Raw genomic sequence first — 144,179 nt, 5'->3', positions numbered from 1 at the left:
ATGCTCTCTACATGACAGATCTCAGATGTAAGTATGGTAGATACATATAATGCTCCCAATAAGAAGTGAACGTGATCATTGCAACGTCGCCTATTGGTTTGTGGAATGTGTTTTTGAAACCTTGCGTTCGGCCCCCGTGAACAGAAGTTATCATATTGTGACATAAAGACTTTGAATATGGTTCTGGTAAATGAAACTACAGATTGAGACCATAAACTCATGTTTGTCATCTTGACTGAGGGAGTAAATCTGTCATTTTCTTATAGACTTCCATACATTCAGATATCTTTTTGCAACCAGAGAAGTCGCTCTCTAACCGTCACTTTGGTTAGACGTTAGCGCTCAGTCCAGTAGGTAAATGTTCGCTATGCGAGAATTTACCTGCAGTGCACCATCAATGGCCATCTGGTCACTGGCAGGAACGCCGTGACCAAAATGATCAACGCCCCCACTTTGTTTAAACTTTAATACAACCTCAACCTCAACCACATATACATATATAATATTTGAAAAGTTGAATATTTGTGTCCAGTCAAAGAATATTACAATAAAAGCCCAAAACGTAACAATCTGCGAACAGAATTTGAAGGACTGTTTTTCTTTCATCATTTAACAGTTGCACATTTAGCAAAAAAAAACAGCACTCTGCTGTGCATGTGATGTGGGCTGAGCTGAATTACTGCCACAATCACTGCTGGTATAAAAATACCAGGTGCAGCAGGGCAGTGCCGTGGCCTAGAGCAGATATCCAGGAACTACTGCCCCCAACACCCAAAACAAGCCCCCCAAGGTTAGCACGCTGCCAGCTGGCCGGCAGCCACGGAGCCTTTCCTTCCCTCTCAGATTCCCAAGCTGGCCTCTCTGTGATTATCAGCAAGTGATGAAAAAACACAAGAGTACTCAAAACTGCTCTGGAGCCTTGACACCCACTGCTCTGACCTCCCTGGATCAGATCGATCCACTGTCGCCTCCTCCAACCTCAAGGTCATCGAATACCCCGGAAAAAAAAGAGACAGATTACCTTTAATGAGGGAAAAGTTATTTTGTTGGCATGTACAATATCCAAATGATATGACTGAAAAACATTCTTTACAGCGACCCCCAATTGACCCTAAGTCGCGCCTCTTTCCCCTCTGTGCTTCCAGGAGAGTTAAACCAGCTTTGGACCCAGCCGACCATCGGTCAACATTCTTATTTCCTGTTATGCTACGTCTGTTCGCAGGTGTAAGTCACATTAGACCGGTGTCATAATCTGCACGTTGCATTGTATATAGTCACGGTTACTACAATAATGTTTTTAGGGGGACCTCTCGTTTTACTGCAGCGGGGTCTGACAGTCGTCCGAAGGAGTTTCTAGTGAACCTGTAGGATTTCGTTTTGATTTTGCTTCACAGCAGCGGTGGTCCCCATCACCAGAATGAGGACAGCAAACGTCAGATGATATTAGTATTAAACTAAATGTAATGAACCGTAACATTTCCTGCAGGGATGCTAAAAACCATGTCTGTTTTTTTTGGGCTGTAATAAAGTTTTTATTTTCTCATCTGCGCCTCCTCTCAGTTGTAAATGGAAAACAAATTTGATGGACTTCATCATTTGTTATACTTTGTGTCCGCATGGGAAGATGTGGAACACAAACCTCTATCCGAGTGAACATTTTCATGTTGGTGTTGAAATCAAAGTCCAGGGTCACTTCCCTTTACTTTGTAAAAGATGATCTGGTTTCTGTTCTACACAAAGACGACAACGAGATGACAAAGCGAGGGCCCCGGTCTCCTTCTCCCGGCATCACGATGGTGACATACATCTGAGAAAAATTACATTCACTTAACAACTCCAATTACACGCACCATTGCTTCAATGATTTTAATGGAGAAAGAAGGATCATTTGGGCAGTATTAGTGGCTTAGCAGAGGACCACTGCTCACTCCGAGTGTGCTTTCACTGTAAGCAGCTGCAGGCATGGGTAATCTAACAGCAGCATTTGTCTGGCTTTATTGCTGGGGGACGGGAAAATCATTTACTAATTAGTAAGTATACCATAGAGCATCTCTTCTATGTCGTGTCATGCCCCTCATCTGTTCACAATGTTCCCTGTATGCATCATTACTGTCAGCTTGTCGATTAAAAAGGGGGGGAAAGTATTAGCATTAATGTAATGCTTACATTATTACAATTAGTGAGATTGTAACCGTGTTTCTCTTTGTATTTCTTTGATTTTCTATGTAAAAAGGAAGTCTATACACATGTGGTAAAATACAGGTCAGTGTTGAGAGTCAGTTTAAACAATGTCAATGTCAATAGGCCAACAGTTTGAATTTACAGAAATACTCAAGATGACAAAAAAACTATTCTAGATTGAAAAAGCACTGATTGTGTCCCTGTAGCTTCACCTGCTGCATACGGACGCTGACATTCCAGTCTTTTCGTAGCTTATCCAGTCCAGTGACAGATGTCTGAGGCCACAGGCATCAGAACACATTACGGCTGAGAGAATAACAGGTAAAAAGTGTCCCTATCAAGATTGTTCCACCATCTGCCACAGATGTGATGTATTCCTATTCAGCACTAGTAGTTTCAGTTCATACTCTGTTTAGTATCCAAAATATTGTATTCATCCAACTGTCATGATTATGACAGATAATAGTGGATCCTTTTGGATCAATCTGGCAAGTAGACATATTGCAAGACAGCAGCAGTTACAAGAGGACGATGCCTTCTCCAGCACATCCCAGAGATTCTCAATGGGGTTAACGTCTGGACTCCATGTGTGAAAATGATGTCTCATGCTCCCTGAACCACTCTTTCACAATTTGAGCCCAATAAATCCTGGCATTGTCATCTTGGAATATGCCCGTGCCATCAGGGAAGAAAAAAATCCATTGATGGAATAACCTGGTCATTGCTGAACCTAAACCTGAGCAACTGCAGCAACCCCAGATCATAGCATTGCCCCCACAGGCTTGTACAGTAGGCAGTAGTAGTTACATCCAGGTGAAGACTTTTTTTTTGGCCAGGCAGTGTACATTTGAATCCGGCCACACTCTGGTCTTGGGTTAGGTGTCCAATAGAGCTGCACAGTATTGGTTGAAACTGCAATGGAAAACTGCGCTATAAAAAAAAAGCAGCAATATCCACCTAACATTTAGTAGTAGACTACGTTTGAATGTAGATTCATCAATCTGGTGCAGCAATTTTGTGCTCGAGTAAACAATTTAATCCTAAACTCATTGGTTGATATGGATGGTGATGACCCAGGCATGGGTCGGGTGGCCGACATTGCACTGAGGACCGTCCATCCCGGTTCACAGTGGCGCCGGAAGCCCCCTATGTCTTATTGAGGGGAGCAGGCCCTTAAAGTAGCTTATAACAGCTCTAAGTGACGGTCCGACGCTGTAGGAATGCCTTGTAGTTGAAATAGCTGAAGGCTTTTGGGGGACGGGAGGGAGGGGGGGCTTCACGGTTGAGGTCTTGGTCCAGTTCCTGCTTATCTGGCGCACGCAGCGGCAGTCCTGTTTACTGAAGCCGGGGGTCAGAGATTCGCGCCACGCGTTTGTCATTAATTGGGAGCAACTGGCTGAAAGGACGATCAAAGGAGCGACAAGTAAACATTGTCCAGGTCTTTGAGGCTGGTGTATGGCACACATAGGACCTTGTATAAAATCAAAGATCTCAGATCTGGATTTTACTCTCGCTAAAACTGACAACTAATGCTGAATCCCATAATCCATTTGTTGTTTTATCTCGAGTGTTCACATTTTTTTGATATTATGATAATTACGCTGAGTGATTATGAAACAACACCACTTGCCATGGGTGTTCATCCTTGACCTTGGACAGAGTAGACAAAAAAAACAGTAGTTTTTCAGTCGCCTCTCACAGAAACGTATATTTCCCCAGACAACCTCTCCCGGTAACAAGTATCACTATTACACAACTTAATCAAGACTAGCTAAAAAAAATGTAGGCTGAAAATCTAAAACTATTGTGTGAGAGTCAACGGAGCAGAACCGAATAGTTCAGTGCTTCCCGATGTCCCGCTATGATTAATCGGTCTGTAGGTCCGAAGAGTTGGTGAAGGGTGAATAAATTAGTAAAATGTAGGCCATGATTTTACTCAAATGCAGAATGAAGTTTAGTGGGTTTGAAGGATGCTTGGCCCGCACAAGATGAGTTTCTCTCGGGGTTAAAAACATTCAGGAACCTGTTGTTTTACAGTTGGATTAAAATGACAATAAACAAGCCTGATTCCTCAAAGAACCAACAAAGTCAGTATAGCTGACAGATTTCCATTTGCTGTAATTAAAAAACAAAAACAAAAACACTGTTGTGAGAAACCACAGGACTGACAGACATGTTGTGGATTTATTTTCGCAGTGTGCTCGGCGGGCGTGCGGCGCACTGGCAGACTAAACATCCACTCTGCGAGACACATGCTGCTTCTGCTGCATCTGTCAGCCAGTGGCATCCCTCTGGCTGCAGCCAGTGCTGAGGCTGCAATCTGCGCAGACAAAAGTATTATCAACGCGCACAAACAACAGTCTGACAGCCCCCCTCTCCCTTTCACCTCGACCCAACAGAACAGACACACACCGCCATTCACTCGCGGCCCGCAGGCCTGCTTTGAGTAAAAATACTTAAAACACGGGGAACGATAAATCAACGTACAGAATGAACGGAGCAGAACTTTCAGATCGTCCTCACTCTCTCCAACTGTAAGGCCTGCTTTAAATCAGCTCTTCCAAAAACCAAAACGCTTCCCCCGACCCCTTTAAACAATTTTCACATTCATGCACTCTGACCCTGCCGTTTGAATGATAACACAGTGAGATTAAAAAAAAAAGGTTGAGGAGGCCGAGCATTGTGGATGAGAATGGAGTAGGCGTTTGGCCGAGGATGGGCTGAAGGAATGCAGCCGTGCCCGCTCGGGGAAGGCGAGGGACTTTTCACCGCACTAATGAGAAACACAACAAACAGTGTTGGAATGCAGGCTGACTATTACTTCCAGGTGACAGTCGCTGGTATACAAGCTCTTACCCACACACATCGACATCCACACACATCCAGAGCACATTTAAGAGGTAACTTTGCGGTAAATGGATGTAGTTTCTCCGATGGGTGTGGTTGCTCCCACTCACAGGAGTTGGCTTGGTGTACACACCTTTGTAGGATGAGTTGAAAGTAAAACTGTGATTTATTACGACTTGGGTTCATAACTATTGCTTAGCAAATGGTAAACTGAACCAAGCGCCGGATACAACAGAGTGCATGTTCCCATGCTGTTACTTACTATCACTGGGAGAGAAGCTCGTTAGCTGTGAACTGGTAGAAGCGAAGTCGAGGTAACAGAGCTAGCAGAGCTAACAGAGATAGCTAAACAAAATATAAATTAAGAAACAGAAGTCAATTTTCAAATCAATCACGTTAATCCTGTATCTTTTAGTGTGATTTTTTTTTTTAAATTGGAGATAATATCTCAACATTTTCATTGTGTTGTATTTTACGTCACTAACAACTTGATTTTGGAACAGTTAAACAATTCCAAAATCAGTTAAAATTGGTTTTGGGTCTGGAGCTCTGCTTAATGAGAACGACAAGCAGGCACTGGATCTGAAGACATCAGATAAAAGTCCCAACACATCAGACACTGACCCAAACTGGCGCAGAGCCAGTCCAACTCGGTCCAATCAGTCTTCACGTCCAGCTCAATTACGTCACCAACAGTCATGTGTGTCCACTGGCCTTTACCAGAGTCTAATTCATTATTTTTTGCTGGTTTAGTTGGTTCTGAATATGAGAAATAATTTGAGCCAACTGACTTTTTAGTGTGTACAGATGTGGTTGGCTTTCACCGCCAAATGTGGTGGGGACAGCTGGCTTGGTTTGTCACAGTGCTCCGAGGCAGCTTGTTGCCTGGTTGTCGGTGAATGAACCGCCGCGCCGAAAGGTAGGAGCCAGAAGTCTAAATCCTCCTGTATCTTAGCAAAACATACTCGTTTTGTTCTTCAAACATGTGGTGTGTATGCAAATGAAAGCCCGCCGTGTAGAGCATGAAGTCACCGCTACAGCATTGGCCCCAGCGTGGTGTTGGACATGCGGGTGCCCGAGCGGCCATCTGCGCGTGGTACAGAGGCACACCCAAAACAGAAGGAGCTATCTCCTGAACGCTTCCAGCCAGGGTGGGGGACCTGAGCCGGGGGAAGAAACAAAGCGACGGGAGCAGGAACCTGGGGCCAGATCCACAGTGGGGAGCAGAGACCTGCAATTATGCGAGCGAGCGGAAGCGCCTACCTCTCCCTCTCGCACAGAACTAGGCTCTTGTGAAATGAAAAAAAGACGATCACGTTTCCGCGGCCTTTTGTGTGGGCCCTGAGTGTTCGGTTCCTATAGCTTTTGTATAGGAAACCCGGAGACAAATCTCCAGTCTTAGCTGCAGGGTTGAGTCGGGCTATTCCCACAGGGCACAATGGGCCCAGCTATTCCAGTAATGGCAGCAGAAAAGCTGTGGACAAACATTTACGGTTGGCCAGATTGAGTTTTAAAGAGCCTCTTCCCCCCTCCACCCACCCCCTGTCCTTGTCCCATTCAAACGGGTCGGTGGGCTCCTCCCTGGTGTTTTGTGCGACGCCATTCACAGCGCTCCGTCACTCATTGCCTCCGACTCTCTTCTCTGTCCTCTGCTCGCTCAGACAACACTGACCCTGAGCAAATGAACTCTGGCATTCCTCGGTGAGGAGAAGGGTTTTGGAGCTTTTTGGGCCAGTAAAAAAATAAAAATAATAATGGACTAAGCATTTTGAGGTAGAATTGGAGAGTTTAACCTAATTTATGTCAACATTGTTTTTACCTCTTCTTCATTATGTTCACGTTCAACTAATTTGCATTGCTATGTTTTGTAGGACACATAATGCGGCCTAGATTATGTCTTAAATCAAAAATAGTCATAGGCCAGAGAATAATTAATAACGTAGTTTTCAACGAGTGCCGAGACCACAAAAAACAACAATGTTCTAGAGCATTTTATGTCGTGGACCGACACAAATTAGTCAACGTTTTCAGAAATGATAAAAAATGAAAATTGACTTGTGCATATCCATCCACCCCCTTCTCTATGAAGCCCTCAAATAAGATCTGATGCTATTAATTACCCTCAAACATCACATAATTAGTTAAATATAGTTAATCTATAATAAATAAAAGTAACTTCTAATTCCAAGTTGTAATTAAATAAAATGGAGGAAAAAAAACAACTGTGGTGAATACTTTTGCACCGGAGATATTCACCAGGATGGATTTGCTTATAGGGAAATAAGTCCTGAAAGAAATGTTTAGGGATTGAGTGCCTGGACTAAAAATATGCAGCTTTTGGAAGTGACAACAAAGAAGAGTGCCCAACCTGAAGATTTACATTTGCTATCTTTACAATCCGCAGTCAGCACCAGTGTCATGTTATGCCATCGAAGCACACAGGAGTTGGGTCACCTCCTACTGCCTTCAGTTTGAGGAGATCAGTTGTATCAGATTTCGCGGGAGAACACACCCTGGGGGCATGTGTCTCATCAAAGAAGCTGAGTCTTGTCAACATGCCATGTGTTAGTTGTTACTTAGTATCTACTCCGAGTTCTGAACACATAGGAATTTTAAAAGGAAGAGTTGTGTCAACAAGAGACGACAATCCCCAACGAAGGCATGTTTATCAGATTGCTTTCAATATTATGATGAACATGGCCATTGAGGTCCTAACTGCAGGGAATGCTGGTACATTAAGGTCCTAATTGTTGGTTTTGCTGGTACATTGAGGTTCGTAGCTGCTGGGAATGCTGGTACATTGAGGTCCTAGCTGCTGGGCATGCTGGTACATTGAGGTCCTAACTGCTGGGCCTGGTGGTACATTGAGGTTCGTAGCTGCTGGGCCTGGTGGTACATTGAGGTTCGTAGCTGCTGGGCATGCTGGTACATTGAGGTTCATAGCTGCTGGGCATGCTGGTACATTGAGGTCCTAGCTGCTGGGCATGCTGGTACATTGAGGTCCTAACTGCTGGGCCTGGTGGTACATTGAGGTTTATAGCTGCTGGGCCTGGTGGTACATTGAGGTTCATAGCTGCTGGGCATGCTGGTACATTGAGGTCCTAGCTGCTGGGCCTGCTGGTACATTGAGGTCCTAGCTGCTGGGCCTGCTGGTACATTGAGGTCCTAGCTGCTGGGCCTGCTGGTACATTGAGGTCCTAGCTGCTGGGCCTGGTGGTACATTGAGGTACTAGCTGCTGGGCATGCTGGTAAAATGAGACAACGGCTCATTAAGAAATGTGTCCCTCTTCCACAATGTATTATTGCCGGTTGCAGAGACTTCTAAAGTCATTGCCACAGTATTGGTGTATAAAAGGGAAGTGCAAATATTCAGAGTCATTTCCCAGTTTTAAGATTTTTTTTCCTGCAGCACTCCAATATATCAAGTCTTCTTTTAGCCAAAGTAATTTGTTTTTGGCTGTCGCCGTTTGTTGTTTTTGCCTCCAGAGGTTAATGTTGTTAATAAAGACTGTCATTATGTTAGTCAAGTTACAATTTTGTAACCAATGTCCACTAAAGTTGGCTTTCTGCCCTCAGGGGTCATTTTTACCAGCTGGAGTTACATCCCCAAACAGAGCATAAATAACCAATAGAGCATCGTGAAGAAGCTAATTAAGTACGGTTTGACATTTTCAATTCAATTCTGTAGTCCGTCTTTGTAAAAGCAACACCCGGCACACAAAACACAATCTGGAATTAAAGTTAATTTTACAAAAATAGATTTAGCATAAAAGAACACAGTAGTAACACAATTATCTTTTAGAATATCTGTAAGGCCATTCGTGGTTTTGTGCTGGCCATCGTAGTTTTTCTGCATGCTATTTTTTGGCTTAATTGTGAAGATTTGCTGTTTTCTGTCTTAAGTGGTGAATAATTGACCATCTTCATGTTTGGCAACAGCAATTTAAAGATGTCCCGTCAAGCTCTGAGAAACTGTTGAACAGATTTTACCGTCTTAAGACATCATATAAACAAAAAAAACATATTAATCAGGAATATAATCAGCAGATTTATTATCATTCACTAGGGACCATCTGGCCAAATCGGACCATGGACAAGGAGAATTGTCAGAAAATAGTGAAAATCACCCTTCATAAATTAACAGAGCTCATAGTGATGGTCATGTTGTTTGTTCTGTCTGACCAACAGTCCAATAGCCAAAGATATTCAGTTAACTCTTTCGAAAGATGAAGCATGAAAGCGGATATGTTGTTTTTTTGGACTTGTTAGTGCCAACATCTCTTTACGCCAAAATAAGACTTAAAATAAGGTTTTTCTTAACTTAATTTCAAAGCATTGAGTAGTATACAGTATATTATTCTTCTACTCGGGACTGCAGCCACAACGTTCAGGAAATGAAAATGAAGCCAAAACATCTCAATCGCCCCCAGGAGGCTTTAGTCCATGTTGCAAATGTTCCCATCGCTACCCATCCCCATGGTTTTCCCTCAACCCCGTAGCTCGCATGCTAGACATCTGGAATGTTTCTTGAGCAGTTTCCGTGCAGTTCTTGATTGGCGAGCGCCGATCCAATGCCGACTTGCGTCTGACCTCGGGCTTTTTGTCGGGGAGCAGGAAAATCAGGGCTAAAATGTAGCGGAGCCTGAACTCGGCATGATAAAAACTAAAACAAATTTGCATCTCGGGTGAATGTGGTGCCCATGGTGTTGTTTTGCATTGCGCCTGATAACATTTAAAAAGCAGCAGCAACTGAAACCAGCCTGCCTAAATTTGTGCTGCAAAGACAGTTGACCCTCCCTGTGCTTGTGTGGTGGATTTGCATTGCAAATGTCACCTGTTTGAGCTCTCGCAACCAACAATCTGTATGCATACGACATCCTCTGTCCTGTAACCCTTACATTAGTGAAGGACCCCCCCCCTCCAACCCCAAGAAAGAAAGAGGCTAGGGAAAGCAACAAAAGTGCAATAGCTGTAATGTGTGGAGCATCACCATCATAGCAGAGTTACAACACATTCATTGCAAATAACGTACATATAATGAGAGTAGAAGGCATGATGAAAAAGTTATGACTCCTACTAATAACAGCAGTAGATGTAGTATCATAATAATGATAGTAAAAGCAGTAATGGTGTTGGCAGTACTAATAGCAATGCATCTATTATAATAGTGACAGCCACAGTGGGTGTCAGGCAGGACCAGGGTCCATAATAAAACCACAATCCATGTAAACCTGTGAGGCAAGAAAGCACAAAAACTCTGGGGAAGAAGTCAAGTTTTAATGTGTGTTGATGGGAATTTAATTCATTCAGAAGTAGAGAGAGAAGAAAAGCGAGGAGCTCAGCGTATCCTAAGATTTCTCCCAGCAGTCACGACCCATAGCAGCATATCTAAAGCCTGAACCAGGGCCTGAGCCAGATCTAACTATAAGCACTATCAAAGAGGAAAGTCTTAAGTCTACTCTGAAATGTGGCGAGTGCATTGGTGCTGCATTCAAAGCACAATAAATATAATTGTACACACAAGTACCGACTAGGAATAGGGATCATTGTGATTTTTCAGCTGCCAAATGACTGCAAAATGATTCAACGTATGGTTAATCAATGATCCCTTGGGGTCCCCTGAGATGAGGACCGGGCAGGATCCCAGTCTTTTGGCTTGGGTCTTAACTTGCCAACAGCCCTGATCATGCGATGCATCCCGATGGGTCCAATCAGGTCAACTGCCTTCCAGATCTGGTCAAATTATCCTCAAGTCTGATCTAACTTCCATGAGGTCACCTTTGTTTCATTATGTTAAGGTTGTGTTGAGATTTTCACAGTCAATTTTCGGAATTGGGTCCAAAAACGTAAGACCTGATCCAAAACTCACCTCTGGTGTACTTTTTACACCACATTTATTAAGTGTTCACATTTTCACAAGGTTTTGTCTGAAAAAATTAAGTTTGCATAAGAAAACAACTAAAAAAGATCAACTATTCCACTTAAAAAGAAATTAGTTGAGGTAAAGTATTTCCATCTCTCAGCCCCTGAATGTGGCGCATATGTTTTATTAAAAACAAAAGCTTTCACGTATTAGCTCCAGAAAACTAGTAGGTGGACCTTGAGTTATCATCGCATAACTTAATAGTGCAAAAACAATGTGAAATAAGAAACTTTGTGAAAAACACACATTTAAAACTTCTATATTGATGGTAGTTTTATGGTTGACTGTTTGCCATTCAAAAGCAAAACAAATGATCACGTGGTTCGGCAAGGGGCCATTTCAGATATAAAAACAATTTACCAATTCGTTTTTGTTTGTTTTTATGAAATGCATTATACCAACGTACCATGAACGCAGCGCTTACAATCTATTGTTCACTCCCTTTCCCCCAAACCCCGCCCACGCTCCACAGCGGCGGCCGTGATTGGCTGAATCCGAGTGCGGTGCCGTCATCGCTCAGAGCGCCCATTCATCTCTTCACTTGGGCGTTGGACTCCGCATCTTAATAGCAACAAGGGAAATTTCTCCATTTTGCAGCCTGTCTGCAGCGACACGGCCACCGAGCTGGGATTTTATTACTTGTCCCCAACCTGTCAGCTTTTTCCTGCTCTTCTGAAAAACCCCTCAGTCACTTCTCAACTGGACTTTGCTTTTGCGTTTCTCTAAGTCAACTTTTTTTTCCTCTTTGTGCAGAGAGAGAGAGAGAGAGGAGACAGCAGCGAAGAGCTTTGCGTTTCAACAAAGAGGCTTGTGGGGTCTTTGTTCGCTTTTTTTGTGTGTGTGTGTGGGGATCGGTTGAGTTTCTTTGTTGGAGCTAAAAGCATGGGAGCGCAATTGTCCAGGACAGCTGGAAAGGCTGAAATCTCGGCTGTAAAGCCCGGAGAGGCTGCTGCTGCTTCACCCACCAAGACCAACGGACAGGTAAATGATATTTTATCGTCCAGCTTCCATCGCATCCACCGGGGCGGTGGGTGGTGGGGGGAGAAAGAGAGAGAGAGAGAGTATCTGGTCGGGCTGCGCTCTCGGGGCGCAAATCCGTGCGTAATCGTGGATATGTTGAATGAAGATCCGCGGCTGGAGTTTAAACTAAATTGAAAAGCTTGTTTAAGAAAAAGAAGACACAAAACCAACAGATGGAGCATTTGATACTTTAATGTTTCATGGGATACGGTGCGTTGGGCCGATATTTGACAAAACATGAGTTTATTTTTAAAGAAGCAGCCAATTTTTTGTTGACTCTTGTTGTTTAATTCGTTGCATCCGAATGGCAGTGTTTGGATGGTTTGTTGGCCAATGTGCTCGAACATAAATTTAAAAAAATGACAAGTCGCCTCTCGGTAACACTTATGAGGAGATACGCGACGGCAACAACAACAAAAAGGGGTTTGTGTGAGCTCCTTTTGTTACAGATGCTCGGCTGGAAAGTGGAGATGGCAGCCTGCTGTCGCGCAGAAAGGGAGACTGGGAGCCAGTGGTGCACACCGGGGTGGGGTGGGGGGAGGGAAGAGAGAGAGAGAGAGAGAGAGAGAGAGAGAGAGAGAGAGAGAGAGAGAGAGAGAGAGAGAGAGAGAGAGAGAGAGAGAGAGAGAGAGAGAGAGAGAGAGAAGCTGCTTTTAGTCCACTTTGTTTTCCTCTTCTTCTTTTTTAAAGGAGTTTGGCAAATACAAAATCCAGAACCTCGTTTACATATTAGACATTTTGTAAGAAATGTACCTGAACTTCACTCTCCCTGATCTGCTGGACTAATGAGCGTCTGCTGTTTTAATGAGCAGCTGCTTTGCTTTGGGTCTGCGCTGTCGGGAACGACCACCGCGACCAGCTCGCTCAGGATGAGGACGAAATCCAGGGCAAACATACAAATAAATAAATAAATAAAGAGGATCTACATTATGTTTGAAGTCTACTCCACGACTGTTTTCCTCAATATTTCAATATAAAGTCTCTTGAAAGTAGAACCCAGGTCCAGGATGCAGTGTGTCTGCTTTTGTCAGTGCCAGTTTGATGGTGTCTGCTGCCCCTGGTGTCCACCAGTGGAACTGCCTGGCTGTAGAAACCCATGCCAGATCTATGCACGCCACTAACAGCCACTGTTTCCTCTCTTTAGGAAAACGGACATGTTAAAGTGAACGGGGACGCCTCTCCGGCGGCAGCCGAGAACGGCAAGGAGGAGGTGCAGGCCAACGGCACCGCCGCCGAGGAGAGCCCCAAGGAGGAGGCCATCAAGGCGGAGGATGCCCCCGCAGAGAAGGAGGCTGCGGATGGGGAGAAGGTAGAGGCGGCGTCCCCCGCTCCCGCCGAGGGAGAGGCGGCAAAGGCGGAGGAGGACGGCGCCGCCGCCGCCCCGTCCGCCAGCAGCGAGACCCCCAAGAAGAAGAAGAAGCGCTTCTCCTTCAAGAAGTCGTTCAAGCTCAGCGGCTTCTCCTTCAAGAAGACCAAAAAGGAGACGGGGGATGGAGCGGAGGGCGAGGAGGCGGCCGCTGCTGATGCATCCACAGAGGAGGCCAAGGCCGAAGGCACGGAGGAGGCGGCGGCGGCGGCGGCTGCCAGCGAGGAGGCCAAACCCGCCGAAGGAGAGGCCGCACCTGCCGCGGAGCCCGCCAAGGAGGAGGTAGAGGCCAAGCCGGCGCCGGCGGCGGAGAAGCCCACCGAGGAGGCCAAGGAGGCCGCACCCGCCGAGGAGCCAAAGGCGGAGGAGCCGAAGAACGAGGAGAAGCCGGCCGAGGAGGCGCCCAAGACAGAGGAGGCCGCGCCGGCCTCGCAGGAGGCGGTGTCAGCCGCGGAGGCCCCGGCCGCAGAGGCCGCCGAATAAGTTTCGCAAGGGGAAAGAGGGGTGAAATTTTAAAGGAAAAAAAGAAAGATAATCAAAGAACATTTCCCTGTTTTGTATGTTGGAGTGACGCCAGGTCCTGGCTTTGAAGAACTTGTCAACAACCAGGGATATTTTAAAGCTTTTCTTTATTTTTGGTTTCCATAACCTCCCCTCCCCCCTTTTACACAAAACCCATCTCTGCCCCTTGTTACTTCCATTCCAACGGGCTGTATGGAGGTGGGTGGCTTCAATACGTACAACAGATTAAATACATCCACATTCTGCCATATATATTTTTTTCATCAGTATTACATTTTCCTTTCTTTTTTAAATTTTTTTTTTTTATACAAAATGTAAACAAAAATGGTATGGACATGCCCATGGTATGAAGGAGAGGAAGGGGGGAGCTGTAAATGAAAGGGAAGGGAAGCCAGTTGGGGGAGGGGGGCTGGCTGTGCTACAGACTATTGAGAAAAGAGTAGTCTATGAAAAAGTAAAACTATGAGACCAACATCGATACACGCCTGTACGATTTTTGCAACACTAAGTCTTTTTTTTTTACGATAATACAAAAAGAAAATCCCAGTTTTTTGTTTTTTTTTAGGAAGTCATATAAACGCATAGGAGCTTTTTCACTTCTCATTAGCTGTACCAGTCAGTGATTCAGTAGAAATACAAGTTGTATAGACTTTATTGTTTACTGTTGGTTTTATGACCTTAATAAAATAAAAAAATGTAAGTATGTATAGGCAGGGTGTTTTTAACTGTGATTATTGTACAAAATGAAGAAAAAAAAATTCTTGATCAAGAAGCACATGAAGTTTGCAGCTCATTTTCCACCCTGCTCATTTTTGTAAGATAACAACACACACACACAAACAATAAGTCATCCCGGGTGACCTTCTTAAGCAATTTTGAAGTCAAAACCAAGCTGTGATAAGTGGAATGGTTAACTGTTTATATACTGTGGTATGTTTTTTTGATTACAGCAGGCGATGCTTTTTCAGTGGTCTTCGACAAAACAATTTAAGGAATCTATCAGATGCAAATGTTTGTGTAGCATCTTGTCTCTCTCTCTCTCTCTCTCTCTCTCTCTCTCTCTCTCTCTCTCTCTCTCTCTCTCTCTCTCTCTCTCTCTCTTTTCCTTGTGTAAATACTGGAGAAGCTTTGACCAGTTTGACTTAGAGATGGAATGTAACTTTGCTTACAAAAAAAAACTACAAAAAAAAAAATTGCTATTAAAACTCATCTGCTTAAGGTGTTCTAATTTTCTGTGAGCACACTAAAAGCGAAAAATAAATGTGAATAAAATTGGAGCTGCATCTGTCGTTATTTGGTGAAATGCAATGTTGTGTTTACACTCAAGGAACGCTGCCGTGGACATTAAGACTTCCTAGAGTACAACCGAGGAGCCCTGATGTATGAGTGTCCACACACTTTTGGCCACAAAGTAAAGAGGAAATGGCTGCCTGGACAGAGACACGGCTGCAGGAATTGCACTAATCTTTCCCATTGACTCCTATTACCAACTGAGTTTTTCTGTTGAGAAGAAAACGCAAAGTTTCACAAATACCAATCACCTCGCTCTGTTTCGCCCACCAAACCTAAGTTATGTATACGTTTATTGACAATGTCACAAAAGTTTATATTTCAAAAGAGGATGCAGTTTGGATGTTTGGAAGTGAGGTCAAATGAATAACTTCTCCAGTCGGTTGGTTACTGTAGATGGAAGTCTGCACAAAATTCTCATTGCCGTTTTACCTTACAATATCAACCTTACAGTATTTCCAACGTGGAACGGAAGCTGCTCGGTCCAGCTCAGTCTGCAGAGCCACCAGAGTAATAATGACTTTTACTAAGCAGAATACTGGACTTGTCTGTCTGCCTTTTTGGGTTCTTTTGTGTGTGTGTTAGTGCGTGACTGGTTCGGTTTCCTCACTGCGAGGTAAAAGGACAACCCCAACTGTCCCTTTTCAGGAATTTGACCCAAGTTGGTTTAGTCAGTCATCTACAATAGCCAGATAAAAAAGGATCCAAGGAACAAATGCTGGTTATGCAAAAAAAACACTGCGAGCAGAGCAGTTGCACGCTCTGAACAGTGTGTGAGTGTTTGTGTGTGTGAGTGATGCTGCACTTTGTAAGACTGGTAGTAATACAGCACTCACAGGTGTAATGACTCTCATAAGTGCAGTCAATCGGCGTCGCCATTGGCCAACCACACACTCGCGCACACTCACCTGTATTTTTCAACCTCGAACTTTCAGAATAGTCAAACACAAACGAGAAGTCAAAGTAGCTGCACAGGGATCAGATTTTAAAGTCTTTTGAATCAAGTACCAACATTAAGTGATAGAATCACTTAATGGAATAGACCCTTGGTTTAATAAGATGGGTGTTCCTGATGTTTCTTCTTTGAAAGGTGTCAATAGGTCTAGATTTTAGACGGAACAAGACAACAATGATGATGAACATGTTTAGGGTTTCTTTTCTCTCTCTCTCTTCTATTTTTAGTTGCAGACTAAAGCCAGACGTTAGGGCTGATGTATCCCAGTCCCCAGAAGTCACCTTGCATACATTTAAGGCAGACAATTTTAATACAGTTACAGAAAAAAACATCCCCATCCTACCTCAGTCATGCCTGTCAGGCTGGTGCAGGGGTGTCAGACATCCACAGGCCGGATAAGGCCCACGAACGGGTTTAATCCGGCACGTAATATAGCATAATAATAAGATGCAATTTTTCAATGAACGAAACTGCTGTTCTAAATGTGACCACTGGATGGCGCAATTGCAATACTGTTAAGCAGGCAAACTTTTTATACCAGGGCTGAGCAAGTAGGCTACAGCTAATCCAGAGTGAGAGACAAGTGGACGCAGAATGCAGACTGTTCCTTGAAAAAGTATCATTGTTCTGCCCCCAGGGGCCTTTTGGTTGTGTTGTTAATGTGCTTTTATTTTGACATGCACTATGAACAGGGACAGGAAGTTAGCAACATGTGATTGTTTTAAGGAGATGGTCTCTGAAAATCATCCACTGCCATCCATCATGTGTTTACGCCTTCGAAAGTATACTCTGTAAGTATTTGTTTAAGCACACACTACAGAATAGTATTTTAGTAACATCTTCTTCTTAAGTATATAAGTAAGATTAATTTGTATCTGTCGCCAGTTGTCGCTATGCTATAAGTTTGACTGCTACAGAAGCGTAAGAGCTACATAAAGTTCAATCTGTAATGTGTAATTCAAATGCATCTTGCTCATTGTGCTATTCTGTTTGTTTTATATGTTTTCATAAGTTTTTAGGGAAACGTAGTATTGCAACGATGGGCCTAGTTCGTAGCAGAATTTCCAAATTTGCTCTCAAACTGCACAAAACAACTACTGGTTTATTTGGAGTGTGTATTGCTTACATAGCACTATAACAGCACATTTTATTAATCACCCAACAATCATATTTTTATGAATCATAATACAAATACAAAACATTATGAAAACTTCAAAAAAATCAGTGTCCATTGTTTACTTGCGATGGTAGGCCCAAAGCAGTTCCTTTCCTGTGAAAAGCAGAGACGGAGATTGCACTTACTGCAGAGCGTATTGGAATATCCTTCCACGCAATGTCTGCAGCGTCCTCTTGTTGTATTCACCGGTAAATGTGCAACCATGTTCCTGCACACACCGGTTGGTGGTCAAGTCTAACTAATTCCAATGCAAATGAATCCTATTCAGGCAATACATTCCACTAATAGCAGACAATACTGTCTGGCTAGCCTAATGTGCTCTCTACCTACATTTACAAAAGAAAAATACAACCCACCCACAACTCTTACATCGCCCCATTGCAGAACATTTACACCTTTCCCTGAACAATGGACCATACATGCAACCCCCATGTTCCAAAACATTTCCACTTGTGTAACTCGGAGATATTTGGGCAAACAAACAAAAGTCCAGATAAAAAAAGTTAGCTATATCTCACTGCGAACATAGAAATAACAGAGTTAAGGTTACCCTAGCCCATTTAGAATGATTCAAATCTGGTCTAAACTTAGAACTACAACAAATAACCCATATGTAAAGTGTGAATCATCAAATACAGTATTTCTCTGAACGTTCGAGAACTGGAACGTCTCCATGTAGTGTGCAAGGTGCACATGCTATTTTAGCTACCATTTTCACCTAACGTTGTAAAATGACAACAGTGACATAACAAGCTGAAAATCTAATGTGATGCATTAATTCCAGAAATACTTAGTATTTACATGAACTACATATTCTAACAATCGCCAACAAAAATATTCATGAAATTAACTTACTTCTATGTTGATATATCCAGTTGAATGAAACAAAGAGATGCGCTTCCAGGAAGGTTTGCAGTTAGAGAGAGTGCATAGCCTTACGGCCAGATCTTTATACACATTTACAATCCAATGGCATTGCAAAGCAAGACAGGAGGACCCATTGACTATGTAAATGTGGTCTTTCCTCAAAAAACGTTTTTGCAAATGTATTTTTTTGGAGAGATATAAGTGACGTAATTAGGGCTGCAACTAACGATTATTTTAATAATCAATTAATCGGTCGATTATTTTTTTAGATTAATCGGATAATTTTTTTTTATTTTAAAGCATAAATTTCCAACCTTTTGCAAATTCAGAGTGCAAAAAAATGTAACAATAAAGAATTCATAAAAAATAAAGAAATACAAAAAACGCAGGATTTTGTATACCTCCTCCTTGTCTCCTTGTGTGTACACACACACACACACACAAGGAGAGCAGTACAATCATCCTCTTATTTATTCACGGCAGTGGATGGGAAAGCAGTGTGTTTGATCACAGCATGTTTCAGTGCTGAAAGAATATCACGTTCGCCACTATGAGACTCTTCATGCCGACAAATACAACAACTTTCAAGGACAACAGAAAAAAGAGAAGGTATATGAATTGTTGAAGAAACAGCAGTTCATTATGGCCATTTAGTGAGGGGGAACTTGTGAAAACATCCATGCTGAAGGCTGTGGAGATTGTGTGCCCTGAAAAGTGCCTCGCTTTTGCAAATATCAGCCTCAAAAGAAACACAGCTGCAGACAGGATTTCTGATCTTTTGGCAGATTTGGACAGCCAATTGAAGCGCAAATAAAGTAATTTATTGCGTTTTCAGTTGCAATTGACGAAAGCGCGGACAATACAAATGTTGCGCAACTGGCCATATTCATACGCGGGTTAATGACACTTTGAACGTCACCGAGAGGAGTTGGTAGAGTTAGTGCCATAGTAAGTTTCAGCAACTGACTATGCTAAGTTGCTGAAACTCACACGTTAAGCTTGAATAGTTGCAATAAGTGATAATGTGCGTGTTTTTTGTGGATGACTTATTGAAATTAGTGGCATTACACCATGAAAAACGTAGGCATGGTATGTAATCACACACCCCTTTTACGTTGAATATAGAATTGTTATGGAGTCACATTTTGCAGCGCGACGCCGTCTACATTCACGGATCAAACATCAAAACTAACCATGGTTAGTTTAGTTGTTTGCTCTGTATTTGTAGACGGAGTCGCGCTGCACACGTCTCTTTTCCGGGGTCCGAAATCCACCTTCGGGAGACAGGCCTCGGGGCTTCTTGATAGCTTGATAGCTACTTACCCCGTCGGTGAAAAAACTTTGGATATCCCTTTTTATTGGGTTGGCATTTTCCGATCCACAAAGCACAAAACAGTCAACAATATCGATGCGGAGACCAAACGAAATAGTAATGTAAGGCTTTATTAATTCTTGCCGTATTTTAGTAGCTTTCCATGTCAAACTACTGCCAGCTCTCATTGTGCAAGTCACGATTCACGTCGTGTTTCTGACTCACTAAGTCAGCCAATTAAATGAAAGCATCTTGTCTCACTGTCTCGAGGGCGCATTGGAAAACGCGAAAATGGATTTTTATCTCTTCTGGGCGCCGAACATAGTATTATAGAAGAGTGACGAATCCATTTCTATACAGATAACAATACAAGGGAGTTTGCAAATATTGTGACGACCCAAGCTGCTGTTGTCCGCAGGTGTGCATGGCAGACAGGGTCGTTAGGAGAGTGGGGACACCTGCGCTCATTAGTGGCTTTGAGGTAAAAGACACTCAGGTTTGTCCTCTCAATCTCTCTGCCCTGAGGCACCTGTTGGGTTGGTGTTGGTGAAAGTTAATGAATCCGCCTTTCTGTTAAACTGCTCATTGTGTACCTTTTTTTGTCATAGTTGTTCGGCCCGGGTAGTGACAGTATATTGTGCAAACTTTGGTGGTGACTATCCCTATACATCATATGCAAACCTACGCCCTTGTATTGCAGAGACGATGTTCGGGCAGTGAAAGTAGAGGCTATATTTATCTATCACCACATGGTAAAAAAAATGTTTTGGGGAAAAAATAAATGTTATGTTAGGTTTTTTCCAATGTATCAAAACAAATTGTTTCAACTTTTTTTCATGAAAATAAGTGAGTTTTACTAATTGAACTATGATCTATGGAGGGGTGAATGACTCCATTCCACTAAAAACTGAGTGAATTCTTAGAAATGGTGTTGATGCTGAGGTACAAACTATATTTATCAGGATTTCTTGGTTTTGGACAACTTTTGAATGATTCAACATGCACCGAGTCACATTGTCCCGCGAACATCATTGCTGTACCTAAGAAACGAACGTAACAGGAGGGTTAATCAATCTCACCTCTATGGCTCACTGATTCAAAAGTTGCTAACAAAGCCATGGTGAGATGAATTAGTGGTGTGTTAGAGTTCAAACTGCTTTGAACCTGCAGCGTTGGATGCCATTGCACCCACTATACCAGGCTGAACTGTCATGTGCCAGTCCTCAGGCTCTACATGAATGGAGAACAAGACAAAAGGATGGACTTTAGCATGTCTAGAGAGACCTTCAATGTCTTCTGACCATTCTGCACTAGGAAAAGGGATCATGGCTGGGGCGTAGAACAGACATGAAAATCCCTCACCTTTTGACAAAATTCACTGAAACCAAAATAGGTGACCTCCGTGAATCGTGTAGATTCGATGAGTTTTTTTTTTTTTGAGGGGGTGAGGATTTATATTTAGTGAACTGTGAACAGATCTGCTTGCCAGAAGGGAGCGCGAGTGCACGGTATACCAAAAACGATACGATTTTGCATATTTTAAGTATTGGTACTTTCTCAAAATTGTGCTTCTTTGCAACTGCTCTGCTCTGCTCTTCTCTTCTCTCTCTCTCTCTTTCTCTCTCTCTCTCTCTCTTTCTCTCTCTCTCTCTCTCTCTCTCATGCTGCATGCAGAGAGTGCATGGAAACAGAGCTCAGAGGGTGCAGGGCTTAAGGCTCCGACTCACACCATGGAGCAGAGCAGCAGCAGAAGCAGCACTTAAGGGCGAATTATGCTCTTACAACTGCGGCTGGCCACGCAGTCAGATTGATGGACTAGTTTTGGTTTATAGTTCCTGTTCGTTTTCCATACGGCGCAACGAACATTCTTTAACGGGATCCATTGTTTGTTTTTCTGCTATGGCTTTTAAAAACAGCTGTCTTATGCTATGAAACCGGAAATGCGAGACTCAGAAAGGATGTGGTTAGCGGACCAATCACAGCCTTGCAGGCTTGCATTGCTTTGACGGATAGTCAGAAATTTGGGGTGACGCACGCAAACACGTAAAATGGCCGATTTGACCACGCAAGGGTGGCCATGCGTGTCTTGCGTCTCTGCGTAAAACCAGAGTATAAATCAGCCTTTACAGCCAGAGACCGGGGGAGACATGGCCGGAGCTCAGGAGCTCCTCTTGTCGAAAAAAAAATTAAAAACGCTTATTACTTCGGAAACAGTGCAGACTGTGAGGAAAGGCCCACTGACACAGATAGACCCGTCTGTAAAACGTGCTTTAAAGCAACACAGACAAAGGGAGGTAACACGTCAAACATGGCCGAGCACCTTTCAAGCAGACAGCCCAAACTTTTTAAAGAGTTTAACGAACAACAGGTAAGCAAATATAATTATAAACATGAAAAACACCAAGCTCACCCATATACAGCCATGAGTAGCATTAGCCGAGTTTGACTACAAGCATTTATGATCATGAGGTCAGAAAGCACACAAGTGTACCAAATGAAACACAATGGATGCAAAATGGTGACATGCTGGTGGAGCCTGAGGGTGGATCTTGAACTAATTAGTTCAAGGTTATAAATAAGTGCATTTTTCAATAAAGGGGAGAAATTACCTTTTAATTATGTGTCAATCTTTAATGTACCCATATGATAGGTTTAAGTTTTTTCCCCTCAAACACACATCTGTAAAATTATTATGATCATTATTAGTAGTATGGAGTATTATCTACAGTTGCTCATACTTATGGAAATAACTATGTCGTCATCCGGACACTAGACCTACAGGGCTGTGTATAATCAATGCTATGATAGCACAATGTAGTTTTCATTAATAACTTGCTGTATGCTAATACTAATATTAATGCCATTTGTCAAGTGTTCAAAAAGCTGGGCAGAAACAAGCTGGTCAAAAAGGGAACCAGTAATAAATAAAACATAGATGTTTTATTTATTACTGTTATAGATAAATATACCAGTATCGTATTTATGGTATCGAATTCTAGTATTGTATCGGTATTATGATATCAATGGCAATTATCGTATTAAAGTCATAATTTTGGGTGCGTTTTCCAAAAAGTACATTTATTCCCCAAAAAAGGCAGAATTCTCAAAACAAACAGGATTCTCCAAAATCACCAGCAGGATTCCGGTGGATTCAGGATTCCTGCAATACAAGTCATGCAAGAAAGGATTTGAAACAAAGGACACACGTGGCTCAAGTTGATCAAAGTCACCAAACCAGTTCTCAAAGTCTTGCACCAGTAGGTTTATGACTTGAGAGCACTTTTCTACAGCTTCGTCTAAAGCCCCAGATGCCGAAGCATTGTCATTCAACACTGACTGTATGGAGGGAAAGTGCAGCACATTTTTTCTCTGTAAATGCACAGAGAAAATGTTCATCAATGTGTTGACAGCACTTATCATGTCGGCGACAGCCTTGCAGCTCACAGTTCAAATGGCTCAGTTTTCCAGTAATGTCCTTGAGCAGCGAGGCGTCTTCCCCTTTGATTGCAGAAACTCTTTGACTTTGCCCAAAAGTGACAAAACAATGCTACAAAATTTGTCCCCTGCTGAGCCATCGAATCACTGTGGAGCAACAGGTCATTCTTAGCCGACAGCTCCTCTAATAGCATCTTGAAGATCCTGTGCTGTTTGGCTTGAGAGCGGATGCCATCTATGAAATTTACGACAGGAGTCATCACACGTCAAAGCCGGTTACTTTTGCACATAACACCTGGTGGTGAATGATGCAGTGGTTATGTAGAGACTTTGGGAAGTCCTTTTACATTGCGCTATGAAGCCTGCATGCCGGCCCGTCATGGCGCGAATCCTGTCTGTTGTGCCCGATACCAGCTTTTCTAACGGTACCTTTTTTATCCACGAAGAACCTCTTCAGCGTGTTGTGGATGTTAATTCCCCTCGTTGTTGTCTTTAGGGACAGAAGTGTGAGGACTTCTTCTTTTCTGGTGAAATCATCAAACATCATCCTGATAAACATCATCAACTAAGATGTACTGCTGCTGTCCAGACTCGTTGCACTGGATGCTAAACCACCTGTACTTAGCCAGATCCCGGTCCAGTTACTCTATCAGGTTTTCGGATATATCTGAAGCTCCACTTGGAAATGGAAACGCCATCACCACAATAGCTTGTCAGATTAATATTTGTCATAGTAAAATACATACCATGAATGCATACATTATAGTGGTACTGTAGTGGCCAATTGTCCCGTAAATAAAAAGAAAAATAAATATGAATAAAAAATAAACCAAAATCAAAAAGCCACTGATGCACCGTAGGTATATGTAAATTACGCAGCTCAAAATAATGCAGGGTCCATGCGGGAGTTCCAGTTTTACTGATGTTTTATTGTAACTTAAACAAACAAACAACAATAACAAAAATAACCTCCCGTGCTGCCTACCCTGTCCTGACCTGTCGTTGTGGCTGCTGACTGGCTGGCTGCTGACTGGCTGGTAAAAAATCATAGGCCTACCCAGGTGCATCACGGCTCTTACACGCTGTTTGCAGTGTTGCACTAATGAAAGAAAGAATTGGGGTTACGTTAAGTAACCCAAAGTTTTGCCCGCTAACGCCCTACATTAAATCCTCTTAACAGCGTAGCTAGCAAACAAAATATAAAGTAATCTCCTGACAATATTTCACTAAACATTGGTATAAATAAAAGGTTTTCCAGCAACTATTTTATTTTCATTAAAAGTTCATTAAAATTAAAGCTTGTCAAATTATTATTTTTCATAGTGAAATCCATACCATGAATGCATAAATTATAGTCATACAAAAAAAATGCTATCCAACTTTGGTCATGCACGTACCAGAGGGTCGTCTCTGGAGGGACCAGCAGCAGGAGGAGCAGCAGAAGCAGGAGGAGGAGGAGAAGAAGGAGGAGGAGGAGGAGGAGGAGGAGAAGGAGGAGCATTACTTTGAGGGTCTTCCTCAAGGTGATCTGGATCATCTTTAAATATTAATATTAAAACAATGTCATAACCCAAAAGTGACACTGTAATTACATAGTACGGTAATTAAAAGTTTAAAGTTACTTATAGTTGAAACTATGATAATATCTTGTCTTTTTACATCCATGTAAAAACTCAAAAGAAACTCTTTAGCAAAACAAAAGTTAGTTTTGTACACTGGCCTCTGGAGGATTAAACTATAATTTAAACACTGGACTAAACATAGCTTTTACAAGCAACATAAAGGTGATCTGAATGGTGTTTACTTTACAAGACATCTCAGATAAACATGAGCAGACACTTTAGTCTAGTGTTACTTCTTCAGACATGTGAATCTTTTCCTTAACCAGACTGTGATGTTGTGTCTTCACTTGTTGACTGACCTGCCCTGTGACATGGCCCTGCTGCTGCTCTGTCTGGTCTTCTATCAGACTCTGCGGTCCTGACTTCCACGGACTCCAGCGGAGTGATAAAGGGGTCGAGGAAAGACAGGACCGCAGAGTACTTCCACTTTTTATTTGTCTGACCTTCACTGACACATTTTTATTCACAATTCTTTTGCGATGTATTCATTTTCTAGGTTAAATCTATTCAATAATATGTCCCTTTGTTATCATGTTATATGTCTAATTCACTCAATTATAACATCTTAGTGTCATATTTTAATTCAAGCCAACAGATCATCATACATAATACTGCAGGAAAACATCTTTTTGTCCAAATTTGTCAGTCTCCTCTCTCTCTGACTGCAGCGCGAGACTGTTAGCCAGCTCACGGCAGGATCTGTTGCTCGCTGAGAACAGTAACTGCAGAACAAAACGTGCTTTCACAGCTTTTTTAGTATCCAAAAGTCGCCAATAACACCAGAAAAAGTCTCCAAGAAGGCTTGAAAGTCACCAGAGTTGGACACACTGGGCTCCACCCGTAGATTGCTTGAGATGCTATATTTTGGGTTAGATCGCCCCCATGTGGCCGCTCAGAGACTGACACTGGTCACCAAAAAAAGAGTAATTTCTATGTACCAAAAACTGTTATGTCGAACGCGGACCATATATTTAACTGCAGACAAGTTTAAATATATATGGTACAATATAAAACATATTTATCTTTCTTCATCATTTTAAGGACCGCCTTTAATCCGTGTCATCTTTGAATATCATATCTGATGATACTATGAGCCTACAGCCTACTGTTTTTTTTTCTTGATTTGTACCTTGTGACCTGATATAAAAGGGTCGCCATTTTGGTTGTAATGTAACCAATCCAAAACATTTTAATGATAATCACGATACTTAGCTAAAAAAATGGTTATTGACCAAGACAAAATATATCAATTTAAACATGAAATCGTTGTAGATCCATCGTCTTGAGGTTAACCCACATTTTCTTGAAAATAAAATTAACCAAGTACATCAAGGTTTCCTTCAGAAGATGATTTTTTTGTTGTACAGAAAACTCCCACTGCAGAGAGCCGCACAGTCACTGGGTTACTTCACAGCATGCGAGAGCACAGCCAGTCGGGTATGAAACTGCACTTGGTGTCTGAGAACTGGACTTAAAGAGGACATGGAAAGAAGTTTTTTTTTTTAGTCCTTTGTTTTCTCCTCCTCTTATCTCCGGGATAAGACCGAGGACAATTTAAATATGTATTAAAAACAACTATAATGACCTCCACTGTGGATGGATTCCATGTTTTTTTCTTCTCCTGTGTACGACATTTTTTTGAAGCCTGTAGTTCATGTTGGTCGTCGCTTTCTTGTTCTTTTCTTTGCAACCAGAAGTGACACGAGAAGGTGGACCTGAGTACAACTGAATGCAAAAAATAAATAAATAAAATATAAGGTGATCTCAGAGCATAATTGACAATAATAACAACAAGTTTATAATGAATAACCATTCCTTCCAATTCTGCAGCTTTGTTAATAAACAGCCCTTAAAGAAAAAAGACCGGCTATGCATGTTGGAGGGACTGACGTCCAAGTTGGGCCTGAAGTTCTCTAAGCAGTCGCTGTATGGCGGTTCTTCAATAAAAACATCAATGAGAAACAGGCACCTGTTAATGTGATTCACTGAGGGCGACGTGACCCCCGCCGACCCCCGCGGAGGTGAGGACGGAGCAGAGCGAGCGGGGGAGTTCCAATAATGTCCTGAAACACCATTAAGGAGATCTGGGCTGCGATTAATCCCGCCTTTCTCTCATGACACACACACACACACACATGCACTCAGTGGAGGAGACAGTCTGCTGAGTCAGCTCCCTGCAAAGGGAAGGCAGCAATCAGGCTGTCCCTTCCACAGAGGTGAAGTCATAAAACATTCACTCACCACTGACCCTCCCGACAGGCGAGGTGCTGCAGACATTTGAACTTTTTAATTTTAAGTTCCAGTGTCTTCCCTTTTGTGAAGGGGGAGCTCATTTCACTCCACATAAGAGTCAATTGTGTTTCCCACCACAACTACAAATGAACGTTCTTCTCTTAATAGGAACTGGGTGATCGAATATGATGACATTATTTTTTCTTTTCAGTGAGTTCAGTCCCGTTTTAAGGACAAAATGAAAGCTTTGTTGTCAGTGACGCTTCGCGCTGGCAGTTCAATATTGCTCGCTCCACACATTTCTGTGGCTGAATTAATCCTTTCAGCACACAGACGGACACAGGATAGCTTCAAGCGTGCTGCGGTTATTTGATACTTAGGCCTTTTATTGTGAAAAGTAAGGGTGGAACAAGTGGATGTCGGATAATAAAGCTGACCTTTTATAGTGAAAAGTAAGGATGGAACAAGTGGATCTCGGGTAATAAAGCTGACCATGTGCTTGCGACAAAAACAGAAGTTCGGAAAAAAATACATCCACTTACGAACGACTTACAAATCCTACACTTACCATAATGCAACATCCTCCCAGGCTAACTCATATTTAGACATGGAATATTTAGACAAGTCAACGACTTTAAATTTTATATTTGCAACCACATAAATGTATATTACAAAACAGCGTTTATTAGGACTTTTTTGTTTTGTAAAAGAGCGCCCCCACCGACACATAAGTAACATTTCAGGCCGAGGTTGGTACTGCAGCATAGGACTTAAAGCCAGAACAAAAACCCACAAAATTATAATAATGAATTCTGAATGAAGTTCTGAAAAAAGTTGATGAGAGAAGAGCAGCTAAAATCAGGAAGACCCCACAGTATCTGAAAAAATATGTTAACAGATCCACCCTTTGGTAGATTTTGTGCTGAATGACAGAAGGCGCTTGAACAGATCCAGAAAAGAGTGAATCTAATTTTAACTGCACATTTGGTCAGTAATTAAAGCAACTTTTTTATTTTCTTAGTTTTTTTTAACTGAGCTCTGCTGATACAGATGCCAGGACAGAGAGGTTCATGAGATGCTTTAATCTTCTTTTCATCTTCAATTGTTGACTTCTGATCAAACCCTGGAACTCAGAATGTATTAAATCATGTATTAAAGTACTAATACAATGTGGTACTGCACTGAATTAGAGTGGCAGAGTATTGCAATACATTTGTATAATCAGTATGTTGTGTACCACTTGTATTAACACTGGAATAATGTTCAATAAACAGTCAAGGTCATTCAGTCATAAAAAGGTTAAATTGAACCTGACTGAATTAGATTTTGTGGATTTTAGAGACTATTCGAACCCTGGATATGAGAACCTGTATTGCAGATGTCTGCCGTGGATATAAAAAGTCTTCACACCCTTTTGTTCCAATACCAGGTTTTTGTGATGTAAAAAAATAAATAATGTCAAGATCTTTACAGAAGTGAAGATCTTCTGCTATAATGTGCTATCAATGACTTTACCCTCAATGACACAGCCATGACTCAGTCTGTGTGGAAGGCCTCCTCCACTCCGTCCCCCTTATGGGTGTGTATGTCGATGTGCAGCACCCTCTGCTGGTACCTGGGAGACATGGACGACCCTCAAAAGCCTCAATATTACTACTGTAGCAAAATGTGGGACGGCAAAATGGACTCTTAATATATATATATATATATATATATATATATATATATATATATATATATATATATATATATTCACATGTGATAAAGAAAAAAGACACATCACCTAACATATCACTGTTGACATTGTATTGCTTTATAGTTTAAAGGCAGACCTAATCACGATGGTTCGAAGCAGAAAAAAGCTGATTTACGGGTTGATAAATAAACACGTTTCTTATCACTCTCTCTTTGATCCTCAAAAAGAGAACATCCCAATGTGTGACTTGGTGGAAATGATGAAAAACAAAGATTTGATGGCAATGGCTGTCAATAAAATCATTATGAATTTCATAGCAGCTGCCTTTAATAGCTATTGCTCTTAAATTATTGCTGTCCCTGATATTAGCATTAATTCTGATGCACTTACTCAATATTACCAAAACTTGTGTACCTGTTTATGCTGAAGTGCCTCAGTTTAATTGAAGAAGGCGACTTCCTATTTTTTCTATTTTAACATGATCTATTTTTTTATACATATTAATTTCATGAACACTCGTACACAGCGACATGTGCACTGACGTATTGTATGCACCATCACGGCAGTTTCTGTTCATGTGCTATTCAGAAATTTTCCTCAATAAGCCGCACATTTTGTGTTTATTTTAATTGGTTTCCCAGTGATTTTCAACACAATATAACAAATGATAGTTTATTCTATTCTAAATCACAAATCCACCAAACACAGACTTGTCATCGGTCTATGGTCACAAATGACAGCTTGCAGAATCTCGGTGTGTATAAACAACTCCATCCAAAAGATTAAAAAATGGCAAGCCAGGTCATTGCGATGGCACAAAGTGACACCTTCTGGCACTGCACCGCCCTGGATGAACGCCAGCTCAGCAGATATACTGTGACTAATTATGTCCCCGTTGACCTGGACTGCTGAGCAAAAGAAAGAAGTGATTCCTCCTGGGAAGGGGGAGGTGTGGGGGCAACATACATTTCGAGGGTCAGGAGGACTCTTTTCCTGTACAGGAGAGCGAGGCGTGAACACCGAGTTCACACTGGGTGTGGAATATTCACGCGTTTTGCTTTGTGGCTTTCAAAAATGGAACTTTGACTCTCCGGGTCTAAAGTAAAGAACAATGTCAATATGCTAATGAGTGTTAGTTCACTTCTTAATAACAACGGCATTAACGTTACTTTATTCTCATCTTACGTTACTTTTTTGCATCCACGCGTGAAGATATTTAACATATTAGCGGATGTATGGGAGTAGCATTTATTTAAATTTTCAATACAAAATATGCCTGCCACGGTTATGTGGAAAGCAATTGTTGATTCCTCCCAAGTGGCTCAGACAGAAGGGAGGTAGGAATCTACTGCACTTTATAATGCTTCTGCTTTACGCAGCACTAGGTGTCAGCAGATGTCCCAGAAACCAACTGGTTTCATCTACTGAAATTCTACTTGTCTCAGGTTTCCTATGTGTCCGGTTATATTTCAGAAGCACAACATCCAGTAATCTAATAAAAGTCTCAAAACTCGATTTTGACAGTATTTCCACTCATCTTGAGGCGTTTTGTTTTTCTGGAAAACATGGGCCTCACACATGCAGGATCCAAAAGGTCCCAAAGGTTCCATTTCACAGTGCAGTGTATTGGTGCAGTTGTGATAAAACATACCTTGACCAAGTTTTCTGAGAAAGGAAACGTCCACAGCATTGTTTGTTAGAGATCCAGGATACATGCAATGTGTTTGTTGTTGACTAAATGTAACTTTTGTTAGTTTACAAGAGAACTCCACAGGGTCCTAACATGCAAACAGTTCAACCTTTTTGAGATACGCACGTTTGCTGTCTTTCTCAGAGTGAGATGTGACGATTGATACTGTGATGCTCATCCTGAGATCCAGCTCTCTCCTGGCTGTCTGCCTCATGCTTATGTTTGATCTGGATCTTCGTTCTGGAAGCTGCCTGAGGTCCTCCTGGATCCATTTTCTTCACATATGTTCTTCAATCTTTTTCTCTCATTGTTTATACTGGACTTTATTATTGTTTGTCTTGTCCGTACACATGGCATGTATGGAGGATGTCATATTCTGTACAGGTTGCAAAAGCCCCTTGAGGCAAATTTATGACTTTACTCACTCTCACGTCTGTGAACTGGAGCCCAGCGCAAGTAGCCTCGTTTAGCATTAAAGGTGATATAGCATGCCAATCTGATCTTGTCAGCTCAGAAACAAATTAGTTTAAAATCTACAGTTTGAGAGCTCCAGATACCTACGTATATATACATAAGCATAATAGTGAACAATAAATCAGCTGACAAATGTTTACACCTTTTAATTTAACCTTTTTTTTAACAACACACTTATGATACAGAATGATTATTTGCACAGAAACAGACAATCTTGCTAATCAGCATAGAATAAACAGTTGGTTTGGCGACGATCATCAGATGACAACCATTTTTTTTTCTCTCACCACAATGGCTTTTATGCCAAGTGTTTTGCAAACCAATAAAAGAGCTCTCAGGGGGAAGAAACAACATACTTAGAAAAACACAAGCTTTTGTCTTAAATGCTTTCCGGGTTCGAGTCGAGCTTGAACTACTAGATCCTATGCTAATGAGCCTGTTCTGATCTCCAGACTGGGTGCTGTGTTGGGACTGAAAAGATGTCACCTTCTGATGGATTCATCACAGAATTAATTAAAAAGAAAACATGGAAGGAACCCAATATGAACAGACAACAGAAGACGACTAAGAGTCTACGATGTTTAAAATGGCATCTTGATTGCACATGCAGATTTGGTCAAATAAACAACATGAGGGGGAAGAAATGAACAATTATGTTATTTAGTCATCTTTTGAGGTGTCCCATTAGGAGAAAAAGCATCACACTTAAAGCTTATCTTAAGAGCGTGGATATCAGCATTTGATAGTCCTTTAAAAGAGCAACAAAAAAAAATCTTTTCACTAATCACACAGTTCAGTACTGTTGTTTTCCCCTTCTGTATAGGGAATAATGCTCGACAGGTGAATTCACTTAATCTTTTAGTCAAACCATCAAACTATTTAGTTTTTTTTCACACATGTACAAACAAACGCACATCAAATCCTTTTATATTTGGTCACACTGTCATTTCTGTATTCAACTCAAAGTGCTATTGATATTTTTTATTTGAGATCTCACAGCTTGGCATTTCAAAAAAAGGAAGAAAAAAAAAGCACCCAAGGAACCTCAGCGGAGGAGTCCAAAGCTCGTCATGGCCAGTTGAATGTCCGACCAGTGATCTGGTAGAACTTCTGATTAAAGGGGTGAAAGAACTTCTGCAGTTTAGTCACCACCGACGTGTCCACCTCTGGATGGATGCGGCCCTTGCTGCCCGCCAGGCACTTGTTGAAGACAATGTTAAATCGCAGGCAGTAAAATCCTCTGGTGGCGTTGAAGTACAGGTTGTACTGGCTGATTCTCGAGGGCAGGTTTAGGAAGCGCTCTACGAGCTGCAGCTCCGGCAGCGGGTCCGTGATGAGGCGGTCCCCATCCACGATGTGGAACTGCTCAACGGGGAAATACTTCAGCCAGCGCTCCAAGTGTTTGGTGTAGATGCTCGTCCGCACCGCTTTGTACTTTGTGTTCACCTCGCAGGTGCCGGAGTCCACGGCCAGCTTCTCGAACTTGTGGTAGGTCTTGTTTTTGCGCTCCTTGCCCTCCAGCACCTGTGTGTAGTCGGACACCGCTCTGGTGGTGGGCTCGCGGACGATGATCAACAGCTTGATGGAGGAGTTCATCTTGAAGATGCGTTCGGGGACTTCCTCCGTGATGAAGTAGGCGGGGCTCTTCTCGATGGTAATCTGGTGGGGGAAGGAGAAGGGCATTTTCTCCCGGTACCAGTCGATGCCCCGGGCGTAGTTTTGGTCATTGTCGAAGAAGTGGATCTCCTGCGAGGCCTTGACCACTGCCGGATGCAGGTTGAGCATCTCCAGCAGGGCGCGGGTGCCCCCCTTGCGCACCCCGATGATGATGGCCCGCGGCAGCTGCTGGACCAGGTTGTGCAGGCGGATTTGCTCTTTGGTGGCATTGCCCTTGCGGAGTTCGTGGAGCAGGCCGCGCTTAAACTGCAGGGTGCGGAGAGGGATTTGCTCTGGCTCAGGAGGGGGCAGTCGGCTCTCAATGGGGCAAATGGGCTGTAGCCTGAGAGAGATCCAAAAAAAGAGAAAAGACATCCTCAGTCTCAACGCCATAGCAGCTTACTCATTACAACGATCATTAACTTCCTTTCAAATGAACTCTTGTGCTGGTTAAACCACATCCCTTTTGCTTAGTCAGTGATGTGGAATATGAGATTCTATAGGCGCTGCTTAGTCGGCTCAGATGCGACTGTCCATGCCAATGAGATATTGCACAAAAATACATGCCATCTGTTTCATCCAATATGCTCTCTGCTAAATATGTCTCCATCTCCTGAGGAAAAAGTTTCTTTATTACTGAAGCTGGAAAGTATTGTATTCTCAAAAGGGAAAAACCAGCTGTGCAAAAAGATTCTTTCAACCAAATTTTTATCTTTACAAATTAGAGAATGATGATACAAGACAGAAGGGAAATTGCTGCTTGAGAGACAAAATGACACTGATCCCAATAAATCCCTCACATGATTGAATATGGTTCGGTACAGGATGTACATCACTTGTTTACATTTTTGTCAGAAGAAAAGACTTTTTAAGTTCAGTCAAATTTCTTTGTCATATCTTGACAGTGGTACACTATCTGAAGGGCTTCAATGCATTTTGGGGCAGATAAGTAGTGTATGTCCAGTAAGCTCATGCCTCATCAGTCTTGCAAATCTAGTAAAAGTCTAGACATTTCCCAAACACACAAAATCCACATAATATATATTGTGAATGCACTAAATACTCACTTTTAATACTCAATGGACGAATTCATGCACTGCCTCAGAGACTCAATTCAGGGCGTTTGCCCTGAACACTTTTTTTGTTCGAAAATGTGTCTTTAGTCATTTTACATGTAACCTTGCCTGTTAGTTGGGAGGTAGCCACGGCCCTAGAGCTTCCCCTGCTTTATGGTCTATTCAACTCTAAATAGGACCATCATTTACTAAATGAACATCATGCTGGATTGAAGAAGAGTGGAAACTAGCAATTGAGACTATAAACAATGTTTGAGAATATCAGTCAAATGAGAATTGGAGTCATTTTCTCAGAGTTCTGTACAATCTAACTTATTTTTGCAATCAGAGGAGACACCCCCTGAATTTAAGGCCCTTCTGCATTGGCTTCACTTTGCCGCCTGGTTTGGACTTAGTAAGCTTCAAATTAATTGCTCTTCAGTGAATCAATGAAGTTGTCGAGATCTGAACTTGTTGTGCGACTGAGCACATTTAAACAACTCAATGAAGTGGAGGATTGCCCGCATTGAATCTCTGATTCACTAAACTCTGTTCTAATAATTGGTGAATTGTGTTGAGACTGAGATGACTTACCTATCCAAGGTCCCAACCCTGGCCACGAGATAGAGGACACTTCCGATAGCAAGGCTGCCCAGAACGAAGAGCTTCTGTCTCAGCAATGCCTGCTGTTTGAATAGCATGGCCCTCCATCAATCTTCAGGACTGCGTCTTCAGCCTGCAGAGAGCAGAGTACATAAACCACTAATCACCAGGGGAAGAGAGACAGCCTAATGTTTATTAACACACACTCAATCAAGTCTTACAAGTGATTAAGCAACACTCACGCTCGCCTGAAAAGTGCTGCAGTGCTATTAGAGGGAAGGCTCATTCACCCACTACTGTTGTTACACTTTAGTTTATCTCTGCATATTCAAGAACGAGATCTGATCTAATGTACAGGTGTGCTGTGAGTGCACGGCGATGTATGAAGGATGGCCACGGGAGAGAAGCAAATGTAAAACCTGCGTTCTTTTTACTGGACAGCAGGGGGCGACTCCTCTGGTTGCAAAAAGAAGTCTGGTTTCATATCACAAATAGTTATTTGACGTATAGTTACTATGGACATATTAGATAGATAGAAAACATTATTAATCCCCTGTGGGGAAACTCATTCATTTGTCACCAAAGACAACAACAGACTCATACCAACAACAACAGACAAGTTTCACAGTACACAACAGACAAAAAACACATACCAGAAAATGGCATATGAAACAAGATTACAAAACACATAACAGACATAGAAAGATGCTGAATTTAAATCTAAAAACCACAACTGAAGGTGTTCATTAAAAATATCGAACTGCTGCCGGGACAAAAAACCTTGGCCGCGTTTCCCAGATTCGTTAAGAAGTTCTTAAGCGCTAAGAGCTTTATAGCTGTGAAAGAAGGACGTGTTTCCCAGAGTCGTTCTTAGCTTAAGAAGATCTTTCACTAAGAAGGAAATGTAAGATCAGTCTGACCCACTCTTAACAGCAGAAGGCAGTTAAGAACGCGTCTGGGAAACACCCCTATCTTAGCGCTCCTTCTTAGCCAAACCCTTCTTAAGAGCCTTCTTAAGTCCTTAAGAACGATCGAATCTGGGAAACGCGCCCCTTCTCAGCAGTCGGTCGAACACTTTGGCATATTGAATCGCTCACTGAATGAACTTCTGAGTCCTTTAAACACAGTGAGCGGATGGCTTTCAGAGGAAACAATCGTTTTTAACTTGGCCCTTGATCTCTTTTCCAGAGTGACCTCGAGTGAGTCGGGTGTAAGGCCAATCACTGAGCCAGCCTTTCTGATCATCTTATTGATCCTGTTTTTTTTTATCAGCCGCAGTAATGCCGTCCCCCAGGAGAGCACAGCACAAAAGAGGACTAGTGATTGACTTGATTAGTGAAGTTTTCATGTTGTGGTATTTGAGAATTGCTAAATGTCGATTCCAAATAAGACAATATCACAATACCTGAGAAATACTGTACATGAGAAAGCTTTTTAAAGGGAAACACCAACTAAGTTAAGAATTCCAATATGTTATTTTAATGGCCTAGAGATGTCCAATCCATATTATTAATACTTACTATCTCAGTATACGTCTTTGTGATGTCATCAAGTATAAAGTGTGGAGCTGCTCCATGGTGAAATAATGAAACTGATTTAGGTTTTTTTAAGTTGTTTTATATTTACATGTACATGTACACATTCCCCAGGCTGTTCTAAACATCTTTCCTAATTGTCAATAAAGCAGCTCCACACTTTATACTTCAAGACAGGACACGTCTGAGCTTTGGCACTGTAGTTTTTGGAATTGGGAGAGAGTTGCTCATGCTAACTGATTTTGATACTCTTAGACCATCAGGAATAACATGTATGATTTGAAAAAAATGGGCGCGGTTCCCCTGTAATGTATGAAAAGGAAGAATTATGGTATCTTAACTCATTTTTTTTTATCCCCTTCTGTTATTTCCTATGGGACCCTATCCTAGACCTGAGAGCAATCTTGTGTTTTCCTTGACACCAATGAAAGAACGAATTTAAAAAAAAACGTTAAACATTGTATATTGATGCTTATGTCCCTTTTGACATTTGGGAAAAAAAGATGAAAGAATTAAATTCTTTATCCAAGAGAGGGCACTACACCCTCTCATGAAGATGCAGCACAGCCATGTTTGCCTCATTGTAATTAAAGAAAAGAGACTTTCAGTTTTTTTCTTTTCGCAGATCGATACCTGAGCCCTTTCCGCATCTGCACACTTATCATGGTGTGACTGGCTAAATCACATTATGGAGTAACGGATCCATACAGAAGTCGTAGCGTTATTACAAAAGGGCTGAGTGCACTCTACTGCCTACCATTACCAAGAGAGTAGATCCTCCGGAGAATCTCATAAACAAGTAGAGCGAGCTTTTGACCCCAGTGTGACTGGAAAACATTTCACTCATATTGCCTCGTGGTGACTTCTGAAGGGGGACCAGCAGAGCAATTGCAATTTCATCTGTTTGACAAAGCGGGAGAATAAAGCCAGTTAGCCAGGGGCCAGCCTCGTGTATGTGGAGTCCCATTTAGAAAAAGAAATGTTTTTCATTACAGCCTGTATCTCTGAATCAAGTGGGAGCTATACATTAAATTGCTTTCAATGGAAATAAAGTCTGTTTGTTTTTTGTTTGTGGCAAGACACACTGATAAAGTAGTGGACTTGCTTAGGGTTTTCAAGAAAACCTTAGAAACAGGATAGCTATTTTAATGTGATTACTGTTTCTGTTTGCTTGATTCATTCGGACACTACTTCACCATAATCCCATAATTAACACTTCACTAATGCTGCAGTCACGTCATGATGTGGTTTGGATGGAAAAGATGTGAACGATAACTCAGTACAGGTGTATGATTGTAGATCGAGATCGACACAACTCTGTTTCAACCAACGAGCTGCACATTCTTCATGACGTGTTCATAAGCAAACAGAAATTAATTGTTTGCCCTCTGAAGGAGCTGTGCCAGGCCGTGAGCACAAGAGGGGGTCCCATACAGAATGATCAATTATGGAGCAGTTCTGTTTATAATCTATGCTTTTTTTTAATGAAGCTAAGAAAACTTGTAGTGGCTTTGGCTTTGTAAATCTAACCACACGATACATTTAAATTTACATACTCAAAAGAATAGTTCCACTTTCTTCATAAATATTGATGTCAATTCTAAAATAGCAGCATCATTCTAATCTAATCTGCTGGTAAAATGTCTCAGAAATGACATCTCTGCTCCTGCCAGATAAGATCAGCCCTGAAAAGAAGGCGTGGGAGTTGTTTATGTTGTCTATATAAAGTAGATTCTCACACAGCGTGACCTAAAAAACACTTTGCTATTTTCTCCTTGTCGGGCTTCAAGACAAGAGCTATGTTATGATCGAACAATCAGAGGCTAGCAGCTGAGGGAGAGAAGACAAAATGGTGAAATGCTCAGTGTGATGCAGTGACATCCTCAGCGAGGGAAGCATCATTTGTCTGGGGTTGCTTTAGATCGAAGTGCGCCGTCAGTAACAATCTGAGGGAGTGTGTGTGTGTGTGTGTGTGGCCAGGGGGGGGGGTTTCATGCAGTTCACAGGCTCAGGGTGTGTGATCAGACAAATCAAATAGCACTTGAAGTCTGTTTTCCTGTTCCAAATACAGAAGGGGCTGGCATGAGGGCGAAGGATTTGCAAGAGAGCTGTTAAAGAACAAAGTGTACAGTTTCACCAAGCTGCACAGTTCATATGCCAAAAAGAAAATGGTAAATGGATTGTACTTGTATCACACTTTTCTAGTCCTCCCACCACTCAAAGCGCTTCAACCCTACATGCCATCATTCACACTCATTCATACATATACTTTGCAGGGGGGTTGAACTAATATCGAGGCAACATTCACACACCGTAGGCACAGCTATGGGAGCAAATTGGCGTCAATTGTTCCACATGGACACATTGACATGGTCTAGTAGAGCCGCGATCGAACTGCCGATCCTCTGATTTAAGGTAAGAAAAACAAAACTATTGCAAAACTTCAGGGGATTTGCTGCCACAGTCTTATTTGGTCTCGTTTGATCTATAATACTGGCTAAAGTTACAGCTGATGTTAGCAAGCTGTATATAGACATTGAACTATAACTGACATTACTGAGCTAGTTTGCGGACTTTCTGACTATTTATTTAAAGAAAAGAAAGAAAGATAATCCTTTATTAATCCCGTTGGGGAAATTCTTCTCTGCATTTGACCCACCCTTGATACACATATGGTATTGTTTGAGCACCAGAGTCCCTTTAAAAAACTTCTAATTTGACTGCAGCAGTGTTCACACCAAACACAACTTGAATTTTTAATGTGACTGGATTACATACCAAGTAAATGCAAAGATGTGAATGATTGACTAAATTCCAATGACCTTAATGAGGCAAATCTTCGGGTCACGGGTATTTTGCATTTACCCGCGTCACTTTAACCTGAGATTGTTTTGACCAACGTAATGACACAAATGGAGAAAATAAATGGACCATGCAATCTTTAAAGATTAAAAGAAGATCTTTTATTTTTCTTTTGAAAAGCGGAAGTGGAAATACTTGGTAAAAAACACAAGGGTTCATCCTCTAGGGAGAGGTTGACTCAAAGCACACATTTATGGAAATTCAATTTTTATTTTTCAGGATACCTTGCCACGGACACAAATTAACGTGATGGTGCCACGGGAAGAAAAAATCAGGGAGATCAACAAAATCAATAGGAGTAATCCTCTGGGGGCCATGACATTTTGGGCAAATCTGGCAAGCAGTTGCCGACACATCTTGCACGTAAGAAGATACAGCAGCACATTTACTTTCTTTGTAGACTCAAGATCTTTTGGAGCCAGATTATTTTTCTCATTCAGTGTCATGCTGTGCTGCAGTATCAGCTGGCTCAGCAGCCCATCTGTGAAACTTACAACTAAAACTATATAATCAAATCCAAATTTGTACGAAGATTACTGGCCCAACTGTGGCACACTCCCTTCAAGCAGCTCCCAAAAAAGAGCATGCTATGAATTACTAACAGTATCCATTCTGACTGCTTGCATGTTTTAAATTTAAAGGGACAATTCCAACTTCTGCCCTCAATTAGGCTATTCAGAGTCTCATAATTTTAGATGAAGAATCTTTTTAAATATTTTTTTAATCAGTCAATCCTGTTACTAAACCAAAAGCAATGTGCCGCTATCTATTGGCATGTATTGCAATACTGTGTACCTCCGAAAGTTGAAATTGAAAAGACAAGGCCACTGCCAATGTTTGCCGTTTTAGACTAAATTGTAATTCGCCCTGACGTCTAAATTTCAGACGTCATAATGAAATTGTCGTCCACGACAGAGAGCACCCTCTTCCGTAGATTTGCTCTTCCTGCTCATTTCAACCCCTTACCTTTTCGCATCTCAGATTACCCAACCACCGTCTTTCTGTCAACAAATAAACAAACACAAAAAACTGGCGCTGAAATGAAAAGCAGGTAATTTGCCTTCCCCCCTACTGCACAGTTTTGACCGACATGTGTCACGAGCGATCAATCACAGGAGAGTTCGCAGCCCGCCGAGCTAATGGGCTGAGAAGGAGTGCAGCAAAAACACTTTGATAAAAAAAAAAGAAAAATAACACGAAGCGATTAGAGGAGTGCTGACGTGCCTTTTTGTGTGTAATTAAAAACACAGAAAAGCGATGCTGTTTACAGCCCTGATAACAACTATAATTAGTTTTCAAATACTGGAACGTGGGGGTATATGAGCTTGAAAAAAAGAGAGAAGTAAAAAAAAGTGGTTATTGCAGTGACACTGCAAAAAAAACTAAAGTTACCAAGATACTCGCTGTGCTGTGCCATTAATCTGCACTGCTCTGTTTTCCTTTTCAGAGGGGTACATGAGGGGCACTGGTAAAAATAGGCAACCGCAGCTGAGCTCTCATTAGAGTCCCTCCTGATCGGTTAGTTCCTTGTGCTACTGAAGACGCTGTTGTTGGAAAAGTCTCAGGTATCACACATACTGTACACATACACTATACTGCTGCCCAAGCCATGAAAGCATTCCCAATATTGACCCATTGTATTATTGTATTCACGTTTACCAGATATAGCTATTGAAGGACATCTCTGGTATTGCTATTCGTGGTGAATTTTGGCAAGTTACCGAATGTAACAAACTACTTATTGTTAAAAAAAAATGGCACATTACATTACCTTTAACAAAAGTAAAGTAGGTACTTTACATTACTTTACTTAAATACTTCTATTTTAACTCAACCAATTACAGTCCAAAGGAAATAGAGTACTTTTAATACCCCATATCATATTTGTCATATTTTCTCAAAATGTTGCTTTATCCAGAAAGTAGTACATGGGACAGGTTTTAGTGAAAAAAAAACAGGCTAATTGTATTGCTCATAATGGCAATTTCACCATGTTGAAAACAGTCAAGCTAAAGAACTATGCTCCGCCCACAGGCACAACTCCCCAGTGTTTAGGCCGCGGCAGCGTGCTCTCCTGACTGCTCAACTATAAATGTCACGTAGCCTTTCCACGTCTTATCCTCTGACACTACTAGTGCACACGGCAAAGGCTGTCTGCGATCGAAGATGAAGTCGTCCGCTCATCAATCACATTTTTAAAAAGCCAAAGTTAAGTATATGTATCTGGCTCTTTGTTAGGGTAGATAAGCTCTCCAAAGTGTGATGGGGACAGAGAGCAGCTGCAGCGTACTGTGGCTCATACATACTGCTGGAGTTGAGTCAGCTGGAGACAGAAGACAGGGAGAGGGTTGATGAATAATTCACCCCTATGTGCTTTATTATTGTTATTGATCTTTGCTTATGCACAAGGGAATTATTCTGCTGCTCCGCTTAGAGCTGTGCCCTCCGCTGACCTCCCCTACACTCCTCTAAACCAGGCGTCCATTTTGTGATATTACACCTCCATTATTTATCATCCGTCGCTGCAGATCACTTTGTCTCCAGTCTGGTCACTGTACTTTACAGGAGCCGTCTCCTGTGGATAGGTACTGTACTGGCCAATATATGCTGTTATATTTACTTTTATTCGAGTTACTTTGTAATATTGCTGTCTTTGTAATATCGCTGTCTGTGCAGGGTAATGCAATACCGACTACTTTTGCATTACTTTCACCAAAACAGCCGCTAAAGTACAGCTAGGGATTGTTAAATGGAGGAGGGTGATGTTGTTTGAAGGTGCAAATCAAAGCACAGACGCCCAAGTGGTTTGAAGTTTATTACAAATCCCATGGAGTTTGATAATGTCAGGGGGCGTGTCTGCTTTTCTGTTAGATAAGCGTTGGTCGGCACTGGGGAGCGCTTCTAAACATAATATCTTACCATATCATTTATAGACTGTACATAAGTAGCAGACATTGTTTTTGTGATGACCCCTTTTGGTTTGCAGACTGCTGTTTCGATGCCTTGAGTTCAGCATTTGTAACCAGCGCTATGTTTGATTTTGTTTCGTCTGAGCATCTCAACTGTGTAACATTTAGTCACACAGCTTCTTAGGTTTACAGTCGTGATCAAATTGGAGGTTGATTACCCACAGCCCCCTTTAACAATAAAAACATAATGTTAGGTGGTTACTTGACATCGTAAATGTTGTAACATATTGTGTCATATTACTAAATATATATGCCCTGTCACTGTAAGGAATACAAACAGGCACATGTATGCATTTGACATGTACAGCTCCTATAAATCTGCCCAAATGCTTCAAATAATATAACTTTGAGAACACACACACACAAAAGTGCTGTGCTGCACTTTTAAGTTGCATCCAACTGACTCTCCATGTCCTCAGTGTGAATCCTAAACCCTCACAGCCCGATGAGGACTGTCACAGCATTCTGAGTCGCCGCCACGCGCTAAACAGCCGCGTATTGCAAATCCCAGACCCGACGAGCTCCGTGGGTTTTCACTGTCGGCTCTGCAGCTGCGAGCGCCGCTGACCTCTCATGTAATCCCACAGCGAGTTAATTGCCGAATCGAACAACGAGCCATTGCCAGAGTGTGACAGCAGGGATGCAACACATGGAGTGAATGTTAAGGCCTCAGGAAGGCGGGATGCGGCTTCACTCGCGGCGGCTGCGGGACCTTCAAACACCGAACGAGACAACAATCAGAAACTTTGAGCTGGGAGACAAACGGGAGGAGAACAAGGTTGTGGTTGTTTTTAATCTCAAAGCTCTGTGTGTTGTGCTCTCACTCCCGTTTTAATGCTCAGAAACACACACACCACACGCGCACACACACACACACACACACACACACACACCTTTGAGAGGTTCAGATGAATAAAGAGAGAGAACATACAGCTGAGCACATATCACTTCAAACATTCTGCAGTCACCGGGATCTTCACTCCTCTTTGCTCTCTGCTCTTGGGCACATGATGCCAAAAGGGAGTACAAACATTCCCTCAATAGGCCCGGTGTTCAAAAGATACATACACACACTTGAAACAGTGTGTGTTGGGATGACACCGAGCAGACCAGACGTCCAGCATTTCCCGATTTCAAGAGGGACACAGCAGTTTTCGCTGTTTTACTGTAAAAATATAGAATGTTATGTTGCATGTTTTTTATATCCACCAAAAATGTATTGTTTTTATAATAAACAACAGTAAATAGAGAACAGTAGTATAAATGTCTGTGAGATGCAGCTCTGAAGAGCCCGTCTGACCTTTGAACGTAACCCATTTACTTTGCGCTTAAGCCGGGTGTCACATTTTATTCTTTCACCAGCTATTTCCAGGAGGCTTGCGACTGTCTATTTTGAGGCTGATGTGATTGTGCTCTTCGTGTCACATCTTTCTCTTCATCGCTGCACACGAAGACAACCCACGAGACTAAGTAAGAAGGCCCGTTTTTAGCTTCTGGAAAAGAAAAAACGGAATTCATTTGCTAAAAGCATGCATTGTGGTGAAAAGGGAGGTGCTGGCGAGGTGTGTGTGATGGGCAAGGGCTGCTTTCTCCACCTCTGGGAGAATCCTGAATCACATCAGGTACAAACACCTGAGGGCGGAGAGGTCTCCGGAGCAGCTGCTTGCATCTAACAGCTGCAGAGCCAACTACTCCCCCACCAGAAGAGACACTGGTGTCCTAACAACCAACCGACTCCATGTTTCCCTCTGTGTCCTGTAGCTCCAGGGGTGGAGCAGGGAGCTGCTTGGTGTCTGGTTCTGGCCCACTGCAGGCAGGCAGACTGACAGACAGGCGGGGTGGCGTTGCCGAGGCCTCCGAGCGCCGCCGCTCGCCCCTACGCTCCATTCCCAGCGCTCCCCGTAGCAGCTTGCCGCCGTAGCTTCAGTTCATCTGATTTTCTTCCACTACCCTGACGTGCTGTTGTTCCCCCATGATGAGCACAGCTGCCTCTCCTCACCGCATACCAGGCAGGGGACGCGACGAGGACGGGCATCCTTCCAAAACACTTGCTTGTCAGCTCGAAAACATCTATTTCCAAATATGCGGAGGAAGCCAGATTGACTCCAATCAGGAGAAGTCAGCACTCTTCTTGAACTTCCACAATGTGGTTTAGACACTGTGTGCCACTTTGATAAGCCCTGTGAAGTAGTGTAAGCACTCTCAACAGGACATGTTGCCACCCACATAGATACATGTTTTGCAGACTACAATGCTTTACTTTTTTTTTTGTAAAAGTGGCTCTTCATTTGAAAGAGGCCCTATTAGAGAAACCCTTGATTTGTCTGTCTCATTTATGTGTATTATTTTGAGTGGTGAAAGGAAAAGAAATATTACATTTTCAAACACTTCTTTTTCCAAAGCAATTTCAGTTTTGAACTGTTTTGAAGAAATGTTTTTTCAACGGTTCTTTGAAAAATTAAGAATTCCATTTAACCAAAAAAAAAAAACATTTTAAAAGAAAGAGCTCAAAGAAGGAAGCATGAGTGTTAAAAAATCCACCTCTTACCCCCCAAAAAACGTGATTGTTCAACAGAATCTTTGGAAAGTGAAAGGGTTCTTATAAAAAAATAAAAAAAATAATTACAGGGTGGGTTCTTGTTAGCACCCTTTGAAAGTGGAAATGTTCTGGCGAGAACCTCCATGTGGGTGGAAACATTACACTATAGAAGGGTTCTCTGTATAGCTTCCAGAGTGTTAGGGGGGAACCTTTGACAGATGGTTCTAAGTATTATCCTTTGTTTTAGGTTCTTGGAGAAAAACAAAAAGAAAGGCGCTAACTCTAACTGCTCTTCTAAGTCAAGAAATCTTCACAGAGCCATGGACTTCACAGAGCCATGGACTGCAGAACTCCTGAACAGCATGCACCTGGGATACACTCAATGATAGGCCCTGTCACAGCCAGGTGGAACAGAGACTCAGATGTAGAGGAACATGAGAAGAGGCACGTTAGGGGAAAAATGAAAAGGGACCTTTACTCGTCATAGGGACCTTTACTCGTCAAAGGATCCTTTACTCGTCAAAGTAAAAACACAAGGGGAACAAAATGTATTCTGGAAACAGATACTACAAAGGCTTTAAGGCGATGCACACATACCGGTATACAAAGACAATCTGGCAGGGGACAAGGGAAGGCAGGGGAGAATATATATGAGAGAGGAAACACAGGTGTAGGGCCTGAACAATCAGGGACAAGGCATACAGGGGGCAGGAAGTGCGAGGACACAGAGGACACAGGAGACACAAACTGCAAAAAAAAAACAGGAAGCCACCCAACACCGTGACAGTCCCAGGTTTGTCATCTTCCATAACCCATCAAAGGGCAGAGTGTTGGACTTGCTTGGTTTTCTACTGATTGATTGGAAGACGTTGATTATTATTGTCAATAGACAGGTGGTACTTATGGCCCAACCGGCATGTGGACAAACCCTGGTACCCGTGACCTGCCACTAAGCATTAGCTTGGGTAGGTGCCAGACTGAGGGAGTAATCTCATTCTGGAGTTACAACCTACACTTGTATCAACACTGTCCTGCCACTGGATCCAGCTGGATCAGAGCACGAGTATGAAACAATACAATTATTACTCTGTATAATCTAACAAACCACGCAAATTACAACCTCAACGACAGCGGCATAACCCGAACCACAAAGCTAAAGTTGTTGCAGTCAGATGGGCCGGACACATGCAATGTATCATCAACATACATTCATCTCTCAAAACAACTTTTCTACAAGCTAGGTACAGAAACAATTCTGTAGCTCCGGAATAATAAAAGGGCTTGAACCTTAAACACTGCTTACGAGAGAACCATGACTGCATAAGCTTTGCTGATTGATTGACTGAGCGAGTTTTCAGTGAGGCTTTACATTCATTCAATAAAATCTCCTTTAACTAGCAGCACAACATTTCCTCCTCCACAGTTTTTGTTTTCGTACCAAATCAGAAAAAGTGAATGAGACGGTGGGATCTGATTGCATGTTCAGTTCATAAGGCGCATGATGAATAATGAAATAATAATAACAATAAATAATAACATAACAATATAATAGATCATAAAATACAGTACAACATTTTGGAAAATAGCCTCTTTTTCTAGATAAACGAAAAACAAGATAGAACAATTTAAGTAAGAACGTTGTTAGCCTAGCCTAGCATAACAACTGGAAGCAACAGCATGTCCAAAATCCAAATCTCACAAATTCCTTAAATAAATAACTTGTTTCATCAGGACAGAGGAATAAATCCAACAATTTGCGGCTTAAGAGGAAGTTAAGTGCTGGAACTATTTCTTAACAAACACCACCTGCACTGTGACTTTGTGTGTTTCTCCTCAGAGTCTCGTTGTCACAAGGAATTTGCTTGTAGCTGTACATCTCTACTAAAACCTGTGTTCACCGACCATATCTGTATTCGGAAACACTGCACAAAATTGCAACTTTCCATAAAACCACCAGCTGCTATTATTACATTTCTCTCAGATAGAAGACAGGTTTGAATAAGTAAACGCTGGAAGTGTTGGTAGGTATATTTTTAAACTCTAGACAGAGACATGCCAGCTGCTGCCAACAGCTTCGAGTCTTCATGCTACACTAAGCTAATCGCGTCCTGACTCCAGCCAAGGAACCTCTAAAATATGTCATTCCCATAGTGTGCTACCGGAGTCCTAAAACTTACTGACATAAAGTGACAAGTACTGGCATAAAGATCCAGATTTCTAGAGGCATATCAAGGCTTATCAAGAGAGCTGGCTTTCAAAGATGCTTTATTCCAATTAAATACATAAAGAACACTACCGACTTGGCACCGTTTTCAAGGTCCAGTGACGTAATGACTATTCTGTCTTTCATCGGCTCCTCAATACACAGATAGATATCGATCCTCCTCTCATCTGACACTTGGAAAGAGAGTGAACAAGCTTATTTCCAAAAGTCTGAGACTCCACCTTTGAAATTGATCTGAAGACACAACTCGCGGCTGAAGTAAAGCTCCCTCTTTAAGAACTCAGACAGCAGATAAGCCAAATCCATCTCTCTCATCTCTAAATATCTGCGCGCAAATCTGTCTCAGTCGGCACACCAACACCTGATCGTCTTGCGGAACAGCAACCGCCTCTTTCCCAAGATCCAACGGGAGATAGACGACCAGGCTGGGTGCTTTTATTTGGCTCCCACTGATAAAAGTAATAAGAAGACCAGGTTTTTTTCTTTCTCTTATCAGCAAATTATGCATATGCATACACACAACAGGGTAAACAACACCATCATCCCTTCAAGGCTGAAGCAGAGACAGCCCGTCCACACAAGGAAAAAAAAACCCATGTCATCTCATTTCACAGCTGGACTAGCAGAGGCCCTGAGGGGGGAGGTGCAGAGGGAGGAAGGTGGCAGGCAGAGGTTAGAGCTGAGTAATGTGCAAGCGATGAGACTCTGAGTCATGAAAACACTGCAGGGTTTGCCAAGACATCTTTCCCCAACTGAACAACGCTTGGTCGTTCACCAGGTTTGACCTTTGATCAGATCCTCTTTGATGCGACAACTTTGGGCCCATCCTTTCCCCCCCGCTCAGTTCCAATCAACGACGCGGCCGTGGATATTTCCCATGCATGTCTTTTGGAAAATAATAACGTATCGAGAGCAGAGGAGAATCCGCACGCTGTGCTCAACTGTAAGTGACACTGACGCGGATAGCGGGGTATTGACAGCCTGTGCGAACGTCCTAGGGATTGGAGAAGATGGATGGGGGAGGGACCTCTAGGTGCACAAGCAGCCCCGTGGTGGGAGTCGCCATATGCGTCGAGCTAATTAGCCACGCAGCGTTTCCAGCCATCAAGCACCTTGTGATTCTCTCTGACAAGCCCCCTGCTTCATTTGCCCATAAAAGGTGTATAAAATTTCACAATTTCTCCATCAGGCTGGTGGCAAGCGGCGCTCTGGGTTTCATTAACCCTTTTTCAGACTGGTGGGGAACAATCCTTTTAGAATCATGTGACATGGGGTAAGATCTGGTCTGTTGACTCTTTCTGCTCCACTGTTCCAATGATGCAGATCGTACTCAACACATCTACCAGGTTCGATGCCATGTTCATATTCCATATCCAGTGTCTGCCTGATGGGAAAGAATACATCCACACCTCAGTTAATCATGTGGATACGGAGATGAACATTGGCCGCATGATTATCCGGACCAGAACTACTCCATCTTCATCACAATCTGTCAAGTCGCATCATTGTCTCATGTCAGTTACAGATTGCCACAGCTGATCAGCGCACCTTTGAATTGCCTTTACAATGCAGCTCACGCTGATCCAGAGAGACGTACAGGGGAAGTAAGCGGGGAGCGGTGCGGCGTCTCGCTTGAGGACCCTGTGGACTGAACACACGGTTGCTGATAGACGTTGCAGCAATCAAATCAGTGACCTCTGTGTTACGGGCCTGTATCCGGGGGAATACTTCCCTGGGGTGTGAATCTGAACCGCTGCGGCTGAGCTCTTAACAAGCGTTGATCACATTCATAGTCTTGTGTACAGATGGTCCTAGAAATAGGAACTCAATGGTGGGAACAATGGAACCTCCAACAAGTGTGTCTGAGAATAGGTGATGGATAGGAGCGTGGCTTTATTACAGGGGAAGGGGCTATTTTAGGGGCTATTGTTCCATATGACACCATCAATACATCATTCCTAAGAACAAAATATTGTTCTTTTGAACACATCTGTTTATTGCCCTAGGTTTTGGTGTTGCCCTTCTTCTAGACTGAAAGGTCTTTGGACATCTGGACATGTCCGTTTATACTTCAGTGGTGCCTGGCTGATGCTTGGGAGGGAAACACAGTGAATTGGACATGTGAAGAGGAAATCGGCCGTGACTGGCAACAGTTGACTGGCTCCCTGAGCGCTGCTGCCACCTCTGCTCTTACAGCACTGAAGTGGGATCCTGTGGAGTCTTTGAATAAAAGTATTTTTTGACTACCTTTACATTGCAGCTCCTACGCAAGCCACTTTTCACCTCATGTCACCTTATCTTTCAGGGACATCTCTGAGAGCTGACAGATGAACTGCCTCCCCCGAGCAACACAATGCTGTTTTGGTCCCCTGTGTGTTTGTGTTGTTCCCCAAACACCCTCGTGTTGTATTCATCCCTTCAAGTGCCACTCCGTGATCAATTTTCTACTTGCTGTCGCAGAGTGGGAACTGGCAGAGTGCACACACATGCACATTCTGACTGTGAGTGGCTTTCCTCTGCTTATTTGAATCCACATCCAGATGTGATCCACCCTGTGTGGGAATCCTTCCCAGAGAATGGAAAGGGACGATCGCAGAGGAAAAAGATGCTGATCCCCAAATTAGCATTGACGTCCCCGCCACATCAAGGCAGAATCTAGTGCATGTCCCTTCTGTTCGATCTATAATAAACTTTATTACAGTGCCGTTTGAAAAGAACGCTTCCATAGTAGGAAGACCAAAATGTGTCAGCAACATCTGGAATACAAATTGTCAAATATAAAAAGAAAGTTGGCATTGAATGGGATATTCTTGCTACTGTTTACTTTTGATGGAAACAGGTCGAAGAAGAAACTCGTCAGAATTGCAGAGAGATGACAAACACATAGATTAACCCCGCACTTCTAAAAAACCCACTGTCAACTTTGTGCCAGTGGTAAGCCGTTTTTCTTTTCTACCTGGGCCTTCTGTGCTGTCTGATGTCTGATGTAAATACGCGCATGACGGGATGCTGCGTCATAAACAGACAATGCACGTAGTCCTCATCAACAACCAGCCACGTTTAGTTATAGCAAAACATGACAAAACAATCCAACAAAACTGCGGCACTAAAACACTGCACACACAAGAGCACAAGCCACGATCAGAAGGAACAATATTAATTCTATAATAAAAACAACAGCGTAGACACCGTGGCGGCGGGGGTTAGGAACAGAACGAGGGTGTGGTTCAGGGAACAGGTGCCGGGATGAGGTGTAAGCAGCCTGAGCTGGGGGGCTTTTGTGTGTGTGTGTGTCTCCCCATTAAAACAGGAGTAGTCTGAGGAACAGGAAAAAACCCTCGACATCAACATCTCATTCCACATGGGAAACGAACCGCGGTCTCCTATTTGTCTCTGCGGTCTCCAATTCATTAACACCTACAAACTACGTAATCCATGCACAGGAAATTAAATAAAAGGCCAAATTCTGTATTCAACAAAAGCCTGTCTACTACAAGCCAGTTTACTATCAACTTCAAATACAGATTCTTTATTAATATCGCATCCAAATATAGATACACCTGTGCTTTGCTTTTTCTTGCAATGCCACTCAAGACAGAATGAAATATTCATTCATCCACACTGTTTGTGTAGCTGCAGAGGGACCCGGAGTTACTCGCTGGCTGCACTGTTTACCTGACCCTGGAGCAGGTCCATGTGTTTTTGAAAATAGTTCTACATCGTCTTAATGAAGAGTATATGAGTGCTGTTCTCTATTCCTCTGGTCAAAACGTTATACTTAAAAAAAAAAAAAGGAGTAAATTAAGGATTATATTTAGGAGACTCATTTTGCAAAAGGGGATTGTAAATCACAGAGTTTGCTGTTTCAGGGGCCTGTGCTCTGATCCCTAGTTAGCCGGGACACGAGGTGTCGGCCCCCTCCTAATTCAAATCTCTCATGAGAAAGCATGGTGGCAATAAGAATCAGTAGGAAAAAAGTCTGTCACAATAGCAGACATTTACTAGACTATGCTAATGTGAGAATACACAATAAACACTTATAGCTATTATTTGACAGGGTTCATCCTGGACAGACAACTATTTATGCTCTCATTCACACCTATGGCTCTAATTTACCTGAGCTGCATGTCGTTGGACTGTGGGAGGAAGCTGGAGAACGCAGAGAGAACACGGCGGGAATCCACGCTGCCACGGGGAGAACATGCAAACTCCACACAGAAGGACCGGGCCCCTCTTGCTGTGAGGTGACAATGCTAGCCACCCCACTATGGCAGCTCTACATGCATAGCGTGTATTTGGCACAGTAATAGATCGTGGATTGGTGTTAAAACAACTGTTTGCTACTTAAAATAAGTTTGCTTGTTACGTAACTGGTCTAAAAACAGTACAGGACAAGAGGTCAATGTTAACATTTAGTTTTCTCCAAAGGACCTGTGTTTGTTTGACCCTTATGTCCAACACTACTGCTACTCTGCTACTTCAGTCTAATACGCGCAGTAAAGGGTGCCTAAGAGCTGGAAATGACAACAGATTGGACAAAGACGATAATGCACATTTTAAAAAAGACACTAAGAGCCGTGGTGGAGGAGAAGCAGCATCCCATTTAAAGACATCAAGCGTTGCACATTTTTTGCTCTGGTTGGAACTACACACACTCCACAAACACAAACAGCCTTTGCGCTCTTAAAAAAAACACTCTTGTTGCCCTTAAATAAACACTTCATCAGACTGTAATGCAGGGGTCGGAGGGGCGTCCATTAAAGCGCTGCAGATCGCACGCGGCCAGACGTCGAAAGTCTCACCGACGGCGAGAGAGGTCTGGAGGAAACAAAAGCTCAGCTCTGTTATTAATGGGCCCCGTCCGTCTCAGACACATTTGCCATTTCTGTAATGTCACAGAGCAGTGAAGGAGGACGCAATAAAACACAGAGCCTGGAAGCTCGCTTATTACAATTAATAATTCATGGTGCTGCATTAACTCTGCGAGATCTACAATTTCACATGGCAGGTATGGAGTGTGAGTGTGTGTGTGTGTGTGTGTGTGTGTGTGTGTGTGTGTGTGAGAGGGGGGGGAACGTTGCCAGAGCTGGGGGGAGATGGACACAAAAAAAGGCCTTCTTATGACCCATGTAAGGAAGACTGCAGGAGCCATGAATAATACGTGAACATGAATGACCACTCAGCGCTCTGAACGTTTTTAAGATACACATTACGGGCTGCTTTTTAATGTCCCAAAAAATAAAATAATTTCATATGGACAGCCCGGAGACAATGACAGATGTCTCGTGCTGCCAAGAGCACAGATCACAGCACATCATCTCTCTCTGAGATGAATGCTGTTTTTTTGTCTTTCCTCTTCCATCGAAGTGACGGAGAGACTATTTGTTCAGACTGTGAGGAACTTCACAGAGCAGACGAAAAGAGTAAAGTGCTGTAGATTTGTTTGTGTAAATTTGATTGATTTCTGGTTTTAAGCAAGTCACTGCTTATACAACTTACTTAGTAAAAAAAAAACTTTCCCTTTCTTATATAAAACCATTTGAATATAGTATTTTTTTTTCAAAAGTTGAATTGCTTGACAGAAGATGTCCTCTTTTACATTATTATGTCATTTAGCTGACGCTTTTATCCAAAGCGACTTGCTACACGGTAGACACAGCAACGGGGAGCAATTAGGGGTTAAGTGTCTTGCTCAAGGACACAACGACAGGAACTAGCGAAGCCGGGGATTGAACCACCGAGCCTCTAATTGAAAGACGGGCATGCTAATCACTGAGCCACAAGATGTCCTCTTTTAAAGTGCACTAAAGGGCTTACAGGTCAAAACAACTCACACTTAAATGTAAATGATGCAAAATTGTGAAGGAACAAGAAGACGAGAAATACTGCCATAAGTTGTACACCTCCCCTAACCGCTCACGTTCCATGTCTGTATATATCATCCCTTTATCATTTTTTTTGTTTTTAATATTTGTGTGAAAATGTAATAATTTAAGTATATTTTCCAAATAGGCCAAAATTGAACAAATTCCCTGCGGATGTTCCTGAGACATCGCATTCACAACAATGGATCTAAACAGACAACTAAAGGGTATCAAGCTACATCAAAGCTATATTCCTCTGCGGGTGCTTTGAGAATTACAGTTTATTTTGGTCTAATTGCAAGGTAAGCGCCGCGACAGCAGCACAATCTTTTTGTGAAGTCGCCTCTACATGTTCACAAGTTTATTTTAGACTTCAGTACAAGGACAGTGTCATGTTTCATATCTCACCGGTCTGCTGCTGAGAGTTTCCCTCACGGACAGAATTACCATTTTAAATGCACTAAACAATTCAGAACACTTCGACTTTGACATTTATTTGTGAGTGCTGTTAAATTACGTCAGTGAAACTTGCAGAAGTTTCCAATCAAAAGAAAACAACACAATCACAAGCACTTCATCAGGGTTTCTGTGATGACATTGTAAAGTATAAAGCTTGCATAGTTTGTATAATGAAACTATCAGGCTTCTGAGATCTTTAAGGATTAGTCCTCCCAGAAACAACGAGTTTGACGACGAAGTCGCGTCTCGCCAACATCTGCCCACATCTGACTTGATGTCGACGTTAAGTGCTGCCAAGTGACATAAAGCACAAATGGAAATGTGATTAAAGCGGCCAGTCAGAGACGCTGCAGCATCTCTAGAAATGTGGGTTTTATCACATTTAAAAAACCAGCTTAAGCAGATAAGCGGATTTGCAAAAAAAAAAAAGAAAAAGAAAGTTCGATGGCAAATCAAGTTTTTTTTTAAGAATGTATCAGGCCGTCTGAAAGCACTTCCACTGGATTGTGTTACTCCTTTCAGAAAAATAACTTTTAAAGATGTAATTACCTCATAGACAAAACATTTGTGCGGTGCATATTTTGTGCAAACACTCGTGCTTCGGGAGTTGTGCTTCCGGAGCAGGATGCCAGTGACATTAGTAGTCCACTATGAAAGATTACAGGGAGGCAGCCCCACGAACCCTGCAGCATGATCCTGGAAATAGACAGTGCCCATGTCACGCGGTGCAAGACGGGCTGTGCAAAGATATTTTCTCCCTGGCTCATGTGTACAAAGTGAGCCTTTTCTAAATTTAAACCATGTCATCATCACCGGGCAGGCTGAAATTAGCGCGGCCAGACAAAAAAAACAACGATGCTGCTAAAAAAATGTGCCCGGCAGGTGTTTTTTTTTTTTCCCCCCCCCAGTAATGCAGCGGTCACCCTTCACGTGGCCTACAAGCGGCTTGGAGGTTGGTGTTATTTCACTTCCTCCTTCCAAGGCATCTTAAAGGGTGACAATGCCGTAACATAAAATCACTGAACCCAAGGGCTCGTGTGAAGGGCAGTGGTTTATGTATCTGTTTTGTTCCCCCGCGGAGGCCGTTTGTCAAGTATACAGGGAAGGTGACTGCAGTGACGCCGGTGTGTCGTTTGGCCGGGATGACCCCCCCCCCACCCCGCCCCGTGCTCCTCTTATGACTTACGCATCGCTCCTGTCTTTTAATATCAACTTCAATTATGGCCCAAAAGCAGCAGCTTGTCCGAGTTGGCCGTCAGCGATATGCGGCAATAAAAAGCCACAAAGCCTCAGGCAACGAGTCTGGATATTGCTTTTGTGGGGCTTTCATCGCCATAATTCTGCCATTTATTTCACAACTTCACAGAAGGTGAGTAATCTCCCCGATAGTATAAATAAACGATTTGAGAGAAAGCAAGAAAAATATCAAATTAGTCTGTATGCCAAACATTAAAATTGTCAGAAATACATGTAGCCTTTTATGTCTTTTTTTTTTTTAGCTATTTCTAATGATGTGTTTTTGGAGAGGAAGGATTTCTGAATGAGTTTTCATTTTGTGTCATTTTGTGGATGGCACATGAAACTGGTAGTGTGTCTTCATTGTTTCGCCGGATGTCGTGGATAATCCTGATCTGAGGACAAGAATAACTACTGTATATAGAAATAGCCAATCTTCTTGCTGTATGGTCTCATTTACTTCTAGAGGTCATATAGCGACAATTGTATTAAACTGAGACTCTTTGTAGTAACTTTAAAATCATTGTTTTGGATCACAGTGCTCTCATTAACTTATTTTCCACATAAGATGAAGTGAAAGCACTTTGAAAGCATTCCCCGTCGCAACAATGGAGAATTTGTTACGTTTGGTACTTACACCATCTTACCAGCCTCTTTTTCCTATAAAACTCAACTATGGCTGACTGCATTCAAAGCCTCTGATTATATCACACGCTGACCGCAAGAAATCACAACTTTGTGGAGAAAAAGAAAAAAAATGAGACTGACAGCTATAACAACAATAATGACCTATCGTATCACGCCATCGAGCAACACTGTGCTGCTCTGTAGAAGAACACCGAGGTAATCGTTGAAGGACATCTTTCAAATGCCAGAATGCAAAAACAAACTCCCACTTTGCACTACTATCACCTGTAGATTGGTGAGCGCCACGTAGGATGTGTCCTACGTGGCCTTGTAGGATGTCCATGTAGAATTTGTCAATGTAAATACAGTTCAAAAACACCAACATTTGCCTTCCATCAAACATTTACATTGGGCCAAAATAGTCAACCCCAGGCCTCTCTATGCATTATAAGTAACAAGGCCAGAAAACATTATTACCCTTCGGACTGAAAGCACCTTGCGGCTGGCAGAAAGTAGGAGGAAGAAAAAAATAATTGAATTCACCGAAATTTGGACAAACTCTGCAAAACCACTCTCCTGCTCTCCAACCTTCAACCAGCCGGCCGTTACGAGTGGCGAAATATGTTTAATTACTGGAGTCCTGTGTTGGGCCGCTCTCATTGCATCGCGCTGGGACTGCTATTGATTTCTGGTCGTCTCCCGCCTCATTAGACCGTGGCGGAGCTCTGCCCCGTGGGCTGAAAGGGAAAAGCGTTGATCCATAAATAAGTCGACTACACAATATCTACTATTGTGTTGGGGGGGGGTGAGACGTCTTGATGCCCAGAGGTGTGGAAAAGCAAGTGCTCGGCGTTCACAACTAACCGAGCCACGACACGCCGGCCATCTTTGATGTGCAACATTTGCATTTAAATTAAAGATGACTGTGTCATTATGGTTATGACAGCGGCCTGTGGCAGAGGCTTGAGTGAGGACGAGCAGGAGTCAAAAGAAGGATCGAAATGGTGATTCCTATGAACATGAACGCTCACCGTTATTGGTCTTTTCTGACTTGTCAAATGTGCGACTATGCGCGCACAATCTTTGATGTGCATGACCGTAAACCTTGATCAAGATGGCGTTCACGAATAAACTCTGCAATAACTTTACTCAAGGTGGGTTGGAAAACGAGGACAAGCTTTTGCACTTTCATGGCTACAGCTTTTACAGTGAAACATTTAGAATCTTTCTACTTGGAAAAAGTTTATGAAAACTGTTGACATGCTGTCAAATTTATTGCCAGCAAATTGAGACGAATATTGGTATAAATCTAAATGGACTAGAAAAGAAACATCTTTATTCTTAAATCTCGAGAGAACATCTTGATTTATTAGGGGAAGATACATTTACCATTCATCTGTAAAATAACAAGAAACTGATACACACTGTAGGTAACACTAGAGTATGTATTGATTTGGCACAATTGCAATATTATGGCCGTCTTAAAGAACCTTTATGTCTCTAGAAATGTACTTTGTCCTTCTCTGCTCGGCTTCGGTCGCTGTGCAGAGCTGAAGACTGAACTCAATCCCTGCGATCGTAATATGAAATGAGGGAAACTGACGGCTTTAGGCCTCCATTGCCAGCACTTTATGATGGATGACAGGGGAGTGAGGGGGCTGAAAATCGTGAATTCCAGCCCCGTCAGAGGAAGCATTTGTGATGTCGGGCATATTTCTATGGTGTTTGTTTTGACTTGTGTTCTTATTTGGTTTTAGGTTCACGGAAAATAATGAATCCCTTCAATGCTAACAGCTTCCCGTAGAGCTAGGCAGCGCGGGGACTGGTGCTGTGAGTCCATATCTGTGATTTGAGCTCTGCTAACGTTACTCTGTGCATTAGTCACATTCTGTTGTGATTCCAATTACTGAGTGCTGGAGGTGCAGGGCTGTGAAGTGGATCAATGAAAGACAGACAATTAACGTGAGCGAGATCAGTCGTGTTTCCAGGATTTGAGGACATCCAGGGCTTAGCCTAGACCTTTGTTGCAGGATTTATTTTTTGAGTATTTTTTCTTTTCTTTTTTGTTGTGTGCACTCTAGCACCTTATTCATAATTCAAAATACCTGTCTTTATTGTTGAACATTTCTCAAGAAAATGTTTGCTTTCCAGATTAACCCACGAGTGAAAAGTTGAAAAGTTGAAAAGTTTCAGCGTCGGATAACTTCCCACTTCTTCCTTCTCTTTTGGAAGATTCAAAGAAGATCGGGGTCAGCCCAATGACTGCCTTACAGTTTGTCTTTCCTGACACAGAAAATGAAAGAAAATGTAATTTCAGTTCCACTTCAAGCAGGTAAAACATTAAAGTGTACCCATAAAAACTATTTTGAACGATGTAATTTATCTTAACTGCACTTTCCATTTATATATCAGCTGCATAGGCGTTTATTCGCCCGCACAGAAATGCAATTGTATCAGCGAAATGGGGCCTGTTTAAATCCACCATTTCCCAAATGTTTATTTGTGACCTACACTACAATAAATCCATGTGTGATTTATGAATAACATTTTTTCCAGAACTAATGCCCACAACATCACAAATATCATCAATAATGAGTAGTCGGGCTGAGAGAGGACTAATGTAGAATCAGCAACAACAAAAAAAAGGCTCGACCACTCGAAACAACCTCCCTATATTACAGGGTCAACAAAGTTTTAATAGGAGAGTTAGGCATCGCTCTCCATTGGATTTATGCTTTTTGGTGTGTATTTGTGTTGTTTACACATGCCAGCGGTGTTAATTTGGTGATATTTCAGAGCGGAATTGTCACTTCATTTCAGAATAAGCCTATAAAGCAGCGAAGGTGCTGACACGTGGGAAGAGATATGAGAGGTAGGATTAATCATGTGCCACAGGACGTGTATAAGGAGGGACGCAGCTAAGCTGGAGGGAAGGAAGGGGGTGGCCCATTGATGGATGTGCACAATGTGGATTTACTGCTCTGCCTAACTATGCTCCATTCCACCTGCACCCAGCTGAGGCTGGTACTAAACTAACAGCACGTGCAGGCGAGACAGCAGCAGGTCTCATCATCAGCCGTGTAAGCAGGGCGGATGAACGGGGCAAAGTCAGAAACCAAGGTCGGGTAGAGATGTGTCCGTCATCCACTGTGATCCAGCCGGAGCTACTGTTTACATATGTCGTGATACCACAGTACTTGCTCTAAAATAGTAAACACAAGGGGAAACTGAATTGCGTGGGTCTATTGTTTGACGATGTCAACTCAATTAGTGAGAAACGTTTCTATCAGGAAAGTTTGCGGTAGCACAAAGAAAATTGAAGAAAAAAAAACACTGTGATCTAATTACGTGTATATGTCAACATGTTCAAATAAAAAAATAACCTTCTAGAGGGATGAAGGTTTCCAATCAATAATAACAATGTGGGCTTGCTCACAAATTTAATAGCTGAAATGTGGGAATACTGCAAAATTGCTTCAACGTCTGTCCAAAATGTCCTTGCTTTATCATTATATCCTATTCTAATGAGTTTCTCCTGGAGTCTTTGTGGACGTTTGGGCCAAATTTGAGGAAATTCCCTCAAAGTGTTCGTGAGATGGCATTCATGAGAATGGGTTATGGCTACTAGAGGGGCATAAATGATATGTTTATTACCAAGATTTCAAGGGTGTTAACTTTCAGTTTGACCTCTAAATAAAGTTCTGTGGATAATCTGACGATTATATTTATTGCCCCTGTTATCTGACAGTTCCCAGACTTCAACACTTACTTTGCGAACCATATTCTTATCATATCATGTAGATATTATGAGTAAACTTTTGAAAATTATATTTTGTATAAAAAAAAAAAAAGTTGTTTTGACAAAGTGCGAGTCATTGCAATCCCGAAACATTATTAAGCAACAGGCCACCCAAAAATATGATGCAGTTTGCTACAGCAGAATGCGAGATTAGCCGTGGACAGACACGGAGATGCACACTAACACGTGCAGACATGCAACTGTGACGGCCCTCTAGGTTAGGCAGGGCCTTGGGTGTGTTGGTGTGTCTATGTGTGCGGTAGTGTGTAGGTGTGTGCGCATGCCCTGCCATGTTACCTAGATAAAGAGTATTTTTACCTCGACTACAATCGCGTGGCTCCCGTCTGCGTCGCGACCCATGAGCCGGGCCGTAACACAACCGATAGCATAATCCTCCAAGTAGAGATAATAAACAGGAATTATTCTTTTTGACCAGATTATGACAGTAATGGATAGAGTTCAAAGGGCCGAGGGGACAGACAGGATATCACCAAATGCATATAGTTGTTAGGGTCACGCCACAAAACACCACAGCCACCCTGCAGTCATTCGGTCAACCTGCTGTGCAACTGCAAAAACAGCTTTAAGAATTCAGGCAGACTGCAGAGTGCTTAAGATGAAGAGAAAGAGAAAACATTTGAAGCTATACTGTCTTTGCTTACTTGGATCAGTCGCACAAATCCTGCACTAAAATAGGAGCGTGTATTTATATCCTGTCAGAATAATCTTTTCCCGTATTCATCAGGCACTCCACCAATTTTACACAGGAAGTTGATTTTACTCATCATTAAGAGTGCTACTCAGTCTGTATACACTTGTATAATGTGGTATGTTGTACCACAAATGTAATACAAGTTGTGAAACATACAACCCAAATATATTCAGGTCATAAAAATATATTGAGCTTAAACAGCACTTTAATCTGAAAGGCTGAGGTGTTTGAATTCATCGTGACTCATGTTGAGCTCAATGTAAATGAGTTAACGTGCCCATTAAAAATGTGTTAACGCAGCAATCTTTTAACGGCAACAATTATTTGACCATGTGCTAACTGCATTACATTTTTTTTTTTGCACATCTATCACTGCCGCACACAGGTGCTGCACAGGTGCAGCGTAGTTCAGCCCTGGGCATCTTACGGCCCGTGGGCTCTCCCGCTTCCGCAGCCTCACCGACCGGCAGTGTTGCCAACAGACTGACGTGAAAGTGAGTATTGTTCTGTAGTTTCTGTGCTTAGCGAGCAGCGGGTGCTGCCGCGAGCTGCTCCGCCGTCCAAAGCGTTCACAGGCGGTCAGTGTCACAGGACCCTCGCGCTGCAGTCTCCGCGTCCTGATTGAAAATAAATCGCGCATGCGCAAAGCCGCTGCCGATCCTGATGTTAGTTATAAATCCAGAGGAGATTCTCTCTCACGGTTATCCTTCACATCTCCACATCATTCAACCAGACTTCAGTGCACTTCATTCAAGCCAACACAGACTGGACTTTTCTCACTGAGTAAGAAACACTGAACTGGAAAACATGAAAAGCACGTATTGCTTTTGTATAAAGTTAATCAATTGCTGGTCTTTAACATACATCTTTAAGGTAAGAAACAGACTGAACATGGACCAAAGAAGGAGTGGTTTGTCCCTAACAGGGACCCTTGCTACTGAACACACTGTTTATGTTGTTCCCTGTTAAAAGACAAGTGTATTATTTTCATACACCCCGACTGTCACGAAACTTATTGTCTAATCGATGGTTCAGTACATTGTTCAGATTATGCCGACTTCCAGTGGTCTTTACTTTTCAGGGTATTGTTTACCTCTCTGCATTGCACCTCTCATGTCAGTGAAAGGAGAGTTTGTGTAGCTGCTCAGCCGAAGTGAGGGATGCGGCATGTTGTGAATAAGAGTCGATACATACCCTCTGTTCCTCATGACTGCCAGAGGTGATGATTTGCACCTGGATACTTCTTCAGGCACGCATGCAGATCCAATGTCTGAAACACAGAGAGGGATATTCAGACTAAACCAATTAAAAAACAACAACGTTGGTGAAGAGTCGCAGAAACCTCAATGAGAGATGTTCTGACTCCACCCATTTGGATTTACTAGCGGTCACTCTGTGGAAATGTCGGAACAAACCATCAAACTGATTTTCAGCTCCCGGCCTGGTATTCTGGTGACGAATGGGATGCAGCGCCTGGCATCCAGTTTGGGAGACCATTAAAATATACCCAAAGATGAGAATAAAACACAACTCATCAGTGTTAAGTTGTTCCCCTCCCCAGTTAATTTAAAACCAAAACCAGCCCATTGAGTGTGTTGAGAGAGAAAGACCTGAATGAGTCAAAATTGCGCAATGCGCTACCACTGCAAAGGTTGGGAGGTGAGCTCCCACTGGGGTCCATTATGCCAAAAATGGGCTCTCTAATGGTAGAAAACTGCAAACACTGTGCCCTTTGGAGGCCGAACTAGCTAGGCACCAGTGTTGGCAAATATCAGCGTTTGTGTCCAGGGCTTTTAAAAGGACACTGTAAAACTCATGTTTAATTCATGTTACGTCAAAAAGACACCTAATTAAGAAACCCTTACATTTGTGCCCTTTTTAACTGGCAAAACTACAGTGAATGAATCTGCAGGCCACTTCTTTTTGACTTTTTGATGTTCTGTTTCAAATCCCGCTGAAAATTATCCCATGCAGGGTAATATACGGCCAGAAATACCCAATTATTAGAATGGAGCACATAGCAATCGATAAGGACTGTGCTTCAGTTTGTTTCCTCTCACCTCAAAAGGGGCCCAGGAGTCATTTTTGGAGGAGGCACTTGCCTTGCGACTGCGACTGCAGGAGGTCAGGGGCCGCGGGGTCAAATCCCACCGGCCGAGGTGCCCGGGAGCATTTTAATCACGTAAAAGGAGAGACTGCGTTGGGAGGGGAATTCAGTTAATCACACCCGATAGGCCGGGACACGAGGCCGTGAACCCGCGCGCCGTATCACAGCCGCGGTGTGGAGATTACCGCTCCTGTAGGACAACAGACTCCGCCAATCACACCACGTTTACACGCTGCGGTGGCGGGGAACGGGTTTGCCAAGCCTTGCAGAACAAATATTAATTTGCTTTATGCAAATACGCACAAGAGTAAATTAATTTTAATTATTTAAATGAGACAGCTCCGTGCGCAACAGATTGTTCTGCTGGTGAATTGGAGGCGTCTTACACCTCTCTAATTATTAACAGCAACTTTTGTGCTTGCAGTTGATGAAACAGAGCAGGAGTGAGGAGGAAGATCCCTGTGGCTGGCACAGGATACCAGTCAAATAAAGATAACGCTTTTTTGTTTGTTTGTTTGTTTCTTTCTTTCTCCTCTCTATCTCTCACCATCTTAAACTCTGCTTGGTGCACAGGCAAGGTTCTAGTTTCGGCCATCTTTCTGTTGGTCATGTCTTTGCAGAGATCTGAAAACTCAGTTTTGAGGATAAAAAGGATGTTAACTGTATAACATTTATGGGATGAGCAAAGAAAATGTGCTTTTTAAACTGGTTGTCCTATATCATTTAATAATCTTAAAATCTTACATTTTCACATTCAAATGTGTGTTTTCCTTTAATGTCCTCGAGCCAAACAAACTGTGATATTTTGTTCCCTTAGTTGGTGTAATTGCAATAATCAGCGAATAGGATATTCGTTTTTGAATTCAGCACATTTTGTATAAGAAATTAAAACTAAAAACTAAAAAAACATCTTTATAGGGTTTCCTATAAAGATGATGACAATGAATAAAAACGGTTACTAGTTCTACGAGAGGAATCTCAGAACTCTCACACCTCTGGTCAAAATATTTGCGAAGAAAAAAAATAACTGTCAGGGCGGCATATGCTAATGCTAAATATGCTAAAACATGGGCGACAATGATAAATAGCGTAGTTTGTTTTTTTTAGGTTGGATGAGTAATTACTTGGTCAGTACATTGTTATAAGACACAAATAAGGCCCAAGTTGTATTAAAGTGAAAGCGTCCTCTGCATGCTGCACGTCAATGTCTGCACTTTTATTCTGAGTGGCCAGTCGTGTTCCTGTGGCTCTTTCTCTCATGGCTGAACTTGGTGTCACTGACACTAAAGCCACATGGATGAAAGAAAGAGTTGGCGGGAGGGAGAGAATAGCGTTATCACTGCATTATGGAAGAAGCAGAGAGGCGACTCTTCCTTTTCCCCAAGATGCTTGTAAAACAACATGCCTGCTTTTATAATATAATGCAATTTGACTATGAGTAGCATTAGCAAGAGTAATTGAACAAACATGTTTTCCAGCCGCCCAAGGGCATTACATTTAGAGGAGTTTTTTAATAGAAGCTATTGTTTGATGTGTTTATAAAGGGGAAAAAATGCTCCCCCTAGGAATAATATAAAACATTTATTATGTGTAATAGGACAAACTATCCTGAGAATGCAGTGTCCACAACTACAGATTGCTTCACATTAAATAAGTGGAACCTTCTAGATTAATGATCATTCTCTGAAGTTTCAGCTGGTTAAATAGAACATGTGTGTCAAACCTTTCACAAAGAAGTCTTTGCCTACTTTGAGCTCTCTGCCCTCTTCCCCTCTTGTATGTTTTATTGTTTTTACCATCAGTTTGTAAATCTGGAACCAATGCACATCCTGTACTGATTATTGGCTCATGGTACATGCGACTTCATGGCATCAGGATACCATATTGACGCTGTCAATGTGCAAACGAAAGTGCAATTTAGTTTGTTTACGAGATGAATTTACAGGTTTCTGAAACCATAAATCCAAGCATGGATCTCCTAAATATTTTTAAATGAATTTAAATGCTCTTATCTTTATACATGTTGGGGCAATCTCAACAGAGTAGTTTGTCTGAAGCACACAAACCCATTTACCAGACCAAAACCACTCACGTGGAAGAGGTCACTCGTCAGTGAAGAGAACTTCAGAAAGACATTCACATCCGATACCGAAGGTGTGATTTCTTCATACTGTGTTAAGGATTGCATGATTTTAATGCTAACAGACATCTCTAAGAGAGAGAAAATAATATATATAATAGAGGCAGACCAAGATGTACTGTATATTTAATTACATAACACAACTTATCTGTGTACTCCAAGTGAAATTAATTGCTGCCGAGATGAAAATAACAGGATTATAAGTAGGCAAAATCTGTTCCCAAAGTACTTGAAAGTTTTCTTCATAAAGTCATTCACTTCTGGAGTCAAACTCTCAAGAACTCCCTAAACAATCCTGTGTGTTAATGCGTCCACCGTGTCCCCTGCTGCTCTCCTAGTTGTGTTTGTTAATTAGTTTGGATGTCTTTTGTGGGGCTGGAGCAGTCAAATAATTAACAATGATGAATAGCTTTCGTGTCCACTAGCGCTTATCCCACCTCCACAGCTGTGGAGATCTCGCTCCTCCGCAACCTGTTTTTATCAGGCCACGGGAGCCAAAGCAAAACTGCTAATGCATTAATTTATAACATGACCTGGCATCGGGCCGAGACATCCGCTTGGAGAGAGGAAAAGGGGGCAGGGGGCGGTCAGTCGCGTGAAAAAACTGCAATGTCACCACAAGTCCACTTTTAGCCCTCTTGCATCGGGTTACTGTGTAAACGCTGATACAGCTCCAGGAAACAGATGTCCTTGTATGCCTGATTGTAATTATTAATGGGTGAGACGTTGCTGGTTTCATCAAAGCCACGAGTTGTGCGGCGCCACACACAGGCTTCATCTCTCGGTGCCGGTCAGAATCATCGATCGAAACTTATTCAGCATGGTTGGTCTTAATGTGAGAGCGGGACAGGAAAAGATGGAAAGGAAAGAAGAGATGGATGGATGACATGATGATGAAGGTCATGTTTGAACCAAACGTGTCAGTAGAACTGAAACATCAGAGTCTACAAATAAAAGCTGGACAATAATGTGAATCGCTTCAATTCCTGACTCTTACTGATCTAAATTTGCTTTCATTGCAGGAAAAGGTCAGGATTTTATGAACTTAAACTCTAAAGGTTACTAAAGTACACTTAGAATCAACATCAAATCCAGCAACCTTGCTCAGACATTACCCACCTTGGAACTCTGCCTTCAAGTTTTGTCACGCCAAATAGCGCCAGGGGCCTATCTTCAAACTCAACCTTCATTTTGATCTCAACTACACACTTGTCAAACTTTGTGAATGCATCTCACATGGGTGCGATGCTATCCGGGTCACAAAATCTGTCCACAGACCGACAGACATATAAATACCTGGTAAAGTACTAAAAACCACCATTAAACACATCAGGAGTGAGTTACCATGAAAAATGACACTGATTCACTGGAAAACTGTTTTCATTGCAGAGGTAAATTCATTGTATTTTATAATGAATAAAGATCATATCATGAACCCAATACTGAAGGAGCATCTTATAATTCATTGCAAAAACATACTTAGTGAAATGTAATTAACATTTAGGGCCCTTTGAGATGTATGCTATTTGCTGTTGGCCGGCCTGCATTTACCTTCACTGAGACTACCAGTAGGGAAGTTATAGGCACAACAACAACGATGGAAAACAGCAAGAAATCTCAGAAAGCTTAATCTGAAGCAGACAAACCATCAGGGATCTTAAAGTACATTTCTCAGAAACCAGCTGTGGGATCTTTGCAGATTCCTTTACACTCCGCCTCAGGCTCGATGCCCTTTTTACGGTAGACAGCTCATCAAGTTGAACGTCAAGTGTCAAAAAGGTAACTTGACAAAGTAGAAAAGCTGCATCCTGTATCTTGAAAGGGAAAGATAAGCACCTCAAACTCCTCCAAAAATTACTGAAACATATGCACATTTTTTAGTTCAGCTCAAACACAGAAACAGCCTCAATGTAACTTGGATCATTTCATATCTGAGCTACAGGACCACAGGTGAGTTCTACATATAAAGTTAAACATATTTGAATATCCATTGTCTTTAAAACAGTGTTAAAACAAAATCTCATTACAACTTGACTGCTTCCTTTGTTCCATTGTTAGAAATCTAACACTGAGACCAAAAACGATTGAGGACGTTTTTGCAGATGCGAGCTGAAAAGAGTTCAAAAGCAGTTAAACTTTTGAACTGCCACATGGTGGACACAATGTCTTTTCCACCCTTTCATGTCACTTCCAACTCCAACCAAAGCAAGATGGCGACAGCGCAAAAACCAAGATGGCGATTGCCAAATGCCGAACTTGAGGATTCAAACCTTAGTCTGCAAATCAATAATTGAAGTCACGGCGACTACGTCCACTTCTTATTTACAGTCTATGGACAATACGACACAAGCTGGAGAATGATTTGAATATTCTGTAACTATTTCATCAATGAACTGCCGTCCTGGCGTCCACACACAAAGTAATGATGCATCCGGTCAGTCAGTCTTCATGTGCCTGTGAAACATGTATACATAAATTGCACTAACTGTTAAAAAAACTAGCAGCTTTCTAAAGTATTAATTCCCTCTTCACATAATTGGATAGGACACCAAGGTGGCTGGTAATATTTTTTTATGGGACTACCCTGTCAGGAGTGCAGATTGTCTTTTGAGGCGGAGTGATGGTTGAGTGCAGTGAATCTTGGAAATGGGAGTCCTTAGAACATTATTTGCTATAAATTACAGTGAGGATCTCTGCTCAAGGTCAGCTGTAAAAGTGACAGCCTTCAAGCGAAGCGAAGTCCGGTCCAGCTCAACGTTCAGCTGAGGCTTCATCGAGAAAGAACCCTCCAACTTTATCAGTCCCGTTGGCCAGTCTGAAATGAGTCTTCCCATGTGAAGGCCTTTTAAATATGGTTATTCTCCATGCAGACTCATGACCGAGGACAGCCAATCACTTGGCAGCTCCCGTAAAGAGTTAAAAGGTTGAACTGTGAGATTGATTTGCGATGGTGAAAGGTTTCACTACGTTTACGGATCCCCCGTGAGCTCAACGTCCATCTATCTAGTTAAGACTATCTACTACTAGTATTTCAATTTGGATGTTGATTGGCAAATATTTTTGAGGAACATTTGCAGACACTGGTGGAATGAGGAAAAATATCAGCAGCCGCTGCATCGACAAAGACGAACCGTCAACATTATTCTAATTAAGTAGATACAATCAAAATGCCGTTGGTAAAAAAGCTGCAAGTTCAATCAGCAAGTGGTTTCACAAATGCCCCGTAACCGAGGCGAACGGTTACAATCTTTTTTTACGAGCTATTACTATCGGGTATATGTGCCAACTCGAATCATCCAATCTAATTTATAGAGCAGAAATTATGAGCAGTTGTTAAGCACAAAGCTGATGTTGCTCTTGCACGACTTTCATGTGCTGCTGAATAACGCCGGCGCTGTATCATATGATAGTGCAGCATCTTATTTATGTATTCAGACAACATTCACATCAAAGAGCATTATGGTTGATCGTTCAGCATGTGTTATGCTGCTTTACTGAGCCCAGTCAATGACACACACAAATGTTAAATCATACTACTTCATCAAGGTTAACGGAGATGTTGCACAACCAACGTGCAAGGACGAATGACAAGTCTGGCATCACATAACAACAGTGTTTGTATTTGGTCCAGAGATCTCCCTTAAAAGTGCTCAGTAAAAAAAGAAAAGAGCCTACTGTAAAAAAAAAAACTAAGTGGCTCAAAAACTAGCAAAACACGCCTCAATTGCAAGTTAGGTTGCAATAGGGACCCCAGATCTGTTTTGGCCGAATGCTCCAAAATACAGTTTATTGAAGACAATAATCAAACAGTGGTAGCCTGTGGGCCAAAATATCTGGTCCTCTGACAAAAGTATTCAAATCACAGGGTATTCAGGGTATTCAAGTCAGTTTTTTTCGTCTCTTCTTTCATCTGTGCAAACATACAGAAGACTTGAAATTGTGTTTCTCTTCTGTCTGACATAAAGTGAAAAGAAATGTGATAAAGTAATAAAGTGCAAAAAAAACTGTTAAAGTAAAAATAGAACAACATATAAACAATATAAATTAAACATAAAGTAAACATACATTTTCTAAAATTAGGAAACTATAAGTGTCTTATCTATAAGTATGTGTGTTATTGCTTGAGTATTGGATTAGAGTTAAAGTTGGCATTACAACTTTAACATGACCGTTTATTTAAATGTTTAGACCTCACAATCACAAAGAGGGGGAAGTCAAACACATCCATTAATGCATATCTCCAGTCCCATAATGCAACGTGGGCAGTCGTTTTCTGCTGTTAGGCTTCATGACGCTCATATATATATTCATAAAATTAACCGTTTGTACCTCAATGCCACTGCGCTCGGAATAACTAGCAACGTTAAAATCCAGCTGTACGCAAACTGAATTCAGTAAAAGTGAAATAGTCTTTTAAACAGCAGTGAGTGAGCAATCTGCTCATTGAAAGAACAGTTGACCATCGTGTTTGGTGTGCAGCCGGCGGTGTAAAAGCGAGCGTGCCGTGTGTGTAGTTTTACTGACATCACATCGCAGAGTGTGACCTCTTGATGTGCAGGAGCTTGCCAACATTACCGACTGCCTCGCGCAGCTTTAATGAAAAATGTAATCCCTCGCTATCTCAGGCGGGCACCGCCACATTTGCCCAGACAGTTCGTCAGACTTGGGTGACATGCGTATTCCTCCGCGCGGCGGAGGCGGTGACATGTGATAGTGACAGGCTTTATTCTGCTTTGCCCCTCCCTCCCCCCCAAGTGATAATTTTCACAGGCCGGTGCAGTCGATCACACCGCGCCGACCTGTCACCAGCCGTCGGGCTGCTCCGCCTTTGTGGAGAATAAACGCCATCCACGCGCTCCTGTTCTGACTGGCAACAGCTCGTCTCGTGACAGTGCGGCGTGCGTGTGTGCCAGAGATAGGGCCGCTCTGAGATGCCACATAATCATCCACCGCACCCTTCCATATTGCTGTGTCAGGCTCCCACACTGATTCATGCTAATGATCCACAGCTGATGCAATTTGTAAGGCGCATGGATGCGACCAGTCGAAACCGGGTTATGCAAATGTGTTTTTCTCTTCTCTCTTTGTTTGCGGAGTGTCTGTTCTCAAGTGTCTTGTATGCTGATAGGGTTTGAAGCTTGCAAGGGGAAGGAAGCATTGTTCGCGAGAGCGTGTGCGACGATAAGCTTAATCAGGATGTGGTGGATGAACAAATGAACGCGGACGTGGGTTGTTAGAAATCAATAGCTCATCCAGCATGCACCAGATAAGACCGTCAGCCTGATTATACTGAGGATGTGTGTTAATTACAGGCTTGTTCTTTTAGAAGGGTCCGTTCACCCAAATTAAAAGAGAACATCTTTTCTTGCTTATCGTGGGAGAAGTACTGGATTGGGTATCGGCGAGTACCTCGAGAGTTTGCACCGCTCCAATATCACGTTATCGTATCATTCATCAGCTCCTTTTCGCCGACACAAGAACAGAACAGGCCTGATCCATACTGCACGTATTCAACTGAGACAGAAGTGAGATGGCTCACTCGAAAAAACGATCCCTGCGTCCAAAATCAATGATGGTAGTCGCTAACGAGTGAGCCATCTCGCTTCTTTCTCATCTCTGTAAGAGTTTCACATGTGCAATCTGGCCACACTGGAAAATCTGTTTTTAACGTGCTGGTATCAAATCGGTACTGGGATCGGTATTTGGATCAAACTCGGTACTCACGTTACGGTATCGAAATCGGCATCGGGTTCGAAAAAATTACATTGGAATATATCTGATTTTAAAGCTGCAGTAATACATATTTTATGAAGAACAATGGATACAGTTGCTATGTGTGATTCTTATAGTGATAAACTCTTTAGCACTCGTCTTTGCAGTCCCCTTCATCATCTACAGAGGCTTTTAGCATCTTTAAGCTCATTGTTTAGGTTCAACGCCTCCTCGCTCTCATCCACCTGATTTCCAGATGTTGTTTTCAGAGCTCTCATAAAGCCTACATGAAGATAACTTCTCAGCACCAATCAGATGACAGACAGACTCCGAGTGGAAAATTTAGCTGGTGGAGTGACCAATAGTTTTCTCATGAGTTGGTGGAGACCAAAACGTTGTTTTGTGGGGCGAAACCAGCTCCAAAGTCATGCTGATGCTCTGTGTCTGATGATGTGATTGTGTTGACAGCTTGTTGCAATAAAGTCAAGGTTTGTGTTCGCAAATATGCTCAACAGGTGTAAAAAAAGATATAGTTTTATCTTTGACACTGGTTGATCTAACAGTAGTGATGCTGACGTTGCAAGAGTTGGGCTGCAAAAGGGCAACTTTGAACAATTTAGGATTATTCGGCTCAAATCCCAAAATTTAGAGAACAGCTCGGCAACCAAACTTTTGTTTTTACACAATGTAGTCCTCTCCACAGTAACAATCAACTCTTTGCCCACATTCTCTAAAAGAGACACAAATTGCTGAGGCACTTCAGAGGAGACTGCATGATGGTGTGAGATGACTAGCATCCCCGACTCCCCTACCCTTCCTGCTAGGACAGATGTGAAAGCTTTCAAAGCAACTGCAAGTGTTCATTAGAGATAAGGGAGTTTGTCTGCCTACGTAATTGCCCGGCTCCTGTGGCAGACTGCATGTGTCAGTCAACTCTTACTAGCAAGACAGCGGCCTGCCAGGCTTCAGCAGCCGCTCTTGTTCCCTGACATTTAGACCCATTTAAGCTCATTAGAACTAAGAAGCCAGCAGGGCCTTTTGTGTTTGCCTGTTTTGCTCACAGAGGAGACAAATGAGTGTTTCTTTTAGCTCGTGTTTCTATTAGCTTGTGTTTTTAACCGTGGTTCATAAAGTGGCAGCTGACAGTGAGAGCTAACGGAAAAAATGTGAGCGGTAACCAGAAATTCTTCAGCCCATCAGCGTCGCCTGGTTCACACTGGACGCGGGAGGCTGCAAAAGTTCCTTCAGCACCTATGTACACCATGGATAGATAGATAGATAGATAGATAGATAGCTTTATTGTCCCCCGGTGGGGAAACTCATTTGTCACCATAGACAACAACAGACTCATACAGACAACAACAGACAAGGTTCACAGCGCACAACAGACAAAAAAACAAACACATTCCCAGAACAAACAGCAGAACATGCCATATGAAACAAGACAACAAGACACATAACCAACATACAAATATGCTAAATTTAAATCTAAAAACCACAACTAAAATCAAACTGCTGCCTGGACGAATTGTTTTGAGTCCCAACCAACACTGACTCACGACATCCAAACACTTGGAAACACACTTGTAATATGCAAAATTTGAGTTTTCGTTTGATACTGTAGTTCAGCGCTAACCTCTGGGTCTGAAAAGGGAACTGTGGAAACTTGCACTCCTTCTAATGGCCATCAGGGGGCGACTCCTCTGGTTGCTAAAATAAGTCATATTGTATAGAGGTCTGAGTAAAGTAGACGATAAAGCAGGGTATGCTTTAGGGCGTGGCTACCTTGTGGCAGTACACTAGCACAGCGATTGTATAGAAGTCTATGAGAAAATGACTTGACCCTTGATTTATTCCCTCAGTGAACATTGTAAAAATGAGTTTATGGTGTCAATCTCTAGTTTCAATGTTCATTTAGTAAATTGTGGTCTATTTAGAGTAAAGCAGACGATAAAGCAGAGTGTGCTTTAGGGTGTAGAGTGCATCTCTACGTCACTCCCCAGTATTCCAAATATGGCAACTTCCGTTCATTGGTTGCAAAAATGCCTCAAGGCTTAAAAAGATTTCTTTAGCTCCGTGATTGATAATATTTTATGTTTAGAATCACTAGTAATAACGACTGCAACCAAAATTAAATATACTGTAAAATAGTTTACTAAAATTCTGCTCAACTAATATATATATATATATATATATATATATATATATATATATATATATATATATATATATATATGTTTCAGTTAAAAGTAATAAGTTCATAATTAATCAGCAATGAAATCATCCACTGAACCAATTGTCCTGCCAGAGAGCTGGCACACAACACGGCCAAATGGGCTGGAATGGAGACAGGAAGCGCGTTGAGGAAGAATACTGATGGTGTAAAACCTGAAAAGTTGGAAGGAACAAAACACCCCACTGACTCAAAACTGGAAGAAGAAGTGTTGGAGGTTTTGTGAATTAACACCAGATCGCAGTCTGATAATAGAACATTTATTATCTGCTATGGCAGGGAGCCTCAGCACAGCTGCTGCCGTCTTTGTTTCTAGCAAAGCAAAGATGAAGAGTGAGGTAGTCTACGAAGAGTTGGAGGGAGCGATGGGACAACCAAACACAGAACTTCTACTCGGAGGGGGCTTCATTAGGTCACAATTTCTAATTTTATGCTTGAATTACTAAATTAATTTAGATTTAGACAAAATACACAGCAAACCTGGAGCCGTGTAATATTCCAGCATGTAGGTGCTCTAAATGGACGGCATAGTGCTTCAACATTGTTTTTTGGTTGATTTAAGGAAACCATTTTTTAATGATTTTGGTTTTATTCTTGAGAAAAAACAAAAATGTAAAACGGAATATCTTCCCGACAAACAAATAACTGAATATTTGAACCTTGTATAATTGTATAATCACGTAAAAACTAAGAAGCACATGAGGTAACCGCGGTTTTGCAGTGTTGGTAAAAAGGGAAGAGTGATTCAGTTGGCTCATGACACAAAGCTCCATGAAAACAAACCCTACACTCTGTCTCCTCTACAGTGGGCCCAACAGCTGCTTTTTGGGAGCAGTATAGCAGGATAACCTCGCTTGTGCATGGCCAGGTTTCCAGGTCAGAATGTAAAAAATGTCGAGACAGTAAAATGCCTGGAATGAACCGAAACAGTAGTTTGGAAACTAGTCAGCAGTACTGTAATGGTCCACTTTAGATTCAGCAGTTCCTGTGAGCTGATGAGTATCCATACCAAAGTTTTATCTGGGCACACGGGAAGAATCTATGGGAGGCGAGACATTATTCTCGTTCGCGGCCAACAAGACAGCTGTGTTCTTATGTACAGAAATCTTGCTGAGTGCAACTTTATTCCTGTTAGGCTAGCATTTTTATTTATTTTTTGCCAGTTTAGTGAAAACTTAAGAGGGAGTTCAGAGAGTATTTTAGAATCTTCTGTCTGGTTTCATTTTTAAATTGCCTGTTTAAATGACATACTGTACGCCGTTGCAAAGTTTCGCAGCGCATAATTTCAAAGAGAATATTTCTGCTGTTTTGAGACGGGCTGGATCCATCCTCCAGCTCGGCGTCTCCAGGGAGAGCCAATTAGCTCGCTTCTCTGGTCTTTGATCATCCGAGCTGAGATGGTGCAACGTCATGCCACACTCAGGTGCTGATGAGATTATCTCCTTTGTCGGCGGGTAAAAGCACACATTGAGAACAGATTCATCTGTCGTCTTACGGCCAGGAGGAATCCAGCAGCACCAAACAACAAACGCGTGCTTTTGAGCTTTGAAGTGGGTTAAAGGTCGTGCATACAGTTGTTATTACAATGTGACTTTTGTCATCCCATCAGGGATGCATTAACTGTCAAGTCTGTACGCTCTGATATCAAATGTTGCTCGCGTTTGGAGAGCAAAAGGAAAAATCAAGGCGAGTTTCTGCTGATGAAAACACAAGTTTTCCTGATTCTGTAGTTTCAAAATTTATAGGAACTTTTTGGGAAGAAGTTACAGGAAATAAAAATGTGCTGATCAAATTACCAGAGTTTTGTCAGCGGCTATTCTTCAATCAAACAAGTCCACTAACACTGCAGAGAGGAAGAATAAGCAGCAAAAAATAATGGGGGACTTTTATTGTGAAGAACTTAACTACATCAAAACCAACCTATTTTTAGGCTTCTGCTCGAAGAATGACAAACCCAAACTAAAAATAGTGTATCACTGCAACTACTACGAATAATTTAATATAATACATATATTATACATGTGATATTTTGTTCAGATGTGTAAATACCAGTCTATATGTTACTGGTTTAGAGTAAATGCAAAAATGAAAAGGTTTCAGGTCCGCCGAGAAGAAAAGCACTTTCAGGATGATTATTTCTTTGGAATGATGCAGCAGTGTAAGGTCTACACTTCTCCCAAATCATAGCACAATATGTGAAGCTTCTCTCTGCAAAGGTTGACTTTGATGAAGTGAAGCAGAACAAAGTTAGAGAGGGTTTCATTTCAGAAGATTCAGGTGAGGTCTCACTGGGGCCCATTTGGGCTATTTGAATGCTATTTGAATTTTCTCAACTATCAAACCATATATTTCACGTTTATACTACTTAAACTGTTCAATACATCCAAATACAGCAGTTTTGAACTTTTATTTTTTTTTTTTAATCATAAAACAACCCATGAATTACAGTTTTATCTATCAATAGTTTAGTTTCCCCCTAAGGGTTGAATGCTTTTTAAAAGGTTTTAAGGAATTTAAAGGAAATGAAACGTGTTCATCCACCGTTTTACAGCCACTCTTTTTACCACGCAAAATCGGATTACTGTCCCGTCAGGCAGGTCGCATTGAAGAGTCAAGTATGTGCACACATGCTCACAAAAGTCACATTGAAAAAGACAAGTCCAACAGCAGAGAGGTGAGAAAAGTCGAGAAAAGACGGAGCGACTTTGCTGAGCTGCCGTAAAACAACAACGTTGTTTCAGATGATTTGGCCCTGGCACCGTGCCCCCCCCCTCCCTTCCAGAGGACTTGGAGGCCAAGGCGAGCGCGGCTGTGTCCTCCCCGCACAAGCCACATCCATAAAGATGACAGCAGCCCTGCAGGAGACGGGACGCAGGAGTAGAGACATTGCCCCAGAATAACCAAGCTGTTCGGGGTTTGACGGCAGCGCCGGCTGATAAGAAGCGGCAGGGGAATCTGCAGCCCTGTTTGGCAGGCACCCCGGCACCGTTTGGCATAACTGCACTCGCTGGTGAGGCGGCGATAACTTTAGATTGCTGAAGTCACGCGGCATGAAGCTCTGTAAAAGGACATCAACGAGAAACGATGAATAGTGATGAGTGAGCGGGCCAAAGCCGATGCCCCGGCCTGCCCCTGACGGATGCTAACAAACCTCTGAAGTCTTCTCTAAGATGCACACATTGGGCAGCAGCTCCACTCTTTAAAAGTCCGATCCGCCTTCCCGCCGGCCCCGTACGCGGCGTGTCACATCCTGTGAGCAAAATGGAGTAAATACAAGAACGTAAACCACGTAGGGTTTCGGCTTAAAAGAGTTTTTTTTTTACCGGCGGGAGATGAAGAGGAGGACGAATAACCCCCCCCTCTCCTCTTCCACGGTCCCCGATGAGGTGTTATGACAGCAGGTTTAATAAAGCATGAAGAAGTCGTTAATAAGTAATGCCGCGCCGTGTTGACAAATAATGCGGAGGAGAGCGCCAGAAGAGTAAATCACGTCGACGTGAGGCAGCCAAAACATCAAGCCCACTGAACGTCGAACCGGGGTGTTATTCCAGTGAGGGAAGCTCAGCTCTGGGTGCTACAGTCATGCATCACTAGCAGAGGGAGGAAAACTCACAGGGGGGGGGACAGAGAGAGAGAGAGACAGATCTACTGGGAAAACTATGATTATGAAAGTATACAACACTCTGATGCCATATTAAACGTCTTTTTTATTAAGGAATAGTACCACATTCGACATGTGAACATGTGTTCACTTCCTTTGTTTTTTGGGATGATTAATACCGATTCGTCCGTGTGTAAAATACAGCGCTTGAATCAGCCCAGTTTTGCAGAGTTTAGTTTATTGTAAGCTGGCGCCCACCACCAGGAAAGTCTTTAAAGAAGTTTTTTTTTTTTTACTTAAATGTGTCCTACAACAGGAATTGATATTTTAGCCAAAATCTGAGGTCCAGTCAATGTAATTTTGTCTGGTATTCTTGCTAAAACACATGACTGGTATCAAGCCGTGGATCTTCACTAGTCCTTCTATTTGATGAAGACGTTTTTACAATTTTCTTCTCTAACCTTCAATGACATTTTTTATATTTTACCCGCCACAGTTTGTTGCAAGCGACACATGCGGGTGCACTGCTCAAAATGATAAAAGAGACATCCGTTACGGTCCGTAGTACTGACAGAAAAGAAGCAAAAAACCTCGAGATGAAAAGAAGAAAAAGGCCGACAGCTGCCAGCGGACGGCAGCACATCGCCGTACACGCCGTGATCTATGGTTTGTTATTGCACAGGACTGTGCTGCACCCACTTTAATGGGACCCCGCCGCGCACCCCAACACCCCAATGCCAAGCTACAGACCATGAAAATAATGACTCATGTTGGCTTCATAACACATGGCCACTTTTGTGAAAGAATGAAAAAGAAAAAAGTTTTTTTCCGATTTCACAGGAGCTCATCTGCCCGCGGCCACGCCCGCCACCGCTTTATTTACAGCCGGGTATAAAAATGCATTCCAGTGATAACAGAGCTCATAGAAACTCGGCCTCATAACCCACACCTTGATCGTCGTCCATTTGCTTTGTGCCACACACGCGACGCCATTGAAGCGGCGCGCTTCACGTGCGACCCAAGTCCCACGTTAACAGATTTATTCATAACGCCCTCCTGCTTCAAGCCAAAAGATGCAACATACAGTAGAGAACAGAAGAGCTGTGGCTTGTCCGGCGTCCCGGCTTCCCATGTTTTTGACAGTAAATGCATCACTGACAATGACAGTTAATTACTACCTAACTTTAAACAAATAAAAGCTGCATTTTCAGCGCCGTAGCAGCTATTAGCTCAGACGGCCAGCTGTGGTAATGGGCTGCAGTGTTTGGATGGACAATATTTTTTTTCCCCTTCAATGTACAAATACCTTTCTGTCAAGGAAGATAAGCGAAGAATCATGACATTAATTTCCTTAAACGGTAAAACCCATTATTGTGACAAAAAGCCGATGAGCAGGCTGCCCTCAGCTCTTCTCCTCTCATTGTGTGTCAGTGTGCAGTGTAATCCAGGGAAAGAGGCTGATTCAGCACCACGGACAGCGGCTATGGCCTCGCATGATTCTTCATCCTCTACTTCGACATGAGCCATTATCCTTGGCAGCCGGCGTGAGCTGCAGCCACTTCCAGACCTGTTTAGTAAGTTCAGATTGTGTGAACTATTCGAACATTTTAACTTGAGCAATGAGTGGATTCACAATTTCTCTGACTTTAGGAATAATGAAGAAACTTTAACACGTTTTTAGGAGGGAGGTTTTAGAGAAATACATTGTAGACACATACAGAAATGGATTTTTATGTTCATTACAACGTCACATTGTGCTTAAAGTCATTGCTGATATCTGGGACATGTTGACTTGAAAACAAACTGCCGAGCCAACGAATAAATAATCAAATGGTGAAACTTTCAGGTCCAGCCCCGGAAAACAGGTGAAATGTTTTAACTGTTTGTTTATGTAATAATTATTCCGACCACAAGAGGCTGACACGCACAACTCCACCATGTTCTAAAAGCATTCATGCTTTTCCTTTACGACAGAATAGCTCCGATTAAAACACATTTCTTGGCAAAAGAAAGACGTGACAATAACTGGAGTTCAGCTGGATTAAAAAGACAAATACCTTTCGTCTCGTTTAGAAGATTAGGGTTGTGATGCCTGTCAGCCACAACAAACACTTCAAATCTCATTTGCTGCCAAATCTAAACCGAAAAACCTTGTTTTATTCTCACTTGCCTCTTAAAGCTTCTGTCGAAAAGAGTTCAGCAGAAAATCTATTATTCATCAGAGATAGCTCGGGACACAGATATAGTGAAAGAAAGTCAGACCGAAACAGTCATGGAGGTCACCCTCAGGATTTACCCTCAGGATGGTAAACACCTCTCTCTTCTAATGGTGTAAATGCAGCAAAGTACAAGTGACATCCCACAATGCAGGAAAGTGCAATCAGCGTCGATGATGCAACGCTGCGGCGCATATTCCCCACCTTCATGTTAAAGACTGAGGCCGCATAAGTTAACGAAGTCACAGGTGGGTTCATTATGTGGAGCATGAAGGTGTCAGCCTCATTAAACAGAAGTCAGATCGGTGGCGTGGAAAATGATCGTACCGCTGGGACTGTGGGCGTTCACTGTGCTGCAGATTCATCTTACTGCCAAGAAAAAGAGAGACGCTGCTCAGCTTAAGAGACAAGTACCAAATATGTGCAAATGTATGGAAGCTTGAAATATAGACAAGAAGTTAATGTATAATTTAGAAAGAGTAGTGCACCTAACTTCCTCAGCGTCAGACTGAAGTACAAGGTTTCGATTTAAATCCACCATCTTTCCCCTTTTCCAGTCAACCTCTGGCTGCACTGGCATGCAGGCAGAAAGACAGAAAAATAATCATATAATAATATAATTTTGCTCAATGCTTACATTAGCAATGCTGTTGATGCTGTGCCGCTATATTGTTCACCGTCTTTGGTTATTGCGTTAGCATGCTAACTATGGCTAATTAGCACCAAAGATGCTCGATATAAAAGATGACTCCTTATGCCCTGCAAGCTCCGCAAAAGTGGTATACACTTCCTGTCTCCTAAAGGGGCGTGGTCATGGTGTGTTCGGCCCACCATTCCCCCACCTCATTTTAAATTGTTACTATGTATTGATGAAAGCAGATAAGGTTAAATGTAGTCATATTTTGCCAAGATTAGATTTTTACACAGCCATTATGAAAATGAGTTAGCGACGGCGCTTTGTCAAGGTTAGCTGCCAGTAATCGTGAGAGTCTGTTGCTAAGAAAGAGAAAGTTCTTGAACAAAGTTCCTTTTAAAAAATGGCCTTTTTGAGCCAGGATATTTTAGAGGATATTTATCTAGTAAAAAACAACTAAAAAATGGATCCAATATTCACTTTGGTGACTGAGAATTCTGTCTACACTGGAGGATTCTGGCTGCAATGGGGAAAAAAAACTAAATAGAGGACCTGGTAAGAACAGCGAGCCGAGCTCTGCGGGGAATTGAGACCTTAGATCAGACGGATGATGCGGTACCATCGCAACCAGAACCATTCACTTGTCAGGAAGCGGCGCAGCTTGACTGATTGTTGTCAAGGCTGCCATCCTTTGAAGAGGACAATCTCAAAATTCCCCCTCAACCAAATACTTGGTGCACGACAAGGTGTATTGAAACCCCACGTCCAGATTCCCATGAAGTATTTAGTATCGTGTCCTACATCGAGAGTCTGCTAATGTACAAAGGAACTACCATGCCGTTATTTTTAGCGTTTTCACTACAGTGAAAATCTCATTAATATCTCAACTTCACTCTCCAAAGTTAAAGCTAGTGAAACCACCCACTCATTTCTGTTCCAGTCTGCCATTTTTTGTCGGTGGAAAAGTTTTCTAGTGACTGATAACATCCGAAACCACAATTTAATTTGGGCAAATCAGGGCAAGTGTAGAGATCAATTCTGTTGGAAGGAATGAGACATTCGTCTCTAACGCCGTCCTACTTTAGGGTTAAGCTTTGTGAATTTGGTCTATCCTGTCATAAAAATCTCGCCAAGTGCAGAATCTTTGTCAAAAAGAGCGATGCGCGGGTCAGTGGGCTCCACCGAAGATAACCACTGAAGGTCGAAACATTCACACACGCATTAGATGTACTGATCCAGGCAGTCGCTGCCTCCTTTCAGAATGGATGGCCCTGCTGCTGCTGTGCTCATCTCCCATGCAATCCGTGAACGCCACTCTCCTCCCCCCATCTCCCTTCCTCCCACCTTCTCTCTCATCTCCATTGTGCTGGTGAGGCAGAAGCAGCACGTAATCATGGAAAATGTCGGCGTGCGCTCAGCCCGATGGCGGGAGATTGGAGATGGACACTCGTGACCTGTGAATGCATTTGTTGACCCTGAGGTCAGTTGATCCAAATCAACTGTGATTCTAAAGAGCTGGGCCCTTGTAGTGGCTCCACTGGAGCATTTATGATTTAGTGTTTGTGTAGGGGTTTAGCATCCACAAGGTTTTTATGGAGCGCTGAGCAACAATCACAATTTCTTTACGGAGGTAATTTACATCACCATTTCCTAGGAGCATAGCTGAGCTGGATGCATACATAACTACGGATGCACCAATACTGTAATAACACCCTCAAAATGAACATTATTCGTCTTATTTAGCATAATTCCACTTGTGTTCTTGAGAAAACCGTTTCTTTGTCTCGCATTCCTTTCTCATGCGCTGTTTTAATCCTTTCATCGATCCAGTCATATGCGCATTACTTCCCTAAACACTCGCATCTTCATTAAAATCTTTATTATTTGAAACACCAGTTCTGAAAAGTCAAGTGCCTTAATCATGCATTGTTTGTAAAGGGTGATTTATACTCGGTTTTACGCAGAGACGCAAGCACGCAAGACATGCAAGGACCGCCTTGCGTCGTCCCATCAGCCATCTTGCGTGCGTCGCCCACAATTTCGGACTATCCGACAAAGCTACGCGAGCCGTTCGCAGCCGCCAAGGCTGTGATTGGTCTGCTAACCACGTCCTTTCTCAGTCTCACATTTCCGGTTTCATAGCGTAATACCGCTGTTTTTAAAAGCCACAGCAGAAACACGAACAACGGATCCCGTTGAAGAAAGTTTGGCTGAAGAGGTCTGCAAATATGAGCATTCATATAACCCGTCTGACGGAGTATTAGGACACGCAGATGGTGATAAATTCCTGGAGGGAGATATCGGTGAACGTCGGTGTGCAGGTCGACTGCAGATTGGATAATGTATGAAAGTCTTTAAGAAAATGACCCGATGTTTTTCACGTCATTCATACTCAGTGAATATTGTGAACATGAGTTTATGTCTTTGTCTCCAGTTTTAAGTCTTTTTCATACTCTGCTTCACTATGAAGCTTCAGGGGGCGTGGCTACTTCATAATTGACAGGTTGTTACCCCGGCGCTATCCGGACACGGAGTTGTTTGCGTTTTCGTCGCACAACTTTAACCCTTTTACAATGTGTTTTCAATTGGATTCAATTTGATTGGGAAAAAAATGCAACAAATGAATTTTGGTTCCAAAAATGTAAGATGGCGACTTTCAAAACCCTTGATGGGAATGGCCGGAAATGCAGAATTGGGGACTTTACAACCACAGACCATACACCAGTAGGTGACATAGTGGTGACGTCCCCATCTTAAATAACAGCAACAGTTCTAGTGAAGATGCGTTTGGGAAGGAGTGAGCACACGGCTGGATGAATGAGACGTGGATTAAACCGCAAAGGTTGTGTCGCAGCAGCAATTTGACGAGTCATGATCAACTTTGATATATACCGCTTTATGTGTGCATTCACACCTCAGATGCATTCGCCAGTGACTTAACACGAGGTGATGAACTGTGACGCGTGTGCTGATGAAGCAAAACCAGAGTGGAAGGCTCACCGCTGCACTTTATGCAGGTGAGGGGGAAACGGAAAGAGGAGACTCAGCAGAACGGCAGTGACGAATGAGAACTCTGTGTTTCCTCCAGCACGTATCATTTCAGCCTCAGAGATCCAGAGCACATCCACAGCTTCCCCAGAAGGGTGCATTTCGTCCACACAGACATACACACACACACATATATATATATATATATTTATTTTTTTTCCATCTTTCTCTGTCCCCCCTCCCCCAAGGTTAGCAGAGCAACGGTATTGAGTGAGTGATATGGCAGCAACGGCAGCGGATCTGTGCAGATAAAACATCTAGGTTACGTCCCAGCGGAGGCTCTGTACCCTGACTTGAAACACATTCTCACCTCATTCTATCCTGTGACAACAAAAGAAAACCTCCTGATGTATGATGAGGAGGAAGTTGTCCTGAAGGGGACATGGAAACATTTCCAACCGGATCAACTGTTTGGAATCTAACAGGTCACATAATGTAGATTTTCTTTTTTCAACCACTTAAGTTTTTTTCATGGTGGAAACTGACAACTGAAGACATACGTTTTGGGGATTACGGGCTTTTTTCCAAATTTGGAAAACTGGATTGCAGCTAGAGTTGGCTGTATTTTTGAAAAGAGGATTATTTCGATGTTTCTGACTTGTTTACGAAGAGCACCCATTTGGAAAATGTTCTGTGAATTTAGCTTAAGACCTTCTGGAAACTCAAATTAGGAGTAAAAATCTAAATATGAGAGCTCTTGATATGAGAAATCAATGTGTTCAGAGACGAGCAGCCAATTAGAGATGCGTCTGTCACATTTTTCAACCTTTTTAAATGAACTGAACTCAACAATAAAAAGCCGACTTTTTACTTAAATAATTTTTTTTTCACGTTCAAATGAAAGTTCATAAGAAAGATTAAAAAAAATAGCTCTATTTCAAATCATGTTTTTTGTTTTGTTTATTTAAAACAGAATTAATTGTATAATATATCTTAAAACTATATGTTTATATTCAAGAAATGCATATGTAAAAAGGTTGTTTCTGATCATCTCTACTTTTTAAATTCACTTCAGTTGATCCACTCAGCTGTTGCTGAGCGCTGGATTATATATCTCATGATTACAGATGACACAGCTAATTGACAAAGAAAGGGGAAAAAAACCGTCCTCAGCCCAGCTCTGTCACAGTGGAACATATTAAATATTAATAGGATTTTCCTATTTTGACTGCAGAGTGCTTCCAGTTTTTCCAGCCTTCATGGCCTTTGACACGTTCTTTATTAAATCCCTTTGAGCATTTAAAACGCTGACCTGAATGTGGATCTGGAGGACCGATCTGAGACTGCAAATAAACCCCTGCGAGTACTGCTGCCTTTTGGAGGGGGAGGAGGGAGAGAGACGACGACAAGTGCAAGTTATGAAATATTTATTGTTTGCACAAACTGTGCATCGTCACTGGGTCTAATCCGTGTAACGGCTTTGACGGAAAAGTTAGCAGATCTGGCGAGCAACCGGGACCAGACCACCTGGCGCCACCTTTGTGCTGGAGTAGAGAGTTGTTACAGCTGACCGCTAGCTTATCCCGGGGCGTTGCCGCAACCTCAACTCCCGGCAATGGAGTCTCCTGGACCCAAGGAGAACTAATGAAACCTACAGGGACGTATCGCCCCGTGGTTAGAGGTACAGGTGGCGGCCATATACCCCAAAGCCACAGGAAGTGGAGACATAAAGCCAGATCTTGTTGTAATATGTGTCTGCGTATTGTTATTTTATTGATTAACATATTGTCGGAGGGTTTTGAATCCAGATCGACACCATGAAACTGGGACCCAAACTATGCCATGTCTCATCTCTCTTCCTCATCTTTTTTGTTCCCACTGTTACACTACGAGAAAAGAGAAGCCACAATAAAGTAATCCTCAAAACACACGATCAACTGTTCACATGAAAGAAGAACACAAGCTGATAAGTGCCAGACATCTCTAATTGTGGCGACGGTGTTTCATTCGCTCCTACCGGGCATAATTATTCAGCTTGGCGGTAAGTGAAAGTCTCTCGGGCTGCGTCTGAGACGACCCGCACCGGAGACGGCTCCATCCGGTGCTTTTTATTGTCCCCCGTGGCAATTCATCTAGAGACATCCACTGACCTATTGACATCAAGCTGCTGAAAATCGAAAAAGATCACTTATCTGCTCTGTCGCGTTCCTACTTCCTTTTCCCCCGAACAGACAGCTAAACCTTGCCTTTCCATTACGCAACGCTTTGACATCCCTCGTTGCCACGCAACTTATTAATGAGGGTTTAAAACCTCTCGGTCCCACACGAGCCTCATGCCTTACATCTTTCACAAACTCCAGAAAAAAAATCCCACTGGCCAGGAAAAAAAAACAGGCCGGAGTTGGCTGTTAATTTCGAAAAATGATTATCCTGCCATTTGTGGAGCAGTATTTCATCTCAGCCTCAGTTTTAACGAAAAACATCCATCTCTTCAGGCGACAGAATTGAATAAATCTTAACAACTTTTAAACTCTACACTTCTTCTTCGGTGGTATACTTGCTGGGGCTATTTTTTCTTTATTGAGTTTTGGCTCCACCACATCAGCTTGAACCTTAATTAAAGAGGAGGAGGAGGGGGGGGGGGGGGGGGGGGTATGCAAAGACAGCACAGTAATAGAATGCGGGCCACAGGTCATCGCGTTTAATAGCATGACTCATCATTAACACGAGGCAACAACAATCAATCGGGCGTAAGTGAAAGGAATACTTGACAACAAGGCTGGGCTGGGGAGTAAGTGCTCCATCAGATAAAAGAGAGCCATAACTCACAGCTGGGATGGAGGGAGGCTGCTGGGGTTTTTCTCACTTTAAGAGGGTTCTGATTACTGCTCATCAGCGTCTCTCCAGACTTTGACCAGCCTTTGTCTGCCGATCCAGATATCTGCAGCTGACGCAAAAGCTGTAGGCAATGTAAGACGCGCTGCAGCTTGAAGTCTGAATAGTATTAACAAATCATATTCGGGCGGGCTTTGGTTGGCGTGGAGAGCAAAACAAATGCATTGGCCGAAAAAACAATCTCAGAACCCATCGGGTATCGTTTTTAATAGCTTTTCTGTTAATTTATCTGTATTCACATGCAGATATCAGTTTATGGCAATTAACCATTCCACTCCAACTCCATACTCGCATCCCAAGTTGCAACATGTAGCTCATATGTAGCTTTTGGCTACATTGGAAATCCAGAAATATTAGCTTCTGTCCCCGGAGGCTATATCGTGGTCAGATCACTCACTGATGAGTTCTGAGATTGGCAAAAAATTGTATTTAATACAATTTAATTGGCCTAATAATCTCACGTGTATTATTCTGTACACAGTTACTCCTCTTAGAACATCGTCATAGTAATCATATTTTAAAAAATATATTACATTTCTGCCAGATCATCGTTTGATGAAAGCTTGTCTGCCAAGTTTCTTGCCTGAACAGCCAATGACCTGGCCCTCACACAATCGGATGAATATCGAAAATGTTAGAAATGTGGGTCGGCTGTCCAATATGGCTGAAAACTCTGTTATAAGCTGTCTTCAGACAGACTTCTGAAGACTTCAGAGCTTGTTTAAAAAGGGGGGCATACTGCATCATGTCCAGGTCTTCAGCTGCAGTCAGCCTCTCGCAGCTAAACATTATTATTTTCCTTAGATTCTGCTAATTGTAGAATGTAGAAAATGTAAAGCTGTATTTCTCTCTCTTATCGTAAAATACTGTGAGGAAAGCAGTCGTATTTTTTGGAATAATCTTTGTTGGAATTGTCGAGCAGCAAAAGTGACCGTTGGGGGGTTCATGGTTCATGTTTAGGTTCAGCATGAGCTCCCGGTCGCGTTTCGCTCAATCGATCCGTACAGCGTGAGATTAAACCCTAAAAGGTTAAAATATGTAGTGTGAGTTATAACGTTGTACAAGATCAATAAGAAAACACATTTGCCAGCATGTCTAGTCTAGTGTGAGCAATTCTACCACCTTGATGATAAGCTCAAAAGCTAACCTGCACTCTGGTGTTTGAGTGACAGTCGATCCTCTGGGTATTTGACTCAAACAAACACCCAACCTCCTCCCTCCTTTTTTTATATAGTCACTTGATACTAATACATTTTAATTTCACAAACAAGTATAAGAGTACGAACTATCTTGAATTTGAGCTGAAACAATATGGAATCACAGCTGAACCATGGACCATATGAAGTATCTTCCGTTCACACAGTACGTTTAGTCTGAGAGGAGTTACACTCATTTCGTCAAGATGACTTTCCATCTTGACTTGTCCCTGCGCTTCTGGCAGGGAGAAGTTGGCGTAAAGGTAGTAAAACTCAAATATAGAGTCAAAAGACACAGGAGCCGCCCTGTGAAATACCCAGTATGTATAACATTTTATTGTAGAACACAAGCTCCCTCTGAACCTGTAAATTCTGAGGTCAAAAGCAGAGAACAGGACCTCCTCTGACTCGGATCCCTGAGACTATTTAACGCTTGTGTAAAACTCACCACTAAACCCAAGTATTTTTAAGAACTCGGGGCACGACTGGTCATAAAGCGTGTTGTAGAAAAACGGCAAGTTGTTAACCCGGACATTTTCATTTGACGGAATCCTAAAGCGGCTTGTAAAAGTGGGCGAGCAGGTAATTCTTAAGTATATGCTGTATAACTCTGGGATTGCTTCCAGTAAATTATTATCTCTCTGCCCGCGAGACACTTTTGCAACTTCCCTTAAAAGAAAAAAGCGTCAAGGCGATCAGCTAACGGTGGAAGTCGCCTCGGTGGACCCGGGGGAAGCCATGAAGCTGAGCAGAGACAGCATCCACACACTGTGTATTCCATGCTTTTTGTTTCCGTCTGTCTGTCCCCAGCCCGGGGTGCTGAAGACTTTTAAATCTTTAAAAATGCACTGCGCAGTAACACTCGTAAGCGCTCCATCCAGCAGCCCTGCAGGGGATGCAACGCACTGCCAAAGACGCCGGTTGCCAGGGTAACTCTTGACAGCGCCGTCCCTGTAAAAGCTCTAATTGATGGCGGCAGATAGCTGCAGAGAATTAAGCGTCACGCCCCGGATCACTGGCGCTGCTACGTGCAGACAAAAGGCACCGGCAGCCAGACAAAAAACTAATAAAAAACAGGGTGCAAAGCCTCAACCCTGGCCTTCAGATGTAAGGGTGCTCTGCTGGGACAATTCTGCCCCCAAAATCCTGAGATTTGAGGTAATGTGGACTTCTTGAGAAAACATATTTGAAATGAAAATTGCTTCTTTTTTTTTTTTCGTTCAATTTGTATGATGCATCCATGCTTAGAAACCTAACTTATATAGCTTGCATTTTTCGAAAGAGAAAAAGACCTTTTTATTTAGTGCTGAAATGAAGACCCTTTTTCCCTTACTGTTTTTTTTTTTTACCGCTAAAGCACTCTCCGCAAAATTGGACGAACCTGCCTCTCATTTAGGGAGAGATGCCATTACTCTGCCGAAAAGATTCCGAGTAAATCAGCTCGCCGCTAGAAATATAATTATGAATGAGTTTTTTATTTTTTGCTTAGAATGGCAGCTTTAAGTCCAAGCGTGTCAATAAAGCTTGAGTGCTAAAGTCTATTTAATGGCTGTGTTTCGGCAGCAGCTCTAATGCAGAGAGAGAGAACGTATCGAGCCACGGCTCCACAGAAACTGAATTTGGGAGAGAAAGAAATGAACTAGCGGTGCCTCTCTGCGCGCCTGTGTGTGCGTGTGTGTGTGTGTGTGTGTGGGTGTGTGTGTGTGTGTGTGTGTGTGTGTGTCTCAGACTCCAACAGCTTCTTTTTTTTCTTCTTTGTCAACACAGTGAGCTGGATGAAAAAAGAAACTCACACAGACAGAAGACAGCAGGGTTTGTGTTGCTGGTTTTCAAATAACATATTTATACAGATATAGATGTACTGGCAGACATTTTCGCAGAGTGAGTCAGACCTCTAATATAAAATTCTACAGATTAAATTATAATATTTTCTGCCGATTTACATACATAACTACAGTGATTTTAGTGCGTGATACCGATACATGTATTGAGGGAAATATTGTCTGGATCCGATTTTACATTATCATGTAATTTATGCTACACGGATACAACAACAACACGTGTCACTCGCTACCTAAAACTATTCTTCCCGCCCCATCAGGAGCGGTGCACCCGAGCTAGCAAAACGTTAGCAATTTGGCAAACCTGGAAACCCCAAAAATACAACCAGTTAAAAAAAGTGTGGTGGCCGATCAACGTGTCGGCCACTCTGCTGGGTGCGGGATGAGATCCTGTTTTTCACGCGCTGCTTCGGTTATAAAAGGAGTCCAGCCGTTGTTATATCTTGGTATTATTGCACATTTATTATGACTGACGGCAGTTACATGTTGTTATTTAACTTCCTGAGCTGTTTTGCGATATACTTGGTTGAGCGGTAAAAACCGTTTGATCTCCCCGTCACCCATGCGTCATCAATCACCCTTGCTCGTACCGGTGCCCCGTATTTAAACTATCACAATAAGGCACACATTACCACAATAAAATACACACCCGTGACTAATGGCTCCTACAAAAAGTATGTCAAGTATCTAAGGCTTTAGCTTCGAGGGTTAGGGTGCGTCTTTACGGCGTTACCAGTATACAGTCCTCAGATTTTGGTTTTAGGTTGTGCAATTTAAATAATAAAATTGCGCCACTCAGGTAGTTGGCAGGTGTTGACATTATTTTTGCTGTGAGCCATAGAAGAAGCAAACTCCATCCAAATGTTTCATCAAATCTGATGGGATCTTTTTTTTTTATGTAATGTGTTAAAAACTACAGCTATATTGCTCTTAAAACCTCAGGCTCTGTTACTGACTATCCTTCATTCCGATATCAGAACGCAAACTGAGCACAAGCACCTTCTGATACCCTGAGTGCTTACATTATGAACATGAGTGCCATGGAGGGGCCCACGGGAATTAAACCCTTCGCCCTGTCTGCGTCGGCACTATCTTCAATCCACTGAACAACACGGGCCCATAAACAATCTTCACGGCTGGATGGGAGATCATGTTTTATTTCCAGACACCTCGTCCACCTGGACCACCGCTTTGTTTGCTTTATGTTTCAGACGTATTGCTCTTTGCGAGGCTGCTGTGATGGGAGGTATAGAGTGAGACGGAGATGATGAGATCCAGTCCTTATTTATGTGTTCAGAAGTCAATTACACAGCAAACAGAGCAGTGGTAGTAAATATGGATCCACGCAAAAAAAGAAAAAGCACAACTTTAATCAAAGGTTTTGAAATGCAAGAGCTGCAGAAGAGCTTTTTGCATTTTATCGTTTTGCATTTTATCGCTTCGCACAGAAAAAAAAAGCGATGCATAAAAAACTAAACTGTGGATCCAGGTGTTGTAACTTTAAAATGACTCAACAGGTGAGCACGGCAAATATGAACCATTTTAATCCATATTTATGTTCATATATTTATTTATGCTGCTTTTGAAAGGCTTTTAAAACTGACTTACTCAATAATTTCTCATCCTGTAACTATCAATAACATAAGGTAACACATTATTGGTAAAGATCAGCAAACAACTAAATTACCCTTGCAACTAAATTCAAAGTATCCCCTGTGAAATCTTCGGTTGGTATTTTTATACATATACACTGATGCTATCTTCAAATTTATGAAGATGGTTTGTTTGCTGTATATTTTACACAAAAAAATGTATATCTGAAAAAAGCTTCCTCAACGATTGCCGCAAGGATTTACTCTTGGCCCCTTGCTTTTTTTCTATTAAACTGATATGAACATATAATGGAGCCTTCAGCATATCGGCTGTTGCTCTTGCGTTTATTTGTAAGCAAACGAAAACAGATCCAAAAGTTACATTCGCCAATGTTATGGTGAAGCTTTTAATCTGGCAAAAATCTAAATTATTTCCCGCCGCACAGTAATGTAAATGATTCTCAGTTGCAACATTTATTCTCACGACTGGAAACCAGCCTTTTTTGAGAAAGGTGCAGAAACCTTTAATTAAATGAATTCTTGTGTGAGTGTGTTTGTGTGTGTATGCCGTGTAGGTGTGTGTGTATGTGTGTGTGTGTGTGTGTGTGTGTGTGTGTGTGTGTGTGTGTGTGTGTGTGTGTGTGGAGGGGGACGATTGCATGAAGCAGATCTGGGAAATGGAACCCATATGGCTAATGGACGTGGGTTATGATATTGTTTTGGAAGGCTCCGCAGCGCGACGTCCTTCAAACGCGACGTGCCACAAACCTCCACAAATCATTGCTGCGGGATAACAGAACACACTTGATCAGACCCAGAGAGGAAGGCATGCCAAGGGAGAGGAAGAAGAAGAACAACAAGAACAACAACAACAAGATGAAGAAAAGGACCGCTTTCTGAGTGATGATCACGGTCACCTTCGTCATATATCACCGTCCTCTGAGAGAAGATGACTTGGATAAGGGGTGTCAGCATGGAGGCCTGACAGATTTCTGCACCATCCTCAGATTGCGGAGCTACCCTTCTCCTCTCCTCCGTGCCCGCCCCCCCTTTGTCCTCCTTGATCACTTGCTAAACCAGAAAAATTAATCCTCGCTGTTCGCTTCCCAAACACGTGTTAGTAAATTGGAAGCCACAGGTTGACCGCCGTGACGACACGGCAGGCTCGGAAAGGGTGGGTGGGGGGGGAGAGACCCGCTCGCTCGCTCGCTAAAGGAACCGGTAACCAAGGTCATGTTGGCACGGTGGGTAGGCCTCTCTCCTGAATATTGGATGCATTCAATTAGTGCTTCTGCAAAACGGCGAACGTGAGTGAAATGTAATAACTGGCTCGGGGCGTGAGGGAGCGGGCAGATTGAAGGCTGCTGTGAAAGATCTGACTGATGGACCAACGCTTTTCTTTTCACAGTTTTACTGGAGTTGGCAGCCTCCCTCGCAGGACTCGCTCGTTTCATCCGCGCTCTATTTGTTAGTCACAGAAGGTCACCGGAGGAGCCTTTTCAGGCCCTTCCTCAATGTCCGCCCGCAGCCCCGCCCACAGGGGCCATTAAGATGAATTGGACAATATGCTGTCCTGGCTGCCGCTAACCGACCTCTGAGAGCTCGAAATAGACCTTCAGGAACACATCTCCTGTTATCCCCCGGTGATGAGATCCACGCTCAGGGCTGCGATGCGTGGAGGTGCCACGGCGAGGTGAGAAGGAAGATGCCTTTAGGATGAGAGGAAAGACTGCTGAGGGGATTAACTGTGACAACTTGGTCAATCGCTTTCATTTATCTTTTGCATTTTGCAGTATTTATTGTTGAAATGGATTTCCACCCACACCATTGAGAGATACACATATGTTTTAAAGTTGGGGTTCAAATATTATATTAATCTCTTAAAATACATGAAAGCTAAGTAATTAGTTTGACGAAAGGAAGGAGGAAACAGAGTAAGTGAGGAAGAGGAATTTGAAGGGTAATTTTAAGAGGACACATCACTGTCATTTTAAGGGTCATAGTCGTGTATTGGTTTTCAACTAGAACATGCTAACATGCTTAAACACTTTAAAAAATACCGTATTTGTTCTTATGCTGTCTGTATAGACCTGTGTTCACCCTCTGTCTCAAAAGCTTTGTTTTAGCGCCTGTCTCTTTAAGATCCACCCCCCCCAAAAAAAGCTCCGACTGCTCTGATTGGCTTGCGAGACAAATCCGGGGCCCCAATGGGAGTTATTGAGCCTGTGTCTCGAGCCTGACTTCTTGTTAAATCACATCTTATTTTGATCTAGGCAGCCAGCAGAAAACTGTCTGGCTTGCCTTGTTTCACAGTTTGTGGGTTTGTAGGAGCTCCATGAGATGTATCATTTTTTTAATGATACGTTCCATTTCAAAATGTACGCAAAAAGAGTATAAATAGCAGCAAGAAACTATTTGATGTAGAAAATAAAGCAGAATAGACAACTTCTAACACCTTCCCGTACATACCAATTACAGATTTTTTCATAAAGAGACCCAGATGCAGAGGCTTTCATCCCTCATCTAAACATTGCATAATTACTGCTTTAATCCATTTACTATCTTATGATACATGCAATCAAGATTATTTAAACCTGCATATAGTAAGGCTCAGCAGCAGAGTATAAGTTCTGCCTCTGTGCTCAAATACAGTAAGTACACGGTTACTGTGTTAACTGCACACCATATTCCAAAAGGAATTATGTGGGGTTTGGGACTATTTAAAAGTGTATTAATATGATATTCTTTATTTTTACTTTTCGTTGGCCAATGTTTTTTTAATCCTGTTGAGCGGCTCCAACTTCTCGCTGACTAGCAAAGGAGATTCAAGGGAGAAACTTATGTTTTGTGATTAAATTATCCATTTTACGCCATTCACCGCAGCAACTGTGAACCCAAGCATAAAATGTAAAAAACTATTTTATCAAAACAATAAATAAAAAAAAGTTTAAAAGCTAAAATGTTACCTTTATTGCCACCTGATCTGGCAAACTTGTATTTCCATGAGCACCCTTAAGGCCATGATTTCCTGATTCAAATGTTTATTCCTTTGTTCCTTGAAGAAGAAAAAACACGTACAAATAAACAGTAACCTTTGTATTTCGAGATTTTTGGCAGCAACCCCGGACAACAACGAGATTAATGGCTACCTCCGTGGATAAAGGTTTGATTAGATTCAGGAAACTATTTGATTAAGGCTGTGCAAAGATCATGGTCATTCAAAGGAAACGTCGGGCTACAACAGTGTTGCATTACCTCAGCGGTTGCTTCCCAGACACATGCGTCTTCATCCACCTGACCACAAGAGGTCACTGGTCTGGACACGTAAATCTTTTAACAAGGTTTGTCCAAACATTTGAGGCTGTCCTTTTTCTTCAGAGGGAAGAATAGTCTCGGAATTAAAAAGTGATTGTATAGGTGCAAGTAAACAGAAACTGCTGCCACTTCTTGAAGCCTTCATCCCCCTTGATCCTCTTCATTCAGAGCACACGCAGAGCTGTCGACGAGCGAGCGATGCCTGCTGAGGCCTGAAATATGGCAGACGGATCCATTGCAGAGCTGAGACAGCCGAGTATCTGGTGGGGCTTACGTAAGCGGCCGCCTCACTCTGCAGTTATTAAACCAATCCGACACGGCAAACATCGCTCTGCACTTTTGCCCCTCTTGTCTCTTTGTTTGTCATTCTCACGTGCGGGCTGCCACGGAGCTTCAGGCGCTTCTAACCAAAAACACAAGCCCCATTAGAGAGCTAATGCAGAGCAATGATGACAAGCAGCAGCACTGGGAAAAGGCACCTGTCGCCCAAGACAGTAACAGAGGAGACTGATCTGCACGGACAACAACACAAAGGGGGAGGGGTAGGGGGGGGATGTGGAAGTTGCTGAATGTGTTTACTGGACAGCTGGCTTTGAACTCATCCTCTCCAATCTGAAACACCAACAGTCGGGATGAAGCCTGGGAGTAACTGCCAGTGAAAAGTGTTACAAATAGAAAATAAACTGGAAGGGACGGGAGGTTCATGACAGGGAAATATATTCTTGATGCATCCACGCACAGACATTCACATTTTAAAATCAGTTTTTTTCCCAGTCTTTGTAAAATGCATTGGTGTTTGATGATCACAGAGAAGTCCTCCAGGGCACTTAAGTTCCACTAGCTGCTAACAGATCATTGGAGTGAAAGAAGAAGAATGTAAAAGACTTTGACATTCTGTCAAGACGAGGAAACTACAGGAACAGAAGCAGCGGCACCTCTCCAGTCTCTCTGCAGAGATGTTACACTGACTGCAGTCAAACACGTGCATTAAGGTCCCTATGAAGTCTGTGTGGACACAGCCGGGGCGCTAAGAGGATATCAAAAGAACCTTTTTTTTTCCTCCTGTGACTTCAGCTTGCAGAGGCGTTTTTTGTCTCCTTTTTTTTGTGCAAATACTTGGACCAAACAAACACAAACTAGAAAAAGAAGACTCCGTTTACCTGTTCGGCATCCTCCTCGGGACGCGGCGGCTACACTTCCAACCGGACGCTCGGGAGGACCAGCCGGGATGCAGCGGAGGTCAGAAAGCCGCTCCGCATGTCCCGTGCCACGGAGGCGCGTTGGCTTCAGGTTAAACGGGACCAAGTGGAGGCAGGTGTGTGCGTGTGTGTGCGTGTGTGTGTGTGTGTGTGTGTGTGTGTGTGTGTGTGTGTGTGCGTGTGTGTGTGTGCGTGTGTGTGGAAGTGAAGGGGTCGCTCCAAAATCGGATGTTCCGCTCTGTGAGCGCGCTCGGACAGCCAGGTGCGCCAAGAGCACGCGCGGGAAGAAAAATACGCGTCCTTGGTCGCGACGTTTTCCTTCTTCCTCTCGTTTGACCGCGACGTTAAGGTAACCAGGGCAGCCCTTCAGGAGTCCACTTACGCCATGAGCGCCCTCCTCCAGCACCCCCGTGGATCAGTGTGGCGGTGGAGACGCGCAGGACCTCGCTGTGATACTGCTGGAGCGCTGCTGCTGGAGGAGAAGGAAGAAGAGGAGGAAGAGGAGGAGGCTGCACGGGGAGAGCTGGGCGTTTTCCTGAAGGAGGTGGCGGAGGAAGGAGGGAGGGCAGATGCGCAAAGAGGATCAGCTCAGTGTGAGCACGTTCAAAAGTTCCTAAAAGTACATCAGGGGGAACCCTCTTCATGTATATTTCCTACCAAGTACGAGGCGGGGTGCAAACAATACATTCAACATCATGCAGACAGATTATTTGTATTCTTGATGTGAGCCGATGGAAACAATCTTCAAATGATTTCCAAACGGTGTCTTAGTTAAAAGCCTGGTGGCTGAATACCAGAAAAACAGCGAGAAATGAAAGAATGCTAGTCTTCCTCAGTGTCCTGGAATAACACCACACCGAAGAAACAAGACCAATTAAAAGTTGTTTGCAGAATATATTGGACTATAGCTCTACAGAAGAGCTTTGAAACAGGCGCCTCTCCGCCCAACCTTTTGGGATTTCGAGCCTGCATATTGAATTACTGCCTACTTCCATTTATTAAAAGATTTATTTCCGTTTTTTTAATAGTTTTTCGAGACCCCGAAGAGCTAATAATGACCCAGTACTTCACAGGGAAATGAAAAAGCAAAGATGGAAGGAAAGCCAGAAATAAAAAAAAAAGTGTTGTGCTGCTTGCCTGAAAATGCACCTCCTGAACTATTTCTTAAAAGGTGCAATATGTAATATTTTGCCACGTGTTTCAAAACAATTACGGGGCAGCATTTCACCTGTACTATGTGTTTCATACAATCTAAATTAGTTATAAAAACATTTACTAACAGCAGGAAACGAATACAAACAATTTAAACTACGAAAGACACCAAAAATGATATTGTTATCTTATAATCTTAGCTGAGGTGTTACAACACATGCCACATAACCGCCACGCCCCCTCATTTCCTGTCACTGTCAAACTGTCCAATAAAGGCCATAATGCAAAAGAAATAATGAAAAGGCTCCGTGCCAAATTGCAGTGTGATAATTCTCTGTGGGTTTGCACATGCCACATGGCCATTAGAGACATAGTAAATATCAAAATATTGATGAGAGCAGCACTAACTTCACTTATATTTGTCACTTCACAGTCCTTTTGGTTTCTTTATATTCATGTTGTGTTTTTTTTTGTCTTTTGTGTCTCGTTCTAGTTGTAGTCTATAATCCTTTTGTGTCTCTTTATAGTTTCTTTTGTCTACTTGTAGTCTTTTTGTGTCTCGTTCTAGTTGTAGTCTATAATCCTTTTGTGTCTCTTTATAGTTTCTTTTGTCTACTTGTAGTCTTTTTGTGTCTCTTTGTGATAATTATTTTTCTCTCTTTGTCTTCATTTTGTTCATCTTTGTAGTTGTAGTCTTTTTAGTCTTTTTGTGTTTCTCTGTAGTTTTTTGGTCTCTTTCTGGTCTTTTTGTATCTTTTTGATAATTATTTGTCTCTTTGTCGTCATTTTGTCCTGCTGTAGTTTATTTTACTCTAGTCCTTTTTGTGTCTCTTTGTAGTTATTTTCATTTTAAGTCTCTTTCTGGTTGGAGGCTCTTTGATTGACACTGTGGGCAACTGGGCCTGTGTTCAGTAATCCATCTGTGTGTGTGTGTGTGTGTGTGTGTGTGTGTGTGTGTGTGCGTGTGTGTGTGTGTGTGTGTGTGCGCGTATGCGCGCGTATGAGAGACAAGGGGAGATTTGTCATTGCAGCTAATATTCGGCCTCAGCGTGGATTGAAATGGACTTCATGTCATATCAACAACATTTGAGCTGCCTCTCTGTTTGCCCACATCCTCCCAATGAGACATCCGGCTGACGCAGCACATTTGCTGGTAAGCAGCTCAATCCTTCCAGCCTGTGCAGGGGTCCTGCTGCTGCTCCCGTACTCTTTCTCCAAACGCTATTTGAGGAAGGCTGGTGTCTCGCGCGCCCACTTTGGGCTGCCAGATGGTCCAATGTAAGAACTTTGAATTATTCAGCCGTCCCGCAGCAGATTGGAGCTGTCGTGCGTAAAACAACTTGGCTGGCCCCTTCCTGTGCGGGGAACACCAGCGGATGAGCGCGTACAGCCTGACTGCAGAGACGGTGTCAGGTTATGCAACTCCACGTTCAAATTTCACTAATGCACAATTTAGGCCGGGCTCTGAGTTTTAGTGCAGCCACGGAATGATTTTTCTTTTTCTTTTCCTATATTTCAGATCAGACACGGAGTGGGTTATGCTTTCACAGAGAGGGATGAGAATCATAAATTATTCACCTGATCTGGCTTTTATGTGTGAATGCTGAGCTCACAGCGGTGCGGGCACATCAAGAAACAAGCAGTTAAGCTTTTTAATAGATACACAGGATCTGTTTGTGCCGTTCTCTAATGCATCACATTAAGTCAGCGCGTCGAACACAATTATGAAAATGACTAAAGTTGGACAGGATCGTGCGGAAATGCCATAAACCCAAAACATTGTCATAAATTTTCCACAGACATCATGTGGGTCCTTAGACATTTAATGTGCTACGATTACCATACTGGCCATTAGTGATATTAGAGTGAGGCTTTACTGATGGCAGGGATCATGATTGGAGCCATAATTTAGCGGGATAACTCCCGTCACTTTAACAGAGCCATTGACACTCTGAATACACGCCATTACAAAATACCGCTGTATAATATATCGTCGCATTAGAGATGATGTATGTTCCATATTTCACTTTCGCCTCGTACCTCATTCGCCTCCCCAACTAACACCAGCCGCACTTTGTCAAGGTTGAGACGATCTGAACCGAATGACACGGATGTGCCGTCGTTCCCTATTTTTGTTTGCCGTCAAAATGTCGGTGGGTGGGAGTGGATGGGGGTAGGAGGGCTAATCCTTTCAAAACAAGACGAAGAAAGCCACTCGACATGGAGGGCGCTGCTTGCACACCTGAGTGTGTGTGTGTGTGTATATGTGTGTGTGTGTGCGTGATGTAATCGCCCTGAGAGCGGCCTATTAATCCAGTTGTTGAGAAGGGGGACGGGGAGGAGGGAAGGGGGGGTGGCGCTTTGATCTACGGCTGAGTGTCTCTACAGCGAGGCTCTCGAGGCTAACCGCCTCCACTGAGGATCGCTCAAAATTAGAAAAGGAGACTCATTCTGTGAAATGGGTTAATAGTGCGTCTTCAGTCGAGAGGCCCTCCGACGTGGGGCTCTTTTCCAACGAGTGGTTCCAATTTCCGATGAGGGCCTCTTTGCGAGAGGGGAACGAGGTGGTTATGCACTCTACGGAACAACCTGCGCGAAAAACAATCTGAGATCCACACTTTGTAATTGCATGAGGTCGTTACAATTAGTGTCTGCTGATTGCGTCTGATTATAGTATTCGTGCGCACACGTACAGTGTGAATGCGTTGGGTTCCAGACAGCAGGTCTAAAAACCTGAACATTGTTCAGTTGAAACATGACAGGCGTCGATGTTGTTCCAAATGTCGCCAGAAAAAGTGTTTCTGCAAATCACCGCATACGTGTCTGAACCTCCAAAAAAGCTTTGTATCACGCTTGCAGAAACCCATAATGCCGTGTGGTTGATTAATTAGGGTTGGGAAACAAAACAATCTGGTTAAGGTGAGGAAAAAGATCAGGTTTTTGGCTAAAATAGTGAAATGACAAAGTAACATAATCCCTCAGTAGACTTTCTGATGTAACCTTATGCAACTACCAAACCAACGTAATGTAACTTTTGGTTCCACAAACATGTCCTGTGTGTGTTTGCTCCATTCACCATCTTGCCGAGTACATTGCATTATGGGGAAGTGAAATGCTTTCTGGGAAAATGACTGCGATCATTTATTTTTACCCAAAGGGCTTTTAATGCCGCCACTTATAATTTAATTACAGCACTTTCTTCATCTTCATCATTATTCCTGCATCGCATCACGGCTTTATTGTCTCCAGAGGATGCTGCGTCAAGTTCGATAAATATCCTCAAGTGATGTCACTTGAGTCGGCGTCAAGTTAGAAAATTAAAACAAATCTGGGGGTTGTGGAGTTAGTAATGAATTAGCTTAGCAAACCTATCCCGCTGTTCATCTCTGCTGCAGGCTGAATTGCCCTGCATCGGGTTGCATTGTGGGTAATGTAGGCGACAGCTTTTGACAAGTAAGAAAAAAAACAATCTGTGGTGCCGCTGCTTTTATCTGACTGTCCTTCATGAGTCCAACGCTAAAACGGTGGAGTATTCCTTTAAAATGTTCCAGAATACGTCAGTAAAAACACTCACTGACAAGTTATTTCATATTTTTTACAAAATATCCAATCTTGCGGAACAGTATCAGCTTATGGATCTTGGAAAGATGTGATAGACAACACTTTTACTTAAAAAAAACAATAAGTTTTAGGCATTTATTTATATCTACCATTGTATTTATATATTCCACTGCTTTTGTGAACCTAAGACCTTTTGTAAACCAATTTCAAGCACCAAAACACTTTGTCCACATGAGTAAAGGTATGTTTTCACAGGAGATTTGAAAAATAAATAAAAAACAAGCTTCAATTCATCTTTAGGACCTTATTATCTCTTAACACTCATGCCTTAGGACAATGGTGCCTCATTATTGTATAGAGGTGAGATTGTTGTTGCAATTTTTGATATACAACGCATGCATATCATATGCATAATTTTTTATCCTTTAAAAAGTAAAATTTAAGAAATAATATTAACCCCAGATGGTTAACTGAAAAACAAATCCTGCAGTGACTTGAGCATTAATTAACATTTACCTGAAGGCACAATCTTCCCCAACCTTAACCACATGCTTTTGTTACATAAACTTAATTGCAGGCGTCAGGACGTGTGAAACCGTCCATCATCCGGCTCTGACCCACGTCCCCACTCGTTACATAAACGTAGCACCTCATTCATATGGACATCATTTCTAGGAGACAGGGAAAGACACTAAAAAGACACTAAAAGCTCCGGATGGAACTGAGGGAAACTGCATAGTCGGTGATAATTCTCTGCCATTCATCACTGCGAGAGGCACCCTTCACATTCCACACAGCGATTTGATCTACTGCTATTAAAACATAAGGATTTGTGCAGCTTCAAGGTTTTGGTTAAAGAGGGACTCTGTATCTTCTCCCTCTGTAAGTTGCCGCTGGTCAGCAAAAGCTACTCACCGTTTGAAACAACACACATGTTCAAACTGTGTTTGAACATGTGTGTTTTGCGAGCCCAAGGCTGCGGTCGAATAGTCAAATAATCATCTCCTAACGTCTAACCCAAGCACTTTTCCTTGACCTCTTTGGAAACATCACAGGGTCAAGGAAAGATGGGAAGGAGATTTCATGGGGAGTTAGGAAAAGACAAACGCGGTGCTTAGAGAATCCGACTCCACTTTCACTAAGCGACGTAGTTATGACGCGACGGTAGGCGATGATAGTGATGTCGGTCTGTCTGCAGCGGTGAAACCACAACGTTGTAGTCCATCTCCACCACAACAAAGCATCTTCAATCCTTCATCTGTGTTCTTACAATGTTGCATCATGCAGACGATTAAACAACCCGGTTCATATATTACTTTATTAATATAAACAACCCGGTTCTCATATTACTTTATTAACAAGGTTGGAATAGAAATTAACGAAGGAATATGAAAGTGAAACCAAGGGATTTTACACAGAGTACAAAGTGATTAAACTGTCTTTTCCGTTTCAATCCTGCTGAATTAAATACGTTATCCCACTAATGATGTGTGTCATATGTGTCTCATATCCATTTATGTTGTTATGGTTTATATGCAGATTATAATCTGATTATAAAAATATGCAGACAACAGTTTATAAAACACCACACAACTTCATAGTGCTTTATTGTAATGAAACAAAATAGTTGATTAAAAAGAAGATAATCATAAACATGAGTCAGGCTGAAGAGCTCGACCAGTTTAACTCATTAATTAACTTTCATTAATGCTTCTGTAACTAATGCTTCTGTAACTAAAGTAAAATAAAATAATGATGGCTGAGCTGTTTCATCACTTTACAGCCGTGTTCAGCAACAGCAACGTAACGTTCATAGTTTTCCAGCCGGTTTAACAGATTATTGAAAGTATTTACAAGTTACACTACTTACATGATCTGTCGGCCATGATCGTTTGTTCTTGTGAACGGACAAATGAAAAGTCACTTTAAATGTTGCCGCAGCAAGGGATTGTGGGTCGGCATTATCTCCTTTCCTTTCCTTATGGAAGGTCCAGTGGTTCCTAAGCCAAAGGAGCTAAGTTAGGAGGCATGAAGCTCCTTTTCTTTGCTTTTAGAGAATTCGACCGGCACTTATCATGGCGGCCACTTAGGTACTTCCAGGTCATTTCCCTCAGTTAGGAAGGTTCCTAACCAAAAATGACTATTCGACCGCAGCCCAACATTTGACGATTTCTAAAGGGTCACTGTGGTGGGGGCGTGGTTACGCTCAGCTGCAGGGGGGTGTGGTTGAGGGCGACTCAGGCAACAGGTGACGGGGATGAGGACTGATTGCTCTCAGCTGAGGCTGATTGCTTGCCCCAAAATAAAGGGCAGGAGCAAAGATGTTGAGGGGAAACTGGAGGTGACTGCTGTCAGGCGGTCCGTGCGAGTTGTGACCAATAAAGCTTATTATGGACTATCTGGAATCCTGAGTCATTGTGCAGGGGAGCTAACAAGATTGTGTTACAGTCACATGTAAGATAAACTGCTTTAATCTCTTGACTTCTATTTTTTAAATATTTTTTTCATTTTTAATTTCTATATGGACATGAGGTTTTGTGAATATTTATGGCTGGAAATGAAATATGTCCTGACTGTGAATAATAATATTAAGCACATGATGTACATAACACATCCCATCAAAATTATAGCATGTGTGGAAAACCTGCTAAAAATAGCCAATAGACTCATTTCCCAGTGCCAGTCATCTCGTAAGCCTCTCTTTTTTTCTTTTTAGTCTGATGTTTTAATTAAGTGTTTTTTATGACAGGTCCTGTTGTCTGACTGGAGTCTGGTGGCATGTTAATTGTATGTTAATAAATGTTAATAACAATTCTTAATGACTTAATTTAATTTCTCAAATAACCTCGTGTTTGAAAACAGCCGAAAATGAACGTTTCCATCGCTGCTGATCGGCGCTGGAGCTGATGTATCTCCTCATTAGTCATTAGGAATACAGGTTGATGTCCTGGACTTGGCCTGTTCACAGGGTTAGAAGAAGCCAGATCCTTTATTCATGTCAAAAAAAATAGAAATATCTATCCATCTATCCATTATCAGCCACTTATCCAGGCTCGGGTTGTGGTGGCAGCAGGCCCAGCAGGCTGACCCAGGCTTCCCTCTCACTCGCAACACTTTCCAGCTCATTCTGGGAGATCCCAAGGTGTTCCAAGACAAGCCGGGAGATATAATCCCTCCAGCGTGTCCTGGGTCTTCCCCGGGGGCTCCTACCAGTTGGCCGTGCCAGTAGTAAAATGCCTAAAGTTACTGTGAGGAACTTCCAAGTCAGACTGACTCATGAGTTTTTTTCTGAAGGTGTTTCTCTGGTGCTCGGAAACACTGGCGACCCGCCAAATCAAGACAAAATTAAAGTTCCTAGTTGAAGTTTAAAGTATTCTGTGCCCGAAGACTGAAACTGAGGGTTACAGATGTGAGTTAGGGACAGGATGTTTGACAGCGCAGCCAGATCAAACACCTGGCATTACTGCCTTTGCTTTTCCTAAACACTTTTAGAGAGTAAAATCTTATTTTGTGGTTTTGTGTGCTTGGTCAGGGTGGCACATCTTGAAAATCCACAATACCGGTTGGTTTTTAATATAAATTTCGTAAAAGCCCTGAGCCTCAGCACACCAGCCTTGCTGTTTAAATCTACGTGTTAAACACACACATCTTGACACCCGCATACAAAAGAGGCTGTATGTGTCAAACTAGAAGAAAGGAAGGATGTGCCGGGCTCCCGCCGACACAGAGGAAGGCGAGGCTGTAAATATTCATGGCGGAGCTGTCAGCGTGCCGTGCCTCTCCGCTGGCTCCTGTCACTCCATTGATTCCTCATACATGACATTCACGTCCAGTGACCGCCCTGCCTCACCTCAATCCTGTGGGAGGAGGTGCCCTTTCTCCCACCTGCTTGATGTCGGTTCCTCTATAGGAGACGGGGGTATGCCGATCATCTCCTCCATCCTCTTGTCCACCGGAGCCGCCACACCTTACAGTCTCATCAGTATGTTATATTCAGGAGTTACGTTCTCCACCACTGTGCTGAAATCAAATCTTTTTGATCTCCTTGTTTCCTTAACGCTTCCCTGAACAGTCTACTTCAATTAGGGAGTTCCTACGTATCCCAGAATGCCTTTTAACAAGCCACAGAGGGCTGGGGTGTGTCGGGTGCTGCACACTTCATTTTGGCTTGTAATGCAGAATGTCTTTTGAAGCTAAACTGCTGTGTTCATAGAAACATAGTTTCCACGTGTCCGTGCAGTGTTTTTTTCAAAATAAAAGCAGGTTTATATGGTTTTATTCTTCCACAAAAAAAACTTTGTTTGGCTGATCTCCTTGGTGAAAGTCCCATGTTTGTTTGACCCATCCCTCATCTCTGACTTGCCATTCACTGACTTGCTCGCTTTTTCTGATATAATAATGATGCAGATGGTTTTACATTGTAGTTAGTCGCCATTGTCTGTCAGTACACTGATGTCACTGCTGGGCATGGCTGCAGGTGAAACCTGCAGGTGACATCTGGTTGCTGAACACTGCTCTTTAAGAAAATATTCAGGCGGTGCTTTTTCAGGAAACAAATGTCCATATACCTTTCCCCGGCTTTGCTTTTTTAAATTTCACCAAAAGGTGTCATGCTATAAGACGCCGAGGGGCACCGACTGAGCAGCAGCAGCTTCGTTGAAACCCGAGTGGAATCCTGCAGCTTGAACTAAAATAATATTGCCTGATCTCGGCATAAAGCGGTCAAATTGGTGAAATCTGCTCACTTTTAAGATTGCAATGAAGTCTAGCACTTGAGCCCACCTCATAAATAAGTCAGGTGAAAATGTTTAAATTGCTACAATACCGAGGGAGTTTCCAGGCAAAGCATGACGAGTAGCAATTGGTTGTTGGGAACACTGGGATGCACCTTCACTTTCGATATTGGCTTCTGTGAGGTCGGCTGGATGTGCTGCTCAGCAAACAGTTGAAATATTTGCTGAGTTATTAAATTAGCCTTAAAAGTCACCCAAGCTCAATGGCTACCTACGGATTACATATAAGTGGTCAAATAATTGGACGGAATGTTGGTGCAGTCCGACCTTTTATTTCAGGAGCTGAGAAAGGGCATTTCCAATATGTTCAGAAAGTACAGCATGTGGCTCAAACCTTAACTAATGATACAAATGGAGAATAAAGGCAACAGAGGAAGCAGAAAAGGCAAACAGGATGGCGAGATATTTACTATTGGCTATACTCAGGGACATGGGCTCACAGGTTGGCAACAGGATGGCAGTCCAGACAGTCAAAAGAAATCCGAGAGGGACTCAGCTGGTGAGAAGGAACAGGTGTCTGGAGGCAACAGCTATAAGCAACATAACAAACACTGACAATCTGGCAAGAAGCAGGAGGAGAGGGGCTGCTCGAAATACTGCAAGGGCTGATGAGGGGAAGTGGAAACAGGTGAGAGCCAGGTGACGTGGAGGGTGACTGTTCACATACTGGAGCTTCAAAACAAGCTGTGATGTACTCGTGTTTACCTGAGGAGGGGAACACCATATTGGTCATTTTCATGGGAATATGTGCAAGGCAGAGTTTAAATGTAGAGTTTAAATGTCCATAAGTACACATAGTGAATAAATATTTGTGGTTTTGGTTGTAAGTATTAATGAAATCAACATACATTCATACAACACAACTCTCTCTCATAGGCCACTCCCACTTAAACCTCACAAATACAAAGCAAATGTCCCACACTGGATTTAATTTTATAGGAAAATATCTAACATATTGTGCAGCTGTAAGTGGGAAAGATAGGTTTATGACTATTAAAAAGAATGTGCATACTGCAGATAACAAACTAGACGGGGAACTCCATTGATTTTTCTACATCAAAGTCGGGAGAACTGACTGAAAATATGTTAGCTCCTCCAGAGCGATCTGTGTGTGGTCTGATGAAATCCCTCAAGAGACGTCAAGACAGGAAGATGTTGGTGAAGGATCCGGATTGTTTTTCCTTTCCCAAGTTGGTTCTTAAATTTGCGCTTGAGAACGATCCTGAGAAAGGTCTGCATCAGATTCATGATGTCTTCTCCAACTGCAGAATAGTTTGTACCCGTGCTCTCACAATGATGAAGCCCATTGCTCTCCTAAATGAAACGGCGTTCTGACCTCTTCGATCATTACATTAATGAATCTGATTGGCGATGTCAAACATAATCATGCAGAGCGAGTTTTGTTTGGCTGCGGGCTTGCGGCCTGGCGTTCTTTCCAGCTGATGACAGGGGAACTCACTTAACAAATCATAAAAGACTGTCACCACACGGCTGTTTTGCTAACAATCCACACTGACTCCGTCTCCCGTAAACAGAGCAAATAACAGCAACGTTGATTGATTTGATTTTCTCGCCCAACGCAGGAAGGGAGGGGATCTGCCTGTGGAGAAAAAAGGCGAGCTCACAAACTGGGAGCCTTGATCAATCAATGTTGATATGGTTTGTAAGGTGAATTACACATATACAGTGGTATATTTGTGGTATTTGAACAGCTGAATATGCCGATTCCGCTTCATTAAATGAGCACGCAGAAAGTAACCGAGAAGGCACGTCGTTACATTTCATCCTAAAGGGCACTGACTCACATTATGTCCACAAGAAGGGCCTCTTAGAGAGCACGCCATCATATTTTCTCTACTGAAAGACATCCTAGAGGTCATTGCATCACGTTTTCTCCACTGGAAAGGCATCACAGAGGGCAATTTCTGTGCATACAGAGCTACGATACTGTTGCCTTTTTGGGGGTTGATTCACCACCACCATTACTTGTTCCTCACATTCCACATCACCCTGCCTTTATGTAATCCTCGACATCACCGTAAGATAACCTGAGGCGATGAAGTCACCTCGTGCGATGTCTAATTTGAGCTCGTCCTGCATAGTTTACATTATCTGTTCAATCTAGGACTAAGAGGAGGAAGACAAACATGCTGTCCCTGAGGAGGAGGATGGGGACATCTGATCATGATGTATTTTAAAACCTCACCAGGTCGCCACTGCTGCATGTCTCTTTTTCCGGATCTTCGAGGCACTGCTGAACATCATAGGTGATGTTTGCATAGCATTCTTGCAAAAGACTCATCTTAGACTACAATATCTATAACTGTATGTAACTACATTTCAGTGCTTATTATTATTATTGATTTCCGGTCCACAGTGGTGCTTTTCTCAGGAAACAATTATTCCTCCACACTGACAGGCACCATGCCCACGTAATTGCCTTCATAAGAACTTCATACACTCTTTTAATGTGTCTTCAATCAATACATTGATGGAAAATAACCTGTGCTGTTGCTAAAGATATTAAGATACACACATGGCTGTCTGTTTTTTTAAAATGTATGCAGCGTGCAGCAGCATTGCCCGAGACACTTTGTACATGCTGATGTTTCTCCTCCGTCCCCTCTGGCCCCTGCACCGGTCATGCTTCATGAACCCTGGCTGACGCACAGGTGGATCTCAGACACGGAGACAGAGTGGACGGAGGGGGGTAAGCAGTGGCCATGGCCTGTTTGCTGAGAGGATGAAGAAATCTGTCATTATCCTCTGCAAGCCATTCCTCTCACGCTGCCTGGGACCTGACTGTTAATTGACTGGAGAATTCAAACAGAGACGCTGAGAGGAAACATCATGAATCGATCAGCTTTCACGGGGCTTCGAAAGAATCTTTTGTTCTCTATGAAACAAAATGTTGAATCCCTTCCAGTGTTGTTATTTTAGAGAACTCTGTGTTTTACCGTGCAATAATTCCACTATCCACACATCCAGCACTATCCAGCCGCAGTGTATAATACACTGTTTAACTCAAAGTTAATCTGCTTCCATGACTGACTGACATTCTGTCATTCATTCTGCTTGTGAGTGGACACTTGAACAGTTATTTTTGACAATTGGGAGATATCCTAGCTGTCAAAGAATTCCTGATAAGTCTGACCCTGATGTAGTATGCCACTGTATGTCGCTGATGTGGGCAGTTTTATTTGCTCCCCTTTCCTCCAGTTGCACTTTTGGTCTTAACAACATGGCGGCTTAAATAAATGAATGACGCATTAGCGGAAAGGCCTGGGGCCTTTCACTGCAGCTGATGGGGTTTGTAAAGTGCTTTATGATCCACCTTATGCCTGGTTCACAAGATAATTGGCGAATCTCAGTCGGGCATTGAATTTTTTTTTTTTTAAAGACACTGAAGCAGGAGGAAATAGAGCATTTCTTGGGGACTATTTTCAGTTGAGGATTAATACACATTTGATGTACTGTATTTGAGGCAGCTGGACACTGTATGTACAACCAAGTCCAAATACACTGCAGTGTGTGTATTAATGTTACCAAGTGCAACAGTGTGGCTCATTGATGTGTTTTTTTAATAGTTTATGGGCGACAATGGAGCTCTATTCCGCACAGGAAGAAGATACATCAGGATGTAATACACACACAATACTTAGTAGTTAGTAGATACATGTATTAGTTTTAAAGGCTGCATTGCAAAAAAATCACTTTCTGAATTTAACACACTGTTCTCACTGTTCTGATATTTTCCTTTACCCACTCATTAAAAATCTAATTTAATAAACATTGTGTGAAATCAGCAATATTGTCACAATATCGAGGTCTTGAGTAAAAATATTGTGACTCTTGATTTTCTACATATTACCCAGCCCTAATATAAATCAGGCTTGTCATTTAAATAAATGTACAAAACAATCTCTATTATGACATGTACTGCTAACTTTGGAAAGTGATTTCTATACCAGTATTTTAGCACTCATTCAGGGAAAAGGGGTATTTTAGAGAAGTTGCAAAAGTCAGGAGGGCTCAGAGCTGAGCTCAGAGACTTAATGGAGCAAGGCAGCTCCATCAGGGAGAAGAGAGATGGCTGTGCTGAAAATCCATCAGCAGAAGGAAACAGTCAGGAGTCCCTGAGTCAAACCAGGTCAGAGGATAAGAAGAGAGTGAGGAGAGGAAGAAACTTTGCTGGAAGGGGGATTAAGTTATTCTTTAGAGTTTGAGCGTCCAAGTTATCATCGGCTGTCATTTTTATATAACGTTTTATAATGTGGCAAGCACGCCATTGTAGCTGCTCTTCACAGCTTCACAATAGACCGAAGTATAGAGGCAAGCAGAACCATTGTGAATCCACCGTGTGCATCCATCTCCATGAACCCAGCCGACAGATAAGGACGCTCTTGCCCTGTGCATGAGGTGTGGGCCGTTACTCCTCCGGCTGCATGTTTAGTCAGCATGTAGACCCGGTTTGTCCCAAGGACAATACGCCAATACAGCCGGCAACATCAGCAGGTGCTGAAGTGGCTACTGTACGAGCAAACGGTCGGAAATCAATTTGTCAACTGACACAAAGTGAAAGCCATCAGCAGGTTTGTCCCGACAGGAGGAAAAAAAGATGAAGAGAAGCCTTTTGAGGCGAGCATGTTTTTGAAGCAAGGAAGGCTGAGCAGAGGGTTGTAGATTTGAGAACGCTGGTGATAATCCTGCAGGATGTGCAGCTGCGTAGGATGTGGGTTGCGGAGCTACTCGTGGACGTTCAGTATGGATCGGCAGTGTGGTGGGAAAATGCTGATCTATCCCGAGTTGACGGCAGAGGTGGAGCAGCAGGGCTGGAAAATGCAGTGTGAAAGGCTCGGCTGCTGGGTTTATTATAATAATAATAGTAAAACTTGTATTTAAAAAGAGTTCTGGGAGGAAATTAACATAAGGAGACATGAGCTGCAATCATTGAAGGCCTGTTCTTTCACATAAAACTTTCCTTAGATAAATGTTACGTAACACGATGCAGTATGCCAAGCTATTATTATGTCAAATATGACCACTGGTCATATTTGGATTCCACAAGGCACCAGATTACCAGATTCTAAATTACAGGCCGGCATGGTGGTTTTCCCTCCCAGTTTCCCCGAGGGTTCTCCCACCGTAAATAGAAGCAGGAGTCCCAATACAGTGTCAACTCTAAATCAACATAAAATGATAGAAAAACGTGACTAAGTAAGTTACCATCAATTTCTGTAGAGGAAAATCTGCATTTGCTTGATCCCACACAGAACTACACAGGCTCTCTTGGAGTGATTCGGGCATTTGTGCCTTGTGGTCCAAAGGAGCCATTGCCCCCCCTTATGTGTACACTTAACAATGTTAACTATTCAGGGTGTGAACTGTACAGCTTGAAGCAATATCCATTACTCGCACTAATAAAACTAACGTTGTACAGTGCAGTCTGTCCTCCAGAGCCTTTAGAGGACATTATACAACTATTAACATCACAACACTTGGCGCTAAACTTAGTTTGACCTTATGTTGCTCCACCTTTTTTATTCTGTCCACAATTTGGCGCGATGAAATCCCATCGTCCTTTTAAAGACAATTAACATGTCATCTCTAATATTATGTGAACGCGTGGACTAAATGGAAACAACAGAAACCGTGCAGCACTTCAATGACTTAACCCTTCGTGGTACATTCCTGTCACTTTTGGTGCATAATGAAATACGGGTGACAAGGAGAAGCTCAGTGACTTGAAGGATATTTGCTTTAGATCACAAGTAAGGATATTAGCAGGGTGTCATTTTGATTTATGGATGTCATATACACGTTAATAAGTTACCGGGTTGCCAAGATCCCATCCTCCATATCCTGTGTCTTCCAACGGGGGACTTAAGCTCAATGGCTTTAATAACATGCATGAATGGATAAGCGTTTTTTTTTCTTAAAGAAAGAAATTTGTTGCAGCGATTTTTTTTTTTCCTTCTCCTCCTCTTTCTGCTATTAGCAAGCAATCAATGGCCAATTGCCGTTTTAATGCCTTCTCCAGGATCTTGTTGAAAGTCAGACACACTTCAAGGTATCCGCTATAACTTCCTCCACGGCTGCCCCTTCATTTCTGCTCTTGAAGTGGGTGCAAATAATAAAGATAATGTTCACTGAGTAATGATTTCCCATTTCTCCTTACTTGTACCCCGTTATTAGTTGGATCAGTATGGCAGTGAAAATTAATTTTCTTTTCACTTAGAGGGGACATTACCATGATTAATTTCAGCATGGGGTGGAGGGAACCGGAGGATTGCTGCAATATGAGGAGTGAAATCAATTTACTCTGATGTGAAGAGAGCCGGGGAATGTGGAGCATAAACAAGTATGAAATTACCCTCTCTGTCTTCTCCACTAATAGGAAGAGAGCATCATTTGGCAAGGCCCTTTTGTGCCGGATATGTGACCCTCTTTGGCCTTCATCGGGATGAAAAGAACTTGAAAATGAAATTCTCTCTATCTATCGGCCATTATTTCAATATCACACACACACCACTTGTGGGGCTGGCACCGGAAAATCAATTTAGAGGCAAAGATAAAGGAGAGAAAAAAATTAAATGCAGTGCGGTTTCTGTGGGGTTTATTGCTCTGTAAAGTTCTATGCGTTTTCCGCCAAAAAGACCACAAACTGATACATGACAAGGCCCAATATTACACACAAATGCTTTGCATTTTATCCAAAAATATGGGCTATAACAGCCTCCACTTTCCTGGTTTCAGTCTTTCCACCAGGTGTTGAGCTTGCTCCAGGAATTTGCTCCCATTCAGCCACTAGTGTGGTCCAACACTGATGTTGGGGTTGATCTGGTCTGGCTCACAGTCTGGGTTCCAGTTCAACCCAACCGTGTTGTTGAATGGGCTGGAGGCAACTCTGTCGCCGGACACAACATTCATGTTGGGTCAACTACAGTATGATTAAAGGGGCTAAATTCAAAAATCTGATCGGGAAAATAGCAAGAAATAACTATTTTCTATTAAAATAAATAACAGAGTAATGGCTACCTGAGTAGAGAATGAGCTTAAATGCAGACACTATCCATGTAAATGTAATTTATAGTGTTACAGTGCTATAGGTGAAAGTGATGGCTCTGTATCGGCCGGTCAAGCTCTTTAACATGGACAATGCGTTCCCATTGGAACTCCTTGAAGGTCCTTACCGTATGAAACTATCAAACATATTGGTTCGTAATCCAGCTGTGTACAAGCCCACGAGTTGCTCTTTTCAAAATACACTTCTGTGTTCACAGGAAACATGCAGTTTCCACTCATTGCATAGCCAAACTACTGATCGTGCTTTGACAATATGGACCTTCTATCGAATTGACCACAAGGTTGTTGTTTTTGTTCTTTCATAGTCTTTGTTAACACTTCAACAATGTGCTATACACGTCTGATCCACAGCACAGCACAGCTTTATGAATAGAAAAGTCAGAAAAACAGCCACAATTAATTGCTGGATTCTGTACGTTTCTGCTCCCCTCCCCTGACAAATGAAGAACAGTAATGCTCATGGCGAAGTTGGAGTCCAGAGACTGGACATCAAGGCTGATCCGAGAGATTGAACTGAGCCTGGTGGAGTCATTCCTCACACTCGCTCTGAGAGCCATGAAGGCCAGAGAGGAGGCTCTGTCCTTGGTTACTGGCTGCTGCTCAGCCGGACACTGAAAGTCATCTCACTCGACAGATCAAGATGGATGGCTGGAATCTTTGCCTCATCTTGGCATGCTGAGGAGCTCTACTGCAAGTTCAATGAAGACGGATGAGCACAATGCGGGCTGATTTTGGGGCCGCTCTGTGCAATTCCTCAAGTGGACCGGGGCGCTGGAGGACCGCAGGGGCAGGCAGGCCTGATGTCCTTGGCTTGCCGGGGCGACTCCAGCTCTGCGTTGACCCTCTGACGGATTAGAGGGGGGAAGGATGAGATGGGCTGCCAGTGTTTTTCATCAGCTGTTCTGAGGCGGAGCGTTGATGTATGACGGGTAACACTTGGTCTGGTGGATCAATAGTGAGGAGGGTTTTTTTTTCATGAACGACAAGCTGCTCACACACAGAATAATGGCGGGTCTTCCTTCCAGGCCCTTAGACACCGGGGAGCCACAGAGGCTGTGGTTACATATGGAACACGACACTACAGAGCCGCCTCTGAAACTCATCACTCCTCAGTGAGCTGAGCTCGCTTCTGCACAATGAGAAAAAACACTGGGGAGCCATCTCTCTGTTTTTTACTCAAGTTTTTCTGGTGCCAGCTCACTCAGTTTGTTGTTCTTCTCTTAGAACTTTGGGGTTTCAAATTTGCCTTTTCGATCTCAAACCACTGGACGAATTCTGCAGCAAAGATCAGACTGATGATACAGGTGTAACCAGAACTGGTAAAAAAACAACACGAGAGTCTCGTTAGTGTGGCGTCCTCCTCCAGGTATGAAGATACCCAGGTAAGCCCTGGGTGCCCCTTGATATTGTTATAATTATGGGTTGCTTTGGACAATATGAACATGTTATATACACACAGATCAGTCACATTTACTCAAGTTAATTGTTCCCTTCATTTTGCAGAAACTATGAGCATCAAATTATGATTTGTTCAGATTTACCTGCATGGTAAACAAGAAACACAAACAAGTGGTGCTCCTAACCTAAGAAGTGAGCATTATGTCTGAATATCTGCTCTTTTCTTGACTATTAATATTCCCCAAGTCTGTTACTGTTCACAGATCCCAAGAATATGAACAGGTTTTCATACAAATTAATCCAGGTTGTGAGTAATGTAATGTGAAGTCCTTTGAGCACTCTCTGATAACTTCCTTTATCAAACAAAGACCACACTTTAATGGACTGAGGTGTCAGATCACTTATCGCAGAGCCAGATTTCTATACAAGTAATATTCATAATGGTTTAACGAAACAATTGGATAGCATTTCCCTCCTTTGCTGAGCACGACTCTTGTGCTAAAGTAGTTAAAGGCCTGTACCACATACGCAGGTTGAGTACAGTGATTGGAGCAATGACAGCATGGGCTACCAATTATAGTTTCACAAGACCTTCACTCAACTTCTGATCTGTGTGATGTCATCAACAGCATCTGCCAATAGTATTTCTACATGAACACTAGTCCCTATTAATGATTTATGTTCAGAATATGAAAAGGAAGCTGGTTATTTATCTCTGGTTGTCCTAGCAATAGTTCATGATTAATTATTTATTCACAATTTTCTCCCTAATTATATAACTTCATGCCTGCATGTAAGAACCTTATGAACTCCGTTTTTCAACAAAAAAAAGCCAAGACCAATTTGATTGTTTAGCTTGAACTGCTCATGGTTTCTCTTGCATGCTTCAAACACCAGAATACCATTATCTACTTCATTCAAGTCAAGACAACATGTGTTCTTGTCTTAAAGATCTTCAGATATACATTACTTCTTAAAAGGTGCTAAATAGAAAATTGGGAACATTTCCCATCTACTGTGACATTTTCACAGATTAAAAGAAAGCTGAAAAATGTATACTGGCAAAAGTTTTTTTTATCAATTATGTATAAGGTTTAAACACAGGAGGAAAAAAAATCTTTAGATCAGACTTACAAAATGGATTACCAGCTTCATTTTTCTTACATTATTGAATGAAAGACAAAAAATACCAATATGCAATAGACAAACAGGTGGTTCTAAACCTTTGAACGACATTAGTCGGTGTGAACAAAGTGTCAACGATGATTAAGAGCTCATTCTATCACAGTTTGAGGCGTCACCATAAAACTTCAAATTAATTAAATGGACCGACATATTCCGCTGTGACTGTCACCGGGCAGTAACTTCAGAATGAGCAATCGGAGCGGTGGGACGGCGTCCAGTCGGTCATCACGTCTGCTGACTGCTCGCTCACTGCCGGACAGTGAACTGCTAACCCGGCGCGGCGCACTTGAACCTTGACACGGATGAAGTGGAAACAGTGCGGGCGCGAGCATCAGCAAGCCGTTTAAACTTGCTGACTTGCGTCACTTTTCTTTTACTGTGATGTCGTGAGAGGCCTTAATAAATCAGTTAGATTAAAAGAAACATATCTGTCATGTTCATTTAATAGCATATTGGACACTGTTAGTGTTCGACGGGGGTCTCATAACATGGATTGATAGGGCTGGAGCACATTCAGGGGGATTGATGGGGTTTCATTTGATTTCATTACTCTGGATCGGCGTTCAAAGGGCCAAATGATGTGCGGGCACAAATCAGCGAGATTATGTATTTCTAGTCATCGTTCAAGCGGGCTGACTCGATGCCAGCTCATCCTCTCTATGTGGTGTGTAAGCATGATTAACTTGATAGATTCTGAGACTGGTGGCTGGATTTCTCTGATGGATCGCGGAGTTTAAGTATATCAAGATCAAAGCATGGCCACACTGTATACAGATGTGACCGCTACAGTAGAATAACATGACACTGTTTAAAGCCTCAACTTTTCACCTCAAAATACACAAAAGGCAACGACAATCTAAAAGGTCTCAAAAAATGTTTCTGAAATGTAAGGCGGGTTTTAGAAAATCATCGGTGATTATATTAAGTTAAGCATAAAAATGTTTTTACTCTTCTGGACAATCAAATTTGTTCACACATTCGTGAAAAAGTGCAAACGCATCAAAGGATAAATCTGCATATTTCTCTGCATCTCAGAGGGAAACCTATCAAGTACAAGGTGACCAGGGACGCAATCTAAAAAAAAAAGTGAATGCGGGCATTTCTGTCTGCTCTGTTGGTCACTCTTCACTGCAGTACTAACTATGTCATTCATCTGATAATTATCTACAGAGGAATTAAGGACAGAAATTAATTACAGGCATGAGTTGCCTCAGCATTGCGCGCTGCCATGTCGGGTGCATCACGTTCCACACCAGCAGGCCCCTGTCACTTGCCTCTCTCGGGTTATTGGCGTTTAACAATATTAGGGAGAAATACGACTCTGGAAATTGGTAGCGGGGCAACAGAGCACGACAATCAAGATCCATTTCCCTGCACTGTGGCCTTGTGTACAAAGTAGCCACGCCGCCGCCTGGCGAGCCCAGTCACGACCTCATGAAAGTGACAACATGAGCCCTTGTGTGGTCCGTCGCTCCGCCTCGCCACAGCATTGAAACTCGCCTGATTTATATTTCTTACATTCGGAGAAAGAAAGCTCAACGGAGCATAAAAGTGATTCATAACAGACATGCTGCCACGGGCCGTGTTGCTTTCAGACACACACACAAATTAACATCGTCTGCAGATATGTGACCCTGGCAAGAGGAGTGTTGATGGACATAAGAAGTATGTGCCTCCTGCTGCGCTCCCAAAGAACTTATCTTTGGGACGGACCAAACGTAATCACAGAAGGCAGCCACATGGAAACCCTTCTAGCCGTTGTTGCTGGCCGAGCAATTAGCCGCAACCGGAGTCCTCCTCTGTCACACGGTGGCTGTTAATGCATTGTGATGTTGCACTTTTTGCGTTTCCGAAATTTGCAGGCAAACCATTTGTTCACATTTAGGACTACTTCTCGAAAAAGGACACAAGCCAGTTTAAAAGGGAGCCACAGTGATCAGGAAATGGATCCTTTATGCTATACAGTTAGCTTTGGATTAGCATAGCTCCGGGGATGCTTTTTCCTCCAACAATGAATGTGAAAATAGTCCTGAACAAATGCACTATTTCCTCCTGTTTGGGTAATGTTTGCTATAAGCTACGGTGACCAGCTTTATTGGGAATCTATGTCTGGAGTATGTGTATGCATATTAATGTTTTAAATGTCATATGTTCCACCTTTATTGGAACTATGTGAAAAATACTCAACATGAACAGCCCTGTTTTTTATTTATTTTCTAAAGCTCATGCTCTCATCAACGTCATTCTCGTCATAGTCCATGTTGACACTGATATTGCTAGCTGCAGGAAAACGTGCCACATGTGACACATGTGAACACAACCCAGAAGTCTTAGCAGCTAGTTGTACAGCTAAACCCATTACTGCCACACTGTTTCAAATTAACACAACAGTCTAAGCAGCGCTGTCGTCTGCTCAACATTTCTTTCAAGTTTAGTCCCACTAAACTCATTTCCATAATTCATATATGTATTTGCATAATAATTAGCAAATAGACAGAGATATGTCAGGCTTTAATTGCTAATGGGACTGAAAGGTCAGTTCAGTCAAGAGCTTACGACAGTGTGTGACAGCCAAGAAGCAAACACGGCAAATAAATAAATAAAATGGGGGTGTGAAAATAATTCTGGGTCTGAATGGCCTCGCGTGGAGCTGCTGTCATCTGGAGAAACCTTTAACAGGAGTCAGCAGACAGGGGATTCATTAAAGGAAAAAAAAATACAAACACACGAAACACATTCCCTGTCATTTGAATAATGTTTAAAGAAAAAATCCAACGTTTGTTTTGCTGTTGTGGAAAATGGCTTTTGAAAGCAGTAGTAGTATAGTACCCAGAGGGAAGTGTTGATGGCCGTCTCTCTGTGGCTCCGGGAGAGTAAAGAAAACTTTTGTTAGGTATATACAGGTACAAAAACAGAGCTGCAGTCAATGAGCATGTAGAATGTGGCCGACTTGCTTGTTGATTTAAACTTTATCGACATGCAACGTCTCATGTCTAAATTGCACCAAATCCGGTCCTCTGCAATACACTCGTCAAGAGTGAGGAAGGTTCTTATGGTCCGTGAAGAGCACATGCACAGACTGATGCACAGACAACATATTGCTATTGATGTAGCGCGATGAAGTCTTTGTCGGGAGGAGGCATGGCAGGGATGAACAGGTCAACGGAGGAACACCGGACCTTGATCCCCATTTCAAACCGTCAGTCAACATTGTTTTTCTGGAGCATCCCCACAATTGTTCCATACTGGAACCAGGAAGGTGATCTAAATAACTAAGTACCCCAAATTAACCCAAACCAGTCACGAATATAAAGTCCCAAAGTGAATGCTGCAGCTTGATTACTATACGATAGCGGCGGGCCGTGGGTTTTAGACCTCAGCCTTCAATGAGTGCCGTGTAGTCCACATCACGGGCGGACTGAGGGAAAAAAGTGTCCCTGGAGTTACTGTCACAGAGTGACCCACTCATTGTGACACACTGCACAGTGCACTGACATTGCAGCACAGCTGTGGAGGCAGCAGCAGTGCAGCAGCAGTGCACCTTTGTGCGGGGAGAGGCCGCGGGGAGAAGCACCAGCAGCCACTGCAGCAGCAACAGCGCTGGACGTGGCTTGTTTATGATTAAATCTGACTGCAAATGTAAAAAACAGTAACATAATCAGCATTTCACTCACCAGACACACATAACCTTCTGTGGGAAAGAAGTCATCAGCAAATCCTGAGATTTGAGATTCTAGGTTTGAGATTCGAGCTGCACTGACCAATCACAGCGCAAGTTTCTGGTCACGCGGGCCATGTGACCAATCACACGTCCAGAATTCTATAAGACTGTTTTATGTATTCTAACCAGGCTGCGCCTCTTTTATAGAGGAAGACATGTGAAATGTGATTGGATAAAAATGCTGTTAAGCAGGTGCAAAGAAGCCATACAGAAGGCCTAAAGAAGCAGAATAAAAGATGAAGGCAGCTGTGCAATGAGATATTAAGCTAATAGGCAAGAAAATCTTTTTGATCCAAATCAGCCTTTTTAACCGTAAACCATTGCTTTGCAGCAGCACACTGTAACAGCTGCAGACAGAGTCTGGGAAGATTGATAAAGTCCGCTTGGACCTGGATTTTTTTTTTTTTTGGTGAACATCTACTGTTGGTTATATGTTGCGGTGAGTTAGAATGTTGACACTAAAGGTAAATTCACTGAAATGCGCGTATAAAAGACAAATGGCTCACAAGACTTCTGCATCTTGACCAACCCAATCACTTGCTACCGGGCAGTGGGATGACCTTCTCCCACAGGCTGTAAAGCTCCGCGAGGGCTCGCCAAGGACACAGACGCTGCGGTTAGCCTTGTTATATCGGAGTCAGAAAACGGCCTTGATCCCTCCGATGGCTGGATGAGTGCTGGAATATATCCACTTAAGGATAAGCCAATCTCTTCCTTTTGCATATCGCTGAAACATCACTTAACATTTCACCTCAACACTTCAACTTCACAGTGTTATAAAAGTGACACATATTACCTACTAAAGAAAATGGGAGCATGAAATGGCCAATAAATCGTGACAAGCACCGCTCTCCCCGGAAACATGCTGATGAGTTCTCCAACTTGGGTCTAAATATTATGACTCGCTGAGGATGTGCGTGAGCTGCCGGCAATCAACCAAAGTGCAGATGGTCAACAGTTTTGCAAGCCAGATGATGCCGTGTTGTGATCGGACGTCGCAACGGACGGATTGGCAGGAAAGGGCCGGAGAGAACAGGCAGTCGGAGTCCAAAGGTGAGAGGAAAAAGAAAAAAAACAACATTTTATTTTACCTTTGATACAGTAGAAATAAGCTACTCGGGCCACCTGAGATATTTCAGGAAAGTAACGTCATCATAGTATCTTGTCAAAATATTATGCCTTAGAAAATGTACTTAGTTTTCAGTTTTACTGAAAAAAACTTCTTGGTAAGATTCAGACAACAAAAGTACTTGGTTAGGTTTAGGAAAGATTGTGGTTTGTGTTCCAGTAAATGTGTTTGTTGGATGAAAATAGGTGAGTTTGACCTCCATATTTAAAACGAGTCAACGTTGACTTCAATTTATGCAGGAACCCAACAGCCGTCTCCTGGGTGAAAGAGCCATATTTGTTTGACCCACCCATGCTCCCCTCTCTCCCACCAGACACAGACAGCTGTTTATGTTATTCTGGGAAGACGTTTGCTGTCCATCATTACCCTCTGGACAGGTGTTAGAAAAAGAGGGCACTATCGTCCTGAAAATTCAAACCCAAAGTACAAAAACTCTTGCGGAGAAATATAGAACAACACACAATCAGGAGTCTTCATCTCTGAAACACACACACACCCTACTCTCCCTATTTTTCTGTTCTGTTGCATCACAGATATCAAACAGTGAATGGTTGCGAGAGGATGGGAATCAACGCTTACGATAGAACAGCCGAGGCTAATTGAGTCCAATCCACGGCAGCGCTGGAATAATTAAGGGGCAGGTGAGAGGACCTATAGATTCAGCTCCTGAAAAGCTTTCTAATTAGACAAAGAGATTGGTAATGATCGGGGTATTGTGTCCACTGCCTGTGTCCGTTTACAGAATAGATTTTAAAAAAAAGGAGCAATATACGTTCTTGGACTAGTTTCATGAATTGTTGAATATGTTTGTTCGGTGGATCTTTAACTGATATGTGTTTAGTGAAATCAGTTTGAAAGGTGGTCTCTCTCCCATCACAGTTCCTTCTGTGTTTGGCGTAGCTTTTAATGAGAATAAAGAGCAAATGCTATGGTCGTCAAAATACTTAAGAAATAACCATTTGAAGCAAAAGTTTGTCTTTGCTTTTGAAAAGGTTCAGTGTGCAGGATGGATATATGTAATTTATAATTCAGAACTATGTTTTCATTAGTTTATAATGACCCGAAACTAAGAATCATTGTGTTTTTTTTAGCCCTTCCTCTCTACGTAAAGAGCGACCCTTTATGGACCTCTTCATGGAGTCCACTATGTTGCACCGCCATGTTTCTACAGTAGAACCCAGAACTAAAAAAAGCAAACACTGACTCCCTTTCCTTTTCGAGTCTTTACGTCATTTGGAGGTTCACTGTACTTCTAGGACACGCTTGTGAAACTGCGGCAACGTGAGCCGCAGGGTGCAGAACCGTGGGCCACCGCCTCGACTTCCGTGGCTATCCTAACTGTACCAGTGTTAGTACAGTTAGCGTGGCCTCTGAGCGACGTGAACAGCATTGCAGCAGTTTTGCGGTCATGTTACCACAATCTTGGAAAGAGAGGCGAGAGGGGAGAGGTACTCAGGTGGTTGAGATGTGCAACCACATCACGACACACTGTCCCTTTAAGAGAAGTAAAATATTTTTTTTTCTTCTTTTTTTTACGATCTCGCATTCTTGCATTGCATGTAAAAAAAAAAAACGGGCTTTTTACGAAAAGCCATTCTGCTTCCTTAGTCTGTGTCAGCTGATGAAGCACAACCCGTGGGGTAATTAAAAGATACAAATTGCATGGCATCATGGCAAGAGTTAGCAGCATGCTGCTGTATGTTTGAGGGACAAACAGAGCAGATGAATCATGACAGAGTGTGGGACTGGGAACGAGTGGCGTGCAGGTAAACAGCTGCTAAACAGAAAGCGTAACAGGGACACATAAGCCCAAATGCCTACAGGACTTTAAACCCTATCCAACAACATGATCATTAAACCTTGCTGGTGTAAACACCGTGGGGCCCGTATGTACAGTACAAATAACGGCTATAAAATAACAAACATGCATCCCCCATTTCCCACACAGAATGGGCAGCATCTTACATCTTCAGACCAGCGTCCACAGGGTTTTCCAGCACCAGCCACAGGTGGTACTGTGTCTATACTATTTATGGATTTTTATTTGATTTCAGAACAGATTTGTTTCTCTGAATTTATTCATACGCGTCAGATTTGTTTGATCCGTCAGAGCCGCCGTCACCATCCATCTTCGTTCATTCTTCTTTCAGTGAGTGCCGAGTGAAGCCGATGCGAAAGTGTTTTAAAATCTGCATTCTCTCTACTGACCAGCAGGGGGAGACTCCTCTGGTTGCAAAAGTAAGTTTGTGAGAAAATAACTCTCTCTTGATTTATTCCCTCAATTAACTTTGTAAACACGAGTTTATGGTCTTAATCTCTACTTTATTGTCTTTTTCAAGGCAGCATGATGTTCATTTAGTAAATTATGCTCCATTTAGAGTCAAACAGACGATAAAGGAGGGCATGTTTTAGGGCGGGCTTACTGTGATTGAAAGGTCGCTACTGCTACTAGAGTCTACACACAGTAACTTTTGTTCACTAGTTGCAGAAAAATGGCAACAATCGTAATCCAAGATGGCAAACTTGTCAAACAAGAGGCTTCATAACGGTCCACAAACCAATGGGTGACATCATAACGCCCACTCCTTTTATTCAGCTTAGTCTAAAACCCCTGACATACTTCTTCTGGGTAGTCTCTGCTTGTACTATGTTGGACATATAGCATTATTTTAAACACTGCTTAGTCAGCAAGGGGCAGTAATCCGACCATGGCCGGAGGAGACCCCCCAACACACATTCAAACTTCATCAACTGGGAAAGAAAACAAGTTAAAGAAGAGAGCTCTCTGCTTTAACTGACCTCTGAAGGCAAAGTGCAGAAAACCCCATGGCAAGTGCTTCACAAAAAGAGGAAACCAAGGGACTGCAACTCAGTGCATTATCTCCATTATTCGAGTCTGATGTATGGCTGTTGTGCAGCTCTTTGAAATGTCAGCGGCACGCAGAGAGCAGAATCTGATGGCAGCGACTAAACCTCATGGGGGGTCAGCGGCTCACCGCAGAGCCAGCCTATCTGTCTGTCCTGCTGCTGTGTAAACTCCAGCGGCTGCAGGAAGAGATGGATCCGCACGGCCGCGGTCTCCGAGGAAGCCCTCATTGCCATGGCGCTCAGCCTCCCTGAGACACCTGATCGGAATCCAATCACGGCGGCCGTCTGTGTGTGCGCTCTCCGACAGCGCCGCGGCGCCCTGGAGACCGGCTGCTGCTGGCCTCTCTGTCCACACAAATCTGATGCAGATCCATCACGGGGTCCATGCCGCCAGCCTGCGCCACACTGTTGTTTTACTATAGTGGTGACGCTTGGAGATGAGGGATTTTAGCCTGTTCTTTGAGAGCCGAGATTGGAACAGAAAACACCACTCTTCACCGAGCATCAATCCCCACAGCTGAACGGGCACGCCGGTGTATTTAATTCTTGTTGAATTAGGAAAACGCTTGATTCTAATTTCAGAAAAGGTCAAACAATTTCTTTCCCTTCAGGCTGGACGTTAAGCAAATTTTACAGGTTGTGAAACTGCATGTGAAGCGAATCAAATATGTATCTGCAAGCGTGAGAAAAAGTCAAAAATATGTATTTATCTCAAAGCTGTAAGATACAAATGTATAAGATTTGAATGTAATGACACGGGAGGTAAAAGGCGTTTCCAGTGTCATCGTCCTGACGAGTGGTTCTGAGTGGTTGTCACAAAGTTCCAGCCGGGCCCAGGCCAAAGGCACCGAACATGTTGTGAAAGTGAAATGTCCTTTAAACGACATTCAGAGCATTGATATAGCATCAAACAATTCTTTCCTATGTCAAGATTTAGTGGACTAATGTCTACCTCATCCAACATGTGAAGTTAAAACCTGTAAAAAAAATCATTTATTGTAAGTCAAAGATATTTCACTAAATCATTTAATATGTTGATAATGAACGAGGAAGGATAAACACCGCAAAAGCACACACACAGCGGGCAGGAGAGCGTGTGGATGGAACCAACAATCAGCGCCGGCAGGCCGCTGTTCTTTCCCCGAGAAGGCAGCGTCTTGTTTATTTGTCACATAACTTACGTAATGTAGTTACAGTACTTGAAGGCAAACGCCATCATTTACTGAACTGAGTGGCAAAACGTTTTGTTGCCTAAACCTAACTGAGTAGTTTCCTGTGAAGACGGAAGTTTATTTTGAAACGATTACACCCGTTTCTGACCTTTGCCTGGAAACCTACGGGAAAAGATTATATCATGAGATGTCATTGGAAGAGTATATGTTGTTTGTTTACTGTGTCACATTGTCGAGCTCCTGGCTGGCGCTTTGCACTGCGCTCATGTGGCGCTTACAGATGACAGCGCCGCCCCAACTGCTGTTTTCTCATCGACTTCCATACTATCACATTAGTATTAGACTATCACATTAGTATTAGAAAGAATGCAAGTTTCAGACACTGGCTTCACTTCAAACTTTAATAGATGCTACATACCGTGTTTTTCTGACGTTCTCCCTTTGATTTCCTGTTGTGATGAAGGTGATAAACACTCCTGCCACTTTCTTCATTTGCATGTTATCTTCAGGTCTCTTCTTCGGGACATCCGTGCGTGGCAGCGGCAGCCCTTTCTAATCTCGCCGTGCGAGGCGCCGTCACTTTGAGAGCGCCGTTCTTGCCTCCATTAATGAGATGAATGGAAACGGGCCCGAGGGGAAACTTATTGGCCCTGGTTTTTTTCTTCTTTCGTATCTCTGTCAGAGGCCAGATGAGACGCGCCAAATGAAAACCCAGCCCCAAATATTTCTCTCTGATCTGCGAAGGGCCTCGGGTGCACTCGCGTACCCGCAATTGAGAGATTAATATGTCTGCCGTCATTGTCTTTAACCACGTTAGAGGGGCAGAGATTGCTTTATGTTGATTTCTTTCAAAGTCACAATAAAGCAAACAGAGCGCCAGTCTGAACTCTGCGCCGACAGCACAGGCTTATGAAAAGCGACGGGCAAGTTTGCAAAGATGACAATAAACACCATTTGTCTTCATAGCTGCAGGTAAAAAAGAAAAAAGAAAAGAAGTTCAGCTCAGAGGCGACGAGGCTCATCGGAACACACACACACACACACACTTACACAAACACACACATACAGACACTCACAGAAACACACAGACACATACTCACACACTCAAGCTTCTTGCCTCAGATCATAAACACTGTGCACTGAACCATTTTTCAACCCAAATGTCATATAGCTTTATTTTTATGCCGCAAATATGAAGAAGCCTGATCATTATTATATGGCGTCTGTGTCTGTTTCCGTGCACACCAACATATAAAGTGTCTCAGGGCGATTGATGCCGCACTCGGCTTCCTCGTCTGTCTGACTCCGGCTCGTCTCGGGCCACGCGGGCTTCCACACAGTGATGGATTGCGCCGCTGTTTGGATGCAAAAAAAACAACAACACGCGGCGTTATTTCCATAAATGCAATAAAAATTCGCAGACAAATTTGGAGTCAGCGTGTCTGCCGCTCCTCGTCCGTTTTTCGACATCACGTCGCATCGTGGTGCTCGTCACGCTTAGTGAGGAAAGTCTGCTACGAGCAGGTGGCGTTTTTTTTTGTTTTTTTTTCTGCATCAGCAAGCTGCCACCGCTGCCGTCATCGTAGCGGCAGACATTTTACTTGTACACCGCCGGGAAACGATGATATTACTGAGACAAAAAAATACACACAGTTAAAATGCTGTGAAACTAAAAAGAAAAGAAAATTCAACGGATTAATAAAATATTTGAACTGATGTGAATACTACACAACAACAGATAGGGGACAGAAGCACCGAGGCTGCCCATCACATGCGTCCAGACATCTGAGGTCACCATTGAACGTGTTATTGAATTTTCTCTCTGTGACACCCGAGCGCCGATATAAATGATCTAACAATTTACCCTCTCTGCGTGGGCCCATTAACATATCATCATGGTGTTTTGAGGTAAATGTCCTGCTGGGGCTTATTAAAAAAACGTATTACTTGCTTCACCGTTGGCTTCAGAGGACTGAGCAGCCGTCTGAGGCCTGCCCGGTCAGCTCCTCGCTTTCTGCTGGTAATCTGGACTCAAGCGGCTACAGAGAGGGATTAGTAAACAGGGGGGAAAAGGGAAGAAAAAAAAACGGGGGGAAGACGGAGGAGAGGGCTGCTAATATTTCGTGGCGTTAGTTGCCTGTAGTGCCGAGTCTGCTCTTTGAGGCCTACTGACATTACCAAATGGATTGACATTTCAAATATTTGCAGTGCTCAGCGGGTCCGAATGTGGTATAAGTGAAGCGTGGCCCTCCTCCTCCTCCCCGCCGCCCGGCGAGCCGTGCATGGCCATTTCATCTTGAGCACAGAAATGAGCTTCTGCTTCCCAGACCTTTGCGGTGCAGACAATGCGATCCGAAGAGCAGGTGCTTTCCTCTAAACAGGCCGTTGCCCCGCACCGACTGCAATAGCTTTAAGTGCAAGGGGTGCATTCTAAAGCACGGGGCTCTGAATGATTAATTTAGGTCAGAGTGCTAAAGCGGTGTGTGCAACGTATCTCCTTTTTAGCTGCAGCGGATATGCCTCATGTGTGCCCCGTTTGAGGTGACAATGTAGCACTAATCCGCCCAACCTTGGGACGAGGCTGCAGCGATGACAGCGAAGCCCGCGGTGTCTTACCAATCTTAAAGCTGGTACATTTGAGAATGTTTTAAAAGAAGCTGTCAGAACCACCTTAGAAAATATGAGTGCTGTGAAACTAATCTTGCCAAAACAGATTAAGCACCGTCAGTGAGTCTGTCCCAGTTCACCCGCAATGGAAAGACAACTTGGCACCATGGAGATATTAAAAGAAAACTCGAAAATCCAGATAAAAGCGACGCAACTGACTTGACTCACTTGTGTAACACTCAAATGGAACACAAGCTTGCCGCTGATTGAGGCGTCCAAAAAGAAAGTGTTTTTTGTTCTAAAGTTAGCTCACTGCTGCGTCTGTTGTCAGATAATATGAGAATGAAACGCTTGCTCGTGGCTGCGGCTGTCACTCCGATGAGTTGTGCATGCTGTTTTCATTGTGTGACTTTGCTTCTTAATTTGTCTCTGGGGCTCCAGCATGAGGCCTTTAACAGACCATGTAGCAATAATGCCTTACTCTATATTCCTCCACTTACAAGTTGAAAAGGAAAAACAACTTTTTCACTTTAGAAATAAAAGTGTACTGCCTCACATGTCAGCTCGGTATGAGCCTAACCAGGTACTTTTGATTGCCTCAAGCTAACCAAGTAATATTTTTGCATGAGCCTAACCAAGTACTATTGCTGCCTGAGCCTGACTAAGTACTATAGTTGCACAAGCCTAACCAGGTACATTTGTTGCGTAAGCTTGGCTAATATTAGCAAAATTTGATAGCTATTGCTGTGTTATTGATTCAATTCAATTGTTTATATATTTTTCATCAGTCCAAATCTTCTTTATTATTATTTTGTCTGTAATCCTACACGCAAACAAACCAGTTCCTGCATCCAACGAAACCGAACCGAAAACTTCCAAATATCTATCTGTCAATCTTTCGAACAATTAGTTATGACATATGACACAATATGAACATTTATGGTTGGCGCCGCTTTTCTACTTCATCAGTTCTGTGCAGTGATCAAGGCTCAGCTTGTGATTGCGAAGACATCCAATACGCCCCCACACCGTGTGCTGATTATTTCCCTATTCACTCGAGTTAACGGAGGCTCTTTTGCGAGGCCACGGGAGGTTTTCATCTTCCCTTCGCCTCCACCTCTCGCTGTTTGTGGATGATTTAATGCGGCCGGTGCTCACCTCCGGACTGCAGACTGAAGAACTGAGAAAGGGTGGAGCGAAAACCCAGGGAGAAAAATGAGAAAAGAGTAACAGCACTCCAGTCATCAGGACAGTGACTCACACCCGCATTATTACATACACTATGTTCCCATGAATAAATCAAGACATAGCCTGGTCCAAAAACAACAGAGTGCTGAGAAATCCCTCAATATATATATATATATATTTATGTATAGTTGCCCTTCATGTCTACTGCCGCTCTGTGGAAAGGAACCTTATACAATTAATGCGGTAATGTGAAATTAAACACCTTTACCCTGAGTGCTCATCTTTGACTAATGCATAAATTGGCATTTTGGTGCTGAACGAGACCCGGAGGTGTAATGGCTTGGACGGGGTTGATGGTGGAGATTAGTCTTAACAGCAGGCGGGCATGCTCGGATCAGGCCTGGTCAAGGAGAAGCTCATCGTTAAATGCCGCCTCTGGATTTCAAATGTCCTGCATTGTACATTTAAATGCTCCTAATGAGGATCCTTAAAGAGTGAGCCGGCATTATCTCCTCCCTCAGAGGCAGCGCCGTCTCATTGTTCACGTTGCCCAGCACGAGGGGAATCCATCAAATATGTTGCCCCCAGGCTTCGGTACACAATTAAAATACTTCACGACTCAGTGTGTGATTTATTTAGGGAATAAATGAGCCGTGCAGAGCAACACCTGAAAACAATTACAGGCAAGACTCCGAGCATAGTGATGGTGATATCGGTGCAGTGGCAAGGTGGGGCTCCACAATTCACCCTGGAGCATTATTTCTTTTATTAATTTTCTCTCTTATTTTGCTACTTTCGGCTCATATGAATTATGATTAATATATCACAGACGGCTGCCAACTGGAGGGAAGCCAGACTGCTACTTCTGCCTGTGTTCATGAAATAAAAGAAGATATAGGGGCCATAACAAGACTATAAAGTTGGGCTTTAATTCCACAATACATACTAACTGTATGTGTATGTGAATGGGAACGTCTTTGCCATAGAGATTAAATATTAAAACTATATAGACTTAGTTTGACTATCAGCATGCTTAAAATGGTAGCCCAAAGGCGACTTTATTCAAATGATAAAGTAAACTTGAAAACGAAAATGAACATATACTTTTTGGATACTTACGATGGCTGACAAAGGCAAAACGTCCAAAAGCATTTATATTTCTTTGTCGATCAATGTCGGTCAATGTATCATAAAACCAAAAACAGGTATCACGCGGATATCCTGAAAAAAGATTCAAAATCCGAGAAAAATTAGGGAATTGTCAATAAAAAATGATTAAAAATATGAATAAAGGAGCTATGAACTTGTTATTTGGTTCACATGTTCCTGGGGTATGTGAGTCTTGTTCTGTCAAGGAAAAGTCTCCCCTCAATGTTAAAACCCATCCGAAAAAAATAATCACACTATCACTAACGTCCGGTGAAAATCACCCAAACGCGTACCTGTAGAAAAGAAACTGTGATCGGAGCAAGAAGACACGCCCACCTTCAATAACACCTGTGAGCAGCATGAAGCTATTCAGAGACCCACGCAACTCAGACAAAAGCAACACAATGAAAATAACGTACGTACAATCGCTCGGGTGAAAACCACTCGACGTTAGTGTTCTCGGGTTAAGCTGATTACAGTAAAGTGCGACATTTGGAGGCCTTACTGCATCAATTTTGTGCTTGCCTTGCAAATGCAAAGAAACTTAACTTCAGCTACTTCACTTGTTCCAGAGCTTTCAGCCACATCAAGGCTTTGAACCAGCTAATAATTCAGTGCAAGAGCCTCACACTGATTTCAGTCCCCCACTTGTACAGTAAATTTGGGCCACAAGTGTGGCGGCAGCAGGCCTGGCAGAGGCACCGGTGTAATCACAGAGGGTCCGGCGGGCAGATCTTCAGACACCCATTCATTAGCTGACTCAGCAGCCGCTTGGACAGGAAGCTGGCAGATTGGCTGGTTGATCCGGAGGTGGGGGGAGGTGTGGGGGTAAGCAATGAGGTGACCGAAGGAGGAAAAGTGTGAGAGTGTCTCCACTGTGATTAAAGACTGGAGCTCCTGACATGCATGATAGCCCCCTGTGACTCCTGTGACCCCGGCCCAGGAGAGATAAAGTGATGGCTCTCCTTCTTTCTCTGCCACGTCCTCGGCCGCAGCCGTAACTCACCGGCCTCTGATGAAACCTTTTAACAACTTCCCTATAGCCCCTGCACCGCCATCCCGACTGCATCACTCAGTGGGCTGCAGAGGTGTGCGGGATGCAATATGAAAAGAAAAAAGAGCGACAAAAGAAGCACAGGCTTCATATTGATCGCATTGGACAGACCTGCAGTGAACAGAATATAGATACACAGGTCGACCCAGACAGCATTGCTGATGATACAGAAATCCTTGCAGAGGGGATATGATAAAAAAAAACAACAGAAGAAATGAAGTGTGCTCCGGAGGTTTTTTCGTTCCATTTATTGGACTTACACAGGCGCGTGCAAAAGGTTTACAAACTCAAATCCGTTACACTGGAGGGTTTACTGTGCAGCGAGTACACTCGGGCATATCTGTCAAAGCTTGTCATTAATTCAGATGCAGTTCAGGAAATTAATTGCACTGTAAATGTTAATGAACACAAACGACCATTGTCTCGGGGAGGCCATCGGTAAGCCATTCATCATCTGGTCCTCTGCTGCCCAGTCCAGTAACCGGGCCCACGCATCATCACTGCTCTGCAGCTGGACAGAGGAGCCGATTCCGTCTGCTCTGCTATGTGATACGTTGTGTTTATGATGTCACGTTGTACATGATATGCAAGTAATGTGGTAGGGTATGAGGTATGTAGCGGCAAATGACGTAAGATATGGCTGCAAAAGCCCTTGAGACATGTTGCAGCCGTGTTACAACATTATACAATTAAATAAAAATGTTAAATTGTTGCGTTACGTTGTTGCGTTACGTTGTTGCGTTACGTTGTTGCGTTACGTTGTTGCGTTACGTTGTTGCGTTACGTTGTTGCGAGTTACGGTATTGCGAGTTACGGTATTGCGTTAGGTTGTTAGGTGAGGTTGTTGCGTTACATTGTTGCGAGTTACGTTGTTGCGAGTTACGTTGTTGCGAGTTATGTTGTCGCGAGTTACATTGTTGCGTTACATTGTTGCGTTACATTGTTGCGTTACATGTTGCAAGTTACATTGTTGCAAGTTACATTGTGGCAAGTTACGTTGTTGCATTACGTTGTTGTGTTACATTGTTGCAAGTTACGTTGTTGCGTCACGTCGTTGAGTCACGCCGCTGCATTACATCGTTGCGTAATGTTGTTGCAAGTTACGTCGCTGCAAGTTATGTTGTTGCGTTGCTACATTGCATTGCTGTGTTGCTTCATTACGTTGATCTCTTCTCAAACATTAACCAAATTGTTCTGTTGCCTGAACTAATCAACTGTTTCACAACGTTAACCACGTACCATTGTTTGTGATACAAGGCTGATTTGAAGCGTATTCATGAAAAGTATTTGGGGTTTAGAAACATTGATATTCATAGTATTAATGCAGCTTACATCCTTGTTCTTTTACAATCCAGGAAGAGTGATACTCATATGGAGACCAGTCTACCGCGTTCCCCCTGCTTCAGGCTGGCCTGGGCTAACCACATCCATTGCGTACTGCAAGGACATGTTGGAGATAGATATTGCTCCCCGTAGGATCAAAGAGGTGTGGAGGTCAAATTGAACTTCATAACTTTTCTTTAGGCCATAACTTTTATCTGCCGGGACCGCAAGTGGATTTACATTCACTTTGGTTGCAAGATCTGGTGGAAAATCAGGGCAGCGCGCACACAGAGCTGGCTGCTGCTCTGGTGTGCAAGTGTGTGTGTGTGTGTGTGTGTGTGTGTGTGTGTGTGCGTGCGCATGGAGTTTTCTTTCCTGCTCCGTTTGCACCAGCGGTTGCAGTCGTACGACTCCTGTGAATTAATATTCGGGCGAACGTAGCAGGAATAAAAAAAATCCAGGGTAATGTAATGATACTTGAGCTTTGAAGCACAGGAAGTATTTCTATGTGTTTTTGACATTTGCATCTGTCGAGAAGACGGATTTAAACACACTGGAGAACAAAGTGTAAAGACATTTAAATGCATGAAAAAGTAGTTGGCTTTTGTAGAAAAAAAAGCTCCCTGCAGTCGATGTGTAGCTCCTGTACCTTGGCGTAATATCTTGCTGCCAATCCGCAAAGGTGATAGAATGATGCATTATATTACGTATGGGGAAAGAGGAATGGTCCGGTCTCAATACGCTGACAAGTCAAACATATGAAAAGCACATTAGAGAGAGTAAGGGTGGAATACACAAGAAGCTCAAGCTTAAGGATCAGTTCACACTCTTACAAAAGGCCCATAATTCCCCTGGATATCAAGGCCGGGGTTCGTGGAAATGGATCATGTCACTGTTGTTTGCTCATTAGACAGCGGGAAATTTAGCAAAATGCTAACAACCACATCACCTTGCTCTTGTGTGTCTCTGTGTGTGTGTGTGTGTGTGTGTGTTTCCAAGGCTTGTTTATGCAGCAGACATTTATTTTGGGTGGTAGATTGAGGGGAGGACGATCCATCACGGGCTGCGGTTAATAAAATTACAGCTCACACAGGCTCGTACATCCCCTTGATTCATCACCTGCTGCTAGCGGCGGCTTCCTGCCACACCCTATCAGTCTTTTCTCCTGAAAACCCCCCACTCCAAGAAAAGACTTTGGGGAAATCAGAGGTAAAAAAAAAGAAGAAAAGAACAGTAATAGGATTGTGATTAGCAAACGCTTAGCAGTGACGAAGCCTCCGCCGTTGTAAACGCACCTGCCCATGACGACGGGCGGATGCAGGAGCCACTGACCCGGGAGGGCCGAGCCGGCTTGGCTGCCGTTCAGTGCCCACCCTCGTGGGAGGACACGGGGGAAGGTAGGGCGAGCAGACGGAGGCAGCTGTTGCAGCCTAGGGGTGACCTACAGGAGGGAATAGCACATCTGTAACATCTGACAGGCCAATAAGGGCCCGACGTCCCATTATCATCAGCAGCGGGGGGAGGACGCAGCAGGATGTCTGCACGGAATCACACTTAGGCCGAATTGAGTTCCGTCTGCCGCAAGCAGCGGGGCAACCGCCACGCAGCTGGCCTGTATTTCCACCTCCCGACTCTCTCGAAACCTCGTTTTTACGGCTCAAATAAATATACCACGGACATGATCATATCTGGCCAATTTCATTTGTCAGGGAATTTAGAAGCAAAGAGCAGTGGTTAGCAGCGAAGTACAGCTGCATGAAATCACTTTTAGTTTCTCACTCGACGGGATGCATCACAAACAGTTTGATGATAATGGGCAGGGGTGTTAAAAGTAGCATAATGTACAAGAGCAGCATTTGTTATGAGCGATAATGGCAGCATTTGTCTCTTAGGAAAATGAGAATGTAAATGAAGAATAAACAACAAAATGATGGCGAGGGGATGGAGAGAACATTCAGCTCCACTGAACATAATGTTCAGCACTTCATTGATCATACATCTGCACACATTTTACCATCTTTCTCTGCTTTTAGTTTGAGGACCGAATCCTGTACACTGTTTCTCAAAGGGATGTTTCTCTTGTGTAAACACAATCTCTTCTGTGAATAGCACAACTAAAACTCCATTAACTGGAGTGTTTTTGGATCCAAAAATTCAGTTCAGCCAAATGACTTCTACCCCTCCCTGACTGTGACAGAATATGCAAAGACTTCGAAGGCATCTTGAAAAATACTGGCAAACAAATAATTTTGGAGGAACTTGTGTCAGGTAGAAGAGGAAAGCTTTTTGTCTCACAGCTACTTTAAATTGTTCCAACATCTTCTAATTTACCTCCTGAATGTCCCCGGGCAGCTCCTGCTCAACGTATGCTTGCACTGTTTACCTTGTGAGCAACAAACAGGTTGCAGTTTTGCAAGAAGCTTTCAGACATATCAACATGATTGTTAAAACAATTTACTCCACACCTGGTGGTAAAATCATTAATCACAACATTTATTTGTTGCAAGGCAGGAATACAACGTGATAGAAAAAGTTCACATCGAAGTCTGCTCAACGATCTCTCAAAGGACCACCTCTTAAATACACATCATGACCCACGAACAGAAACCCTCATGACGTCTTCGGCCTAACCGTGGACCTTTCCGCTCGTCCTATAGAGTGGTTTGCAAGAAATGGTCATATGATAACAAAGGAACTGCACGTTCTTTCAAACAGAAACATACAGATTCCCCAGTCTCATTGCTATCAGGAGACATGTTGAGTTTGTGTGTAAGATTAAACAGAGACAGTAAGATGAGAAGTCTGAATATAACAGTGAAACAGTAACTGATTAAAAGTGAATACGTTCTTCTTCCAACAATGATCAAGCTTAAAGAAGTGGCAAAGTATCGATATGAATACATATCTGGGTATCAAACGCATACAGATGGGTATTGAAAACATAAAGCTGACATAGTCAATGGGGCTTTTGGTTTTCTGAGTAGCTCATGAGGAAAGCGGGCGTATGCACGTTAAAGGAAACTTGTGTTCATCAACCTGTCTTTATCAAACAGTTGTGTCTATTCTGGCTCTGGCTTTGTCTTTAAAACATCAGTTATCGAAACCTGGTAAAGTAGAGGCAGACAAAACCTCATGGATGTTTAGCTATCATTTCATAATTGAATTGGTTACTGACTGTAAAATGTCGACAAAGCAGTTTAAAGTTGAAATGCATTTTGTAATCAAAGTCAAATTCAATTTGTTTTGTATGCTGTAGCTGCCAGCACAAAAATAAATATCCTTCTTAAAGTGTATTTTGCTTTATTTCTGACATCTGCAGCTACTGAGGATTTTCCAAGTCCCACCAGGGTTGCTGCAGCAATGGAGCAACGGTAGGACGGTTGCTCATAGCCTGAACACCATCCAAACAAGAAACCAGGATCTGCAGCTTTATTCTACAAAAGCAGTATTTTTTGACGGAATTTTGCAGAACAGTGAAGGGAAATCCTTTCACTCAATACATGGTTGGCAATACGCAGGAATTGTGTCTTCATGGCAGAAAATATAACAGGTTTAGAGAATATCATATTGACTCTAGCTACGATAACAGCAGGTATAGTAGTATCCGATATTACAGGGTGCAGACACTGGGATCGCACCTCAGCTACCAGTGAAACACAGGTCAAATAGCAGCATGCAGCATCTTTTACAGCATCCGCCCTGATAAGGCCTTTGATACTGTAACTGGCCTCATAGCAGGAAGTGCTCCCATCATCATCCTGACATATTAAGAGAAGAGCTCCGTTGAAGAGGTGAATGCAGTGGGGAAGAGAAGCCAGGCAGCTCCATTTATAGTCTCATTACTGGGAGTGAGAGTCTCTGTAACGCTCTTAGAGATGGCTGGAAATGGCTCCCAACCTCTCTGCACTCGCTGTGCACTGAAGCGCAGCGGAGCAGCCGAGTGCCGGCGCCGTGGATGCGTCGACGCAGGCGAATGACGGCGCTTTGTTGTCTCCGCGTGTGAAGTCTGGCCGCCGCACAAGTAGAGAAAAAGGAGTTCACAAAACCTGAAAGGGGGCTTACAAAGCACTGTCGAGGTTTACTAGTCTGCTTCCTGTACTGATCAGTAAGAGTATTCTGCGGCTGTAAGAGAAGAAGAGTATGTGTGTGTGTGGCAGCCACCACAAATCAATATGATAAAAGCAGATGAATAGATTTCCAATTCAAACAATCCCGCAGTAGCTCTGCTAATGACCCCGAGGGCTGTAATCCAAGGTGTCGGACACGGGAATGCACTCACAGGGCTAGGAGCCATGATCAAATCATAGCCCCGATGTCCTCCTCTCTCACTCCGCTCGCATTCCTCACAAACATTTCAAACCGCCATCAATCTCCATCTCCAAGGCCCAGATGGGAAGGTGACGCTTACTGGAGTGACTGCCTTTGTTTTACTGGGGAAGGCAACACGGTTTTATACTCGGTATGAAATTACATCCATTAGAAAGATAACCAACAGTCCTTTGAGGAAGCTCCGGCGCTACATCAACCCTGAGGTGGTATAGGAACGCCATACTTCCTGTCAACAAACTTTTAGCTCAAAGGTACAATGAAAAGAAGAAATGCATTATCAGTTGTGTGACATAATGTTCAAAGACAGGGTTGCCATCTTCACCATAAACCTTTGTATTGTCAAGATTGCCTTTGTTGACTCTACGCGTTTGTAACTGCTTTCTGGCTTTGGTCATGACCTGGTTTCATTTCTATATAAAACAACCTATTGTTTCTAACTCCACTGTGGTTGTAGATGTCGAAGACTTCTTGTAGAAACAGACTGAGAGCTGCTTGATTTCCAACGTGCTAAGCTTCCTATTAAACCCCCTGAGAAATGAGAAAAGATGTTGAGGAGAAGAAAGCTACGGGAGCCAGATTCTCTTGTCTCAGCATGAGTCCACCAAGCCGAGATTCCCGAAAATACCTTCTCCCCCCCCCCCCAAACCCCAACCTTCCTTCCCTCGTCTCACCCTCTCCTGACTGTTTGCCATCTGTCTGCCTTGCTCCCGGCCAGCCTTCCTCTACCTGCTTATCAGCCCTCCGCTCTCCAGACCAGTGAATTGTGCAAGCAGAAGAGAGAAGCTCAAGATGCTGCAAAGCATATTGATTATTAATGAAGATAAACATAAAAGCTAAAAAGAAGATTTTTTTTAATTAAAAAATGAGCTTTGATGGTTATGGTTTGTTGCCATTTTTCTTGCCAGATGAAGGGACATGCTGTTTTTTGTTGTTGTTTTCTCCCGCCAGATTCAGTCCATTAAAATGTTTTGTTCAAAAGATTCGTTGATGGAATCATAGAGTGCTTGACCGGAGCTCCAACTGCACGTACTTAACAATAGCTGAACTTTTGTCTTACCAGCAAGTGAACTGAGAAAAATAAATAATTTAGTTGGATACAGGTACTGTTTGCAAACTGAAAACCCAAGTCCTATGCCTATCATCTACATGAGATATATTTTCACTTCACTTGACAAGAGAGGAAAGGAGAAGAGTGAGTTTCAAGCCTTTAAGTCCAAGACTAATTTTCCTTTCGAGACAACAAAGTCTTTCGTATTTCATATTGTGACATTGACGGTTGCCGAGGTCCATCACTGAGGCACTAACGGGATGCATTACCAGCCTCGCCCAAGGACCATACACATCAGGCAACTGGAATCAATCGGGCAACAGAGGCAAACTGTCACAAAGGCTTCCACACAAACATCGGCAGGAAAAGTCCACTTCACACCATTTGCGTACTAGCAGGCCAAATTCACAGCACCAAATATTGTCAAAGGATGCGATTATTCTGGCGGCTCTGGATTAGAAAAGTATTGTGATCAAAGCAAACATGGTCCTGTGGTCCACAACAGCCAAACTGTCATATATTGTGGGATTGACAGTACCATGGGAAGACGGTGAGAAATAATCTCATTAGGAGAAAAGAAAAAACGGCCACGGACCAAGATTCCCCCTGGGATGCAGGGCGTTTGTTGAACGTATGGCCAGTCTGTTAAATACAATGGAGGGGAAACGTTGCTTTCTCCAACAGGCACGCATTTAAGTTCTTGTCAAATTCAGCTGAAAAAGAGCAGCAGAGTGCTTTGGATTAAAAGGAAAGACAAAAACTGGGCTGCACAACAAATATTAGAAGGTATGAATCTGATGAGATAGATAGATATCGCCGATGGGGAAGTGGTGGGTTTATCAATGACCTACCTTCCCTCCCTTACGCCCCTCAGCCCCGTGGTCAATATCCTGACTACCAACAGGGATTGAAAGTCAAGTTCTATGAGCTTAGTCCTATGAGTAATTCGGTTGAGTTTGTTGACCCAAGAGATGTGTTCTTTTGAATAAGACCCAACAGCAAAGGAGTCTTTAAGCAGAAGGACGCAGAGACAGCGACAAAGAAAGACACCACACTGCTGTTCAATTAGGGAGGACAGGGAGCAGAATCAGAAATGTGAATCGTCTTTCGGCAATTAGACCTCACTGTAACATCATATTTTAAGACGGCGACATGTTAACGTGGTCCCAGCAACGAACGTATGAAAATTCCCCACCACTAAAGGAAAAGCACGAGATAACAAAGCATCAAAAATAGATGACCGCCCTGCTGCATTTCTAGTGAGGATGAGCACCGGTTACAAAGCAACCTTGACCTTTCTGTTGACACCGTCTAATATGGCCTGAAAGGTAATTAGGTTGATGATGGATGTCTTGCTCTTTTATTATGTTGATTCATCCACTGGGCCTCAAACTGTCTGTCAAGGTTTCTTTTTGTAATGCTCCATCATTGGCACTTTGAGTCCTAATGATCTTTTGTAGTGGCGTTAATCGATGCCTGGGCAAAATGAGTTGGTGAAGTTGTGTTGTTTTTCAGCGTGTTACGTGGCGACTGAAGGGTGCCGAGGAACTGTGATCAACACTCTTGGAACTTCAAACATTTTATTTGTTTTACAACGTTGAATCAAAGAACACTTTTATGTGGCGTTCTTCCACACTGATCAAGAGAGAAAGGTTGTTAATCGACAAAGTAGTAGCAGATCTCTACAAAGCCATCTGATTTTATTACAAAATAGACGCTTGCGAGTTCTGACCTCCTTTAAAAAGGGACCCACATAAACCATCCAACCAGCTGATTGCTTTTTAGAAGCCACATAATTCAGTGTAAAAATAATACGGTTTGTCATCAAAAGGTAAGGCACAGCTGTCGACCAAAAGAGCTGCGAAAAACTCTTCGAAGCTTCAGAGGCTGAGATCGGAGAGACTGCAACAGTTGGCCAGGTGCTTTATTCATCACAGCTTAATGGGAGACATGAAAGAGAACATCCTCGTAAAAACAAAACGCACATGACCTCTAAGCTGCAGGCAAGTGGAAGATTCTGATGTCAGCCGGAAGAACTTTCTATAGTCTGACGAGACCATAATGGAGGTTTTTGTCGATTGACAAAGCGGCGCATCATCGTAAACATACCATCCTTGATGTGACACGTGGTTGCTGCAGCATGTTTTTCCAGCAAGACAATGAGCTCCGACATAATGCTGAAGCTACAGTGATGTACTGTAAGTGGCTGAGCCAAGATGTCAATCCAGCGAAGACTTGGTAGCGAGGCTTGAAAGGGGCTGTTCACTCACAATCCCCATGCAGCTTCACAGAGCCGCAAAGAAGAATGAAGTATAACTGCAGCAAAGCAAAGACCAGTACACATAGGCTTTAGGTTGAAGCTACTGCCAAAAAACAATCTACTAAGTACTGAGTTCACAAACAAGTATTTTCATATTCGTAACTAATATAAATCATCTGATGGTTTTCATTTCGACCTTAAAAGGTATTTTCTATTGAGTTTAACAAAGTATAATGAGATTAGTCTTAATAGTGACCATAGACCCCAGTTATAAGCATCTTTCCATTAAAACAACACGTTTAACTAAATGGATGAATGAGTGCTCTCATCGACTAACAGCCGATCTTCAGGTGAGACTCAATGGCCCATCGCAGAGCACTGTGCTCCCGCTCGCAGCGGAAACGCCTGCATTGAATTTCCCAGACAGAGATGGGGCACTGCAGCCCAAAAACTCAATAACAGATGACAGTGTCCAGTTTCCAGCAGTGTGGAAAATGAAGGCTGCCTCTGGAAGTGAGAGAAATCCGCTGGCTTTTCCCCTGAGCGCGCCGCGCCGGACGGGGAGGGCTGGTGTCACCCTGGCGCCTGATAGCCGCTGCTGCATTAGCATAGCGACAGGTTCCTCTCCGGGTCTGCCTCTCTGTCTGTCTCCTCTCAGCTTGTCAGTCTGGGTCTGCCCTCTGGGACAGCAGGTCGAGGCCTACCCCAAGGTTGGACATGAGAAGATGGAGCTGACAGACATGACCCCGCTGCTCCGGAAGTTTTTTTTTCTTCTGCAGTTTTGTGAAACGTCGCGGAGATGCATGGTCCTGCCAGCGGCTATGATTGAGGGTGGAACCCATCTCTGCCTTTCTGTATAAATGAACTGAATTTATTTCTATCTCGTCTGACTTATGTGTCATTTCAAAGATGCACGGGCAAGTGACCCCCTCCCAGCATAAACTCTCATAAAAGGAGGGAGGACAATTTCACCGAAGGCAGGCAGAGCACTGTCAAGGTCAAACGCTGTCCTCCATCTCCTCTGCCAGAGTTCATATGTCTGGAATGACTCGAGTGTCCTTTTTGCATGGTGTTCTCAATTACTTTCTTATATGAGCAGAGGGAGGACCAATAGGTGGCTGTTTAGAATAAGTACAGCAACACTTCTCGCTGTATGCTTCTCCTTCCCTGACATTTAGCTAATCAGGACATTCAGACTGAATGGAGCTGGCAGAAGGGATTAATCTTGGATGGATTACTAAACGGGCCTATTGGGCACTGTCCCAGGAACCAAAATAGTCAGGAGGCTCCTGGCCCATAAGCTCTGTTTGAAAGGACTTAATATTTAATTTTAAAAAGTCAAAGGGCTCAGTTGAAAGGCAAACAAAAACAAAGACAGCAAATATATTCAAATGACTATAAAGAGTCAAAAGCAACCACAAAGGGACTCAAAACGACTCGAATGAGAAAAACAACCTCAAATTCACTCAAAACAACAATACTGAGACAAAACAACCGCAAAGTTACCGAAACTACTGTGACGAAACAAAAAACTCTATAAACACTCAAAGCAACGGTAATGAGACAAAACAACAACAAAGACATTCAAAACAATGATAACGAGAAACAACAACCATAAAGAGATTCAAAACAATGATAATGAGAAACAACAACCACAAAGAGATTCAAAACAATGATAACGAGAAACTACAACCATAAAGAGATTCAAAACAATGATAATGAGAAACAACAACCGCAAAGAGATTCAAAACAATGATAACGAGAAACAACAACCTTAAAGAAATTCAAGACAACTATGACGAGACACAGCAATCACAAAGAAACTTAAAAAAAGACAAGAAGACTCAAAACGACTGTAAAGAGACACAGCAATCCCAAAGAAACAACTACAAGGAGACACAAAATAACCACAGAGAGGAGCAAAACTGCTACCAAGAGGCTGGGGGGTCTTTCTCATGAGGAAGGGTTTGGTAGGTCAGATATCTAGTAATCCTCAGCCTGGTCTAAACATGGATTATTTTGTTCTCTTTTGTCAGCACGGGCCATATGAAAAAAAAAGAAAAATGACGATGAGTCTGCTTAGTCACGTGTGGACTCTTTCATAATCAGGGAATTGTGAATCAGACTGGAACATACCAGTGGATACAACCTCCATCAATTAGCCAACTCCCCACTGGTCCGAGTGTGTCAATCAAACTCAAATATGAAGGCAGATAACCTTGGTTTCAACACACTTACAACCCAGCCCGGGCCCCCCAGATGCCTAATTACAGTGGTTACCATTAACATATGGATCTGTCAGCTTGTATTTTCCACACGTCTGGTCCCAACATGTATTGCATTTCAGTTTTCCTCTGCCAGATCACAAATCAACATTGCGTCTTTATGCCGGTTTAAACCAGACACACTGAACACCTGTGCTTTGTATTGCAGGTGAAAGCAAGGTTAGGTGGGTTCGTTGTTAAGTGGCTGACATGTAAAAGATGTTGCTGAATTGTTAGTAGCATTCCTATCCTTAGCTTTGTCCTACAATGTGTGTGTGTATACCAGTATGCAGTACCAAACATATGTTGTAGGTAAGGTAATGCAGGCTGGATGTCCTCCATCCATAACAAGGAAATGGTAAATGAAGCGTACTGTGTCGTGAGAATGGAGTGATTTATTAGCAACTTATATTTATTAGCTATATATATTAGAAACTCTCTTAGGCAGTACAATGGCATGCCTTCAAGATAAATGTGACACGGTGGGTGTGTGGGGGGTAACAGGGAGAGGACACAGATGCATTCAATGCTTGCTGACTGTAAGAGAAAGAGAAAGTATATTAGGGGACCAGGACTGCAAAGAAAGTCTGAGGGTATGGAGTGAATGGTTGGAGGATGGCAGGATACATGGTCATGTGAGCATGAGAGCAGAGACGGGAACAGAGAGAAGCTTCTGGAGACGGAGACAGGCCTGCAGTTAGCAGTAATCAGTGAGCACAAATCAGACCAGTTTCCAGGGCACTGGTATAGTGCATGTCACTGGCATGCCCCACTGAGTCACCGGATCATCCAGAAAAAAACCTCTAAACAACCCGTTCCTGTATTCAGCGATACATGGACCATTTTAATTACATACAACTCTGACATCTACCTTTCTTTTCTGTGCACTTGAAATAGATTTTTGAATGGAAAGTCTGCTCAGCTTTCCGCCGGCTATTCTTTACCCTGAGGGGCAGTGAGAGAGCAGGGAGCATTGGTGTGATGAGGCCAGTGGGGGAGACTCAGCTGTTATTCCAAAGGACGGGGATTTATCCATCCACTCTGTCGCGACTTGTCCATCTCAGCAGGCACTTGGTGGATGTATATCTTTGGAAGTCGGAGTCAGACAAGGTCACACTGTTTTGACATAATAAGTAGCCTGATATTTATTTTTGAATATTGGCAGAACTATTTAATAACAAAGGATTAGGGATGCATCAATACTGATATCAGATATTGGGCCAATATTGACTCAAATAGCTAAAAAAAAGTAACAAATAGATGTATCAACATTGATACATCTATTTGTTACATTTTCTTTACAAAGTTAAGAAAGTGATGGTTACATCAAGTCTGACACTGTCTCACACATAAAACAATGAGCCAAGTCACTTCCATACAGTGAGGGATACAGCGTATCAAATACACACTGGTATCAGATCGGTACTTTGTGGATCTCTACAAATTATTTTTGCTTTTGAAGTACAATGCTTCAGGCAAAACATCTGATTTCAAACCCAGTTATAACCTCGAGATATGACACTCTAGGATAGAACCACCACCTTTTGATTAATGCCTTCAACTGACTTTGAATTCCTTGCAGACAATGGAGACCGTGGATAAGATTCGTGCTACAGGAGACAATTGAATAAAGGAATATCACTTCAATCTTTTTGATGCCATGAGGGAAGTGACTTTGAAAAAAACATTCACCTCTAAGTTTGTCCAATCCTTTCTGTCATCAGTACTGAACATTCCAATACAAAAGAATGTTAAGCAATTGAAGGCAAGATTTAAAATAAAATAAAAACAGAAATAAAGATGTAAACAAACAAATCCAGAAAGAGGAAGTTGTACAGGATTTGATTTCTTTCTCTGTTTCAGTAGGTTTACAGAAAAACTTCTGTCTCAATGTTCAAGAAACTCTATGGAAGGCTGCAACATGGGCCAAGGAAGAACCAATTACTTTTTGGAGCAGCTCAGAATCACAGGGCGGACAGAATTTATTTTGGACCGCCGTTAACATTGTGAGATGGGGCATGGCCTTGGCGGAGGTCCCTTCTAGTTACCTCTGCCAAAGAGGTTATGTGAACACAATACATAACCTTGTTCAGTTCCATTGTGTCTCAACGGGATTATGGTGAAGCTACTGGCCCAACGTTAATGAAACTGCATGTTTCTTTATTGACAAAGGAGGAGCCCATTCCATTTCACAGCGGATCCGAATCAAGGGCGTGTCAAGGGGTATACATGCATTGTTTTTTCACCGGAGGTCCCGCACTCCGGATGCCCTTTTAGTTAGTTATTCAACTTGATGACAGCCGCGCCATTTATTATTTTGAACATCCGAGTGTCAGAATCAATGGGACGAAGCACTTTTCACACTGTCAATTTAGCCTTAAAACATTGAATTAACACCTCCACGCCCAATCACTATGCCACCAATTATTCATTGTATAAAATATTCCCCTGGCATGGACATCGTAATATGAAGAAGGGAAGTCAGCACGCCTTATCGACTCCTCCGGCCGGTGCCAAATTGACTGCCGTACTGGCAGCAGCCCAGAGCTCTTGGACTCTCCAGCCCGTTCACTGTCAACACAGACTTCCTGCTAAAGATATTGCACACCTCAGCCGGCCGACTAATGAGAGAGCACTTTGACTAGCTTGGCCAGCAGAGAATGTGAAGAGTGTGAAGGGAGGAGTTCTGATATTCGGTAAAGGGGGGGTTGTGTGAATTTGTCTAGACAAAGACAATGGGCCACACATTTGTTCGTTAGTGGAAAAGTCACTTGAGAAAATGTGTTGCATTCATGCATTTTCTCATGTTTAGAATCTTCACTCAAGCTTGAACAAAATGTAGTAGCCAACCAAAACTGTGGAACCTGTTTTTCTGGTGTTAATTAAATGTCACAAAAAAACAACTTCTTGACTTAAAGCTGTACTTAACAATATTTTCATTTGAATGAGGATTCAAATGACTCAGAGTGACGAGCCCCACAGTGCATTCTCACCCATTCTGCGCCTCCTATCAGCTTTATGCAGCATTGTAGTGTCTTTGAGCTCACCACCTGCTTTACCATGAGGATGCATTGCAGCCAGGTTGACATGAAGTTTTCCACGTGATTAATGCTGTGAAATGGTGGCGGTTAAGGATGACTTTTTAGGGTTAGAAAACAACAAAACACAAATGAAGCTCAATACCTTTAAGTGTATGCTTGACACTTAATGTTAGCTGAGGAAACATTGTCAAGAGACTCCCGTGGCAGAATGTCGCAGACACAACGTTGAGCGTTGGCCCGAGTTTCTAAAAAATGATGCGGATGGGTTTACGTTGAAGTGAGTTGAAAGCCTGAAGCGTCTTTAAGAACCTAAAAGGTATAAAGAAAAGTGAAACCAGGCTGTGTATGGGCATGAGTATTGTACACACATGAAAGGATATAATAGAAATATCACATTGGGATCCCTTTCCCCCTTTTGCTACTCCTTTGATACGGTTTCAGAGAAGCCTCTTAACTTGGGCGATCTCATCCCTCAGACAATCCCAACACTTGACCAGATGGACGTGAGGAGTGGCCACTCTGCTCCATCACTACAGATTGGATACACAATGGACCAAAAGGGTGAAATTGTCACCATGTTGGTGTGATTTGTATTTGGATGAGGAAGCTGCTTTTAAATATACATTTCTGTGATTTAGCCAGCTGAGAGAAATACAGCTCAGTGACACCTTGTGAAGCTTGTGATTATTAGTCTCACTGATGTGTAAAGAGAGACAAAAGGTTGCGAGAATGAGGCTTGCTTGCACCTTCTTTGCAATTCACCGTATTGATGTAAATAGGAGAACCTTGCAGGCAATCTGCATTCCACTCTTCCAGTAATGAATCATACCCTGAAAGACTCTCTCTTTTTTATTGTCAGCAGCCGGTGAGATATGACTACGGGGTGTGAGATTATTCCTGTGGCATTGTCAGTGTCTCTTCCCTCCACCGATCTCCAGCTGAAGAAAAAAAAAGCTTTTCTCACAAGCCCCATTCAGGCAGAACAAAGCGGGGCACTAATCATTCAGAAGCGGCCCGCACTGTCCTCGGGGATCCGACGGGGCTCGATGCAAAAAAATCTGTTAAAAGAAATAGTTTTGAAGACGCCAGCAAAGGTCAAGCAGATGGATTAAGTGATAAAAGTCTGATGAGATAGAAGTCAACCACACAAAAGCAATATACCTGGAGTGCAGGCCTTGTCTCCGCGCAACCTTTTTTCGGAGTCCCTCAAGAGGACCGACAGGCCCCCAAATGAGCGCAAGCCAGTGTGACCTTAAACAAAAGTATTCTGCTGCTGAGTTTATCAGTGGCAAACTCGAATATTTTATTGGTTGGCTGATGAGACTTTTGATTCTTGCAGGGTTTGTCTACGGATCTCAGTTTCTTTCGTCGTCTAAGCGCTGTGCTCTGAAGATCTCGCCAAGCGGAGCTGTCAGCCAAACAGGACAAGGGTAACCGACGGTTGAGGAGACAGAAAGAGACGTTTCTTTTACATCACATTCATTTCAACATTACACCTGAATAATAATTCAAGTTTTTACAAGGTGTGTCTTATTTTACTAGCCATCTTTCCTATTAGTTATAGTAACGAGTGGACTTGAAACACAGCAGCATCACTCACATGAAGTCAGAAAGGGTAACAGACGTCTGCATTTAGACATCAAGTTATTTGGGAGAGAAAACTAATGCTTCAGCTATACATTGAGGGTGCACTCATTTTCAGTTTTCCGTCAAATAAAGTATTTTAGATTAAAGGCTGTTCTCCTGCCCAATGATTCAAATCATCAGTCAAGTTACTCTCTAATGTGTTGGGCGGTATGTTTGATTCCGAACTGAAAATCAGTGATCGCATCACATCTACTAATCCCTGTTCCACATGTGACTCTAAAATATCAAAGTGTGACATATTGTCAATTAAAGGAGAATGCCTTTTCCACCCATGCACAAAACAACACACAGGTTATAACGCAGGATACGCAACATGCATAATAGCACTTCCTCTCTGCGGCCAGGAGGCGTGTTCATGTGTTTCCGGCGGCTTGAAGCAGCTTCATATCCAGCACTTCCTGCCATGAGTCGATGAGAGATTTTTGGAAAAGTGCATATATATATATATATATATATATATATATATATATATATATATATACATATATATGTTACGCAGGTGACACCTTTTTTTCTTAATTTAAAAATCTTGAATTCCACAAGTTAAGACATTTTCTGAGAAGAAATAGTGCAACTCACTGGTAACATGTGCTGCCTAATTCATTGCCTTTCACCTATTGAATGCTGGGATCGCCTCCACAAAGATCTCCCAGAATCCTCATAAAGCACTGATATCTCTCCTTTGTATAAAACCTGCAAATGTGTTATCGTATAACATCAGACCACTGATCTGAATTCTGCACTCTCAGTTTAGAGTGTGTGTGTGTGTGTGTGTGTGTGTGTGTGTGTGTGTGTGTGTGTGTGTGTGTGTGTGTGGGCGTAGACTTTCTCTCCCACGGCGCCTCCTGTTTCCCGCTCTTGTCTGCTAATGAATACTGGTGGAATGAGAAGCTCTAATGGAATTACGCTTTAATGATGTTTTCTGTTTTTTCCAACGGTAATTAATTAGATCCGTGTAATCTCCTTCTCGCAAAAAATCTTCCCACGCGAAGACCATAAGCACCGAACACCGCAACCCCCGCATGCATGTACATCCTGAAAGGCGGTAACGACGTACCCGCTGGTCGGAGCCCCCTCGCCCTAAATGGAGGCTGGGGTCCCCCTCACAGTGGAGGATCCTGGACCGCTGGGGATGTTCACAGACCAATTACGTCACGTCTCCGTGTGCATTTTGATTTAAATTCTCCTCTCGGAGCTCCAGACTCGGCCCGCTCAGTGCATCCCAAAGCACCTCTTGAGATTGAGTGCCGCACAGAAATCCACACTCAAAGGAGGTCTCACCGAGCTTTCGCCGTGTCGTTGTCTGCTGTCAGGTGGCACAAACCCTGAGAGAAAGCACACACAGCTCTAAACACACGTTTGCTGAGGTTTACAAGAGAAACATGAGGGTTAGATGCGAGGTGACAAGGTTTGAAAAGCCAGGGTTGTCTGAGAATAGGAAATCAAAGACACTCAGTGACACGTATTTGGTCTTCGATAACTCCTACCTTGGCAGATATTTGGGAGAGCTCCATGGGTAAACTGTCCTCTGGGGGCAGACTTCCTTGGGCTTTCTGAAAGTGAAATATGAGATTTCCAAGAGATTGTTGGGTGTCACACACATAAGAAGACACAGGCCTAAATGTAGAAAACTGCGTTGCTCCTTTTGACAGGAAACGCTTCTTCCTGACGAAGATGGATTTCAGATTTTTTTCTTTGATTAAAAAAAGAAATATCTTGGCATAAGTAGTTTTAATTATGTATTATATGCCGCGTCGAGCAGCTTTGGGAAATTAAACATGCCTCA

At 42.8% G+C, this 144,179-nt stretch overlaps 2 protein-coding genes across 2 annotated transcripts; one reads left to right on the top strand and one right to left on the bottom strand.

The window, feature by feature from the left end:
* Positions 1–11,483: 11,483 nt before the first annotated feature.
* Positions 11,484–14,400, top strand: marcksa (myristoylated alanine-rich protein kinase C substrate a). The gene is made up of 2 exons (XM_068577260.1): positions 11,484–11,932; positions 13,116–14,400. The coding sequence occupies exons 1-2, from the start codon at positions 11,834–11,836 to the stop codon at positions 13,818–13,820; spliced, it is 804 nt and encodes a 267-aa protein (XP_068433361.1). The 5' UTR covers positions 11,484–11,833; the 3' UTR covers positions 13,821–14,400.
* A 16,354-nt stretch (positions 14,401–30,754) lies between these two features.
* On the bottom strand, positions 30,755–92,891 carry LOC137785651 (heparan sulfate glucosamine 3-O-sulfotransferase 5). Its single transcript, XM_068577081.1, has 4 exons — positions 92,380–92,891; positions 59,944–60,019; positions 33,915–34,056; positions 30,755–32,608 (listed from the first exon to the last, which is right to left on the bottom strand). The coding sequence occupies exons 3-4, from the start codon at positions 34,019–34,021 to the stop codon at positions 31,678–31,680; spliced, it is 1,038 nt and encodes a 345-aa protein (XP_068433182.1). The 5' UTR covers positions 34,022–34,056; positions 59,944–60,019; positions 92,380–92,891; the 3' UTR covers positions 30,755–31,677.
* Positions 92,892–144,179: the final 51,288 nt, after the last annotated feature.

Source organism: Clinocottus analis, unplaced genomic scaffold (genome assembly GCF_023055335.1).
Source record: "Clinocottus analis isolate CAN_PGR_092001 unplaced genomic scaffold, fCliAna1.0.p SCAF_15, whole genome shotgun sequence".
Taxonomy (NCBI): Eukaryota; Metazoa; Chordata; class Actinopteri; order Perciformes; family Cottidae; genus Clinocottus; species Clinocottus analis.
Note: the sequence above shows the minus strand (reverse complement) of the source record. Positions and strands in the feature narration are given on the sequence as shown.

What these genes read in the sequence shown, in the direction of transcription:
- LOC137785651 (XM_068577081.1), bottom strand. Translation starts at nt 34,021, where the DNA reads ATGCTATTCAAACAGCAGGCATTGCTGAGACAGAAGCTCTTCGTTCTG. An exon ending in AGGGTTGGGACCTTGGATAG is followed by an intron (nt 32,609 to 33,914) that starts GTAAGTCATCTC and finishes GATCTCTCTCAG; the next exon opens with GCTACAGCCCATTTGCCCCA.
- marcksa (XM_068577260.1), top strand. Translation starts at nt 11,834, where the DNA reads ATGGGAGCGCAATTGTCCAGGACAGCTGGAAAGGCTGAAATCTCGGCT. An exon ending in CCACCAAGACCAACGGACAG is followed by an intron (nt 11,933 to 13,115) that starts GTAAATGATATT and finishes TCCTCTCTTTAG; the next exon opens with GAAAACGGACATGTTAAAGT.